The sequence below is a fragment of the Anastrepha ludens genome, chromosome 5 (assembly GCF_028408465.1).
Source record: "Anastrepha ludens isolate Willacy chromosome 5, idAnaLude1.1, whole genome shotgun sequence".
NCBI lineage: Eukaryota > Metazoa > Arthropoda > Insecta > Diptera > Tephritidae > Anastrepha > Anastrepha ludens.
In genome coordinates this window covers 100,420,807-100,564,985 of record NC_071501.1, presented here as the reverse complement: position 1 = coordinate 100,564,985, position 144,179 = coordinate 100,420,807, and positions in this window count along the sequence as shown.

Here is a 144,179-nt window from a genome sequence, read left to right as displayed (position 1 = left end):
TGGAAAATGCGCTTTTGTTCGGCCTTCTAACTGTATAGAACCCCGTAAGTTGATCTTTCATCATAATCTTTGCCAACCGATTCTCTCCTATTTTTTTACATGCTGGTTCCATTCTTTTCTTATCATGCGGCCATTTTACTACGTCTGCGTTTTCGCACATCCTTCGTATCTCCTCGTTTCGTTTAAGATCGCGCCTTCTGTAGTGTGCTATGGCTCGCAGCGTTTGCATTTCGATGGTGCATATCATTCGCTCTGTTGTATAGGGTGGGCCATGTAAAATTTGCTTTTTGAATTGGTTGAATCGTTGAAGATAGTCCAACGGACTTAAAGCACATCTCCGAGGCGGCCAGTTGATATCGGAATTTCGGCTGATTATTCGGTTTTCAAAAACGATAGCCAAAAGTTCGAGTGTAACTTTGGCAATGTGATAAGTTGCACCGTTCTGTTGAAACCAAAAGTCGTCCATGTCATCCTCTTCAATTTTTGGAAACAACTCGTTGAACATGTAACGCTCGCCATTTACTGTAACCGTGGCTCCTCGCTCATTTTTGAAAAAAAAAAAAAAAATGGCCCGATGATGCCGCCAGACCAAAAACCGCACCAAACAGTGACTCGTGTGGATGCATTTGCTTCTCTACTGTAACGTGTGAATTTTCTGAGCCCCAAACCCGACAATTTTGCTTATTGACGTAGTCACCGATGTGAAAATCAGAAAAGAAGAAGAAGACTCACCACTTTGGAAATAGGTTTTCAATATTTCCCAATTTTGTTCAAGCGTATACCGTCCCATTTCGTAAATGTCAAACCTTTAAGTAAATTATGAAAACATTTGACATGTCATTTGTGTTACCATCCTCAAAAAAATAGGTGGTTCAAAAGGCAAACGCTATATGGCCCACGCTGTACAATAAATGTCGAGGAGATCACGGGCAAATTAGCAAGAATGCGCCGTGAATGTCGGCCATTTGATTTCTATTCTTGCACGATTTGCATTTTAGAGGCACGTAAGCCAAGCTCCTTATTTCAAATTTTCCATGTAATCGAAGGATGAAGGCCAACAAGTAGGGAACGACAACGAATCGACGTTTCGGCGTGTTTTTTCGTTCTATGAACTTCGCGAATAGATTTAATTCTCTCAAAGTAAATTTCCACAATGTGGAAGAACTGTTCTGGCGTTAAACGACTCATGATTACTTGCCAAACCTTGCTGAACAGAAATGTGCGCACAGTGTGCCATTCTCAGCTGTCAAACCATAGTTATTAATATCTATAGTTCTCATGCAGCTAAAAAAACACCCCATATTTATTTTAAGAATATATTTACGTACCTGGTAAAGAAAATCTATTAAGTCATGATATCAAGAAAGAAATATAACTAAAATTTTCATTACATAACTAAAGCCAACTCATAAGTCTGCTGGGCTGACTTGCAGTTAATGGACATCGGACAGCGTTTCCGAAAAGAAACACATTCGCTACACTTGCGGATAACTAAAGGGATTGAGTGGGCTCTGCTGACAGACAACATTGTTATTGCCACAAATTTATTATTTCTTTCTTTATGTATTTATACATATATTTAAACGAATTATTGTAAAAATTATTGAAATGTAAGATGAAATACTTATAAATAAATAAAGAATTACTACTAAAAATAAGAAGAAAGATGAGTGGGCTCTGCTCATGCGGCATTATAATGGTTCGTTTGATCTAAATATGGATCTTTGCCCCCCGTGGGCAACGGCAGCCACCGAAATTTAACCGCAAAATCCGACTTGGGATATCTCTTGCAGCTGTTCTACCAAAGTTGTCTTGCTATGCGACACGCTAACCATTTTCCCCTTTTATTATTAACTTATTATGAGCGAATTTAGCACTGAGACTTGAAAGATCTCTTGTGCCCTCTTAATGGACTCAAATTATTTCTCTGAGTCCAACTTCCTCAAAAAGATTTGTATTTATCCTATTTTAGTGAGTTTTACTTCCTCCTTTGGTAAAATATGTTTATCCAGGTGTTTGTGCCGCTTTGGTATCAATGCTGGACACGATCTCAACACATGTTGGGAACCACGCTCCCTAGAAAAGCGGCAAGTTCCATTGGAATATTTTCTTAGTTTAATGAGATGATAATCCAATCCACAAAGATCTGTTAGAACTCTTGTGACGATCCTCAAAATGTTCCTACTTAATTCGATACAATCGTTAAATCGGTTTAAGTCCAAGCCATCCATTATTGATTTTTATTGCGATATACCCAGTAGATTGTCTCAGTATGATCTTTGTCTTTTCTCTACTTTCTGAATAAGAGAAGAGCTATGGGATTAGGTATCTGGGCTATAGGTAAAAGGACTTTGATAATCCAATCCACAAAGATCTGTTAGAACTCTTGTGACGATCCTCAAAATGTTCCTACTTAATTCGATACAATCGTTAAATCGGCTTAAGTCCAAGCCATCCATTATTGATTTTTATTGCGATATACCCAGTAGATTGTCTCAGTATGATCTTTGTCTTTTCTCTACTTTCTGAATAAGAGAAGAGCTATGGGATTAGGTATCTGGGCTATAGGTAAAAGGACTTTGGCCTCATAAATGGGGAGACAGCTCCTGGCTAATTTATCTGCATTTCGTTGCCAGTAATTCCTATGTGCCCTGAAAGTCATAGGTACGTACCTGGTTGTTTTAGCCAAATATATTCAGCTTTTCAAGAGTAATCTGTAAGTTGAGAGTCTTGCTTGCTGTCTGGCTATCAGTAAGGTTTGCTTTGCTTCCGTTATTATAGTTGCGTTCAAGGTTAAAGTGAGCGCATATTTCTATTGCGTAGATCTCCATTTGAAATCTACTTGTATTCTTGTTGAGTATAATTCAAAGCTAATTTTTTCGTGAATTCGTGAGAGATCAGGACTACCGCACTCATATCGGCAGTTAATTAGGTCTATGCCCCAACTGAATTGCATAACCTGGCATTTTCGGTGTTAAGCGGTAATGAAAAATCGCATAAGCGGTTATCGCGTCAATTAAGAAGAAGGAATTAATTTCACACCAAGACAGTAGCTTTGATAAATCCTTCTGGAGTTTCACGCATAATGATAATGCGTTTATGCCTCAAAAGGCTTACAAATAATCCGCGTACATTAGACAAGACGTTTCTAGGAGTGGAAAATAGAAGTGGGCCTAGGTGCCTGCCTTGAATTACTCCTGACATACATAACATGAGGTGAACGATTCAAGAAAGCTCGGATGAAGTGCCTGCCATCTGATCTAGCTTCTCGAGTAAGATACATTTGGTATTCCTCATTGTAGTAAAAACTACTCTTTAAACGAACCGACAAATCGTTGACTTAGGCACTCGGTTGCACTTTTTATGTGAAAGTAGGGATGGTTTTAAGAATAAATTAACTACACTTCTTCATATCCATTACTGCTTTCAATTAAAACTAATTAATGATTACTTACGAATGGGTTGTTGTGTGCAAAGGTTTGAAACCATTCGGAAGTGCAAAGGTTTGAAACCCCGGGTACGAAGCATCAATTGATAGACAAGTTTTTATCCAATATCGGGCGCACCTCGACAGATAACAGCAAACTACTAAGCGTATTTCCGGGTCTAAGGCTCTAAACGTCAGTTATGGAGTTCGACTAATCTCTGTGTCTACAATTAAATGATAAAAAAAATAAATATTAGTTTGAGGAAAAAGAAATACATTAATTTCTCGGTAGATGGCTGTAGTGATCAAAATCTCATAAAGTATCGATCAAACACTCGTTTTACTCACATTACATTACATTACACTCACATTATACTCGTTTGCAAGGGGACATTTCATACCAAAAAACTCCTTTTGCTGTTTTCTGTTTGTTCTATTCAGTTGTCAGTTACAGGGTAAAACAATGGAAGCCAATACAGAGAAAATTCGGTATATTTCACAGTTTTTCTTTGATAAAGGCGAAAATGCAAACCAGACCGCTGAAATTGTGAATGCTGTTTATGGTGCCGATACTGCAACAGCTAATTACGAGCCATTTTGGGTTTGTCGATTCCGTTCAGGCATTTTTGATGTTAAAGAAAATTTCGATAATGTTGAAAATGTCGATAAAATCGCAGAAATAATCGAAGTTGACCGGCATGTTAGTAGTTGTAGCATCGCCCGGAATCGATCTTTAGGACCATAAAATAGTTTTAAATTCTTTGCGCACAGCTGGATTCAAAAAGAAGCTCGCTGTTTAGGTGCCACTCCAATTAACACTAAAACCATGATGGATCGGATTTTCATCAGCGAAGCCTTGGCCAAACATAATAAAATGGACTTATTTTTTAACCGGATGGTGACTGAGGATAAGAGATGGGTCACATACGACAATATTGTGTGAAAACGATTGTGGTCAAAGCGTGATGAAGCAGCTCAAACAGTGGTCAAACCATGACCAACGGCTAGTTGCTTTAGTATGATCAAAGACTAAATTCAAATCTCTACGGTCAACAACTGGACCGTTTGAAACCAGCGATTGACTAGAAACGTCCAGAATTGAGGTGTTGTCTTCCATTAGGACAACGCTAAGCCACATACATCTGTAGTGACTTGCCAAAAACTCTGGGTGCTTGGTTGGGAAGTTTTAATGCATCCACCATATAGTCTGAACCTGGCACCAACCGATTGTCACCTTTTTCTCCCATTGCAACACTTCCTGGGTGATACGAAATTGGTATCAGGAGAAGGTTGTGAAAATCGATTACTAACTAGAGTTTTGCGCCAAAGAGAGTCATTGTGGAGCTACCTTTAAGACGGCAACAAGTTATACAACAAACCGGTGCATCTTTGAAACAAATCGAAAAACCCGAAGCACTTTAAGTATGGTTTTGAATTTTACGCAAAAGTAATGGATTTCTTTTTCCATATATCATACATGGGAAAATTCAGTACCTCCATATGGTGCTGAGTTTTGTCCACGACGCTGACGGCAGAAGAAAGACTTCGGATCTTCGAACCCATTATTTTGAGAAAAATCTTTGGTCCCATACGAGATGACAACGGCGGGTACCGAAAACGGTATAACAACGAACTAATGGACGTATGCAACGGCGAAGTCTCCGAAGACTACGCTGGGCTGATCATGTAGTGCATATATATAGTTTCCAATCATAGTGAGAGGCAAAGGCATAACCAAACTGGCATAACTACCAAACATCACCGGAAACATGACGAAATTAAAAGTAAAAAACTGGAAAATGAAAGCTATTGACCGTGTTAAATGGCAGAATATCGTTGAGGAAGTTAAAGCTGGTATGCTGATGGATGATCATGAATAAAATTAACTCCATTTTTGACATTTAATTGATACGAAAACTTAATGGCTGATCTTCTATGTAGTAGGCTTTGATTTTTTAAATCTCCGCTAGAGGTGATCTCCTGATGTTGCTCGAAGTTGACAGTCCATCGCCAGCTCACCAGCAAATTTCAATGCTTTTGAGACGTACCTATACATACAAATGTATGTATTTTTATGTAAAAAATTCAGCTTGTGAACCATTATTTTGATGCGTCTAGATGAACCTATAACGAAAATGAATTTATTGGCACCATATGATAATGGTTCAAGCAGCAAATCGTTGATAACCTTTAAGAGAGAAGATATTTAAACATCTGTGGGAAAATAAGTTACCTTCCGAAACATTAGTGGATCAGAATTGTAATTGCGGTTGAGTTACTCCAAATATTGTTTTTGTGTGACAATTGCCGCCACTGATAATGCTGTATTGTTTTTATTGGTTACTCGTTGCCGTAGAAAGCTAAATAAAGAAATGGATTCACTAATTGATTGTAATTCCGTATTTTCGATACTTTCGTTATTTGCTGGGTTCAAAAAACCAGATATTAACATTTCGAATTCCAACTCTTCGATGCCTGTCGAGCATTTTCTGCACTTCTAAAGCCTCTTTTTTGAAGCGCGGATCCAATATTACACATATCCGAGGCAGAATTCATTCTTCATAGGAATATAGTCGTTTTACCTGTTTTCTTAAAATACTTGCATAAAATATGCTTCCTTCATTTTTATTGATTTCCTTAGAAAGCTGACAATGTAGTCCACATAGAGTGGGATTATAAGAGATGAAGTCACTTTTTTGAACACGACAATTGTTGCGTTATATCATCAAAAAGTTTCAAAATAATTTTGACTTCTTTCAAAACATCAACCTCGTCACTTTTAAGAGACTTTGGGGCATTTTTGCCTGAATTTAACAGAGTTATGTTAATTGCAACTTTTATTTCAATATTTCGAACAATCATTGCATAGCAACTATTTCACCTGTTTGAAAGTTCTTGAATAACTTTTAAATGTTTGCCAGTGGATTGTTCTGTGAGAAGTTTTGCCGTGGAAGTGGTGCTAGATTTAAAAAATCTTGGAATATTATATATTTTTGTTTAAGTAAGAAAAATTATTCTATTTATAAGTAATATTGTACAGCTAAGTTGGCTGAATGTGCAACGCAAATGACTTTTTCCCTAAATATTTCAGAGAGCGATGCTTCAATATTTTCAGCTAAATCATTTGTTTGGTCGGACAGCTACATAAAGACTTTACGAGTGTTGCTTACATCAATCTCATTGTTATTCGAGCAGAGTTCAAACTAGCAGAACCAGCGACGTCAGCATATGAAGTAGCCGAAGAATCACCTACAACAGAAGGTCCAATATTCATTGTATATCCAACAATTTCAAGTGCATTAGCTGTATTAGTGGACGCAGCAGCAGCTGATTCCGACGCCGACGTTGACATTGACGTCGTCTTCGCTCGCATTACATTATTGGTGTCATCAGCATTAGAGCTCAACAGTGAGTACAGTGGGATTCTCCTTGGGTGATACGATGATAGGCGAAGATGGTGACAAATTAACCAAGAGAGGCTGTTCAGTTATTACATTGCTGCCTTTGTTGCTGTCTTTGTTTTTAGAGATTTGATGGTTATTTTTTGCAGTCAAATACTTGCTATTGTCTTTCTTAGCTGCACTGGGATTGGTTGTATTTGCATAGTTAGCAACAACATTGCGTACATTTGTAATTTCCGAAGTTAACGAAGAGATGACCGCATTGTTGTCATTGTTTATTGCGTATAGATAATTTAGTTATTTCCTATTGACTTGCAATTAAAGTATTTTCAAGGGTTGGTTCAGATGGAAGGCGATATCGAGGATCCGAAATATTAATTCAACGAGTGAAACTTTCATCATTCACTATACTGAATGGCTGGAGATCTTTAACTACCATCAGCGCAAGTGCTGTATCTACATATTTCTGTATACGCGTACTTTTGGTGTATGTAGTAATATATACTATATATAATATATAATATATAATTGGTGCGTACATCCTTTTTGGGTGTTTGGCCGAGCTCCTCCTCCTATTTATGGTGTACGTCTGGGTGTTGTTCCTCAAATGGAGGGACCTACAGTTTCAAGCCGACTCCGAATGGCAGATATTTTTTATTAGGAGCTTTTTCATGGCAGAAATACACTCGGAGGTTTGCCATTGACTGCCGAGGGGCGACCGCTATTAGAAAAATGTTTTTATTAATTTTGGTTTCACCGAGATTCAAACCAACGTTCTCTGTGTGAATTTCGAGTGGTAATCACGCACCAATCCATTCGGCCACCGCGGCCGTACGTATTACGATTGTTAAAAAAACATTGCAATAATCTAAAAAAATTAAATAAAAACATTAAACTTTTTGTTGATGTTTGATACAGATTTACATAGTTAAAGTAAAGGGTTTTCCAATAACAGGTGTTATTTTGGATAGCCCGCTATTTCGGTAGATGTCACTTTTGAAGCTGCCATTTTTTGTTATTTAACAAGTAGAAACTACGCCATTAATAAAAATGGAAACAAAGCATTAAAATGATTAAAACTCACTATAAAAATTGTGAAAATTTGGCAGAGACGTTTCGTAAAACTCGAACAATTTTGAGTTATCGTGAAGCACCTTGTCGGACCGTAATGCAGAAATTGATGACAAAATTCGAGCTGTTGGGAAAAGTTAGTATGTGAAGAATAAAACCCGTGCACGTCGCTCAAGAACAGCCGAAAATATTGCTGCTGTAGCCGAAGGGCTTAAGAAAACCCGGGTTGTCCATTCCTCGTGCCACAAACGTCATTACACCGTATTTTGCATAAAAATTTGGGTATTAAGGCTTATAAAGTCCAGTTAACACAAGAACTCAAGCCGACCGATCATCAACCATGTCGTGTCTTTGCTGATTGGGTCGTTGAAATGCATGAAAATGATCCGGAATTCTATCGAAAAATCATCTTGAGTGATGAGGCCCATTTCCATCTCGGTGGCTTCGTTAACAAGAAAAATTGTCGGATCTGGAGCTCAGAAAATGCAAGAGTTATTGCTGAAAAACCTCCCTGTCCTCAACGTGTGACTGTTTGGTGCGGTTTATGGTGCGGCAGACCTGGTCATTGGACCTTACTTTTTCAAAAATGAAGCTGAAGCAACAGTTACGGTGAATGGATTAAGCTATCGAGAGATAATTAACGATTTTTTATGGCCAGAATTGGATGGTATTGATCTGGACAACGTTTATTTTCAACAAGACGGCGCTACGTGCCACACAAGCAACGAAACCATTGATCTTTTACGGGAATAACACTTCTTATTGGAAAACCCTTTAGTTCCGGTAGTATCGATAGTCCTAAATCATGGATAGTATTTTGTGGAAAAGCAAATCATCAGTATATATATATATATATATGATTTCCTGACTCTTCGAGATGCACACCTCTTCAATTTGCATTTGCTGCTATAGGTTTTATAGTATTGTTGTTGTTATTGTAAGTTTATGTAGGTATTTTTCTTGTTGTGTTAATAGAAAACCAGACCAAAAGACACAAAAAAAAAAAAAATTAAAAGTAAAAGTAAATAGAAAAGTAGAGAACGTTCCGAACCCAAAAATATCAGCCAATTTATAATCAATCAAATAAACATTTTTTTTGCTCTTAATATTATATATGAAAATATATTTAAGTGTAGTCAAAAAGTTGTTAATCATTTTTCAAATATGTATACCCCCACTTCAGCACAAGTTGAGGAATAAGGTTTGAGAAGATGGCAAATATGAAATGATAAGAAATGCTGAAAGTCAACTAAGAACTAAGAGAAATAAGGGGATTCAGACGTGGGAGAATACTTTTTTTTTGAGTGTGCTGGCACCACAAGCACTTACGTTGTATGCAAGACTGTATGAAAAAAGTAGTGTACGAGTTTAAAAAGCTCTGGTGTGATTACCACATTCGAGCCACTTTGTGTTACGGCCAACCAAGCGAGTAACTCTCTTCAACTCCGTGCTTGCCATAGCTAATTACATTTGATGCACAAAGTACAGCGTAGGTGTGTACACATTTGACTATTAAATAAATACATACCTACAGATCTGTAAGTACAGATGTATGTATATGCATATGTGTATGTATGTGTATATCAACCAGTGTGGACTTGTGTAGTGGTTTGTTGCTCTTGGTTACCCTTCTATTCTTTATTATTAAATATTACGCCAAGCGAACAAAGTAAGATGAGCTACTTTCGACATAAACACACACACACACCCATACATGCAAGCACACATGTACAACCACTTTCGTAGTTAAACAGTATCCTGGGATTAAAGGCGATTCATGCGGGGACGATGACCATGTGGCAACAGTAATTTTGGGTGCTGGAACGCCGAAGTTAGCATAGCGAAAAATTTGCTGAAGTGCGAGGGGTGGATGGTTGCATATCTTATATGTCTGCATGTGTAGTTTAAAGTGATATGCGATGTGTGTGAGTGTGTTTGCGTATATTGAATTTTGACTAAGCTTACACTGCTCTGCGGCCGGATATATTCATGGGTCGCTTGCTTTTTGACTGCTCCAGGCAATTGCTTTATTAAGAGTTTCTGCTCTACTTGATTCAGAGGGTTCGATGCTGGGGTTGTTGAGAGCAGAGCAAGAAGTGCGAGGGTGTGATGGTGTGATGGTATGATGGCTATATGCAGCCATATTCATATGTGTACGTAACATATAAACTCTTATTTCTATACATGCATATATATATATATCTATATGGAAACATTAGGGTGGCTCTTATAAATACAAAATTTTTTTAGATTAAAGAAATGAAATCAAATTAATAATTTTCCGTCAGCTACTGTTCACTTTGGTTCCAATCTATGAACAAAAGGGGTTTTGTGGAGTTTTGTGCCAATCGAGTAAGAGCAAAGTGTGCCACTACGTCCTTAAAAATGCAAAATAAACTAAAAATCTCAAGAAAATCCAATTTATTTTTTTTTTTTAATTTTTATGGCTTAAGTAAATAGCAAAAAATGTTACTGTGAAATCATATTAAGGGGTTAGGTGTAGTCAGAATTTTCAAAAAATTGGGTTTTGTTTGCATTTTCTTAAAGTTTCGAGTGATTCAACAATGAACAAAGGGCGCTACGGAGTTCGATAGCAAAACTTTAAAGCCGTTTTTCTCAAAACTATGTTTTTTGAACTGGTGATCACTGTAGGTAACTTAAAAGCCGCTGGGTAGATTTCAAAAAAATTTATGCTACTTTTGAAAAAATAAACAACTCATGCCTGATCGAAGGATTTTTTTTTAATTTGTATTTTTTTTAAACAATTAATTGTCGGGCTTTTTCTCAAAAATCTGATAAATATTTCCTGAGGCCGCCATATTGGTAATTTAAAAAAAAAGTTTGGATCAGGCACAAGATTTTCTATTAATAAACCTAATTTCTCTTGTCCGATTGATTTTAGATGAATCTCCAAGGACTTGTGATGATCATTGCAAGGGACTTCTGAGGAAACGAGCTCCATACAAACATCGATAACTTTAACAGTTATTAATTTTTTTTTTGAAATTTTGCTAAAGGCAAGTGGAAACATGGTGTATTAATGCTAGGTTTTTATTTTTGTAAAATAAAGCAATTGATTGTCATCATATTTTCGGGCCTCTGACTACCCCTAACCCCTTAAGCTATACTGGGTGGCACAAAATTAGTCCCTTTATCGGAAGATTTAACAGTTTTGCAAATGGCGTCGTATGTGAATCATATTTGACTCTTGTGATTCTTGTGAACTAGGCAGCTGCAGCATACAAACAGACAAGCAATGAAGCGTGTAAAGGTTGAAATAAAGATTTCCAATACTCAAAATAATTTTTTTATTTATTGAAAAGTTGTTAAAAAAAAAAGTTAAGTTGATGATTCATTTTGTACCACCTTTTACATAAAGAAAATCAGAAATAATATCAAAATAAAATTTAAAGAAGTCCATTATTTTATTTTTAATGGTTCGGCATAATTATGGTCGATCTTAAGCTCCTGGGCGATGCTACGACTGCTAACATGCCGGTCAAAAGCATTTTTTTAGTGTGAAATGTCACCTTAACAACGAGCATAAACTTTAAATTGTTTGTTCGATATTTTACGAGTAATCGATCACTACAGCCATCTACCGAGAAAATAATGGCCGCCGTAGACGATTGTGTTTGCGGGTGACTATCATTTGGCAAGGTCTATGTTCGAAACCCCAGACGTGAAACGCCAAATGATAAAAAAAAAATGTCTAGCAGCGTTTGCCCCTCGGGAGACAAAGAGACCTCTCCGAGTATATTTTTGTCATGAAAAAGCTCCGCTATAAAACTGTTGGACCCTCCTGTTTTTCAAAACTAACAAGACGCACACCCCAAATAAGAAAAGGAGCTCGGCCAAATACCCAATAAAGGCCAAATACCCAATAAAGCCCAATACCAAAAAAAAAAAAATAAAATAAAATAATAAAAATAAAGTTACAGATCACGAAAGAAAATGTTTCATTAAAAATTCTTATTCTTCGATTAAGATTTTGTTCTGCAATATGAGAACCTTTGGCGGTACTCATTTAATATTTACCTGAAGCTCATACTTCTTCTGCTGCTCGTGGTTTTATAATAAGTTTTTGAGGTCCTCCATTAGTTTCACGCCTCTCTTCGCCGGATCATTAACTACCGTCAGTTTCTTACCCAGGATTAGGGCATTATGAAATTTTCATTTTATGCCCTGCGAAGAATCTGTATTAAGAAACTCATTATTTAAATCGATTCTAATGAAAAATTGCTTTTATTGAAAACAAATTGTTCAACTTCATTGCCTATTACATCTGCGATTGGTTTTAACCTTTCAACATTTTCTGCCAACAGAAATCCAAGGTGTCGATATATGTTACTTTTCACGTCTTAACTTGCTCAAGAAAAAAACTGCTCTCATTGACGTGTAAGCTGACAATTTATAAGATCCTAATAAGACCAATCTAATGGGTTCTAATCCCATGTAAAACCCGGTTTTCGCACTTTTTTAAACTTACCTACTTTCCTAGTTTCTAAACAAAAAAAAATTCCATTTCTCAACCCCAAAAACCTTATTTTTCCAATCTTTACTCCCACAAAAAGTCAGCGCATTACTTTCATTGTCGCTGCTAAAACAACTAAAAAAAAACCTTCCATCAGTGGCACCAGCAAGAGGAAGCGGGCAATCGCACAAGACTGAGTCTTGTCGAGGCCCTATGCTCCGGAGTGAAATGAACAAACAAATGATATGAAAAAAAAACACAATAAGCAAATAAGAAGCAACTTTAAGAACTACGCTTTGAGCGAAAGATACTGAAGAGAATATTTAGCTCAGTAAAGGAAACCGGGCCAAAGTATTGTGCACTTTGTTAAGACGCAGAGGTTACGATTGTTTGGGCATCTACTCAGAATGGACGACAACAGGATAATGAAAAAGACATTCAACTCTCATATTGATAGAAAACGCGGAAGACCCTCAAGAAGATGGATTGATGATATCCAAAAATAACTACGGTGCATAAATGCTAGAAAAAGTGATGCAATAAACTGAGACGTATGAAGAAATATTGTAAAGTAAGCTCTGGCTCACCCAAGCTGTAATTGCCAAGCTGATGACAAAGAACATTTGCTTTTGATACGTCTGGTTCTCGAATAATTGCCTTACGCATTTTCAGTTTTGATACAAAAGACTAATCGCCAAGGCACTGGATTTATTGGTAGACAGCAAAAATAATTTTTAATTTTTTGTAAGCCACGCGAGAAATGTGAACGAGGAGTGAGAACAAAAAATTTCAGTTGAAAAATTAAAGCCACCCTAATTCTCATATGTTCACATCTATGCAAATGGATGCGAATGTGTGTGTGCAGTAGTCTTGGTCATGGCAACGGTCGCTAGGATAATCGCGACCATGGCCACGATCAAAAGGATGTGTATGTGAAAACCCTGCGAGAAAAACGTGAAGTAGTAAACTACTTTGCTGATTTAAAAAAAGTACGATTTCACTGATTATGAAATACTTAGCTGCTCATGTAGCTAGCAGCGACAGCTGACTTTAGAGAGTGACCGTGTCGCGCTTGAAAAGTAAACACAAGATTGGGCTAGGTTCCTTTAGGTTAGGCTACACCAGTTGCAGTTCAATCATTATATGTCTTGGTAATGGTAATGGTAATGGTTGTACGGGATAGGCTAAGACCTTAGGCACTGCGACCAGATTGATCTATTACTTAATTATAATTATTTGGTATACCGAGCAATCGAACAGGCTCCTTAGCAGGGAGCAATTGTAGGTCTTCCTCTTCTAGTAGGTACGAGCCCAGGACTCTATGTCTCCTGTGGCCTAATGCCTCACAGTTGGTGATTAAGTGTTCCATAGACTCCTCTTCATCACAGTAGAACCTGTACAATCTTGTACTAGATAGCCCTATTGTGTTAAAGTTCTTATTACAGGAAAAGTGACCGGTAAGTGCTCCACAGAGTAATCTGAGGCCCTTTTTATTTAGGGTTATAGCAGATTTTGCTCTGTTGGCATTGAAGTTAAAAAACTTTAAGGCAGCTTGTGCCGTTCCAGTGTTCCTTGATCTTAGTTTGGACCCATTTTTGGTTTCCTGTTTTATATTAAATTTTGGTGTTGCTATTAAATAGCCCTTCTGCCCCTTTTTTCGCATAAAAGTCTGCCTTCTCGTTTCCTTCGTGTCCCTCATGTTCTGGTACCCAAACCAGAGATACCTGTTTATGAGTGGCCAGTTTGTTAAGTGCATTGTTACACTATATTAGGACTTTTGACTTGAAAGAGAAGCTATTCAAGACTTTGAGAACCGATTGGCTGTCCGAAAGTGTTTTAATTTTTACTTTCTCGAACCCTCTTTTGGATATGATTTCCACTGTTTCCATTATTGCGAAGAGCTCCGCTTGAAAAATCGTGGTATCTGTACTTAGTGTTAGGGATTTGTGTGCTCTAGGCCCCACTATTCCTGCCCCTACTCCTTGGAGCGTTTTGGATTACATGACTTTAAACTATCCCGATATTTTGGCGAATCCAAACAGCCCTTTCAGCGAGTCTGTGCTTAAAGTTTCTCGAAGCAGTGATTGCTTGGAAATCGCAGTGCTATGCATTTGCAGGGGAAGTGTGGAATGCAGTGCACCTCCTTCTCATCTTGACAATTTCGTCAGAAATTTTTATGCAAGACTACAAACTCGGTGGTCATATAGCGAATTGGAGAAGGCGTAAAAGTACTCTCGGGTGAAAACACATATTAGCTTTTGAAAGCCTCAGGGAGTTTTTTTTATGGAGTGCTAAAGTAAATTTGATAGCCGAGTTGTAGCTGAGTTGTAAGCCCTGCCAGCTAGTACTCGTTCTAGTATTAGTTTTAGTATTATTTATTAATTCTAATAAAAAAATAAATAAAAATAAAATTTCCTACTCAAAAAGTGTTCAGTGCGGTCCATCTGCTGTCAGTAGCTACTTAAGGCTTCTACTCAAATTTTGAAAATAGGAAACTCAGCGTCTGAAATCGGATCGGTTTCAATTTTTAAAATTTTGCCCAATACTATCTTTCAGAGGTATCTGCGCAGTAGAAAAAAAAGCTGGGCAGCTCTTTACAACAAAAACAAATAAAATGCAGCTCGCGCTAGAGCTCGCGAAGAAGCTGCTTATGAAATTGCTGATCTTGCAGTGGGCTTCGATTGGTTTAAATTTTCGCTAGGCAGCCTATCGCTAGCGCAGCAGCAAATTTTAAATTATTTTCATTTCATTCCATCCAACTCTGCGTTGATTTTCTGGAATTTCGCCGCACTTCGAGGTGCACATCACTTCAATTTGCATTTCCTGCTATTGGTTTTTTTGGTATTGTTGTTGTTATTGTAAATTTATGTTAGTATTTCAGTTGTTGAGACAGACGAGGAAATATTCCGCGAATTTAACACAAAACATCTTTGATTTTTGAGTCCTTATTCTTGTTTTTACCATTTGATAACTCCAGCTTCCGAGCGAGTTTTTCGTGGGTATCCCTGCTCTAGACTGCTTCCTCATTCAACGGAGCGCTTCTTTGTCCTGAAATCCAGCACACATTTCCGCTAGGCTTGCAAGAGATTGCAGAGATCTTCGACATTTGAGTTAGTCGTTATTGGGTCAAAGGGTTATTACCGCAACCTGGTGGTCCATAAAGGAATTATCATTTAAAGGATTTCGATTCATTACCAGCCTTGCCAACATGACAGTTGTATTGGGTGTTGTTTTTAAGAGCTTGAGAACTCAAAATGGTAACACAATGAAGAAATAATTTCAGTCTATTGGTTGCCTACTTTATCCAATACCTCTGAAAAATAAATCTAAATGAGCCCAACCAGCAAAAATGTATCGCAAACTTTTGGTTTAAATTTTTGCACGAGCTGTATTTTACAGGCACGTGAGCCAAGACCCTTAGATTGCCAGGGAATTGTAAGACAAGTGTCAAGCGGGAGAGAGCACCACCACTCGCCTCCATCTTGATATGGAGATTGTAGTTGTACCCTTCTCAACCTACAACCTGCTTGGTTCAAGTAGCATTGCCACTTCAGCCAACACGAGCTGGGTTGATAGTCTGACATCCAATGCTACAAAAAGAATTTTACCAAAGTGGGACGCTGTCGCTCAAAGGCGCTACTTAATCGGTCAAGGAAAAACGTTTCTATGTTAGTTGCTTTAATCACAGGCCACTGTCTCTTCAAGGTCAAGGAAAAACGTTTCTATGTTAGTTGCTTTAATCACAGGCCACTGTCGCTTAGGCCGAGTTGCTCAAAGATGTACGTACCTCATTTCAATTATTACAGAAGCTACAAGAATGAGTAGGAAGAAGAGTCCGTTAGACACCTTCTCTGTTACTCCCCCACGTGGCAGGCCAGTACGTTTAGATACTTTCATCGTTTCTAACGATACTGATGACCTAAGGGATATAAGTGTCAGTCAGAACAATGGGCTTGCACTGAAAACAAAATGGTTTAGCGAGGAATAGCAGATACTCTGCTACTGTCGTATCACAATGGATTGGCAACGGTCTAAGGAAGTTGATCTAGAGACCAACTGTTACTTCGACCTACATACCTGAACCAAGAACCTTGCCAAAGGCCAACAAGTTGAGAACGACGACGAATCGACATCACGGCGTCTTCTTTAACACTTCGCGAACAGATTTATTTTTTTCAAAGTAAATTTGCACATTTTGGAAGCGTTGTTCTTGCGTTAAACGATTCATGATAATTTACCAATCCTTACTGAACAGAAATGTGAACACATTGTGTCATTTTTAGCTGTCAAACACCCGACCACAGCTAAAAACACGTGATATGTGGCATATCTCGACCAGTGAAATGCTGCAGTGGCTAGTTTGGATGACTGTAATTTTTTTTCACAGACAGAAAATGAGAGAAGGAAACATTTTAAGCTATGAAGTTTGACCTTTCAAAAGTGCTTAGAATGATATCAGATTCCTCGGCATTTCTTTTGAGGTAATCCACGTTGAAGTTGTGGTCGATCCATTGTGTCCGTGTTTTGATAGTCACAGCTTCCGTATTTCATCTTTCTATGCTTACGACGGTGTTTGGCGTTTATGTATCTCCCCCCTCCCAGTCTGCTAGATACCTTAGAACTTAAGGCAAAGTAAACGCAAGCAATCCTTCTACTTCAAAGACCTCTGATTTAACAATTTTCTGGTTCCAGTTGATCTAGAAGATGATGTGGGTTTCTCTAACTGAGAGTTACTGAGTTTCATGGAATTTAACTTAAGATCTCTCAAATAGCACGCCACGATCACTGTGACAGTGGCACCAGCGTCAGCCAGGGACAATTTACTTTTCCTACACCTTACCGCGTAAAGTTAACTATTTATGATATTTATTAATACCCTGCACTCGAAGTGTAACCAATTAAAAAGGTCATAAAATTTGTTAGGAAAACTACTTTTATTCAATTCAAAGTAAAAAATGTGTGAAAATAATACAAAGGTAAGAATCAATTTACTTTTGGTCGATATGAGCACCTTTTGTCTTGACTATAACCTTGAGATGGTCCGGAAATGAGTTGCAGGTGAGCTTTGTGAGACGGTGTCGAGTGCTGTTACAATGCCTATGGTCTGCCACCGAAGTTTTGTGTGGCCACGGCTTTAAAGCAAACTCCAGAATACTTTTCCGATAATATTTCGCATTTATCTTGACGCCAAGTTTGATGGAAACGATTGAAGAGCGCCCATTTGCGGTTATAGCGGAACAACCATTACCTGTGGTGGGTGCTGCCTCCTGGGGGCCAATCGATGATTCAAATTCGCGTATGAGCGGCCGGTCAAATAAACCCTATCGTTTTAAGAGATCAGGAATTGCTCAATTTGACCGCTTTCGGCCGAGCAAAGCAACTCGCTCTCTCAAGTCTGACTTGTTGCTGCTTTGGTGTGAGATCATACGCCTTTTGAATCTTGCAAGGCTTCACTTTGAGATCATTTTTCAGGATGCGGCGGTTGTTACGATCAGATATTTAAAGTTCTTTTCCCATATTGTAAATTACAGACCAATTTCCAAATTATCTGCTGTATCTAAACTCTTTGAATGCGTTGTTAAAGACAATTTTTTATTCTAGTGTTAAACGTCGAATTAGTCCACGCCAGCATGGTTTTGTAGCTGCAAGATGTACCTTATCTAACTTATCCGTTTTTTCTGATGATTGCCACGCAGACTTCCAGAATGGTTTCCAAGCCGACGCAATGTACACGGATTTCGCTAGAGCCTTTGATAAAATCTCCCATACGATTTTAGTAACTCAATTGGCTTGTCTCGGTTTTCATTCTACTTTCCTTGATTGGATTCGGTCCTATTTAATAAAGAGATACTGCACTGTAGTTATCGATGGTGTTTCTTCGAAACACTACACTGCCACCTCTGGTGTACCTCAGGGTAGTATTTGAGGTCCTTTGTTATTTGTTTTGTTTATTAATGATATTTATTCGTGCTTTCCTTTGCTAAGTTTCTTCTCTATGCTGATGATCTAAAAGTGTACGCTGAAATAAGAAATTCTAGTGATTCAGCCGCCCTGCAGCCCGAGTTGAATAATTTTCCTGGTGCCTTATAAACCGTCTATTTCTTAATATTGAAAAATGTCATAAAATCACATTTTCTAAGCTTCAAACCCCCTCAACACCTCTTATCATATCAATTATACATATCTTGCTTCGTCTGATGTGATAAAAGATTTAGGGGTTTTCTTTGATTCAAAGCTTAATTTTATCACGCACCTAAATTATGCCGTTTCCAATTCTCTTGCTATGCTCGCTTTTGTTAGACGTCACTCATCGCACTTCACTGATCCATATACTCTTAAGATTTTATACTCTGCGTTTGTGCGGTCCAAATTAGATTATGCCTCTTTTATTTGGAGACCTTATCATGCAGTTCATATAAATCGAGTGGAGAGGGTTCAAAAAATTGTTGTGCGTTTCGCGCTACATTCACTCAATTTCTCAGACCCCAAACCATCATACGACTCACGCTGTCGTTTGATTAGTCTCTCTCCATTAAGTGACAGAGGTACGTTTCAGGCAATTTCTTTTATTTTCGATCTCGTTAATGGACTAATTGACTGCCCGTTTCTTCTAGAAAGAATACATTTTAATGTTCCTTGCGGGAACTTTCGACGTGTCAAAATTTTTCATGTCGGCGCTGTCTGACATTAACTATCTCGCCTCCCTGTTGGATCTAGACTTTTCCAGGGCGAAACATGTATTTAATACCCAATTAAAAAATTTCTTCCTTCGTAAGAATTCTAAATAATTACCTGGAATATTTTGTTAATTTAGTTTCCTAAGCTTTAATTTATTTATTATTATTTTATCTTTTTCTTTTACTCATTACAATTGAATCTAGTTTAGTTAGTTTAATTTAGCATTAATCTGTTTTCAGAGTCTGTAAGAAATACTGTATTTTTTAGACTATTAATTGAATTAAATAAATAAATAAATACATTTGATTGATACTTCGTTGGGGATTTCGTTCAAGTCGCTTCTTCTTTTACTTTTTGAACCATTTCACGTTACGTTGCAGTCTTTTGATGACCACCTCCATGACGTTTCCCAATGCTACCAGTATCATTATAACGAATAATGGTGCGATAAACGATGTCCGTGATCCGCTGCGCGAGCGGTCTGAAGTTGGTTACACTTCGAGTGCCGGACCGTGTATATAATTGGCGCATACATCTTTTACTGGTTCTTTGACCAAGTGGGATCTACATTTTTAAGGCGACTGCGAACGGCAAATGGTTTTTTATTTCCAGGAAAAAGAGAAGGAGCGGTTATCAGTCGAGCTTCTAAACACTCTAAACGTGCACCAATTCGATACTACTCCATTAGTCCTGCAGGGTAGCTATACATATGTGGAAGCACGTAAGCTCATGTAAGTAAAATATAAGAGCATAAAATGGCGAGGGTTGCTGTAGTGGCATTGTTAACGTATCTCTCACTTAGTTAACTTTAAATTAAATCTTGATGTTACTCATTTTGAGGATTTTTTACTTGCATTACCGCCAGCCCTCCTGTACGTTTCCTATATCCGAAATTTATGTACTTTATCCTTTCATCCACTGTAATAATGGCACGAGTGTGTGCCATCCCACGCTCACATGCACCACCCCGATGGCAATGGCTCACCACTCTGTTGTACACATCAAATGCTTTCATAATGCATTTGGGATTCATTTAAACACAATGCTGTCATGGAAATTTTATTTTGATGTGTTTTTAATAATAAACAAAAAAATAAAAAAAAGTAAAAAAACGAAAAAACGTGAATTTGCAGGGTCTTTTTATATGGCATCCGGGCCACGTTGCTGCCAATTTTGCTGTGCTTTGCTGTGCTGACTCCTCTGCCTGCTACTTTCGCCACATTGCACGTTCACTTGCTAATGCACCACTTTACGAAGGTCTTATCATTGTATGCCACCGTGTATGTGTGTAAGTGTGTGCCGCTCCATGAGACAAGGGAAATATTAAATTAAATACTCGACGACGCAGTTTTTTTGAATTTTTTTTTAGCGGCTTTATGGTATTTTTTGACCAGTGATGGGTCTTTTAAATCTACTGTTTGTTGTTTATTGCCGTTTTTACAGTTATGTTCACCATAAAATGGAAGTACACGACACATAGTTTCAACTTAATTGACACTTCTTTACTAATATCGCAGCCTCAGACATTTATAAGAGGAAGCCAAGAGGTTATTTAGCTTCCGCTCGGGAAGTAAACGGGCTTGAGGCACTCGCATGGCCAAAGCCAAAATAATGTAAAAGTGTACTGATCAGCATGGAGAATATTTCGAAAATCAATAAAATGTGTTTTCCATCATCAAAAATTACTCTGCGAAGAGAATCCGTTCCTTCAATCTGCTCCAACTATCACGAAATTGGTCTTCTGAACCTCACAAATAAGGTCCGGCTTATCGAACGTATTGTGCGTTAGACTGAAGCTCTTAACCCGTATGGTTTCACACCAGGAAAAGCCACCATCAACCAGATACTCAGAACGCCCAAAGACTTCATAAATATTTTGGAAAGAAAAATTGGCTCTCTCCCATGCGAACCGGCGCCTGTTGGAAGCTCCAAGTGAAGCCAAGTCCACCTGATCTTTCCAACGCAGAGGAGATCTTCCTCTTCTTCATCTAACACCAGCTGGTACCGCATCGAATACTTTCTTTTCTATCCATTCGGACGACTTGAGCCAGCCAACGATGCCGTTGGATTTTTATTTCCTGTGCAATGCCGATGTCGCCGTAAAGCTCATACAGCTCATCGTTCCATCGCCTACAAAAGTCTAAAAATCTTAAACACTCTTAGCAACGCCTCATCGGATGTTGTCATTGCACCAAGCTTCTGCGCCATATGTTAGAACGGGCATGATGGGAGCCTTATAGAGTGTTAGTTTTGTTCGTCGTGAGAGGATTTATTACTCAACTGCCTACTTAGTCCAAAGTAGCACTTGTTGGCAAGAGAGTTTTTCCGTTGGATGTCAAGACTGACTTTGTTATCGGTGTTAATGCTGGTTCCTAAATAAACGAAGTCTCGTACAACTTCGAAACCATAACTGTCAATAATGATGTGGCTATCGAGACTTCATTTTGTATCCGTTTATTATCGGACCCATTCACCTTGCTTTTTTATCCAGTTTGAAAAAAGGCACGTTCTTATAAAAAATTGTTCCTGAGGGATTAAGATCTGCGGTTCGTACGATCCTTTCCAGCATCAGGTTAAAGAAGTCACACGACAGCGAGTCACCCTGTCTGAAACCTCGTTTGGTATCAAATGGCTCGGAGAGGTCCTTCTCAATTCTGACGGCGCTGTTGGTGTTGAGCAACGTCATCTTGCATAGCCGTATTAGATTTGTGGGGATACCCAATTCAGATATCGCGGCATACAGGCAACTCCTTTTCGTGCTGTCGAATGCAGCTTTAAAATCGACAAAAAGATGGTGTGTGTCGATTCTCCTTTCATGGGCCTTTTCCAAGACCTGGCGTACTGTGAATATTTGGTCGATGGTAAACATTCTAGGTCTAAAACCACACTGATAAGGTCCAATCAGTTGGTTGACGGTGTGCTTCAGCCCTTCGCTCGCCAGAAACTTATAGGTGATATTTAGAAGACTAATCCTGCGGTAATCGGCACAGATTGCAGGCTTACCCTTTTTATGGATTGGGCAGAGCACACTTAAATTCCAATCGGCAGGCATGCTTTCATCCGACCATATTTTGCAGAGGAGCTGATTCATGCATATTACCAGCACCTCGCCGCCCTCTTACTAGCTCAGCCGGGAGTTCGTCGGCACGAGCGGTTTTGTTGTTCTTTAGCTGCGTTATCGGGTTTCTCACCTTATCATTGCCGGGTAGTGGAACGACAGTCTCGTCTTCAACGCCTGGCGTATCGAAATCTTCACATACTCTGTGATATACGTAGCTGTGGACTAGATTAGATTAAATGGACTGCTCTTGAAAAGAGTTGACTCAGTGGTCACAAAAGTGCATTGCGTAAGTTTATTAAAAACGCATGTTCTTAAACTATAAGGATTTTTGAAGAATTCCAAAAGTGCCTCGAGTGAGGTTGTGCCTAAACTTTAAGACTTCGGAAAAGGCTGCCACTCAGAAACTTTAAATGTATTTCTTGAAGTTTGGATTTCCGTAGCTTATCGGCCCCCATAAAGCTGCTACAGAAACCATTATGAAGGGTCTCAAACGTGTCGAGTATATGGCTAGAAGGGCAGTGCTCGTTAGTATACCCGTGAGATGCCTTATATTCATTTAGTAGAGTCTCAGTAAGTTCTCTGTTCTTCTGGTGTAAGAACTACTTTGTAACGTTTTATATAAGAATATTTTAGAGCTTAATGAGGCATCATTTCCTAATCGCATATTTATTTCCTTTTAACTCTGCATTCAAATAATTAGGAATGAATTGCTTTCAGTTTTCCTATAATAAATTTCCTACTGTAAAATATTTTGTTGTATTGATTTATTAGCCAAATTATCACATCTTACTTCTCCGTGTTCCAATTCAATAAATCACTAGTACAATTGTACCTGCCTACATACATACATACATACATACATATATGTGTATGTGCCTATGTGTTCTCTTCTGTTTATAACGTCTTCCATGAGAAACAATAAATGACGGCAGATTGACTGGAATTTACTTGAAAACAGAGGCAAGTGGAAAACCAGCCAGCCAAACGGATGGTTGATTATGCCTTGGCAATTTCATCTGTTGGCCAGAATCGGCGCCAAAGAATTGTCAAAATTGCAATCGTATCGTCATTTATTGAGCTAACAAAAATGAAACAAAAAAAAGGAAGAAAAAAAACAGTAGAAAAAGAACGAAGTTGAATTGAAATGAAAGCAAATATTAACGCCAGCAATTGACAGTGTATGGACCCCGGCGGATGGATGGTAATGGCGGGGGCGGGCTTTGTGTGCTCAATGAACTGTAACAAATTGGAAACGGAAACTTCAGGCAACACGAAGCAAAATGAAATGAAAATAAAATATGCACACAGAAAAAAAAAAGAAATAATATAGGAAACGACAACGAAGACAGGAAATATTTCAGAAAAGCGACGGACTGAAATTCACTTACACGCGCATAACTTGTAAAGGCTGTAAGTTGGTGGGGGCGAGGAAGGCGGTGCGGGTGTTGCGGGTAAGTTGGATGAGGGAAACAAAGTCTCATTTTAAGGTTAATGAAATGCAGTTGCAGAAATGGTGTTTGCCACGCAAAATATGTGCGAGATTTTATATACATAAATGCATACGTAAATACATACATACATATATATATACATACATATATATATGCATACATTCACACACACATACGTATACATATATATAACAAACAGTATTTGCCTGTTAATACTGGCGAGAATTCCTTTTCATTTGACGCCTTAACAAAGAAAAAATTTAATTAAACCCTAAAAGCAAAAAAGGAAACAAAAAAAAAAAAACAACAAGTATGTGCTGTTACGCCATCTTATGCGCAGATATGCCACCCATTATGGTTAGAGGGCCAGTGTGCCTCCTTTTGCGATTCGTATGCTTTCCTTTCCTAATTAAAATACTTTCAGGCATTTCTTCAAATGAAATTATTTCTAATTAAACCACTTTCTTTGCAATTTTTCGTTTTATTTTCGTTTATTTTCTCGTTAGCTACATTTTATATATACACACACACACACATAGTATATTGTGTCTTAGGAAAACGAATGTGTGAGATGAGAAAAAATTAAAGGCATGAACTTAATTAAAAATTTATATAGAAAGAGAATTCCAAAAGCTGGCTTTAAACGGATTTTACATTGGCTTTGGAAATGTTAAGGTTTGACTTTTCGAAATGTTAAGATTTACTTTTTGATTCATGTGGTAACCGCTGATGTGATTTTTGCTGAGTTCAACAAAGAGCTGGTATCTTTTGCTAATTGGCAATTAACACACCAAGTGAAGCCAGTTTTTGCTCCATTTGGTTCACTCAACATAGCGAAAGACTTACTTTGACTGAAATGTTTCCACTCATGCGTACGAGATAACACAGTCACACGGGCCCTTCCAACGCAGAGAAGGTCTTTCACTTACTCTGCCACCATCAATAGGTACCACATGGAATATTTTCACGGCTGTAACATCTGAATCCATTCATATGCCATAACTCGACTATAAGGGCCCTTTCATCGCAGAGAAAGTCTTCTTTTTCCGATAGCACCAGCAGCAGGCCCTTCACAGAATAAAAGAATTAATATAGCTGCCGGATTATTACTCGCTGCATTAGCCGTTTTCACGCTCTTTCAGCTCATCGTTCCATCGTCTGCGATAACAAACGTCACTAACTTGCAAAGTTTGATCAATTTTTCTTAGAATCCTTCTCTCGCACACCGCAAGGCCTGCCACATAAGATGTAGTCATGACCCAAGCTTCTGCAAAATAGCACTTGCTGTAAGTGCCTAGGTGTTTCAAAATGCCCTTTGAGTTGAAAGCCTAAGAAACATTTTCGAATACTTTGAAAAAACAAAAAAACAGATCGCCGGGGAAAAACTTCGAGAATCATTATTTTTACATTCTCTTACGAATTTGTTTTTTTTCTGAAATGTAATTGATTTCTATTTTCTACTCTATTTCACGGCGCATTCACTAAAAGTGGTGGCACTAGACCAACAAAAATGTTTTGTACATTGGAATATCAGGCAAAAAAATGTATAAAACTAAAAGAAAACGACGAAATATGTTTGTTGTATAGTCGACATGAAGTTTGAAGTGCAAATGGAACGGGTTTTCGTCATCTCATATTAACTGTATGCTGACATCCCGATAGACACGGCAAAAGCAAAATCAAACCAGCTGGTTTACCGATACCACCTTTAAAAGATTCGCCTTGGTATATTTGAATTATCAAAAGAGTCTCTGAATAAAAAAACCCCCCAAACTTATTTCTTTTTAACTTTTTTATTGAAATTTGAAAATTAAGTACCTCGAAAATTCAAATCTTCATATTGCCACATTACACATTGCTACGCTTTGCATGCGTCCTAAACTATGCTTCCAAGATTTGTGTTTTTTTTTTTGGATTTGCACACTATTCATTTCTGAGTGGGTTTTTTGCAGAGAATGCCCCATGTATGTATATATGTATATATAATTGGCGCGTACACCCTTTCCGGGTGTTTGGCCGAGCTCCTTCTCCCAATTGTGGCGTTCGTCTTGAAGTTGTTCCACAAATGGAGAGGGACCTCCAGCCGACTCCGAACGACAGATAGTTTTTATGAGGAGCTTTTTAGTGGCAGAAATACACTCGGAAGTTTGCCATTGCCTGCCGAATGGCGACCACCATTAGAGAACATTTGTATTCATTTTGGTGTTTCACCGCGATTGGAAGTTTTCTCTGAACTCCGAATGGTAGTCACGCACCAACCCATTCGGTACGGCTGCCGCAGAGAATGCCCCATGTATGTATATATACAGAGGGTTGGGTACGTAATGCTGTATGATACACTATTCTGTTTACAAAATGCTGTATAAAAAATTCTGTATTTCAAAATTCTGTAAAAAATATTCTGTATTGCCGAAATGCTGTATTGACGAAATTCTGTATTGACGAAATGCTGTAAGTAAATGATTAGAAATTCAACAAATTTTAGAAAAAAAGTGCGTACTTTTTTTCTTCAGTTCCGATAGAATTCACCGTATTTTTGCGTATAACTCCTTTTCGCGTGGGCGGCTTTCGGCCGCGCTTCAAAAAAACTACCCTCATCAGTCCGACTCCGGCTACGCAATCCACCGTATTTTTGCGTAGAACTTCTTTTCGCGTGGGCGGCCTTCGGCCGCGCTTCAAAAAAACTACCCTCATCAGTCCGACTCCGGCTACGCAATCCACCGTATTTTTGCGTAGAACTCCTTTTTGCGTTGACTTTTGTCAACACAAAATTTCTTCAATACAGAATTTCGTCAGTACAGAATTTATTTTTCAGAATTCTATATTTACAAAATTACAGAATTCTGTATTTAAAAAATATTTACAAAATCTGTAAATACAGAATTTTGTCACTGCAGAATTTTGTTACGTTAATTTACAGTATTTCGTACGAAAAGAATTTTGATATACAGCATGTTGTAGGGATCCCTTCCAGATTATACTGGTTTAGATTTGCTTCCAAGGAGTCGATGGATAAAATGTGTTTAATAAACATAGCGCAAGAAAATTTTTGAAAGTTTTGACTATTTCTTTGTTTTTTATTTAATTTTAATAAATTTTTAGGAAAATAAAGCTACAAAAAATTATATAATAGGACTATGAATAAGTTCGTGCGGTTTTTTTTCGAAATTTGAAACTTTATTGACGTAAAATGGTTACAAATTTAATATTCAAAATATTGTCCATCGCTTACTACTACTTTTTCCCATCTTTCTGGCAATTCACGGATTCCCTTTGTGAAAAATTCGGTCGGTTTTGCCGCAATCCACGAATCGATCCATTTTTTGACTTCATCGTAATTACGGAAGTGCTGGTCAGCCAGGCCATGTTGCATCGATCGGAAGAGATAGTAATCGGATGGCGCAAGGTCTGGACTATACGGCGGGTGGGGTAGGACATCCCATTTGAGCGTTTCTAAGTATGTTTTGACCACTTGTGCAACATGTGGCCGAGCATTGTCATGTTGCAAAATAACTTTGTCGTGTCTATCGGCGTATTGCGGCCGTTTTTCTCGCAGTGCTCGGCTCAAACGCATCAATTGTCGTCGGTAGACATCCCCCGTAATCGTTTCATTCGGTTTCAGTAGCTCATAATACACAACACCCAGCTGGTCCCACCAGATACACAGCATAACCTTCAGGCCATGAATATTCTGCGCCGACGTCGATGTTGAAGCATGGCCAGGGTATCCATACGTTGCCCGACGTTTTGGATTGTCGTAATGGACCCACTTTTCATCGCCAGTCACAATTCGATGCAAAAAACCCTTTCTTTTGTGCCGTTGAAGCAGTTGTTCGCATGCCATAAAACGGCGTTCAACGTCTCTTGGCTTCAATTCATACGGCACCCAATGGCCTACCTTTCGGATCATTCCCATGGCTTTTAAACGTTTGGAAATGGTTGATTGATCAACTCCCAAAGTTTTTGCAACCTCTTCTTGCGTTTGAGCCGGATCTTGATCGAGCAATTCCTCCAATTCGGTATCCATGAACTTTGGCGGCGCACCCTCGCGTTCTTCGTCTTCCAAGCCAAAATCACCACTTTTAAAGCGTGCAAACCACTTCTGGCACGTTCGCTCAGATAGAGCATGCTCACCATAAACTTCCACCAAGATACGATGACTTTCGGCTGCTTTTTTCTTCATATTAAAATAATGAAGAAGAATTCCCCGCAAAAACACATTATTTGGCACGAAATTCGACATTTTCAAGTGTGGTAAAAATATTGTTGTTTACGCTTCAAATAAAAAACTTATACTGACGTTTGTGCCTTACGACAGTAGCTCTCCAATGAATGTTTGGAAATGTGGATCGATGGAATAATAATCAAGTTACGCCATCTGTTGTAAAACCGCACGAACTTATTCATAGCCCTATTAAATCACAGCTTAAAGTTTTAGGAAATTAAAACAAAAATTACCAACAGAAAAAATCAAAAGGATTACATCACAATTTGAAGTTTTTTTTAGAATTTTCAGAAATATTTCTAGTACGCAAAGTTATAGCGCATTGAATTTTCGTGCGTAAACTGCAAGTTTAAAGTAGCTGAAAAATTGTGTTGATTTGTTACAATTTTTTTTTGCTGGTGGTAACTTGATTTTCTCTATATAACGAATGCTTGACAGCAAAGAAATTGTCAAAAATCAACCCGATATTTCTGCTAGTTTAAAATTGCACTTTATTTTACTAAAATTTAATGGACTATAATTCCACGTTCTTGAAATTTTTCTAAGAATTCTCAAAAATAGTTTGCAGAAATTTTTTATTCATATTTTTTAATTACTAAAAGTTTGAAACTTGGAAACTAGTCACGGGTGATTTTTTAGCCTAATCTTTTTAGACAGTTGGTTTAAACAGCTGACGCAGGTTTCGTGTTTTGTTTCACTGTCAAACATCTTTAGTTTGGTCTACAATTCAATCATGAATCGTCTCACAAACGAACAACGCTTGCAAATCATTGAATATTATTATAAAAATGCGTTTCCTGTTAAGAAAGTTTATCGCGTGCTTCTTCCATTTTATGGTCAGTTTAATCGACCCACTGAAGCGGCTATTCGAGCTATTGTGACTAAATTTAAAACCAAATTTACATTATTGGACATCAAACCACCAACACGCTTACGTAGAGTGCGAAGTGAAGAAAATATCGCAGCTGTATGGGCCAGTGTTAATGATGACCATCAATTATCGACTCGTCGCCGTTCGCAGCAAAGTTACTCGACAACGTGGAAAATGTTCCGAAAGGATTTAGCTGGTCCAAGAATTGAAGCCGAACGACCTACCGCAACGCAGAATTTTTGGTGAATGGGCTCTTGGAAAGTTGGCTGAAGATCCACTTTTCTATCGAAAACTTGTGTTTAGCGACGAAGCTCATTTTTGGATCAATGGGTACGTAAATAAGCAGAATTGACGATTTTGGAGTGAAGATCAGCCAGAAGAATTGCAATGTATCCAGAAAAGGTCACAGTTTGGTGCGGTTTATGGGCTGGAGGTATCGTTGGACCGTACTTCTTCAAAGATGCTGCGAATCGTAACGTAACTGTGAATGGCTACCGTGAAATGATATCCAACTTTTTTTTGCCCAAAATGCAAGAGCTTGACTTGCATGACATGTGGTTTCAGCAAGACGGTGCCACATGCCACACAGCACGCGTAACAATGGACTTGTTGAGAGGCGAGTTCGGTGAACATTTTATTTGACGTTCGGGACCTGTCAATCTGTCAATTGGCCACCCAGATCGTGCGATATAACGCTTTTAGATTATTTTTTGTGGAGCTATGTTAAAGCTCATGTCTATTCAGACAAGCCTGCTTCAATTATCGCATTGGAAGACAACTTTAAAACATTTATATGTGAGATACCGGCCGAAACATTGGAAAGAGTATGCCAAAATTGGACTAAGCGGATGGGCCATTTGAAGCGCAGTCGCGGTCAACATTTGCATGAAATAATCTTCAAACATTAAATTATATGGACTTTACTATAGATTTAAATAAAAATTTCATGGATTTTCCTGAATTTTACATGTGGTTTTTTGAAAAACTTTCCTAGAGCTCTTAAAAAAAATCACCCTTTATATAATATATGTTTATGAGAGTTTATTTTATCTCTGTCAATTCTGATTACCTGATCGAGAATGGGATGCTGCCGTTGAGGTATAAGAAAGTTGGGGGTGCGAGTTACTACCCTTTTGTGTCGAGTCTGCGAGTGGCTCCTGCCAAAACGATGTTTATGTAACAGTAAAAGATGTTGCCCAAATCTAATATAATATTATATAATATTGCTTGCTCATTTGGCCACAAACATTGTATTAAATATGGAATATAAACCTGAAAGCAATTAAAATGATGAATGATGATGGAGGTTGTCGAACGCGTGCCATTAAAATGAGTTTGATTTACCTAAAGGCTATTTGAAGCACAAGATACATATGGACATACATCTATACATACATATATGATTGAGTAACTGGGTAATGAATGAAATGTTTATAAAGGGTGGTTAAGTTTCAAGGGCCGGTGCTGATTTTGAATAAAATGCAATTTTTTTTAGGAAATTATTGTCATTTCTCTTTATTATAATAATACTGGCATGGCTCAATTGCGTATGGAATAAAATATCGGCCAAACGGTCACCGCGGCCTTGGCGGCACACCACCATCCGATGGTCCAAATTTTCGATGACGCTGAGGCATAATTGAGGTTCTATGCCGTTAATGTGCCGAATTATCTCATCCTTTAGCTCTTGAATTGTTGCTGGCTTATCGAAGTACACCTTTTTTACACCCCAAAGAAAGAAGTCCAACGGTGTCAAATCACATGATCTTGGCGGCCAATTGACATCGCCGCGACGTGAGATTGTTTCGTTAGCTGTGTGACAAGTGGCACCGTCCTGTTGAAACGACATATCGTCCGCATCCATATCTTCCAATTCGGGCCATAAAAGGTTCGTTATCATCTCACGATAGCGAACACTTTTCACAGTAACTGCCTGACCGGCCTCATTTTGGAAAAAATACGGCCCAATGATGCCGCCGGCCCATAAATCGCACAGTCACTCTTTGCGGGTGCATTGGTTTTTCGGCAATCACTCTTGGATTATCATTCGCCCAAATGCGACAATTCTGCTTATTGACGAATCCACTGAGGTGAAAATGTGCCTCATCACTGAAGATGATTTTCTTCGAAAATTGGTCATTCACTGGTCTTTCCATGGTTCAAATTGAGTTAGTCTGAGATTGAAAAATGTCAAATGAAATGCAGAAAAAAGCTTGACGTTTAGGTGTGGTTCACATTCAACATCGGCCCTTGAAATTTAACTACCCTTTGTAAAGAAACGAACCACCTTTGCATTACGTACACACATGTCAGCATACGTATTTATGTAATTATGTTCAAGTTGAAGTGACCGCAGTCAATTAGGATATACCTCAAATGCAGTCGCCGTGCTCTGTATGTTCTAATTATTGAAATATACAGTATCTCATAATATTGATTGCTTATTATTGGTGCGAAAACATAGTTTTAATTTTTTTGTTTAATTTAAACTTTTCTTTGTTTTGTATTTAGACGAATGAACTAAATTCTTGCTGAAAAAAAAGATTTTGAATGTTTTGGCTTTTTATATACATTTTTTTTATTATAAGTTCTTTATTTAATTTAAACATTTTTTATTTTTTTATTTAGCCTAATGAAAAAAATTATTAATTATTATTAAATTACATTTTGTTTGTTTATACAATGTTATTGTATTATTTTTATTATAATATTTTTATTTAATTTAATTTTCTTTTGTTTTTTTTGTAACCAAATGAACAAAATTCTTATTGACTATAGAATAAAACAAGTAAAAATGCCATCATTATTGAAGCTCATCCAGATCTCTGTTACCTCGGTAGCCAAACAGCAAAACATGAAGGCGCAGTGTCTGATAAGGCAGCGCGTATTTAAAAAAAAACCTACTGCCCACCACAAGCTAAACAGATTGTGACGCTTTCGCATCCTGTCACTAAGAACAAAATTTATAATTTTCAATACTAGCGTAAAAACAGTCCTCATATATGGATCTAAGATCTGGCTCATCTCTGAGCACAAAAGCAGACGCCTTCAAATGTTTATCAACAAATGTCTTAGATGCAGCATTTTTTGGACACGAACAGTCTGCAATGCTGTCCTTCTTTCGCTCACTGATAGCTGTCCAAACAATCTTGAAGTAAAAAGACGGAAATGGAACTGGATGGGATATACTCTCTGTTGAGGAGAGGAAAATGTTGCCATATTTACAATGGAACCCACTAGGAAGCCAGGACAGAGGACGCACATGACAACTTGGGTGCGCACAATCCTAAATGAGAGCTCTTCAACCGCCACCTGGAATGAAATTAGACCTATAGCATTCGACGGCCGCCGTAGCCGAACGGGTTGGTGCGTGATTACCATTCGGAATTCACAGAGAGAACGTTGGTTCGAATCTCGGTGAAACACCAAAATTAAGAAAAACATTTTTCTAATAGCGGTCGCCCCTCGGCAGGCAATGGCAAACTTCCGAGTGTATTTCTGCCATGAAAAAGCTCCTCATAAAAATATTTGCCTTTCGGAGACGGCTTGAAACTGTAGGTCCCTCCATTTGTGGAACAACATCAAGACGCACAACACAAATAGGAGGGCAAGCTCGGCCAAACACACAAAAAGGGTGTACGCGCCAATTATATATATATATATGTAGTCGACAGAAATCGGTGGAGAGCCTTTGTGTCCGCTCTATGTCGTGCACAGAGATCTTTTAGTTATTCAAAAAAATGTCGTCTAAATGTCGTCAAGGAAAAAAAATTGAATAAAACTTCTTTATGCTACATATTTAATATCATGTCAAAGGCTACGGATAACTCGACAAGGCAGGGAGGACTCCAAATCAGGTACATAATTAAACTCAAAAAATACTCTAGATGAAGATGCCAATTTGATATAATTGTAAATACTTTGAAATTCGAACAAAATACATTGAGGCCCGATGCAGATTGCATAAGGAATATTGAAAGTTAATATTTCCAAAAGGTTAGGAATTATTCAGGAGATGACTTATAAAATTGCCATTCAGGAAAAAGTAGCTAATGATTTAGGTTTGGGACGTGCTGCCGCAAAGTTGGTCTCAAAGCACCTGGATTTAATACAAAAAAGGGACCGAGTTGATTTCGTCAGAGACATGGTTTCCAAGGCTGAATTCGACCCAAGATTCCTCAAACGCAGTATTACTGGAGACGAGACGTGGGTTTACGAGTACAAGACGCGGTCCTGATCTTAGACGAGTGAGTGGAGAGCTGTGAATGAACCAATACCAAGAAAACTGCGCCGATTTCAGTCAAAAACGTGAGCGGGTACTCTCGTTTTTTATGGATTACAATGGTATTGTACACCAAGAATTTTTTCCAGAAGGTCAGAGAGTTAATATGGACTATTATTTAGGCGTTTTGAGACGTTTACGTAAGCCGTTCTCTAAAAATAAAGGATTTGCAAGAAAACAGTTCGTGGATTTTTCACCATGATAACGCACCGTCACATAGTCAAATCATTACGCGTGAAAATTCAACCAAGAGCGAAACGAATGGCATCCAGTAAAGATCGCATTTAGCTTCCTGTGATTTGCTTCTGTTTGATTGAGTGAAAGAACCACTACGGAGAACGCGATTTAACAGCCGAAAGGAAGTAATGGAATGCATGCGATTCAAATTTTAAAGATATTCCCTTTGCTATCATTCCCTAACCACAATTATAAAGATTTCTCTATTCGGTAACCCATTTCATAAGGAAAATCGATAAGACCAAATCAGCTGTTCAAGATATCGGTTATCGTAAACTAAACTACAAAAATTTTGTTGCGGTTAAATTAAACGAGAAAACAAAAATTAGCAGTTTAAATTAAAACTTTGAAATTCCATTAACAAAAACGGCAAGACGGGAATATGCCCTTTTAGTATTTGGCTTGTGACTTATCGCGCGAAGAAGAGGTAGTGAGCGCTCAAATAGTGGATCGACGTTTGCTTCGGGATGTCAACAATCCTTTTCATTTGGCTGCAGGGAGTTCCAAAAACTATTTCGTTTAACTCCAGACTTCACTGGGGGTCTCATTTCTCAGGTTGGCAGTCATCTTAGAGGCTTCAAAATATAAGCGATTTCGACTGAAGAACAGGTAAATCTTGTATTCTCCAATTTAATTTAATTCACAACTCAGTCTTTATATTACAAGCTTCTAGCTGCACTGCGCTTTTTTGCAAGGGAATATACATGAGTCAGTCGCCCGTTAACCGAAGCATATACGAGTATAGTGTAACAGATGCAATCAACCGTCTAATCTTTTGCGCAAGGGTTAGGTTTCCTATGACCCAAGTGGAGCGCGAACGACGAAAGAAATTTTTGATTGAGTTGCTTGGCTGTCGGGCTGTAGGTGCTGTCTGATACCCAAAAGCAATATAAAGGGTGGTTAAATTTCAAGGGCCGATGTTGAATGTAAACCACACCTAAACGTCAAGTTTTTTTCTGCATTTCATTTGACATTTTTCAATTTCAGACTAACTTAATTTGAACCATGGAAAGATACACAATCGAGCAATGCGTTAAAGTTATTCAGGTTTATTATGAAAACGGGCGTTAAAATCAAACTGCATATCGCGCACTGCGTGAAGAAAATCATCTTCAGTGATGAGGCGCATTTTCACTTCAGTGGATTCGTCATTTGAATTGCCGCATTTGGACGAATCATAATCCAAGAGTGATTGCCAAAAAAGTAATGCACCCACAAAGTGTGACTGTTTGGTGGGGTTTATGGGCCGGCGGTATCATTGGGCCGTATTTTTTCCAAAATGCTGTTACTGTGAATAGTGTTCGCTATCGTGAGATGATAACGAACTTTTTATGGCCCAAATTGGAAGATATGGATGTGGACGATATGTGGTTTCAACAGGATGGTGCCACTTGTCACATAGCTAACGAAACAATGGCTCTTTTGAGCGAAAAATTTGATTGCCGAATAATCTCACGTCGCGGCGATGTCAATTGGCCGCCACGATCATGTGATTTGACACCGTTGGACTTCTTCCTTTAGGGTTATTTGAAAGAGAAGGTGTACGTCGATAAGTCAGCAACAATTCAAGAGCTAAAGGATGAGATAATTCGGCACATTAACGGCATATAACCTCAATTATGCCTCAGCGTCATCGAAAATTTGAGCCAACGGATGGAGGTGTGCCGCCGAGGCCGTGGCGGCTATTTGGCCGATATTTTGTTTCATGCGTGATTGAGCTATATCAGTATTATCAAAATAAAGAGAAGTGGAAATAATTTCCTAAAAAAATTGTATTTTATTCAAAATCAGCACCGGCCCTTGAAACTTAACCACCTCTTATGTACAAAAAGTATTAGGTTATGTTAGGTTAGGTTAGCCTGGTTGGCATTAAGCCACGCATAGACCTTTAGGTCTCTAGTGATATCAGATGGAGACCGACCTCTATGAATTCTGAAAGTATACACCATTTGGTACCTGGTATCCAATAGATATGCAGCCTATTGGCCTTTCTATGGCCTCTCTGCTCCGTTGAACATTTTTGGACTTAATACAATATGAATTTATTGCTTTTATTGCTGCTTGACTGTCCACGTATATATTAATTATTGAGTACAAAAAAGATATTAAGTAAATATTAATTTCAAATAAAGAATTATTTTATTTTCCTTACTTTGTAGAAATATAATTGAAGAAACACTCAAACACTCAATTCGCCGATTTTGATATTTAATTGGTCAAAGATGGCACTCTCTATGAGTTTGGATAGATAGAAGAAGACAGCTGTTGAGTGTCAGTTAATGTAAGTTAGTGTAAACGTCAAATACTGAGACAAAAATAACAATTAACGAATCGTTAAAAGTTTGTGAATCGTACTACTGATGGCTATACCGAAAATATGTTTTGAGCTGGGGATCAAGTACTTTGTAAGTAGGTTAGATGGCAAGAGCCGTTTTGATACCATAATGTGTACCACTACCTGCGAAAAATTTTAGGGATGAGAAAACCATCTACAGCCATCCAGTGCTGTTGAGGTAGTGGAGGAGAGAAAAGGGATCTAGCTTGGAGAATTTCTTTAAGCCATCCCTATAGGGCACGCTAAGGAATCTCAAGCGCCTAGTCGTCAGAGCCGGACATTTGCAGAGAAGTTGCTCAACAGTCGCTTTCTCTGAAGGATTCCCACAGCTTCTGCAATAGGGGTTGTATGGAATTCCAAGCTTCTACGCATGAGTATCGATCACCCAGTGACCAGTGAACACCGCAATGAGTTTGGAAATTGAATGGCCGTGAATTCCCGTCACCTTAAGCGTTCTGTTTCTATCGTATTGGGGCCATAGTGTTTTTGAAACGGTACACGATGAGACAGATCGCCATTTGTCTTGCGTTTTTTTTTTGTAGAAAGAAATTGTGCAGTTAGTTTCTTTAGAAAGAATTGTGCAAGGGGGCACCGATGTCTGAGAAGAGGACAACTAAAACCGGTTCTGTCAACGCCTTCCTGGAAAGCTCATCGGCAATTTCATTTCCCTCTATATTCATGTGCCCAGGAACCAGATAAGGGAAATGTTTCCTGCACGTTCGAGGCGTTTGAGTGCCTTCTTACAGGAATTTACCAGAAGAAAGCTGCAGTACTGCGAAGACCGGGCCTTGATCGCAGCTTGACTATCGGAACAAATATTGATGCCACCCTCCCCACAGCGATCCCTAAGCATTTTGCCTGCTTACAGGATCGCGAAGACCTTTGCGTAAAAAACGCGGCACGTTTCCGGCAATTTGAAGAAGACTGAAATATTTTTATTAGAGAAATATTATTAGAGAAAACCTTTGCTTCCACTCCAGATTCTATCTTGGATCCGAGAGTGAAAACAGAGGTACCTATATCCGTGCCGTACTTTGTAGTTGATGGGGTGTTCTTTGCAAGCGATAGCATAATTTTTGAGGAATAAGCTGAAGCAATTTGAATTTTCTGGGAACTTTTTGATCAAGGTAACAGTTATGTACTGCTGGGCACAAGAGCGCGGGTTTAAAAAGAGGCATAGCAGAAGCAGTTTTGCTATGCTAATATCTACATGCGACATGTTCGAAAATATCGTCTACCTACGCTTGATTAATATTTTGAGTAACTGTATATGTTGTCATTGCCATGCCGCCTATTTATGTGCACCTAAGCGCCTACATATAGAGCTAAATATAGACGAGTATGCCATGTGTATTGACGGTTGTGTGATGCCTCTACAAGTACATGCAAGTTGAGTGGCATGTAATTTTCTGCACAAATACATTATTCAATTTGATCTGTCGTATAGGAAGTGCAGGTAAACAGTGAACAACACAACCATCCACCAGGGGAAGAATGAACGGTGTCGTAATAGGAATGTTAGTACCTTATAAAAAATACAATATAACCAGCATGCAGACATTTGTAAATGAATGTAGAGTCCATAAAATATTACAGATGCCCTAACGAACTGGAAAAGCGAGCATTGGACGCATATCAGCTACAATTACTCAGGTATCTAATGCACAATTTTATATGGGCATACACACACACACACACACACACGTACCTCCATATGTATGCATAGGTGAGCGTATTTGTATTTTGTATTGGCATGACCCCTCTTGTAACGTCCATCCGCAGGCACTTATATGCTTGTTGAATATCTCTGGTGTACTAACTGAAATCGAGTAAACGAGCGATTCGTTGATGCGCAATGGCGCCGATGCAAGCCAAACAGTCCTTGACCGGCTGAAGTGCTTTGTTGCATAGCATCAGCTAGAAATTGATTGGCAGTTCGTTGTAAATTCCTGGAATTTTTGTACATTAAAATATTGAAAGCATTTTTTCCGTGAGTGGACGCTTGTGCACCCTCTATTCCAAAAAAAAAAGCACACACGCGAGTGAATATTAAATTGCATTCAAATTTTATACTTATTTCCCAGTATAGCAACGCTGTACTAGTGAAATGAATTCAATTCAAAATTTTCCAAAGAATGGCGCCATAAGCTCTTTTATTTAGAAAAAGTTGGGTTTTTTTTTTGTACTATGCAGCACAAATGTAAATGCGCTTTACTTTGCATACATAGACAAATAATAGATTGCAACTGAAATGCAAGAGCAGAAATATGATGCAAAATATATGAAAAATTTCTTGGTATTTATTCGTCGACCTTGTTATAGTTTTATTGCGCTCTTTATATTTAGAAAAATCTGTTAAGAAAATTCTCATCAAAAGGAATCATACACATACAAACATATTTCATGTAACGGCAATTCTTATATGCCCGGAAAATGTAATATTATATTGAATAACAAGTTAGGAAAACATGCAAAAAAATAATAACGAAAATACTTTTCAACGAATCTGTATGAAGACGGAGGTAGCCCGCCCACTTTTAAGCATCTGCCGGATTTCATTCAATAACTACCAACGCAAACTTTTCTATTATTATTGAACTCAACACTTAGCCTTTTTCGTCTACTAGACACGAGGTCTTCAATTTATGCTGGACAAGAAAGGTAGGAGTTTGTTAAGACTCGAGATGTAAAAAAGTGCAGTCACAGAAGAAAAAAAATCGTAAATTAAATAAAAGGCTGCATACGCATACAGTAGGTGGCAAAATGAAGTTGAATGAAGCCAAGAATATAATTAAACTCTGATAAAAACTGGCTTTCTTTAAAAATATTTCGCCCAGAACGACTCAGATTTATATATTGGAAATTTTTGAATTGAAGTTTTAGTTAAGGGGGGAAACCAGTTTAGACGGATCAATTTTTTATTTGCATAAATTATTAAAATAACTTTTCTAGAACATGCGGTAATTTAAATTAAAAACAAAAATTCCCATTATTCCCGATTTTATGAGCACTTAAGTGACCGCCCGTCGCACAGTGATTCAGGTATATGGGCTAATCGGACAAAAATCACTACTCCTGTATTACTTTACCGATTTTAATTTAATAAAAGCAGTTGTGTAGCTCCTGTATAGAGTTACAGTTGTAGCATGAAAAAAGAGTTCTGGGCTAAGTTCGGAGGTAGGAAGTATAAACGAAAAATTTTAGAATATTAAACATTGAACTTTTAATAATATTAAATAATATTATGTTTCCTCTTTAATTAGCTAGGAATATTTTTAACGCATTCACCAACTTTAGGTATATAATAAACGTTAAATAATAATAAAAAAAATATTTTTCAGCAGTACAAAAAAAATATACTTAACATAGGAAAGGAAGAAAAAGAAAATTATTTAGTTAGTCACTATCTGAAATATTTTCTAAATCAAATTGATTTATATTTTCCTCTAAAATATAGGTTTTTATATCCGAAAAATTAAAAGAATGCGAAGTGGTAGTCTTTCTCAGAGAAGATATAAAGGGGTCTGATGTTACTAGTAAATATGTCATAATATCTTTATTAGTGTTTATTTTAGAATTTTTTCGTTTATGATAAAGACGACTATTTCGTACCTCCTTATGCCTAGCTTCAAGTGCGTCTTTTGCCAGTTGCCCTATTGGTAAATCAAAATGTTTAATGATCTCTTCGCCATGAACTAATAATTTATGGACACTGGAAGGCATATAAAACCAGTCATATAATTCAATGTAAAGCTCTCTGGTATTATTTAAAAGTTCTCGAAAATTGTCGATGGTAATTTGCTTTCCAGAAGACACAACACGTAATATTTGAGAAAATTTTAAAATCAAATTCTCATCAATGCCCGTTATTTCAGAGCTTATTTATTTATATATTTATTTGAATTCCTTAAACTCAACCTGGCTATTACTTATTTTAGATAATTCTTTTACCGCAAAAGAAAGCTCCTCCAAGGTGTATTTTGAGACCAGTTCTTCAATTCGCCTCTTTTTAGTCTTCTCACTTGACTCCCCAAAAGCTACATAAGGTCTTCCACGAGAAGTGCTTGTTCAGCAAAAGTGTCACCTGGAACAGCTGGTTTTCTTAAAATAGCTTTTAGTGATGAGGTCATATATATTTCAGAGTTCAGCGATTTGCTTTCTTTGGCTAAAAACTGTTCTTTTCTGCGAAAATTTTTTTGCCATTTAATATTTATTTTTCCACAAAAAATGCCAACAGATTTTTCAAATTCCCGCTTAGTTGCTTTCGTGACAGTCTGAAGTCTCATTAGGTTTAGAACCTTTTCAACTAACTTATTTTTCCTTCTTTTTGGGGCAATGAAATTCATGTTTCCACCCAATCTTTACTTTTTATATTTGACAAAGTACCTAAAAAATAAAAATTCGGAATAAAGTACAACTTTGCGCAAAAAAAGACCTATACCTTTAAAAACAGAACAGTTTAAAATATCAAATAACAACAAATTTGGAAAGGCACCTTTTGGGACCTTTTACCAAAAATAGAGTTTTCTAAAAATAATGACTACTTTACAAAAAAAATTAAGAAAAATACCAAACATATATTAAATTATTTACAAACCTTGCTGAATATTTGCCATAATAAACGAGTCAAACTATAAAATATCGAAATATTCAGAACGAACTACCATACAATAATAAATGTTGATGAAACCTAAAAAAAAACAAAATAGGATTTTATTTAGGTAGACTTTATCATAATTTTACTGATAAGGAAACAAAAAATAAAAATAAACTTAAGGTGATTTTATTTGAGCAATATAATGAAGATTTTATTTCCATTTTAGTTTTTCTAAATTTAAATCACTGTGCCTCGGTTCGGCACCGTCGCGCGCGGAAGTTTCTTTTTCAACTGGTGGGCACTCTAGCTCAAAAAGTTATCGACCAATCGTTATGAAATTTTTGAGAAGTGCTTTTTATTCAATTCTTATTTATATGAACTTAATTCTTGGATTATATTACCATTAAAAAATAATTTTGTTAAGCAAAATAGATAAAAATATGGTATAAAAAAATTACATTGTATTCAAGCGCCTCAAATACTTGCAATTTTAAATATTATTTTATCAAAATTAGGTTCATATTCTTAGGAAACATGTTGTGAATGAAAAAAAAAATTGTTGTTGATTACAGAGAAAAATTACAACTTCAGGAATACCCACCAGTCAGATTCTCGGATGGCGATCATCCTTGAACAGCACGCTCTAACGCCACTATTTCAGGTGGAAATAGTTTGAAAAAATTTAAAAGTGTACTTAGAAATATTAATAAAATACTCTCTAAGTTTAGACAATTTCTGACTATTCCTTCCTTATTAAAAAAACTCACGAAAAACACAATATTTCGGCCTCCTAAACCGGTTCCCCCCTTAATAGAGTGAGTTTTATAATGAAAAAAAAAAATAAAAAAAAAATAAAAATCAGTATTGCTCAGATTTTAATATTGGAAAATTTTGATTTGATTTCCGTTAATAGGGTGAGTTTGGGAATAAAAAAACAAGAAAAAAAAAATTAAAAAAAAAAATTGAAATTAGCTGTTCTCAGATTTATATATTGGTAAATTTTGACTGAAGTTTTTGTTAATAGGATGAGAAAAGAAAATAAAAGAATAAAAAAAAAAAACAAAAGAAATAAAATAGAAATTAGCATTGTCATTCTTTCAAATATTTTTTTTGTTAAATTCCGGCAAAAATCGCGAAATTCAGTTAGCTAACGGCCTAGAAACATTCTGAATACATCAAGTTAGCCATGCCCAAAGATACACTGAAAATATTTTCAGTTAGACCCAAACCGCGATCGAAAAAATAGTCCCATCTTTCACAAAAGCAAGCGAATGCTTCGAAGAACCAGTTCCGGCCATCCCAAAAGTACTACGGCAAGGGATGACCAACGAATACTAGAAATTTTTGTCTATGACCCATTTAACTATATCTGAACTGAAAATTCGTCATCAGTTCATTAATGAGGCAAAAATCAACCTCGAATGAGATCGTATGAGAGCCACGGTGGAGTGGCTCCCAAAATTATCTACATCAGTACAAAAAATCTAAAAAAACGACTTGAATTTCATCAAGAGCACATAAACAAACCCGAAAGTTTTTGCCGCACTACATATTTTGGATCAATGAATCAATTATCAGAGTAAATTAATCGCATGGTTTGATGTAAGTACTTGTATGGCGTCGACCTACTGAAAAACTCTCTTGTAAGTGTATTCTACCCACCGTTAAATCAGACCGATAATATTTGATTGATTTTGAGAGTCCAGAACAATACTACACTTTTCCGAAATCTCTTGACGTTCTTAATCCGAATCCTTCCTCAACATAGCCCCGAGGGTTTAGCCGAGCTCCTTCTCCCATAAGTGGCGTGCGTCTTGATGTGATTCCACAAATGGGAGGACCTACTGCTTCAAGCCGACTCCAAACTGCATATATTTCTTATATTTCTGCCTTCTATTTCTTATTCTTATACTCCTATTCCTTCCTTCCATGAAAAAGCTCCTTATAATAATAATCTGCTTTTTGAAGGCGGCATAAAAATGTAGTGGGCAAACAGCTAGACGCACGACCACTCAACAAAGGGTGTAAGCGCCATGAGATATTTTTTTAAAATCGTTATAGTATTTCAAAGAACAATTCTTCCATTATTAAACTCATTCTGATGCGTAATCTTTTTTCTGATCTAAAATATCCTCTGTTCAATTTATAGTGTTTACTTACTTACTGACACTCGAGTTTTATCTTGGGTCATCTTGTACGAATTATTCAAAACGGGAGAGTTGTACTTTGTGATACTATTATAACATTAAAAAGAAACACGTAGTTATCTCGTTACGCCATATAACCTTAAATATAATGCTGGGGATATTCTGAGTTCAGACTCGGTATGTTCAGATTCAGTATGTCATATATAACGACACAATACATATGTATGATATGTCTGGACGATACCATGTCACAACAAATTTTACGTGAACGCCTTACTCTGGCAGAGTCTGGATTCATATTGAAGAATAATGAATAATGAGGCTATCATGGACATCTGACTTTCAGACGTTTTTACTTAAGGCACGTGATATAAAGATGGAAAAAATCTTTTAAGTATATTCCGATGCATCTATGCATTGGGTTGGGGAATAACTTCGTAGCGTTTTTACCGAAGACATTTATTTAAACAAAAACCAATAATTATATCATTAAGTTAATCAATTATTTACACGCCGTTTTGACCACCTCTCGACCAATTTGATGATGCCGTTCTGCAAAAAATCGCCTGGTCTGTTTCCAAAGAGAAGTTGTTGAGCCAGTTTTTAAGGGCTTCGTTGTTATCAAGGGTAACGCCCTTCATATGGCTTGACAGGGAGCGGTAAAGATGGTAATCGGTCGGTGCAAGGTCCGGATAATGTGGTGGGTGCTGAAGGATCTCTAATTCGAGCTCTTGGAGTGCGGCTTTGACGACTTGTTGACCGTGGAATTCTTTTCGAGCGTTTCCCCGTGCACCAAGCCCTCCCTGTCTTACCAAACACATATCATGATCTTCTTTGGATGAAGATCCGGCTTGACTCTCGGCTGTGGCGTATCTCCTGGAGATACCCACTTCTTTTTTCCCTTCATATTGATGTATAGGCATCATTTTTCATCTCCTGTGACAATTCAGTACAAAAAGCTTTGTTTATGAACGCGTGTTGCTTAATTGGGGCCGATATGTTGAGAAGTAATTTGAAGGCGACTTTCTTTGTTTTTTTTTTTGCTGAGTTCTTGAGGCACCCAGGTTTCCAATTTTTCGGTAAATCCCATTTAATGAAGGTGATTGAGAAACGTTTTATGATCGCAGCTCATTTTTTCTGCCAATTCAAATGGGGGAAGTGATTTGAGCTGTTCTTCATCGAATTCAAAAGGGCTTCCGCTACGGGACGTGTCATCGACGTCAAAGTCGTCATTTTTGAACTTTACAAACCATTTCTGTGCTGTATACTCGCTAATGACACCATCTCTAAATGTCACGGACTGCTTTGGAAGCTTTTTGATTGAAAATAAAAGAAGAGCAGGTATCAAAAATGTTGATTTGTGCCTCCCGGATATTCCATTTCAAAATTACAATTAACATAGGTGTGTAGAGCAGAAAGATAATGAATACTTGCCCTTTGCCAAACAGCAAACAGATCGTTGTAAAAAAGTTCAAATATAAAAACGCTCGGTTCGGGTCTTTATTTCCCTGCGTGAATTTTATAAAACTTTAATTTGGGCTGACTGCTAATTTTTGGAATCAAACAAACTCACAGGTAATGAGAGATATCATCATCATCATCATCATCAAGTAGCGATTACAGCTCAGGGTGAGCTTTAGCTTCATCCACAATCCTCTTCCAATCTGCACGGTTCATAGCAGCAGATCTCCAGCTCCTAACTCATAGCTTTTTCAGGTCGGCTATGGCTTGGTCAAGCCAGGCTAGCCTTGGACGTCCTCAGGCTCGGGTCTTTAGACAATTCGTTGATAAAAAAGATTTTTGGGGGCGGCTGTCTTCCATGCGCACAGTGTGACCTAACCATCGACGCCTTTGGGACTTAATGTATTTCACGACGTCTTCTCCCTGGCATAAGTTTAGCAACTCATCGTTGTAGCGTATTCGGTACGTTCAATTGTTGCAGCGTATGGGGCCAAACACCCTTCGGAGTACTTTTCGTTCGAAAACTCTTAAGCTACTTTCGTCAATGTTCAGCCCTCGCAGTCGTAGGACAGCACCGGTGGTATTATTGACTGGTAGAGGCGGAGTTTACATTCACGTGTGAGCAGTTTGGACGTCAGCAATTTTGTGTGGGCGGTTATGCTTTGTTTGCTGCCATTACTCTGTCTTGTATTGTGTCGTAACAACTGTTGTCATGTTTTATTAACACTTCCAAATATTTGAAGTGTTGAACACCTTCAAAGGTTAATATCCCATTTTGGATGTTTTTAGAACTTCGTCTTTCTGCGCTGCGGGAGACCTTCAGATATTTAATTTTGCCTTCATTTATTCTAAGGCCTACTGATTTTGCTCGAAATTCAATATTACAGAAGGTTTCAATGAGATATCTTTTGTTCCTTGCCACTATTGCGATATCATCCGTGTACGCGATTGTTATTCCTGAGCGACTAAAAAGGTTTCCAAACTTCACTTCGTTTTTTGTCGCATAGTGAAGAAGGAGATTAAATACAGATGTGGAAAGCGCGTCGCCTTGTTTTACGCCGCAGGAGATTTCGAAGGGCTTTGGCACTGCTTGTTGTACAACTACTTTTCCAGTGGTGTTAGTTAGTGTTGCCATGACCAACTGAATAAGTTTGAGAGATATAGCTTGTAATATCAGAGGGACGGACGGAAATCTTAACATATAAAAAGTGAGCGTGGTTTTTACTCGATGACAATAATATTTATCGATATAAATAAAGATATGAGGTGTGGAGCAATCGATTATCGAGATACTTGAATTTACGCAAATTTTAACGTGGCACCTCCCAGTTGCACCAAAATTTGAGTAATTTCGATAATTTTTTCGTTTTTGCATATTACCGTTATATGGAAGAAGGGTGTGGTGATTGACCGATGACGCCTATTTGCAATATTGAATTATCATGAATAAAGGGTAATAAATGTACCAAGTTTCATTGAAATATATTAACTATTGTTCAAGTTCGCATGGACGGACGGTGAGACAGACAGACATGACCAATCGGTTCCTCCACGTACAGGGTTGCCCATATTCGACAGATCCATATACTTTTTTTTAATCTTTGGGCCCATTCCAATCGACGAGGCTTGTCCGCTGGCAACAATCTTTGCGTCAATTGAATCTTATACGGGAATAAATGCAAATCAATGCGGATAATTCGTTGTAAAGTGGTCCGAGCAATGCCCAACAGCTGAGAACAGCGATTTTGGGATGGCGACATCTCAACACTGGCCCGTACAAAAGCAATATTCTCATCCTATCGCCTTGGTCGGTTTTGAATTGACCTCTTTGGATTAGAAAGAGCATCACCAGTCGAAAACTTTTCGTACAAACTTTTCACTTTTCACATTATTTAATTTTTTATACGCACGTTGAGTTTTCACAATTGACTTCTTTTGTTGAATGTAAATTTCAACAATTTGGGAGCACTCGCGTGGCGTGTACTGTTCCATGGTAAAAATCTGCTTGGACTGACGCTTCCAACGCGGTATGTCATTAGGCGATCTGACGTCTTTGTCAAAAGATACAGGGTTGCCAGATGGGTCCGTCGAATATCAGCAACCCTGTATATGTTTCTGAATTTACCTCAGGTGACATCAAAAATTCCATGACATCAAAGGTCTTCCGATTGATAACTTTGGCCAGAATTTTTTTTTTCGAAATCCGAGAGAAATATTATTGCTCGGTCGTATTCGTTGCGTATACGCAATGGTGGCGCTTAATTTCAAGAGTTGGGTCGCGAAGTTGACAATAGGGGAACTTTAAAAACGACCACCATACTTGCACTGACCTCTTTTAACTCATATCGTTGTGATTTTTTCCCGTATACACCACTGTGCAAAATTATAAATACACCACTATGTTTTTATATAAATATAGTTTATACTATAGCATAAACCGGACAACGATAAGTTTCAAATTTTGAAGACAATTTTTCGAAAATTTCATCAATACTTTTTAACCACAATTTTCAATAGTTTTCTGAGTGTGCATTTTAGTTATAAAAAAGTTAAGTAGTGATTGCAAAATACCACTAATTTTTGGCATTTCTTTTGTTGACGTTGCCAGGCTTTTTATTCCATATAAAAGAACTCTTGCATGGATTTTGTACCAGCTAAGCGGCGATGCATATCAGACATTTTAAGCCATGGATTCCAGCTAACTCTAAGTCATCCATTAATTATTTTCTACTTTCAAACTCGACTGTATGGAAGCAACTCGAACACTTTGTTGCATTCTTCAACTTCTAAAGATCTGAAGTTTTTTTAAGCCCTTTTTATTGTTCAAAAAAGTATTCAACTCTTAAGATTTCTAAGATAAATAATGGCTAAGAAACCTTATCAATTCGAGTCGACAAAAGTACAGTACATTCGGCAAAAGTTTGTCAAATTCAACAACTCTTCAAGTAGGAAATTCCAAATCACTTCAGTTGCTTTCGAATATTTTATCTGCTTTCGTTTGCCGCCGGCTGTTGTGAACATCTCCAAATTGTGCTAATTAGTATTGCATGAACTTTGTTGCAACTATTCGTACGTGTGCGCATGCTAACGCCTCAAGCTAAGGAAAGAACAAAGAACAAACAACAAAACATTTATTTCGCATCGTGCTCGTAGTCATGTTTCAAAATACGTGATGAAAAACTTGTTGCAAGTTGCTGCACTTGAAATGTGACAGGATAAAACCTTTTTGCCAGTGCCAAGCTCTATGTGTTGCTCGCACACATGCAGAATATATGACTCGAAATTTCATTCATCACTCAGCGCCGAATGTGTTTTATGAAAACAAGGCAGGGAACGGAGGGCCAAACTACAAATACATAACTACATATTTGTAACAAACCGCATGACAGTCGTGATGAAAATGTTGCAAGTTGGCGCAGCTGGTGCATAAAATGCAAATGCATTTCTATTTCTACATGCACATACCCATACACACAAATGTGGCTATTGTACGTACAAGTATGTGCACAGTACTTTGCCCAGTAGACGACTGCCGTACAGAAGAGGCAGGCCAGTTGCATATTACTTCTTATTTATAGCGACAGCCGGCTTTTCATTCTCAAGCATATTTGGATCTATGATGTCGTTGGCGGCAGGAGAGACAAAACTCGAAACCACTTAGTACTTATTTGATGTCAGGAAGCTATACCATGTTGTCTACTCTGACCAACTACATATCTCGTCCGATTCGGATTCTTTATTGAACTTTGAGTGTTGAAGGTATTGAAGTTGATGAGATTAACATCAGCAGTGCTTGCTAGCAATTGTAGACTCATTTAGAGCTGGGGATGGATATATTTTGATTTGAAGATTACCTTTCAAATATATAAAATAACGTTACTTATTAAGAGTTAAACTTTTTTCATAAGCCTCGCGAAGAACAAACTGGGAATGCTCACAGGTATTTCCATAGATCACTGCGGATGGCGAAGTCATCTGTGCAGGCTCCGGGTGTGGTCTAATAACTCCAGCCGATTCTGCGACTTGTCGCAGAGACACCATCGCCCTATCTACTCGAATTCTATGCCTTACTGATGGCTCAGCTCAGTACAATCATGGGTTTCCCAAAAGATCTGGGTCTGGATAAGGTGTTGTAAGTAGTAGAGAACACAAATGGCTTTAAGAGGAAGGGTATACTTATATTTTCTTATCAGTCTATTAACTAATCAACTGAATTTATAATTACATTCTGTGAAAAAAGTACCGAAAATTGTTCAATGAAACGCAAAATGATTGTTTAATCATCAAAATTTATTTTGTCACCTTCAAAATAGGCTCCATTCGAAACAATACACCAATATGCCAATCATTACTCCAGCAATCAAATCACCTTTTAAACGCGTTTGAAGAGATCTTCTTCAGCTCCTTCAGCGAAGTCTCCTTAATGGCGTCTATCGACTTTAAGTCGCATCCGCAGAGTGGCAATTTAAGTTGCGGACAAAGTAATAAGTTATATATATATTATATATTAATGGCGCGTAAACCCTTTTTTGGGTGTTTGGCCGAGCTCCTCCTCGTATTTGTGGTGTGCGCCTTGATCTTGTTCCACAAATGGAGGGACCTACAGTTTCAAGCCGACTCCGAACGGCAAATATTTTTATGAGGAGCTTTTTCATGGCAGAAATACACTCGGAGGTTTGCCATTGCCTGCCGAGGGGCGACCGCTATTAGAAAAATGTTTTTCTTAATTTTGGTGTTTTCACCGAGATTCGAACCGACGTTCTCTCTGTGAATTCCGAATGGTAGTCGCGCACCAACCCTTTCGGCTACGGCGGCCGCCAGTAATAAGTTACAGGGGGTTAAATCCGGTGCGTACGGTGGTTGTTCGTCGATATTTGTCGAGTTTTTGGTCAAAAAAGTGTTCACAATATGAGCTTTATGAGACGGCGCCTTATCATGGTGCAAACTCCTTGCGCTTCTTTCCACAAATTGGAACGTTTCCTACGCACATTCTCTCTCAAAAGACGCATAACATCCAAATAATATTCTTTGTTTATCGTAGAACCAATTGGCATGATTTCCGAGTGCACATCATCATGATAATCAAAGAAAATGAGTAGCATGACTTTCACTTTTGACCGACTTTGACGTGGTTTTTTGGGTTTGGACCCATGTGGATAGCGCCATTTAGCCGCCTGTTGACTGGTGCGAGTTCACTTGCTCAAGCATGTCTTCAGCCAACTTCTTCCGATGAATTTTTTTTAAGAAATTCTATTCTCTTGGAACGAGTCCAGCAGCCACGCGTCTCATGCCCAATTGATGGTATAAAATGTTGCGAATTGATTCGTGAGGCACGCTAGAGCCACGAGTTGCCTTCTTCAAACTTAAATAATAGTTTTTCAGCACCACTTCCTTGACTTTGTCGACGTTTTCATTCGTTGAAGACGTTAATGGGCCACCAGATCGGGGCAAATCTTCCACGTCTTCTCGGCCTTCTGCAAAGCCTTTACACCAATCGTAGAACCGTGTTTTTGATAAAACACACTCGCCATAGGCTTTATGCAACAATTTGAACGATTTGGCGCACCAAGTCGCGTTCAAAACAAAAAATTTAAGAGAAATTCTTTGTTCGATATTTTTATCCATAGTGAAAATCGCAGAGCACACCTGTGGTTGACTATTATAATTAAATGCCAAAAACAAGCTAATTTACAGATCTCGCTCGAACTTTGCGACACTATAGAGGACAGTTGTACTAACATTCCAGCAAAAGATATTTAGACTTATGTGTAACGCGCGCTTTTTAAATGAACAATTCCCGATAGTTTTTGACAGAATGTATATATACCTCTTCTTCAATAAGTTTTACGGTTCGATAAGAGAGGGCGTTGCTACTAACATACATTTGTTTTGTTATGTTGGTACACTCTTCATATTAGTCCGTCATATCTTCACTTCAATCTGTCAATTCATTCTTTGTTTACAAGCCAATTAGTACCGACGGGTTGCAATATTTTCAACAATGGAAAAATCAAATATTGTGCAGTGATTGATTTTTTTTTGAAGATTGAAAAGTAGAGGAAATTTATGAACGAATGTTGAAATTGTATAAGGACTTTTCGCCATGAATTAGTAGAAATATGGGTTTCTGAATTTAAACGTGGTCATACAAGCCTTGAAGACAATCCACCTCTAGGACGTCCAAATCAGCAACAACACCAGAAATCGTAGAAAAAATACTGGAAAATACGTATTGGAAAATCGTCGAGTGACTGAGAGAGATTTAGTAGAAGCCCTAGAAATCTCATCGGACAATCTAAGGTATATTTTAACTGAAGTAATGGGTTGCAACGGCGGCCGCAGTAGCCGAATGGGTTGGTGCGTGATTACCATTCGGAATTCACAGAGAGGTCGTTGGTTCGAATCTCGGTGAAAGAAAAATTAATAAAAAAAAACATTTTTCTAATAGCGGTCGCCCCTCGGCAGGCAATGGCAAACCTCCGAGTGTATTTCTGCCATGAAAAAGCTCCTCATAAAAATATCTGCCGTTCGGAGTCGGCTTGAAACTGTAGGTCCCTCCATGTGTGGAACAACACCAAGACGCACACCACAAATAGGAGGAGGAGCTCGGCCAAACACCTAACATAAGTGTACGCGCCAATTATTTATTTTTTTTTTTAATGGGTTGCAAAAAGTTGTGTGCACAATGGGTGCTGCATTCGCTAAGAACGAAACAAAAACATATTCGAATGCGACTCTCTCAACAACATTTGGAGCGTTTTCGAAAGTATGATTGGAAAGTGGATTTTGCGCGTCGGTTCATCACTATGGATGAGACTTGAGTTTATCACCTTGATCCTAAATGAAAACAAGAGGCTAAAGAGTGGTTGAACCTGGATCTTCGCCTCCGAAACGAGTTCCTGTCCAGAAATTGGGCATGAAGGTGTTAGCATCAGTTTTTTGGGATACGAAAGGAATTTCTTTTTTTGATTACTTGAAAACTGTTAATATTGGGTAGTCGAAAAAGTCTTTTCGTATTTCTAATCAAACTTTTGGTCGACCACCTTTTGCCATTTTTCTTCTAGAGACATTATTCCATAAGTGTAAAACTTTTGTTAATTTTCACAGGCTTCTCTTGAAGCCAACTTTACTCCATTAAAGGAGTTCTGCATTGACCGAAACAAATGGTAGTCCGATGGTGCAAGGTCAGGGCTATATGGTGGATGGATCAAAACTTCCCAGCCAAGCTCTCCCAGTTTTTGCCGAGTCATCAAAGATGTGTGTGGCCTAGCGTTGTCCTGATGGAAGACGACGCCCTTTCTGCTGATCAGTTCTGACCGTTGTTTTTCGATTGCGTGCTTCAATCTGATCAGTTGTTGACAGTAAAGTGTAGAATCAATCGTTCGAGCAGACTGGAGCAGCTCATAGTGGATGATTCCTTTCCAATCCCACCAAACACCCAGCATAACATTTCGAGGCGTCAATCCTGGCTTTGCGACCATTTGTTGAGCTTCACCACCCTTGCACCATGATCTTTTTCGCACATTATTGTCGTATTTGATCCACTTTTCGTCTCCTGTTACCACTCGCTTCAGAAATGGTTCGATTTCATTTCGTTTCAGCAAAGAATCGCAGATGTTAATTCGGTCCATTAAATTTTTCACAGACAATTCATGTGGTACCCAAACATCGAGCTTCTTTTTGTAGCCAGCCTTTTTTAAATGGTTCAAAATCGTTTGATAATGAATTTTTAGTGCCTTGGCGATGTCATGGCAGCTTATGTGACGGTCCTGGTCAATCTTTTCCATAATTTCATCGACTTTTTCAACGATAGGTCGACCGGAGCGAGGTGCATCTTTCACATCGAAATTTCCAGAACGGAAGCGAGCGAACCATTGTTGTGCTAATGTGCTGATACAGCATCGTCTCCGTAAATTTCACAAATTTCATTGATGGCTTGCGTGGCATTCTTCCCTTTTTTATACAAAAATTTCAAAATATAGCGAATTTCTTCATTATTTTCACTCATTTTTGAGCAGCTATAACTTTTTTTCAACTTCTCCGAATTTAATTTTTTTTTGGTTAAATGAAGCTTAAAATGTCGCCTTTCTAACACCATATGCTATGATACAATGTGATTGGTAGCACTGGAGATAGATGACTCCAACGACATCTATTGACAAAATACGAAAAGACTTTTTCGGCTACCCAATACAATAAATTCTGAATATTATTGTAACCTCTTGGACCAGCTGAAGGAAAATATTCGTGAAAAACACCTAGTTTGTGAAGATAAAAAACACCTTTTAATCAGTACAATGCACCGAGTCATAAGAGCATTTTGACAATGTCTAAAATCCATGAATTAAGCTGCGAATTGTTGGAGGACCCACCGTAGCCACCAGATTTGTCCCCTGGCGACTTCCATCTGCTACCAGACCTAAAAACGTGCATGCGTCGAAAGCTTTTTTCATCAAATGATGAGGTTATACCAGCTACGGAAGAGTATTTTGCAGATCAGGCAGATTTTCACTTCAGGGATGGAACTCATCAAGTGGAATCTCGTTACAACTGTATTGAGGCTATACTGAATAATAGTGCATCTCAAACTATAAATTTGTGCTTTTTCTTATCGAACCGTAAAACTTATTGAACAACCTAGCATATAAATAATTGGCGCGTGCACTTTTTGTGGGTATTTGGCGAGTTCCTCCTCCTATTTGTGGCGTGTGTGTTAATATTATATTTTACCACAAATGCATGGACAAACAATTTTATACCGGTTACGAATGTTAGAAGGTTTTTATGAGGAACTTTTTCATCGCAAAATTACACTCGGGGACTTGCTACTGGCTGTCGAGGAGCGGGTGCTATTAGCAAAAATGTGTTTTATCATTTGATTCCCTGGGTTTCGAACCCATGCACTTCCAAATGGTAGTCACTGAACAACTCATTCGGCTACGGCAGCTGCCGACGGCATTACTTTGGCTATAATTTTCCAAGCATTTATTAAACTGTATTGAAGGGCACCTGAAAAAGAGCAGCTCGAATATGTTAAAGGAATCCCCAATCATTCTCTACCCGCCTGAGAAACCGTCTCGGGTGTACTCGTTTTTGCTTGTACCATACATCTTCTAAATACATACCTTCTGCTCAAATATGAACGAGACGTTATCAATAAAACTGTCCGCGGATGACATATGGCAAATATAATTTTTTTCTTTTTTGGTAGGACTGTTATTAGCTTACATGGCAAATTTCAGCGTGATATGTTACATAGTTTGTTTTCTGTGCTACTGTACACAAGTCAAGCTCGAGTGTGTTCTTCGAACTCTCTTTTATGACTTCAATTGTCTCAAAATGTTTTCCACGGAGCAGCAAGTTGAGCTTGGGAAACAGGAAAAAGGCCCATGGAGCCATATCAGGCGAATACGGTGCTTGCGGAACGATATTAACATTATTTTTGTTCAAATAATCGCGAACAAGACGTGATGTGTGAGCTGGTGCATTATCGTGATGCAAGAACCATGACTTGTTGTCACACAATTCCTTCCTTTTAAGACGAATGTTCTCGCGCAAACGCTTTAAAACGTCTAAATAATATTCAGCGTTAACCGATTGGCCTTGCGGAAGGAACTCCGAGTGCACCACACCTTCGTAATCGAAAAAAACAGTCAGCATAACCTTAATTTTTGAGCGACTTTGGCGTGGTTTTTTGGGTTGATGTACGGCCCTCTTTGAACGATTTGTACCACTGGAAAACACGTGCACGCGATAGAGCAGAGTCCCCATAGGTTGCCTGCAATATTTTTAAGGCGTCTGAAGCCGAAATTTTGTTGGAATAACAAAATTTCAAACAAATTCTTTGAATTTCCAGCGTTAAATTCGAAAAACACTCTCGAGCTTGACTTGTTTACAGAAAACAAACTATGTGACATATCACGCTGAAATTTGCCATGTAAGCTTATAACAGTCCTACCAAAAAACAAAAAATTTATTTTTGCCATATGTCATCCGCGAACCGTTTTATTTGTAACGTATCGTTCATATTTGAGTAGAAGGTACCTATACCTGTATGATTTTCAATAACATGCCTTTGTACTTGTATCCACACACCCCATGATCAGAATGTACCGGGAATGTTTAAATAAAACAAAACAGAGTTAAAATTCAAGCAAATTTATTTTATCTCCTTCAAAATATGTCCCGTCTGAATCAACACACATGTGGCAACGTTTAACCCAGTCCCCCATACACCCCTGGTAGGCCGACAAAGGGATGGCCTTCAGCTTCTTGGTCGCATTCTCTTTGATCTCTTCTATCGACTGAAATCTCCTCCCACGAAGTAGTATCTGCAACTTGGGAAACAAAAAGCAGTCGCATGGGGCCATATCAGATGAATACGGTGCTTGCACGATGGTATTTACTTGGTGTTTGGTCAAATAATCCAGCATAATTTGGGCCCGGTGCGATGGCGCGTTATCATCATGCGAAATCCAAGAATTGTTTGCCACATTTTCGGCCGTCTGCGACGTTCAGCATCTCTCAAACGCTTCAAAACGGATAAATAATGTTCTTCATTGACTGTCTGGCCCGATGGAAGGTACTCATCGTGCACTACGTCTTGGCTATCGATGAAAACAATCAACATCACCTTCTTTTTACGCTTTGATAATAGGTATACCTGTTTGATTAGAAAACAATCGAAAACGGCAGTCAATTCCCCCACAAATTTCGGAGTTGGTGATGTCAAAAAATATCTGTGCGATGAATTTCTATTATGAAGTAATATGCAGGATATGCCTTCTCCGATTTACCACCAAACTCATTCTCTATGCTTTCGCGTACAATGAGTTGCTGTTCTTTTTAAGGCACGTGAGTATGGTGAATATCTGATACAAAAAAAACTCTTACTTAAGGAAAAGTCCAAGCCAAACATGCGTTCATTCAAATCTATAATTTGTTTGCATAAAAGAGTAAATAATTGCGAAAATTTTCGAATTAGTGCTTTTGATAGCATTTTCCTGCAAGGCATAAGCGCCCATACCTATAAGCGCATACTACGCTGAACAGATGTAAATAAGAGCTGCTCTTCTTGTCTGCCATTGTTTGGAGCGCTTCAAATCCTGAATGGATAAAAAAATATAATACGAGTAAATATATCTGCATGTATTTTGCGTGCGCATTTTGAATGCATACAAACATGGCGCTTTGATAGAAGTACCACTACAGATATGTATACGAGTATGTATGTATAGTAGGGTGCCTGACCAGAAAAGTTGCGATTTTTCTGCCGAATTTATAAAAAAATGTATACATGAAAACTCATGCCAAAGTAGTTGGAAAAATATAAGATTTACCATTTAAACTGGACCCATTTTCGAGTGCCTCTGAAAATCAAGTTTTTATTAATAAAATTTTTTTTTTCTCAAAAAATTACTTTAGTTGATACCGGAGTTTAAGCTGCAAAGGACCGCATACAAATGTAAAATGTAAAGAAATTTTATCAACGAAATAAAAGTAATCAAATAAATATATTATAAATAAATAAAAATGATAAAAAATTTGATGAAATGGAATTAAAGTAATGCAATTTTTGGATTGACTGTCAAATTGGACCACCGGTCTACCAGTCCGAATATTTAGGCTTAGACTTTATACAGTAAAATAAATTTAATAATCTCGATTGTTATTTTTATTTTTGTATGGAGAGTAACGCACCCTAATGTAAATATATATATATATAAATATTTACAATATAAGCGGCCAACAGCTACAAGAGCATCTCCATTTGCCAGCATTGCTCCACGTTACCACACCACCACAACTGCTCCGCCTATCAGTCTGGCTGGGTTTTGGCGGCTGACGAACTGCTGTGCGGTCGGCACTGCCTCTATACAAGTAGATGTACTAAGGAGTCCTTAGCTCTCTTTGTTTGCTGTTGTTGTTATTTTGTTTGTTGTTGTGCTTGCAACAGCAACAGCAGCAGCAGTTACTGCTAATGTCTGCTGATGTGGAAACTTCCCAGGCAATTTCCGCTTTAAGTGCCATTAAATTCGTATTCGTTTAATGAGCTTTCAACATGATGCTCGAGTTTTTTTAATGACTTTCGATTCCTACATCACGCATCCATATAATACACATATGTGCACTACATACACATACATACATACATACATATATGCGCATAGTGTATTGGATTATTTCATTAGCGACGAAACAACAATAGCAACGTCATTCTCTCACCATCATCATCATCACTGTCATCAGCAACGCGTTAGCTTTTGCAGCGTCTACTGCATTGGGTCTGGCAGCTCAGAGTATTTATTTGTTACTCGTGAGTTTGCTTTCTTCGCACTCTTTACTTTCTTTAATTCTGCATACGCCAATTTAGAAGCTTCTTTGTATGCTGCTGTTAATCCGTTGAACGCTTTGGCAGTTTTTTCATTCAACTCACTCACTTACTTACCGACTACTTGGTTTGCTTGGCGTGACTTGGCATGTCTGATTTTTGCCAATGCAGAACGTTCGTTCATTTCAAGCGCCTTAAAGTATGCAATGTTTGCTCTTCAACGCAATGTTGCGTTAGATTTGAGCAGCAATGAGCTAGTAAATCGGCGGAGCGTCTGTTTAGGAAGTGTCTAAATTGCATTCACAAAATGTGCAAATATTTTTAGCAGATTTCCTTGGTTTTATATTAGGCATGGGAATAAGTTTCTGCCCTCGTAAAAGAGGTGTCGCTGCTAATACTATTTTTGTGTTCGCTCTAGTAATATACTCGTGATTTGAAGGTGTATATGCGAGGTCTCTATTGCAGAAGTTGACATTCGTTTGAAGCGTAAATATCCTTTTTTATCTGACATCAAAAATGTCTACGTTCGTCCCGAAACAGCATTTGCGGGAAGTCTTGCTTCATTATTACATTTTAAAGACAAGTCCAGCTGGAACGTGTCGTATATTGATGAATATTTACGGTTATCACGCTCCATCAAATACAACTTGTAAAGAGTGGTTTCGATGCTTCCGAAGTGGCAATTTCGACGTGAGTGATAAGGCGAATAATCGCGAAGGGGCACCGAAAAAATGCGAAGATACTCAACTGCAACAATTGTTGGATGAAGACGCATGTCGAACTCTTGATGATATGTCTAAAGAGTTGGATGTTGACAGATCAACCGTCTTTAAATGTTTGCACGCGATGGGAATGGTCCAGAAAGCTGGTAACTGGGTGCCACATCAATTGAAGGAGAGGAATATCGAGAGACGTTTGGTGACGTATGAGATGATTCTTGAACGGCAGAAAAAAAAGGTTTTCTGCATAGCATCGTCACTGGCGTTGAAAAATGGATATATTATGTTAACTCTAAGCGACAAAAATGTTGTAGCCAGCCGGGTGAATCATGTCTATCGACAGCGAAAAAAAATATTTATGCTTCACAAGTAATGTTGTGCATCTGGTGGGATCAGAAGGATGCCATCTATTATGAACTCCTTAAACCATCTAAAACCATCACTGGCGATCGTTACAGACTGCAGCTAATGCGTTTGAATCGAGTTCTCAACGAAAAACGGCCGGAATGGGACGGTAGATGGTAGACATGACAAACTGATTTTACTGCATAACAACGCCAGGCCACACGTTGCTAAATCGATCCAGAAATATTTAAAGGGACTGAATTGGGATCTCTTCCCCACTCGCCGTATTCCACAGACATTGCACCTTCGGATTACACTCAGTTCCGATCAATGCAGTCAGCCCTTATTGGAGAGAAGTTCATTTCTTACGAGAGCATTGCAAACTGGCTCAATGAACGGATCAAGTCAAAAGAACTCGAATTTTTCCTCAGAGGTATTCGTATGCCGCCTGAAAGATGGAATAAAGTTTTAGCTTCTAATGGCACATAGTTCAGGCACTTTATTATTATTGATATTATTCGTAATTTTGGCTAAGAAAGTACGGAAACTTATTCCCATACCCAACTACTAGCATCCTCACGGGTGTTATAATGGCTCAATGCGCTATTGGCACCCTAACCAGTAGAATGGGTGGACCTCATAACGACTTCTACCAGAGTTGTGAAGAAGAAGAAGAAATTGAGTCGGTGCAACACCACCTCTCTGAATGTTCTAGGCTTCAGAAGACATGCCATTGGCGATTTTTTCTTTGAAGATCTGGGAAATTTGCAAAATGTCTAACTGGAAGGAGGAGTGACCTTTTTAAAAGGATCTAAGAGGTTTAAACAACTTAGTTGGGGGATGAAAATCAAATGCAGGTATCACAATGGACATAAGGGCTACCGAGGGCTATTAATGGGACATTATTTGTTTATTTTGCTGTTTTATCAGCCAACTCATTTCCAACCGTCGCGACATGGCCTCCGATCTAAAGAAGTTTGATGGTTGAGTAACTAACCCGACTTGGAACCATCCGTATATATGAAAATGGAATTTGTGCATTATTAGAGACGAGTAATAATGAAGAATTTTCTGTTTCATTGACGAGTTTCTGGTACTTTTTTGACAGAATATGCTCATAAATATGTTATTTGCTAGCCTTGTTAGTTTCACAGTTTATGTACACAAGAAAGCAGCTGCTTCTAAAGAACATACGGGCAAAGAAAGCATATAAGCCAGCAGAGTTTAGATAAAGAATAATTTTAGTGAATAAGATTTGCTGTTTTAAGTGTATGTGTGTGTGTGTTTGTGTGCAGTAAGCTTAAAAGCTCATATTGCTTTGAGTATAAATACGCAATCAAACAGAACACTTTGCATTTGCATAAGTAAAATTTAAATATTAAACACGCAGACTTCGATAAAGAAGTACAGTGATGTGCAAGAAAATAGAGCCATAGTCGCATTAATGCGGCTGTCCTAGCCGAATTGGTTGGTGTGCGAATACCATTCGATTGTGTCCGGGCATGAAACTCTAAATGATTGAAATGGTATTTTCTAATAGCGGTCGCCATGCGGCCGAATATATTTGTGCCAAGAAAAATCTTCTCATAAAAACCATCTGCCATTCGTGGACGGCGTAAAACTGTGGAAATACATCATTCGCATCATCGCATACTAAAAATTAGAGAAGAAACTCAGGGAAACATCTAATAAAGAGTATAAGTGAAAATTATATACAGAAGGTGGTGTAAAATTAATCCTTTGGCGACGAACGCCGGCATATAGCCGTCCAAGCCGTTTTACCGTTCCGGACGCGTGTCGGCATATAGCAGCCCAAATTAATTCCTAGCTGCAAGGCTCGTGATCTCTGCTCTGCCATCAATTCTTGCATTTGACTATCACCTTCATCCAACAATGCTTGCAATTCGGCGTCTCCAAACTTTTTCGGTGGCCGGCCACGGTCCTCGTTCGCCACGCTAAAACCACCACTTCGGAATTTTTCAAACCACCAGAAGCACTGTGCTCTACTTAGAGTATATAATTTTTCATCTGCAAAAAGTTACAGAAAGCTCTTATTTTTTCACTGCTGCTTTTTGCTAACCCTGTGGCATCTATCAAAAGTGACGTCATCGAATTGTAACAGCTGTCGAAATAAGACATGATGGAAACTTTTGGACCTTAGAATTGTGTTCAGCGCACAAAAATACATCGGAAACTAGTCCCAACATAAGCTTCTATAAGCATTTGATGAGCTTGAGAAGCGTTTTTCTTTAATTGATAACAGAAAATCAACGATGCCCGCAAATAGGAGTTTGAAGGCACGAAACACATCGACATTTTTAAGAGCGCGACAAAAATGCATTGTTGTATGAAACGTAACAAACAATAAACTGAGTATTGTTGACAGATGACAGGCGAAAAAAACAAGGCATTTGGGAAGGTTTAAAAATGCTCCTAGCGACATCTATGGACTAATAGCTGAAAACCTCATTTCATAGGTACCTACCTGCCAATGTAAACTTACGATGTGAAACGACAGTAGGGTCAGATCGAATTTCAGTTCTTCGATTCAGTCTCTTCGTGTCACTGCCAGAGGAACCAGCAGGCTTTTTATATATTTTATATTTTATCCTACGTGCGGTGGGTAAGCGATCTAGAGATGATACGCTAGATAGTGACAGTTCTGAGGAATATTACTTTGAATCTGATCAGATGGAAGATGTCGGCATTACTTGGTCAAGTGGAAGTGAAATCCGTGCAATAAGGAATCCACTCAGGCATTTTATCATAAGCAGTGAAAACAGTGTGTTTATAATTATTTTTTGATTTTATGAACAATTTTTCGTGTGTTACATAAAACCTTAGTTTTCATAACGTTCAACGTATTTATTTTCTTTACTGCGCACCCCAATACCTCTCGTCCTCAGCGATGCTCGCTCGTCGAGCGTCTCCGTTTGTTTATTATTTGTTGTTATTTTATTGTTTCATACAACACACTCTGTGGCGTTTGTGTGTTTGTTACAGTTCCGGAAGTTCCGATCATCTGACAGTTGCGCTACTAGGAGACGTATACTTTGACAATTATTTTAAGTTCTGTTTCGCGAAAAAGTCTTTCTGTATATTTCATCTTACGAAAAATGCAGTGCCTGACTCGTTATTTCGAGTTATTTGTTACGTTTGTGGCTTATTCGCACCAAGTAAAAGGCATGGAATTAATATTACAGCTGATAAACTACCAAGAGCATAATTGGAAAATATGCTGCGATCTAAAAGTGGTCGGATTACTCATAGGTGTTAAGCGGGAATTTCCAACCCACCATAGCTTTTTGTATACATGGGAAGGTCGCAAAAGAGATCAGCATTACACTGAATTTAAGTGGAAGCCGCGCACATGCTACAAAGTAGGCGTAGAAAGTATAGAAAATCTACCATTAGTGCAGCCATCTCAAATCATTTTGCCATCACTACACAGTAAGCTCGGTGTCGTATCAAATTTTGTTAAAAAACTGGATCGTGAGGGCGAGGCGATTGCAAGTTTGTGCAATATTTTTCCGAAACTGAGCGGCGCAAAGATTCATGCAGGTATTTTTTTTACGAAAGCTTTTAGTAACTTTATTTTTTTAATGATGTGTATAATTGAAGGTGTTTTCAGGGGTCCGCAGATAAAAAAATAGCTGGAAGTTATGAATTTTCATCAAAATTGAATGCTAACGAACAACGTGCATGGAAAGGCACAGTTGCCGTTATTGAGCAGTTTCTTGGCAACAAACGAGCTGACAATTATAAAAATATTGTTGCAGAAATGATTTCGGCATATGTCGAAATGGGCATATTAATGTCGCTAAAGATCCATTTCCTTCACAATCATTTAGATTGTTTCCCTGGTGATTTAGGAGCTTGTAGCGATGAACATGGCGAAAGGTTCCATCAGGACATTGCGGATATTGAAAACCGCTTTAAAGGACAAGACATTACGCATATGCTTGGCGAATACTGTTGGCCTATTTGTCGCGATACTGACACAAATGCTTACAATACACGTGTATTTTTATTTTTTATCCCCTTTCCGAAAAAGTATATTTGGTTCATAGGACAAAATGTGTGTAATGCGGTGTTATGAAACACAATATTCCTTCCGATTCGCTAATTCTTTCCAGCTGGGTTAAATCTTGCCAGTTGTTGACAGGATAAGTCCAAATTAAGTGTTTGGTTCGAGCGAAGTGGTTCATAGTGGACGTTTTCTTCCCAACTCCATCAAATACACAAATAAACCTTCATCATCATAACCTATTAACATTAAAAGCCAGGATAGACTTTAGCTGCCTCAGCAATCTTCCTCCAGTCAACACGATCCGGCGCTAGAGATTTGCAGTTCTTGATGGCTAATTTTTTCCGGTGCTCGGTGATGTTATGCAACCAAGTTGTTTTTGGTCTGCCATGGAATCTTGATAATTGTAGACCAGCAGAAGTTTTTGTGACCTACCGCCATCCATGCAGATGATGTGTCCTTCCTTCCTTCCTTCATTACAGAGACTTACCAGCTCTTTATTGGGCCCGATTCTGTACTCGTCATCTTCTTTGTAGATAAACCTTCTTGGCTGTTAATCAGTGCATGAAATTTGTTTGGGCCGACTTGCTGCTGTTTGAAAAACATCTATTTCGAGAGATGTTCCTACGTACATATGAATTATTTTCCATCACTACTTACTATGCGCTTCAAATATATGACTACTTCGTCACAATTTAGCAAAAAATTGCTAGTAGAGCCCAAAGGGTTCTTTTTCGTCAATTCGTGTGTCTGAAATATGGTACTTCAGATCTCTGTTTGAGACCAGTTTTATACAAATAGTCCCATTTGTTCCTGAGTAATGGAATTAGTGCTCACATAATGGTCTGACTTGACGATTTCCATGATTTCATCGACATTTTCGACAACCAGAGCTACCAGAGCATGCTCCATCTTCGACGTCCATTTTACCATAAGGTACTCAATGGGTCCATCGCTTGGATGACGATTCCAATACTGTATTGGGACCATAACCGGCAGACATTTTTCTAAACTTATAACTCCAACTTTTCATCCAAGTTTTGCTAAAGCTGACAGCGAAAAACGTGTTTCAGCTTGGACATTCTATCCTAATGGTAAACTCAAAGTTTACGGATTTATTATACCCCTACCCACACGTATGCATGTGTATGTGTGTTTATGCATAATGTAATATGAATAAATAAATAACATTTCCCAAATCAATAAATCATGTTTTACTATATTTATTCGAAAGATACGAAAGTTGAATACATGTTTAGATACACATACGTTCATACATACATATATGTATACGCAATTACACGCTAAATCGTAATAAAACTGAAGTTTATATCTTTATAATGCTTGCTTGCTGTATTTCAATTTGAATTAATTAAAAACAAACAGCTTAACCAATTTCCACATGCTTGCTTTTAGCGGAAATAGGAATACATAAATGATTGAAGAAAAACGGATATAAAAACAAATACATATTTCCCTTATGCAACGAAAAAGATGGTAATTGTTTAGCTACGATTATCAACCTCAGTAGTATACAAGGTGAAGTCCAAAATTAACAAGGCTGGTGTCATAAAAATGTTTTTGATGGTGTCACGTTTTTAATGAGTTAGTGCGTTGGAAGTTACATCCCTAGCTGACTTTCAGTGAAAGCTTGGTGACATTCGGTTTAGTGGAAGCGAAGTTATCTCGTCCAAAGTGTCAGTGTGTTTGTGTCATCGGTACAAAAATGAGTTTCGAACAAAGAGCTAATATCAAATTGTATTTTAAAATCGGTATAACCGAAACATTTGAATTGATGAAAAAAGTTTATGCCGATGATTGTAGATCTCGTGCCAGAGTTCATGAGGTCATTTCCATTGTGACGGGTGTGACCATGTTACTGACATTTCTCGTTATAATTTTAGAATTTAAAACTGTTACTTAAATTAAAGGACACTAATCCCTGCCATGTGAATATTAAAGTGGTTTGATACCAAGTACTGAAAATGCATCATTCCTGACCATAGCTGCCATTTGAAGACTGTGACGGGTGTGACCTTACATATTTAAGCTTTCAACAAATCTTTACTTTCATTGAAGTTTTTGTAAAATTTCCCAAAGAATGCGTATAGAAAGGTTGGATGAGCACATTGTTTGAAGTCTTTTTGGTTGTATGTCATACTTACTTTTTTAAAAAAATCATATTTTTCTTTAAAAAAAAAGCTTAAAAAAGGGACGGGTGTGACCACTCTATGTGACAGGTGTGACCTAGTATGAAAATTCAAAAATTTTGCTGAACTAAAACTTTTTATTGAATCCAATTATGAATAAAAACACATAAAATAACATTTCATTTTTTTATTCGCTATCATTGACATCACAATACTCTAGACCTGTATTTTTCAAAGAAATTTGTTTAAATTCAGATAAATATGAATAGGAAGCATATACAGAGACCGCATCTGCTCTTTTGAAGGCATGCATTTTTTGAAGGTTCTTTACCATTTTAACGCTTTCCCATCTTTCGTTTAAGAAAGAACTATTCTGATCGATGTCGTCTTTTGATGCGTACAAAACATTGATCTTATTCAATTTGTGTTTTGCAACAAGATTGTTGAAACAGTCCAGCGCTGTTTTCATAATACATTCTCTAGCTTTAATGGCTGTCCATAATGCTCTTTTTACTGTTGCCCCTATACCATCTACTGCGCCTTTACCATGGCCTGTAGCAAAAAAATTCCATGTCACTTCTAACCCAAAATCCTTAGGAGCATGACATATGTTGAAAATGTTGTACCTAGTTTTATATTGAGATGCACAACCATCTGAAAAAATGTGTACAACTTTCAAATCAACCTTTTCCTTAAGGTCACTTGTAATCATTTTTAAGAATGCCCAAACACTGTGTTTGTTATGAGTTAAATCATCACTGATAATAGCGTAGGATTGTGTGGAAATACCGTCTTGATATCTAACCCAGGCGCATGCTGTAAAAATAGTCAATTGTGGATGCTTCCAATGTGCACTTTGTATTTCGTCTTGGAAAATTATTGAAAAGTTTTCAGCAAAATCTACATGCAGAACCACTTCGCTTTGGTTGGGTATCGCTTTCCTGTCTTGGAAACATTGCGCTTGCATATTGTTGACATACCAATGTGTTTTAAATTGATCTAGATTTAATTGAAAAAGCTTCAAGAATTCTCCTACAGCTGCTTCATTAGCAATTATATGGAAACGCCCTTCCTGACTTGTCCAATACTTCCACGACACTATCATATTTTTATTGTAGTTTAATGGTACCAGATCATATATATTATCACAATAGAGGCATTCGTTTCTCATACATTTCTCACTATGAATATTGCAGCATGTTGACTACAAAACTTTTGAAGGACTCTCCGGTTTTATGAGCAACATCTGTCATAAACTTAATGTTTTCATGATAGATGCAAAGGCACATATTGAGGGGAGTTTCCGCCACTAGGCACACATTTAGCGGCCGATAATTATAAAATTGAGATTTACCAATTTTAATTGTTGGATTTTCTTCCTTAAATAAACTATAGCACTCGCACACAGTCATGTTGAGGTATCGTTTTTGAACTTTTTGCTTAGCGCCCGTTGATGGATTTTTCACGATTTTTACATCCCTTATTCCAGGTGTATGTCGACTGATATCATCCTGTAAATAAAAGCTTTTGATTTTGTCAATATCGTCAATCGGAGTTTTCACTCTTGTACTTACTGAGGGCATTATAGATTTTAAAGGAACGTCTTTAGCGAGTTGCTTAATAACAGCAATTCTTATCGATGGACTACGAGGCAGGATTTTCTCAATTTTGGTGACTGTTTTTTTTAATGAACGACGTGATTTGAAGCTACCAATTTCAGATGTATTCAAAACACTTGATACTTTGTGCTCACCCTTTTTGCGTTGTCTACTCTTTCGCTTTCTTTCTTTATCTTTTCTCCTTTTTTCTTCCACCGTCGCTTCATCCATTGTAATTTTTTTGGCATTTCTTCTTTTTTTATCTCTTGTTCCCTCTAAAGGGGGTATTCTAGTCTAGAGGCCCGAATTTCGAGCATGTTTTGACGATGAATAAAAAAAAAGCTATTGATATTTTACGATACATTTTTTTATCATTTATTTATTCATATATTAAGAGCACACGAAATAAATTTGAAGAAAAAAACGAATTTTCATGGAGTTATGCGTCCTTGAAGTGGAAGGGGGGGAAAAAAGGCAGTGTCCCCGTCGTCACGATTTCTACCCTTGTGGTCATCTGAAAAAAAAAAATACAAATTCTTAATTAATATGAATGTCATTATCGTATGAACCAGAAAAAACGGGAAAAAATTTTTTTCCATAAAATGGCGGCTACTCAAAAAATTGAGGTCGATTTTTCTCTTATTTTTAAGCTTTCTCAAATTGTTTACACATATTAAAAAATTGAAATTTCCAGTTTTTCGAGCTTCATACGATAGAGATATATTTAAGGAATATTCATTGCAAATTTCAAGCAAATCGGTTGATTAGAACTTGAGATATCGTGCCGACCGTATCGAACGAAGTAGTTTCGAGAAAAACATTTTTGAAGTTCGGCGTCCGCTCAAACCAGTCAAGCTGTCGCGTCACTAAAATAGTTGTAGCTTCGAAAATAATTCGAATTTTGAAAAATCCTTTTAGGGAGATATTTTTGAATAGTTAAACTATCAAATTTTGAAAAAAAAAATTTTTCGATTTTTTCAAATTTCTAGACTAGAATACCCCCTAAAGCCAAATGCAGTTCATATTTTTCTTTATTGTTTTTAAGTTTTTTCCTTTGTTCTCACTTTCTGGTTTTCGAATCCATTAAAAAAACAAGCACTTCGCGTTTATGTGACGGGTGTGACCAAGTATTTTATATTACTGAATTGCCAAAACGCTAATAAAAAAATAATTAATAAAATGTAACCAAACTATTTACTACGCATACTTTGTTACATTGCAAAGTATCAAGTGATTATAATGTACAGTACCAATTTAATTGAACTTTTTCAATTTTTAGTGGGACGGGTGTGACCGAAAATTTTATAGTTTTAAAAAATCGATAAAAATTGTATTTTACAATGTACCATGTCGAAACTTTGAAAGAATGGAAGCAATAGCATATTATATTCAAATATAACGGGGTTTTGTCAATAGTCATAAAGGAAGAACAAGAAAATGTAAAATAAAGACACATCGTAAAAAGAATGTAAACTCACTTTTCAGTATAGGCGAAGTTCACAGTGTTGCCAAACTTATTAAACTTAAGGCAAAAATATAGTTTTTGATTTTCCCATATATATTATTCTCTGGCAGACATTATTTGACTGAATTTAACTAAAAACAACTAAATTAATTTTTTTCTGCATAGGGCCGTTTTAGACAATGAACATAATCACCGAAATTGTTCGTAAATTTATCAAAAACGAACCGAAATCATAGTTGAAATTCATGGAATCGTATTTATAGTATTTTAACTGATCATTTGGGCTTATGAAAGGTCTGTGCACGTTTCATTCCGTTCAAGTTAACAGAGGACCAAAAATTGCTCAGAATTCAACAATCGAAAGACCTCATCAAAGAGGCGATAAAAGACGAGAACCTCCTTTACAACATTGAAGATGAACCTGAAACTAAGGGTCAAAGTGGCGAATGGCCCCAGACGAGTCACCACCCAAGAAATTGCGTTTGGAAAAGTCATAAGACAAGTCGATGATCATTTGTTTTTACGATTCCAAGGGAATTGTCCACAAGGAGTTCGAGCCAATGGGCCAAACTGTCAACGCCATTTTCTACCTACGTTTTGAAGCGTTTGCTGCATCGCATTCGTCGAAATCGCCTTGAATACCGCGAAGGAGGAAGCTGGCGCTTATTTCATGATAATGCACCGTCAATTGATCCACTCGTGTGACTGATTTTTTTACTATAAATCGGATTTTAGACATCAATCACTCAGCGTATTCGCCTGATATGGCTCCCTGTGACTTCTACCTTTTCGAAAAATTGCATTTGGCCATGAAAGGAAAACGTTTTGTGTCCGTAGAAACCATCCAAAAGGTTTGTACCGACATCCTGAAGAATATTAGGTTGAGTGATCTGAAACACTCTTTCGAAAAGCTTTTAGATCGCGCAAAACGGTGTACCGAATCCAGAAATGACTATTTTGAAGAAATAAATTCGAAGTTATCAGAACAAAGCTCCCATCGTTTCTATTTGAGCTCAGTTTTGTTCATTTTGGACTTCAACTTGTATGTTTAGTATAAAGCAGTGCTGTAGGGTGGCCAGGCGTTTAACCGCATTGCTTCTTGCTGAGGAAGGTTTTGTGTGAAATCTTCTCGGTGTTCTAAAAAAAAAAAAATATAACAAAGCAATAACCAAGTTCTATAAATTAAAACAAATTGAACTCAGTTCATAATAGAACAAATAAAGACATTTAGTCGCATGAAATTGAAAAAAAAAACTATAATTTGATGTCAAATCGTCGCTTGTTTTCAGCGGAACTTTACTAAAATTCTTTTCACCGTTCGAGTTTGAGTTTCTATAAATATAGAGATGTGCTGCTTGGTTTAACAGCTCTTGTGACTGCGTACTTCCTTCACTTCCTCCCACTTGATTACAGCCGAATATTTTCCATTTTTCCATGAGATTTGCCATAGCGCAAAGTGATTCAAAGTAGTTTAAAAATCTGATCTGGTTGCTTTAATCGCTTGATTTGATTCTCATAAGATTTTTCTTTCATTTTCCAAATTTGTTTTGAGATGAGTTGGCAGAATAGTTTACTAATTATATATACCTTGATCAAAAAGTTACCGGAGCAACCGGCAGGTGACGCTCTACATCAACTGCTTTGAGTTCTGTTGTATCGCCATTGCTAGAGATTTGCAAAAGTTACGCCGTCTTGAGTAAATCTACCTCTACACGTGTTTCCGATATCTTACAGTTTTAAAAATTGATTTGATTTGCCACAATGAGTTTGTGTTAGGTTAGGTTTGGCAGCTGCATCGCACATGGAGACAGCGATGCCACGAAATGGGTCCATTGTGAGTCGCATGGGCTCGGCTACATTTCCCTTTCCACATTGAACCGTACTGAGCTTTTGACAAAGCCTAAAAGGTTGTTGATACCTAAAGTGTGTAGATTATGTATATTCATTAAGAAGTATCATCTTAAATATTGGTTCTTGCTTCTGGTTAGAGCCGGGCATGTGCAAAAAAGGTGTTGAATTGTTTCCAACTCCTCCCCATTCCTGCAGTTACGACAGAAAGCATGCATGTAAACGCCTAATATCCTTGCATGATTTCCTATGAGACAATGTCCTGTGATGGCCCCTATTAAGGCCCTTATTTGAAGTCTACGCAATTTTATAATTTTCTTGTACAGACGTAGATTTAGCCTTGGCCTTGGTGATCCGGTAGTGTACAGGATTCACTGATAGAAAGCTCTTCATACACCAGTGTCCATTTTAGATCCGTCCGTGTTGGTCTTAACGGGTGTGTTGGGTGATGGGTCTTCTTCAAGCCATTCCAGTTTGGAAGGGACTTTCATTGAGAGCAAAGAATGGGAGGGTGATACTCACAATCACTGGGTATATCCGTATAGGAGTCTAAGATGGTTAAATGTCCATGTGTGAGAGTCTTCCATTGTGCGCTCGCTCTGAGCCTTAAAGCGGAACAGGCAGAAGAGATCCAGAAGTGGCAGATGCAACATGATGTCCAAAGCCATGGATGGCGTGGTTTTCATGACGACATGTGGCTAATTCCGCACCTGATCTCTGCACCTCATTCAATAAACTAGAATAGCTTTTTTTGTGCATAGCACACCACCAGATGACATTTCCATATAGAAGAATGGTTCTGATATATAGCTAGTATAAAGCCAATGAGCAACTTTAGGTTTAATTTCCCAGGTCTTACCTACATCATTGGCGTAAGCTATCACCTTACAACCTACCGATTGCAGTATTAACAGAAGTTTATTTACAACTGTGTTCCATAAAAACGGTGGAACGACTCCACCTTGCCGTGTAACTCTACTCACTAATCTCCTGAGTACCGAGTCTCCTAGATTCGCTTTAGCATTTTGTCAATGAAGCCATCAAGCCCGGTTCTACCACAAGAGCAGCGACATTCTTAATTGGTATCGAAATTTCGGGGAGGTTGTGTGCATGTAGCAGTTCTTGAAGGATTTGACTTCATGCATTCATATTTATCTCAAAAATAGATTCTAAGACAAAGTTTCTCAGCCATAGGCACAATATAATTCCAATGCTCCTCTTTGTAGTATGCCAGTCCAGAAGAGTTCTCCCCTCCCTTCCCGCTATCTTTTTTCGTTTGTTTTGAATGTTAATTTTTTTGTGAAAGTATAATGTTCGTCGCCACATTTTTATATGGAGGAAATGTGGAGCACCCTCAGGAAAAAATAATTATAAAGCATGAATGGGATTTTCAGCAACTTAAAACTTGAACGAAAAGCTTGTGGAATTTTTCTAATATTTATTAACAATTTTACAATTGGATTCATGTACATATTATTTCCATGTTTTGGGCATCCGGAATAAAATAGTAAAAATTATAAATAAAATAATCCCAATGAAATTAAAAAAAATCGCTCTGTTTTTATGATTTTTGTACGACAAGAGCTTTTTCAATGAACTATGACTTTAATGCTCAATTTCATGAATAATTTATAAGTGGATAATTAAAATACTAAATTGAAAAGAAATAAATTGCGTATTAAAATGTGTTTAAATATCGCTTTAATGTTATTGGGTTGCTCGGAAAGTAATTTCGTTGTTTTGTGGTGAAAATGAAAGACGTTCTTTGTATAATGAATAAACTTTTAATTAAATCGTCGGGCCATCTTTTTTCGAAAATGAGCGAGGAGCCGCGTTTACAGTAAATGGCGAGCGTTACCGTGACATTCTCAACGAGTTGTTTCCAAAAATTGAAGAGGATGACATGGACGACATTTGGTTTCAACAGGCCGATGCAACTTGTCACACTGCCAAAGTTACACTCGAACTTTTGGCTACCGTTTTTGAAAACCGAATAATCAGCCGAAATTCCGATATCAATTGGCCGCCTCGGAGCTGTTATTTAAGCCCGTTGGACTATATTTTGTGGGGAGGCGTTTGAGAACAAATGCTATGCGATCCATCCAGGGACGATTGATGCTTTAAAACACGAAATCGAAGTTGCCATTCATGAAATTGGAGCCCAAACAATCGAAAATGTGCTTAAAAATTGGGTTTTGAATTGAACAATATTATTTTTTATTCATAATGTTCAATGCTCAAAATAAAAAAAAAAGTTTGAAAAAAAATTGATTCGTTTTTTTTGTTTTTTTTGCCGATTCAAAAAGCAAATTTTACATGGCCCACACTGTATTAGCCATTCCCTTTTGCCATCTTTCTGGTAGTAGTAGTCTAATCCAGGAGATTTTTGAGGTGTTCATTTGAGGTAAATGTTTTACCGTTCAGAAAATTTTGCAGTGACCGGAACAAATAATAATGCGAAGGGGCCAGGTCTGGAGAATATGGTGGGTGTGGAGCTACATCCCATCCAAGCTGTAAAAGCTTTTGGCGAGTGACCAAACTCGGATGAGGTCTCGCATTATCTTGGTGGAACACTACACCTTTTCTGTTGATTAATTCTGTCCTTTTCTGTTGAAGTGCATCATTCAGTTTGTCCAGCTGATGACAGTAGACTTCCGAATTAATTGTTGTATTATCCGGTAAAAGCTCAAAAAAAGTGACTCTTTTAAAATCACAGCATCACTTTTTTTTATGGATATCGGCTTTTGAAATGCTTTGAGCCGGTTCATCGTTTCTGCTCCATGATTTCTTGTGTTTGACATTGTTATATATTTACAACCTATTTTTCATCCCCAGTAATGATGCGCTTTAAAAATGGATAATTTTCTTGACGTTGGAGAAGTGAAGCACAGCCGTCAACGCGACACAAATTTCTCTCAGTGAGGACATGGGGAACCCGTATATCGAGCTTCGAGATTAAACCGAGGCCTTCCAGGAGTTCAGAAACAGTTGAATTCGATAAATTTAACCTCTCACCTATCTCACGTCTTGTTATTCGCCAGTTTGCATCAACTAATGCTTTCATCGCGTCTTTATCAGCTTCAACCGGCCTTCCAGAACGTGGAGCATATTCGACATCAAAATTGCTGGATCGAAATTTTGCAAACCAGTTCTGGCCCTGGTGTATTGTCAATACATCTTCTCCATATACATCGGCTAATTTCTTTCTGGCTTGAATAGCAGTTTTACCTTTTCTATAGTAAAAAAGTAAAATATGACGAAAATGCTGCTATTGCTCTACATATTTAAAAGGGCACCGACCAAAAACTACTGCGTAAAATCAAATGAACTTATTCACACACAAGCCTTGCTATATCATCTGTCATCATCATATAATGACTCGCCTTGACTTAAGTGTGAAAAAATACAATTAAATCCTTTGTCAGGCAAAAAACGAAATTACTTTCCGAACAACCCATTTGTAGGGTGTAGAGCAACCTCAAATAGACTTAGAGCCTATAAAATTTATCTGCTATTCGCAGTCGGTGTAAAAATGAAGGTCTCTCCACTTGTAGACGCACACCACAACTAGGAGCAGAAGCTGTGTGCAGTACCACGAAAGGAGGTACGTGTCAATTTCCTATGTATACGTGCATGTCTATGAGAATCTTTCCATATAATTACCCACAAATTTAGCTTAGCACACGGCCATTGTGGAATTAACTTTGTACGAGTTAATGCGGCAACAAAAAGAAGACTAAAGAGAGATTTTAATTTTTTTACCGTATTTTCATCGACACACACATACATACAAGAGTAGATATTGAAACGAAGATATTTTGCTAATATACTTTGGTGCAGTACCCGAATATGCTGATTAAGTGCGTATAATGCTTACAACACCACCAACCTCCTACTTTGTATTCTTTTACGACCGACGATTGTTTGCGCCTGAATGCCAACGCTTCCACGTCAGTTTTATTGTCTTCACACTTCGCTGAGAATGGTAGTAAAGAAGTTTGTTGCTTATTTGGCATAAAATGAAATAAACGGAGAAATTAATAAGAATCTGTAAAATTTTCATGGAAATGGTGAATTCTGGTCGCAGGGTCCAGGTGTGGTGTGCTGTTGAGGAATGCGCATGCAAGTACACACTGGTATAGGGATGTAATTGTGAACAACAAGTCAGGCATGAAGAGGTTTCTGAAAAAAAATTTTACAGGCTTTTCTTTTGCAGTCGCTCCAACATCGCTGCTGCTTCTTCTTAGCCCTCTCATTCGTTTTAGTAATGTTTTTATTATCATTTGTAGGAAAACGCACCTGCTGTGCAAAACTATGCACACAATTTTCCTTTTTTCCGCAATCAGTTAAAGTTAGGAATACGGCGCCGGAAAAGGGTATTTCACCGAAAAAAAGTGAAGAGTAGTGAAGTGAAGAAAGAAAGCAGTAAAGGCAAATGTAGCAGAATAAAGGAACTCGTGCAATAATTTCATATACAAACTCGTCTGTACCTACATGGAATTGCATATGGCGGCCTACTTCGACGAGTTATAATTAAGTGGCAACACCAGCTTGCTCAACAACCGGCTAATATGGCACAAACAAAGTACAATCGGCAAAAGGGGCATTCAGTAGTGAAAGAGTGTGAAAGGAGTGGAACGTGTGGCGTGGCGTGGAGTGACTCCAAAAAGATAATTTGACAGGCGTGTAATGGGAATCTATTGAGCTTCTCTGCTATGCTCTTTGTTTTGCTTTTTATTAGTTTATTTGTCATTTGCAGCTGTGTGCTTGGTCAAAGGCTGTACACAATTTGCCGTTATAGTAAAAGTGGTGTCAAAATCAAGCAAATAAGCGATGTTGCTGACAAGTTGAATGTCAGTGAATGATTAAGTGTATGAATTTTAAATTCTGCAGACCTTCCCGAAAGCGGAAAAGGAAAATCAAAGTGACATTCGGTGAAAAAACTGTGGAGCCTTAATATTTTACCACCTTTGACAATTCTTCTCTTGTGTTCTTGAATGTTCATTTTTTTTTATTAAAATATTACTCACTGTTTCACAAGAACCATATAAGTCCCAATTTGAAACTTTATAAAAAAATTAAATAAAAGGAAATCCTTTTACAAAACTTATTATCTTGCCCCCCATTTTTTGCAGTTCCTGCTCCAGATAATTTCATATGCTGACGATATTGTAATAGCAATCTCTGGCAAACACCTTCCAACTATGTGTGAACTTCAATAAAGAGCTCGCAACAGACTATCACTATGGTGCAAAAGTCGAGGACTAGAAGTAAATCCGGAAAAAACGGAAGTGATACTGTTCAGCAGAAAACATAAAATACCTGCTCTTCAACAAATACTTTTAGGAGGAAACCCCCTCAGGGTAACATAAAACGCTAAATATCTAGGACTTGTACTAGATAGGAAGCTAAATTGGGGGCTTACAGTCGCAGATAGAGTACGCAAAGCTACGACGGCGCTATACTCCTGCGGAAGGCTCATTGGGAAAAAATGGGGGTTTGAAACCCAGAATGATACACTGGTTGTACACAGCAGTAATTAGACCAATTCTCTACTACGGTATTGCAATATGGTGGAATGCCCTGGAGAAGGGCGTGAACATTAAAAAAGTTGACAGGGTCCAAAGACTTGCATCCGTTCTTATAACCGGTGCAATGTCAACCACACCATCGAAAGCACTATATGTGATATTAAACTTACTTCCGGTAGACCTGCAGACAAAGTACATTGCGCGCAGCGCAGCAATAAGGCTAAGCACTTTAACTAAGTGGTCAAACACAGACTATGACCACGGAAAAATCCTGGATGGCACGTTGGGGCTTCCCAGACAGGCTATACAGTTCCGCCTATATTTGCCACTACAACGTTCGTGACCCTCCTACCCTCGAGGGAAGAGTGAGAACGGGACGTGGTAAGAAAGGGCGAGTCCATCCATGTATACACAGATGGCTCAAAGCTCGATGGCAGGGTGGGCGGAGGTGTATATTCCGAACATCTGGGGATCTCCTTCAGTTTTCGGCTCCCCGACTACTGTATTGTCTTTCAGGCTGAACAGATGGCAATAATAAAAGTCGTGACACTGGTACAGTGTGATGCGATACCCGGAGATGATATCTACATTTTCACTGATAGCCAGGCGGCGATAAAATCCCTCACAAAACAGTCGATAACCTCCAAGGTAGCCATGAAATGCCGCGCATCTCTTAACGAGATGGCTGAGTCATTTCATCTAATGATAGCATGGGTTCCTGGCCATTGCGACTTTGAGGGGAACTGCAGAGCCGATGAACTAGCGAAAATCGGCATCAAATTGACTGATGAGTACATAGACAACGATATAGGTATACCCTTGCAAACATGTAGACTACGTATCCGCGAGGAAATTATTAAGTAGCGACCGAAAGATGGCGTAACGAAGCCATGCCGACAGATGTGGCCGAGTCTCAATGCTAAACGCACAGAACTTCTACTACGAAGAGATAAGCATAGTCTTAACACACTGATTTCAGTCATTACGGGGCATTGCCTAATCGGTAGGCACGCCCAGAGAATGGGTGTGCAAACACATGACTTCTGCAGAAGTTGTCTTGACAAGGAAGAGACGATCCCGCACCTTTTGTATCACTGTCCTGCTCTATCCAGACGTAGACTCGCCATTTGGGCGGACATTTCTTCAACGAGTTAGAAGACCTCGGGTTTGTCGAAATTAAGGACCTTGCGAAATTTTTAAATAGCACACATTGGTTTCAGGAGGGATAGGGGCTAGTTTCCCACGCGGCATCACAATGGACCATGAGCCTGAGTGTGTCCTACAATGGACAACCGCTTCAACCTAACCTAACCTACAAAATTTATAAAAATTTAAAAAAATCACACAAAATTTTTAATTTGTTTATTCCAAAAAAAGCAAATAATAAAAATATATACCTACATTAAATTGTTTTTTATATAGAGAAGTTGCACAATGCCGCAGGGAAAAAATTATGGAAAATCTACAAAAATTTTGAAGCTCTTGGTACTTGCACTTTTTTCTTAAAATTCTGAATAAAAATTTTGTTGAACATGTTTTTATAATTTTTTTGTAAAGTTGGAAATTGGGATTTAGATGGTTTCTGTTATACGAAGTTATAACTTTTTTTTCCTTGCTCACTGCTCTCGGAATCATAGGGCGTCGGTTTCGTTAATATGTTTTTGATTTCTGACAGGGTAGGTGATTAGACTGCCGCTACCAGTCCTAAGTAGTGGGAATGCCTACCTGTCGTTGCTTAGGAACAACGCCTTTTTGCCGCTTGGAGCGCCATCTGTGACTCACATTTTTCTGGCAGAAGGATCGCACAGATGGTTGAGGACTTCGCTAAATTTCGTGTGTCTGCGCTATTATCGCTGTTGCCCGCTTCCTTTTCCTAGCGCATGCATATGCATTTCTTAGCAGACAATGCAAAAATAATGCGCAGACTATTGTGTGGGAGTAAGGATGGAGAGGAAAGTGTTTGGGATTGAGGAATGGAATTGGAGGAATTTTTTTTTGTTTATTTAGAAACAGGGAAAGTAGGTAAATTTGGAAAAGTACGAGGACCGTGCTTTACGTGTGATTCGAACCCAGAACCTATGAGATGGCAGGCTAGTGCATTTACGCTAGACTACCGAGACCGCTATGTTATGACATACTTTCATAAAAAAAAAATAAAAATTAAAAAAATTAAATAAATAAAAATAACGAAAATTGTTAAAGATTTTTGGGTAATACAAAAATATTCCCGAGCTATTCTAATTCGGATTTTAAATTGAAATAAAACAACGAAAATTCAAACTGATTAGGCAATGTATTTATTTTTCTTTGGAACCATTCATGAAATTTATTTTTTAAAGATAATCTCTTTGAAATGGTGGCCGCAACTGCGCCGTAACTTGGCCATCCGTAAACACCAATTTTTAATGACTTGCTTCGGTGTCTCGTGAGTAACTTTAGTAATGCTGGCTTCCAATGCCTTAATCCACAATCCTGGTTTATCCACAAAGAATTTAGACTTTAGATATCCACACAAATAAAAGTCCAAAGGTGTGATATCACGCTCACACGATCTTGTTGGGCAATCTACCGGTTCGAGACGAGTGATATATTGCTCACCGAAACGACAACGCAGTAAATCCATTGTTTCACGGGCTGTCTGGCTGTATGGCAAGTAGCGCCGTCTTGGTGCAAGTAAAGGTTGTGGATATCGCGGACTTCAATTTTTGCCATCAAAAAGTCCTGTATCATAGCGCGACAGCGTTCGCCATTCATTGTTACATTAGCGCCAGCCTCGTCGTTGAAGAAATATGGGTCTATGATTTCTCTAGCTCATAGGCTGACCCAGATGGTTATTTCAATAGCTGTAATGGCTGTTATTGAATGATTTCGGGTTGCTCTTTAGCTCAAATACGGTAATTTTGCTTATTGTCGTAGCCATTAAGCCAAAAATGGGTTTCATCGCTGCACACCATACGTTGGCCTCAGCGCTCGATGAACCCCTTTCACTGTGCGTCGGTTTTCGTAAGTTGCTCGATTTGAAACCATTGTTGGGGCGTAAATCTTTCCATGGTAAAATGTCAATGAATGATTAAAGAAATTATGCATTTAGTTTTGACAGTAGTCACGCGAGTTCTGTCAAAAAGTGCTTTCAATCTGATCACCCTTTATTTAGTAAAATCAGAGTAGTAATCATCGGATCGAAAAATATTACTATAATACTATACACTATAAATACATAAATATCATTGAGACCACTTTCATAGGGTGCGATTTTGTTGGAGCAGTGATAAGGGTGAAGATCTCAGTACTACTTTAGTTTGAAGGCAAAGAAAATCGAGAAAAATTGCTTACGATCCCCTTCCGAGAAGAAAACGTCAGCATCTTAGTTTGGTACATCACCTTAGATATACATAGGTTCAGAGTCTTTCTGCGGCTTAGGAAAGGAGTCACTGTTCACGCCGAAAAAATAAGAGGAAAATGGTCCTAGGGAAATATAATGAGACAATGCAACAGGTTTGAATCACTCCAGAGTATTTTTGTGCTCTTAGAAATCGAAATCGCTTTATGGATTGTATCAGCTTGCATCAAACATCTTGAGAGTTGTCACGGGAGTTTTTATTAAATCTGAAAAAGACTGGAACACCTTCCCACTTTTCCAGAACAGAGAGCAAAGCTGCAAAACGCATTTTATGTAGAGCATTGGATTGCATGAACATCTAATAATGGGCCATATGCTGAATTTTCCATACTAAAGTTCCATTCGGAAGTAGGATAAAAAATATTACCTAATTCCTGGAAGGAGACACAACAGATCTTAATAGGATGATTCGCAGTTCCATTCGGAAGTAGGATACAAAATATTACCTAATTCCTGGAAGAAGACACAACAGATCTTAACAGATAGATTCGCATTTGGCGGCTGGTTTTCTTTAATTCTCCGAAACTGTTTAAAGAAGAGACGCACGGTGGAAAAGTTCCTTAAGGCAGGTGTGAGGAGAGTCGTTTGATCAAAGAAGTACTTAGTTTTATTTTCATAAAAAGAAAACATACTTTCGGTGCACTTAAATTCGGTCATTCACAACATAGAAAGATTTCAGTAAATAGTTACATTTCATTACTGGAGCTGCTTTTTATATTTTGCCTCCAATAATGAAAACACAGTACAAAATAAAGAAAATGGCTTTATTTCTTTTTTTCAAAATATTCTTCTTGGAAGTCAATACACTTCTGCATCAAAGCATCTTTGCCACTCAGAAGTGGATGCCTCCAAAATGAGTTGCTTAAAGGTTTTAACAGTTTCTTCAGCCGTTCAAGCTCGCTTTTTATTTTTGATGTTCGGGAACAAAAAGAAATCATTAGGTGCTAAATCAGCGCCTATCTATCCGACCATTTAGTTCATATTTTAAGTGCTCAAAAACATTCTTGTGTGAGTCGATGCGTGAGAGCTCGCATTCTGTTGGTGAAGAATGATTCGTCTTCTGCGGTTGGTTTCCCTTAATTTTTTGAAGACTTCTGACAAACAAATGGTTGTGTACTACTCAGAATTAATTGTTTTAAGTTTCTCTAGTGGCACAGTTGCAGGATGATCAGATTTTCCGCCAACAATTTTTGTTGGATTAAGCTCCAATTGGAATACCCATACTGCCGATTGTTATTTTACTTTCGGCTCATATGCACAGATCCAAGATTCGTCACTTGTTACGATGTCATAGACGTGTTTTAAACTACCGTGACTGAATTTACTCAAAGTTTTTTGCATCAAGAACTCGTGTCGACTTTTTTGATTAACTGTCAAATTATGCGCCAACCAAGCATAACAATTTTTCTTGAAGATCAAATGTTCATTCAATAGTAAATGTATGCTGGTCCTACTAATAGTCTCTAGGATGCTTATAAAGGGTGATTTTTGAAGAGCTATAGGAAAGTTTTTCAAAAAAAAAAAAAATGCTTGAAGATTATTTCATGCAAATGTTGACCGCGACTGCGCTTCAAATGGTCCATCCACTTAGTCCAATTTTGGCATACTCTTTCCAATGTTTCGGCCGGTATCTCACATATAAATGCTTTAATGTTGTCTTCCAATACGTTAATTGAAGTAGGCTGAATAAACATGAGCTTTAACATAGCCCCACAAAAAATAATCTAAAGGCCTTATATCGCCCGATCTGGGTGGCCAATTGACAGGTCCCGAACGTGAAATAAAATGTTCACCGAACTCGCCTCTCAACAAGTCCATTGTTACGCGTGCTGTGTGGCATGTGGCACCGTCTTGCTGAAACCACATGACATGCAAGTAAAGCTCTTGCAAAAAAAAGTTGGGTATCATTTCACGGTAGCGCTCACCATTCACAGTTACGTTACGATTCGCAGCATCTTTGAGGAAGTACGGTCCAATGATACCTCCAGCCCATAAACCGCACCAAACTGTGACCTTTTCTGGATACATTGGTAGCTCTTGCAATTCTTCTCGCTGATCTTCACTCCAATATCGACAATTCTGCTTATTTACATACCCATTGATCCAAAAATGAGCTTCGTCGCTGAACACAATTTTTCGATAAAAAAGTGGATCCTAAACTTTCTTAACGGAACACGCATTTTTATAATAAAAAAATGATTTGTAAGCGTTGTTCGTTTGTAAGACGATATATGGTTAAATTATCGAGCAAACTAAGGATGTTTGACTGTGACACAAAACACAAAACGTGCGGCAGCTGTTTAAACCAACTGTTTAAAAAGATAATAGCTAAAAAATCACCCTTTATCTTGTGATATCTCAAATGGCGTTAGCAGCTGTCTCTGGCAGAAAACCCATTTTTAGAGAGCCTTCACGAAATTCATACTGCAAAGATTGACGGCCACGTTCCAACTCGTGGTACCACCGTTTCACTGTGGCTAAGTGTATTGCACCAACGCCAAGAGTCAAAGTAAGTTGATCATTGCAGGCCTGTCTCGAAAATCCATGTCGAAAATCGTAATACCATAAATAATCGCACGAAAAATTTCACGGGTTAGTTCCATTATTTGGACGAGTTGAATTTTTGAACTCATTAAAAAAAGAGTAAATAGAGCTCGTAAGTGGAAAAGTTGTAAATAAGTGTATTCTAAAAAATATTATACTACAATTTTCGATAAATACAATATATCAGATTATAGCTCTTCGCACGTAGTGTTGGAAAAGCGCAAAATATAAAAGATAATCCTCGTACTAAAGTTCTTCTTGGAAGTTGGAAACTTATTTAAATTCTGGAAGGAGGCACAACTGATTTTAAGGATGCAGTGCTCGATCCCCAATAAATTAATAATAAACAAGACTAAGCCACATTAAAGCGTGACGGGGTATGTAGAATATAATGGACAAATAAATGTTTCAAACTTCCCAAAGTTTTTTGTTATCATAAAAAGCTCAGAAGTTCCTCTAAGAATCTCTTTTATGATACGCGCATAATCTCCCTTGAAGATTTGCCATTGCTGGTGGGAAGGTGACTGCTATTATAAAACCCATTTCTAACATTTGATCTTTCATATCCGGCGTGGGGTCAAACACGGCTTCCCTCAAGCCCACTCGGCTACTTATATTGTTTCTTTGCTTTATATTTATATTTTTCTCTTAAAATGAACGACTGCATAAATGTAAACCAAGCTAAGCATCGTGATGTACCTTACCACAGCTATCACTTTTGGTATTTTATATATTTTATTTTTCAATTTAACTTTTTAAAGTGCATTTTGAAGTTCACTCCTCCAACATTTGCAACTTTTTTCTTAGAAAAGCTTTGAGCATTGTTTGCTTGTACTAAGTAGAAGTGGAATACAATTTTAATTTTTTCAATTTTAACTTGTCCAAAAGTTTGTACGGAATTTGTAAATTTGAAGAGTGTTGGGTGGACGTCTCCAGACAGAGCGGCAATTGTTTAGAGAACGCGTGAATGTCCATTAGACATTGCAAAGGAAGAGAGGAAGAATATTTGGGAATAAAACGAGTAAATTTGCAGGGTGCTAAAAAATAAATGAAAGGAAATGAGGAAAATGGAGAAAAATGGAGAAAAATGAAAATAATGCCAATAAACAAAACCACTAATAACAAATATTGTCAAAATTCGCGAAAAAAAAAACAAATTATAAAGAAAGAAAAAAATAAAATAAAAGTAAAAAAATGAAAACAATAAATTTGCCACGTTTTCTGAAAATGAAGAGCATCAATTTGGTGTATGCAGCAGAGCTCAGGAACTCTGAAAGTTATTAAAATCTCTGCCACGCTAATAACAAAAATAAAAAATAAAAAATTCTAAAACACAAAGAGTTTCGAAAACTACAAATATGAATGTGTTTATGTATGCGTGAATATTTATATATTTCCAAACTGTGTGTGGCACGAAGGAAGAAGCCTTGAAAGAAAAGAAGCTCAGGTGCATCAAGCGTTGGGAACTTTCAAAATGCAATTTTCTGAAGTGGAAAAGCAAAGCGGATTGAATGGGTGGATGCTGCCTGCATTGGCAGGGAATTAGGGGCATACAAAGCAACAATTGCGAATCCCATTGAAGCGCTGCTGGTGTTGGGCATGTACATAAAACAAATTGAGATGGAGGTAGATAGCGAAATAGTGCGATATAAATGCCCATACAATACACATACATACATACATAGTATATTTATGTATGTATATGTATGCGCATGTAAGTAGGGCTTAGTGGGCATACCGAAGCTATGCAAAATAATGAGATTTCCTGCAATGAAGTGTAGTAATGGTGAAGCACAGCAATAACAAAAGCAAAAACAAAATAAAAAAACATCAACAAAAATTAGCACGCAATAATGGAAAATGACAATGGAATTACTGCGAGTAAAATATCCAAACGCGATTGTAAACGAAAACAATAGCGCACCTTAAGTGCGTCTGAATATTCACATTAGGGTTATCGATTATTTGAGTGAGTTTTTGCAAACCGAATGGCTTGCATTAGGTACATGGTAGCTCAAAATTAATCATCCAATTATGATTTTGATTAATTTTTTTTACTAAGAAAAAAACAAAAATGATTTTGAGTGATGGACATTTGTGGGACCCTTGAGCGCCCCATAGCCTGCCTGTTTGTTTAATTCAGAAGTGTCAAATATTATTAAAAATTTGCAAAAATTATAAATCTTCCGATAGGGTGATTAATTTTGCGCCACAATATATTTGTAAATTCTAGTGCAGAGTTATAATTCGTAACAGCAACACTTGAAATTGTTAATTTTTTAATGAATGCTCGAATTAATTTTTGAACGAATATCTCAAAAATTGTTTGTAAGAATTTCAAGTCGATCGGAGCTACATAATTCAACGAAGTTGTGAGTATTTGAGCGCCCGTTGCTCCAGGCTAGATTTTTATAAATGATCATAATTCGAAATTTCGATTACATAACTCAACAGGTATTCGGGAATTTTGTTTTGTTTTTTTGTTTTTGTGTTTTTTTTTTGTATTTTTGCTTTTATAATTATTAATTTTACGATAAGAAACGAGCCAAGTTTTTTTAGCGAAGATCACCGTTAGATTTCTAAGTGCTACGAAAAGTTCAAAAATCGAAAAGAAATCCATTTGGAGATGCCTCGAGAAAAATTTTCTTTAAAGATTTTTTTTATTTTTACTAAATTTGTATTGCGCTATTGGCTATTAACAATAAATAGACTAACGAACAATTTTTTTTTGGTTTTTGTATAAAACAATTAAATGTTAAGGCTTTGCACAAGACTAGCAAGGGAGTTGATTACTGTGTGAGATGGTGCGCCTTATTGCGTTTCAACCTTTCAAGGGCTGAGGTTTCGCTGTTGGTATGATGAAATAGCTTATAATAGTAAACTTCTTGCTATGCGGTTTTATAACCCATTCAATTTTTGTACTTATATAATAGAGCAAGTTTAAAGTCGCTCTAAAAACGCGGTGATTTTAGACAATTCTCTTTGTGCATACGGTGTAGATGATTTTCTTCCATACGAAAGGCTTCCGAAAAATATTTGTAAAGCCAATATTGTATTTTAATAAAAAGTCTCAAAAAATATATTAATATAATATAAAAAGTTGAAAAAATGATATAAAAAATGATGTGGTAACCCTATTAGAAATATTTCGGGACTAAAACAGTCTTAAATTCTTCTTATTGTATGGCTATGTATATTGAAATATGTAATTTAATTTTTAATAACTGGAAATAGGTGGCAGCCCTTTATGAGAAATCTCATGAATAACGCTTATTTAGAAAATAAAACATTATCTAATGCATATAATTTATAATGAAAAAGATTGTTATATTAAAAATTAGTTGGTAACTCTATGCAAAAAAATTGCTAATAGTGGTATTGTATTATTAATAATATTGAAAATATGAAATATTTGGCAATCTTTTACGAAAAAATATTTAAAATATTTGTATATTTGTATTATATTGTATATTAAGATATTTTGCTTAATTTTTAACAATTGGAAATAGAATGCAAGCCTTTATTAATTAGAATATAATCTAATGCATATAATTTTATGAACAAAATGTTTATATTTAAAAATTTTTGGCAACCATATTCACAAATTTTGCTATATCCAAGCAGTCCAAAACACATGTCATATATAAATACTGATATTTATCTGTATTGTGGTATTGAGTTTTTAATAATTTGACACATGTGACAACCCTATTACTACTAAAATATTAAAAATATTTTGAGATTAAAGCTGCTAAAATTGCTCTTATTGCATAGATATGTATGTTAAGATGCTTTATGTAATTTTTGTCAAATGATAATAGCTGGTAACCCTTTACGAATAATCTCAAGAATAACACTTAACCCTTTCGCGATATTGTTGCCATATGGCAACAGTAAACTTTAAAAGGCGACAACACTCTCTTGTAAAAAATATCAACTTTTTTGTTACATATTTTCAAAAATTGAAGTTTAGTGGTTAAACAGAAATAAAATAAATAATAACCGCCCATTATATATCGGTAATACAACATTTTTAAAGAAAGCCTTCTGGCATATAGCACTTCGCTCTGAAATTTGTATTTTGCATTTTTAGATTTTTGAGGCATTTTGGGCAAATGTTTTCAACAATTTTTGAATAAAGTATATAGAAAAATGTTCAATCTGTCATTTGGCATATAAATATTTTTTCGCTCGCAGCTTTAAAAGCTGTGCTAATTTTTAAAACTAAGCTTGTTGCCATATGGCAACAAATTTCTCGTAAGGTGTTAACTTGCATTAGATTGCAGAAGGAGTTTATTTGCGATTGAAACCAATACAAAACATTTGTTGCCATATGGCAACTTTCAAAAAAAAAGCACTTAACAAAAAAAAAAAAAAAAAAAATTTATTTCTATTGTTATTGGTCCTAAAATAAATACTCAGACAAAAATTTGGATTTTTTGGATGGCGCAATAAAAAGATGTAGCGAAAGGGTTAACTAGAAAGTATTATAATATATGTTATCAAATACGACTTACTTTTTTATTCAAATCTGTTTATTATAAATAAGTTGGCAACTCTATTTAAACAAATCTCCTTAAGCTGTCTAAAAAATATCTAATATATTTATAAATACGTATGTATATCTGTTAGGTTAGGGTGAACTGGCCATCAAGTGAACCTATTGGTCTTTAGTGGTACCAGATGGAGCTTGATCTTTACGTTTCTTTGTAGTCGACTTCTTGTTCAAAGCCTGCCTCCTTTGCGAATCTAAGTAAGTTTTGAAATTCGAACTTAGAGAGGCATTCTAACTTCTCATATTGTAGAGATCCTAGGCATTCCATTCACCTTCTAGCTAATGCAGAGCATGAACATGGAAGGCGTTCCAGAGTTTCCCTCTCTTCCAGTTCATTGCTAAATTTACAGTTATCTTAGTCCTATCTTGTATGCATGTGCCGCTATCAAATTGTGACCTGTCAGTATACATACGATAGCCATTTACTTATCTGTATATCTGTACTGTATCTTACTTTAAATAATTTTAAAACTTCGAAATATGTATATCTTAACCTTATAAAAATATATAATAGTTATTTTAAATAATTTCTAGAGGGTGCAAATCCGTTGCGATTTTTGGCAATCTTTTGGGTAACAAAAAAGTCTCACACTTCATTGTCTAGATATTCATTTTGATCCGGCCCTTATTTCAGCTAAATCCTGTTCGTTGATGTGACAACGAGTACATGGATAATTAAAGCCAGTCTCACTCAAATTCAAAGGTAACAAAAGTTTGCCTTGAAAGCAAGGTACGCGGCGGAGTTAGGCAGATATGTTTAGTGATTGTTTCATTGCTTGAATACTGACTATTGCTTTACAGTTTCAACGCGACTGCTTAGGTCTTTGGTGTCATTGTCATTTTGCCGATCAAGTGATGGCCACTGTTGATTCGGTATGCTCAGAGCAAAGTCTCTGTTACATTCTTAATGTCAATGTGAAAAAAATTGTTTGCTAGATCCGTTTTTATATGTGTGATGAATAGATTTTGTGATGAACAAATTAATCGTATAGCTGTACTGCTCACTCTAATGCGTTTTTGTGGTCAACGGTGAAGTAAATATTCTTCGCATGTGACAAAGAAAAATTGATTTCATTTTTAGTCACATTTGGATAATCATCCTTGATTTAAATATCCATTATATATAAATGGCAACGGAGCAATTTTATTTTTTCCCTTTAACATTTCATTTAAAAATAATCGCATACTAGGGAGCATATTGGCTACTTCATCTTTTGTGCTATCTCGAATTTCGCCTGTCATCCAAAAAACTGAGTGCTTCCCGCTCTCGGATGGCATTTACGCATTAAATTATTCTGATCCGTTATTTCCGACTTTTCAGCGATTTGTAAAATGTAGTTTTTAATCATTTTACTTGTAAAGGAACATTTACACATACAGGGTTGGCCATATTAAACTGACCCATGTGATTATTAAAAAAATATGGAAAAAGAAACATTTTTTTGTGTTTCATTGTGAAAAACATTTAACTTAATTCAAGGAGATTCGTTTACATCACTTTTTGAATATGATATCGCGCAAGTGGTCGCCCTTAGCTCGTATAGCGTAATGTGCCCGTTTTTCGGCGTTTTCCATAGTTTTGGCCAGCGTCTCGGCCGATATGGCGGCTATTTCCCGTCGGATATTGGCCTTAAGTGCGCCTAGTGTCTTTGGCTTGTTGACGTAAACCTTAGATTTCAAATAGCCCCAAAGAAAAAAGTCCGGTGGCGTCAAATCCGGTGATCGTGGCGGCCAGTCAAAATCGCCGCTTTTTGATATCAAACGGCCAGGGAACAAAGTCTTCAATAAGTTGACGGTGGCTCGTGCTGTGTGTGGTGGTGCGCCATCTTGCTGAAACCAGAAGTGCTCCATACCATTTTCACGAACAATCGGCATCACAAAATCGGTTATCATGGCCCGATAACGCTGTTGATTGACGGTCAATGGTTGGTGTTGACCATTTTCAAAGAAGAATGGCCCAATGACCATATCAGCGCAAATGCCACACCAGACTGTAACTTTTTGGTCGTGGAGAGGTACCTCTTCAATAATTTGAGGGTTTTCAGTGGCGTAGAAACGGCAATTTTGCTTATTTACGGTTCCGTTCAAGGAGAAATGGGCCTCATCACTCATAATGATTTGATGACGTTGCGTTTTGAATTTTGAATGTACAGCTGAACAATTTCAGCGCGTTCTATTGGGGTGTACTGTTTCATGGTATAAATCTCCTTCGACTGACGCTTCCAACGCGGTATGCCATTAGCTGATCTGAAATTACAGTAAAAAGTTATAGGGTTACTCAATGGGTCAGTTTAATATGGCCAACCCTGTATATATGATACAAGTATAATTGGCGCTTGCACCCTTTTTGGGCGTTAGGCCGAGCTGCTCCTCATATTTGAGGCGTGCGACTTGATGTTCCACAAATGGAGGGACCCACAGTTTTAAGCCGACTCCGATCGGCAGATACATTGAACATTCATAGGGTTAAAAAATACTTGACGGCGCACATTATGCAGTATATATGTATAAATGCTCCAGCTCTGCAAGTAGTCAATGTGTTCAAAATTTTCTATAGCGTAGTAGTCGTCCTCACTTTATGTTTCTAAATCCCGCCGGTTAACACGAGGCAGAAAAGACTGGCACGCTTGGTAGAAATTGACCAACATCTTTTAGGCAGTTGCTGCGCCAACGCAGATGAAGTTTTCTATTCCATTTTACTTACAGATTTAATTCCATTAGATTTGCTATGCTGATTTTACTTCGTTGGCGACATAAATGGAGACTAAGCCCATGACCACCCTCAAAGGCGCCAGCCTCTGACCACATATGTATGTTTTAATCTTCTTTTTGCAGAATTCAAGCACATATTTTCACTTTTAACAATAATACTCTAACAAAAGAAATTTATAAATTACGACAATACTGGGTTGGTCTGTTCTATTGTTCAGTTCGTTTTACTGCCGCGTGTTGTTACGCTACCATATCGCGCTCTCATCAACGCCAACATTTGTTGCAACAAAACTGCGACACAGAAATTCGTATCTACATATATATCTATAAATATACATAGAGTACAATGCATTTGGAAAATATATTATTTATTTTTCTTATTTTTTCATACAAGTATTTTCTATTTCAACTCGAACTCGAGTGCTCCTCGTTGCCTTCGTTGCTTTCTCTCAGCTAAAATTCCCGTGTATTTGTACTTAATATCCTTTGGCAATTCATTGTTGTGCTAATAGTATTTTTCTGCATCATTCTTTTGGTTGCTATTTTTTTATTCGTGTTATAATTGTTTTAGCTTTGGTTACGCTTGTCAAATGTTGTTGTTGTTTTTACTTAGCTGTCGCTTTTATGGTTATTTTATATACGAAACTTAATTCCATTTCACTATTTATATACTTGAGTGAAAAGGCTTATGTACTGCATATTGGAGAATAAGCTCCGCTACAGGGTGCAATGCAAGCATCCGAAATTGTATTTTTTCTTTAGATATAAAAGAAAGGTTATACAAAAATTATATATATCTAATTGGCGCGTCACCCTTTCTGGGTGTTTGGCCGAACTCATCCTCCTATTTGTGGCATGCGTCTTGATGCTGTTCCACAAATGGAGGGGTCTACAGTTTTAGGCCGACTCCGAATAGCAGATATGTTTTATGAGGAGCTTTTTCATGGCAGAAATACACTCGGATGCTTGCCATTGCCCGCCGAGGGGCGACCGCTATTAGAAAAATCTTTTCTTCATTTTCTCCTTCTTTTTCTGCATTTTGGTAGTCTCGCACCAAGCCATTCGGCTATGGCAGCCGTCTAAAAAAATTGGGAAAAGATAAATGAAGATCACAAAGGACCTCTTCTCAACTAATCTCTCACTTTACAGATCATTTTATTGTGGCGGTTAACGCATTTTCGTTCTCTGGAGCGCCGATTAAACTCTCGAGCCGTCAAATTTGATGGCCAGTTTATATCTCCTTTAAAATTTTATATGATAGTTAGGTTAGCAATGTCGGAAAAACATCAAAAAATGTTTACTAGATGCAGATATAAATAGTCGATGCAACGATGTACCTTTTGAATACTGACATCTCTAGTATATTGCAATGGCATTTTTTTTTATTCTTAGTACTGGAAAAAGAAGTTAGTTTGATCAAATATTTGAAATGGCTCCCAAAAGTGTGGCTTGGACGTAATTATAGATTTGTTAGCCATCCATCGGTCGTAACACTAATCGATAAAAAACGTTTTTTCTAATAGCGGTCACCCCTTGCCAGGAAATGGCAAACCTCCGAGTGCATTTCTGCTCATCATAAAAACCAGCTGCCGTTCGTAGGCGGCGGAAAACAGATTCTGTTTTACAAATGAAGAAAGTTGCTTAAGTTGTGTATCCTTTTTAAAGCTTTTTTATAATCATATAATATATAAAAATTTCTCCATATGAAATATTGCATGAAATGGACAACAGACCTGCAATCAATTTCTAATCATTCATCTTCTCAAATCAAAAATTATGGGAAAATTTTGATGACATACAAATTTGAGTTCTTTGGCTGTACGTAAAATTCCGTTCAACAGTCCGGCTTATGCACTTCCTTATTAGGCTTATATACTTCGTCAAACGCTATTCTAGTTTGTTCATCCCTTCCGAACAATAGGATTTATCCCAGTCTAGAAAATAGCCATTCGTTTCTGCAATCACCTCCTCATTTGAGTAAAATCTTTTTTCCGCCAGCCATTTCTTCCAATTGGGGAACAAATAGTAGTCCGAGGGATTGAGGGCGCCGTATTTCTATTAATTTTCTTACCTCAGCTGCTAAGGTATGAGCTGGTGCGCTGTCGGGATGAAAAAGGAAAATCATTCGGCTACCTCGATTTAAACGAATACCAAACACAAAGAAATATACCGATCTGTCTAAAACTACTAACTACTAACTAAACATAACCTCAATATGCGCCAGTAGTGCCATCTTCCTGATTTTGCACGGACCCTTCAAACGACCTTCGTAATTGTAAATTCGCTATTTTGTTGTGAAATTCCAGATTTTTCTGCAGCAGTGCGCGCTCGCCAGCCGTTTCTACATTTTGGGGCCAGCTGATCATATTTGGCTCTTTTAACTTAGAGGGCATCTCTTTCTACTGCAATCATCATCAAAATTTTCAAAAATGTACTACATGAAGTAGATACATTCTTGGCTTGAAATTTTATATAATTTGACTATTGCCCAAAGAGTGACTGGGGTGTCTTGACTTTCAGGAATATCTCGATGGCTTCGTACTCTTCCGGCGGTTCATAAGGCTTCAGCTTCCATTCCATTCCAGTCAAAGTTCTCTCTCTTTCGGAGAGCCGCAATATATGTATGAATAATATTAATGCCCGGGTTGTTGGGTTATGCAATAGGGCGAGCATGTGGAGTTAGGATTTTTCTCAGTTGTCTACTAAATCAAACTACTACTCCTAAAACGGAAAAGTAAAAGGACGAGTCAGTAAAATTCAGAGAAAATAAAAAATATTATGTATCTGCTACACTTTCCTTTGCTTAAATCGGCTTTTATTAAGATTATTATTATTATTAATTTAATTTTAAAAGAAATTGTTAATTTCCATATATTATTTTATTTTCTAGTCTTTAAAGTACACTGTGCTGTAGATTTAATACAAATAAATAAATAAAATGCTGCAGTCTAAAAAATATATTCGTATACGTAGCGACGTTTTGGTCGATATACAAGCCGTGGTAATGAACGAGCACTGATTTTTCACTGGTTTGCTGTACGTATTTGAATATAACTCGAAAGGCTAATGGAATTCTACTATGTAGCTTTACAGGGTTACTGATTATAGTCTCAGTTACTAGTGAAAACTTAAGAAAAAAATCTGAATTAGATGTTTTTCACAAACGTCAAAAAGAAGTTTTGCTTTGAAAAAATAAGTAAAAATATAATAAGTAAAATATAATACATATTTTTTTTTGTCGGTTCTTAACACATCAGTGCCAAAGACCTCAAACCTGATTCAAGCGAAGGCGGGGCAGACGCACAGGAAGTGGTCCGCCGTCTCATCCTCCTCTTCACAAGCTGGGCAGAGTACACTGACTGAGATGCCCAACCTTTCCGCCCACAGAAATTGGCCGGTCAACAGTCCAACCAGCCGTCTGCACAGTCGATCGGACATGACAGATAACATCAGTTTAGTTCATCTACAGCCTCTCTCAGCTTGCCAAGCTCGCTTGTGGGTTGTAGTTACTAGTTACCAATTTGCTAACCGTGGCTTTGATGGCCGCAGAAGAGAGTGATAAAACGGGTTCTGGGCCAAAGAAGTTGGCCTCATATTTATTATTATCATAATACATATTATAAAAAAAAAATTAGAAAAATATTAAAAATCGCTGAAGATATTTGTCTTTAAACAACCCCTTATAAAATATTCAACAATGAATAAATCTCAAAATAATGAAATGTTATTAAACATTTTCTCGTTTTACTTCGTTTTATACTCAAGCCTACAAATAAACAAATTTTCTGAAATATTTAAGACCATGCCCAAAATACTTCAATTACTTGACATAGAATCGCTCATCTACATATACTTGGACAGTAGGTCGGCGCTCTTTGCCTCGAACATCACATTATTATCATCACAAAACACATTTACCTTCAAGCCGATTAGGCTTAAACTATGAAAAGACATCCCATTCAAGCAGAGGCTATAATAGCCTTTCAAATTTGGGTACCTGTTCATCGTGGATACATCAAAAATTAAATGAATGGAAATGCTTATATGAGGCATGAAAATTCACTCTTGTAACTGATTTTTTGACTAGAAATCGCATTGTAACCATCAATTACTCACCGTATACGCCTCATATGGCTCCCTGTGACTTCTACCTATTCGGAAAAATGCATTTGGCCATGAAAAGAAAATGGTTTGCGTCCATAGAGGCCATCCAAAAGGACATTCCGGTCAATGACCTGAAACACACTTTCGAAAAGCTTCGCGAAAATCAGTGTATCGAGGCCAGAGGGAACTATTTTGAATAAATAAACTCGAAGTTATCAGAACAAAGCTCCGGTCGTTTCTATTTTAGCTCAGTCTTGTTTATTTTGTACTTTATCTCGTATGGGACCAGGACTATTCCTCAAACTGTCAGGTAGAACCAATAGATGAAACTTTTACTTCAGGACGCATAAAGAGGTCTGACGCTACTGCGCGAATACGGAAGATAAGAGTCATGCACAAATCATTAGCGAGGATATCAAAAACATCAGAAATGTTTTCAGAGTTGTTATATGCTTTCTTACTGGCCACTGCAGAATAATCAAGCATTTGTAAGATTTTGTTCAGTGTAAGTAGCATCACGAAAAGCAGCAGAGCTTGTTACTGTGAAGCTCATACCGGGCTCACACTTCGCTTGGCTAATATACATGACTGCTCGCCAACGGAGCATGCGAGGTTGATTGTTTATTGATACGAAGTTCCATGAAGAACTGATCCACTGAAAAAATATTTGGTACAGCAGATTAATTCTGGTCGCAGCGACTTGGTGACATGTTGTCGTATTTTCAGCAAATAGCAATAAAAATTTAACTAAAAAAAATAAATTTAACTCCTCCTTGGGCGTGTGACCAGACTTTTCTGACCTTGGATATGAATTTAGCATATTCCTATCATAGGTAATGACTTGAGCTTCCAAGTAGCTTCCTAAAATTTAATTTTGTATCGATTTATAGATATAACCTTTGAAAAACAACACTCAAACAGGACGAAAAAAGGCCACCCCGGGTGCCCAACTGAAGGTTTTAAAAAAGGTGTCCAACGGAGGGTCGTTTAACTAATTTTTTTTATATAATATTTATTCTGATATTCTCCATCCTTTTATGTGCACACCAAAAGGCAATAAATACAAGGTGGCACTAATTTAATCATGCAGTTTAGTTCTCGTATAATTTTACTAATAAAAATGATTTTGGGCGATGGAAGTTGTTTGTCTGTTTTTACCCTTACCTGCTCCATTCTTGTCTGTTTCAATATTGCAGCTGTCTAGTTCACAAGTGGCAATGATAGGCATACAATGCCATTTGCAAAAATTATAAATATTCCGATAGGATGATTAATTTTATGCAACTTTGCAAATTCTTATTATCAAGGCGGCCGTGGCCGAATGAGTTGGTGCGTGATTACCATTCGGAATTCAGAGAGAACTTAGGGACGAATCTCGGTGAAACACCAAAATTAAGAAAACGTTTTTTCTAATAGCGGTTGCCCCCCGGCAGCCAATGGCAAACCTCCGAGTGTATTTCTGCCATGAAAAAGCTCCTCATAAAAAATATCTGCCGTTCGGAGTCGGCTTGAAACTGTAGGTCCCTCCATTTGTGGAACAACATCAAAACGCACACCACAAATAGGAGGAGAAGCTCGGCCAAACACCCAAAGAGGCTGTACGCGCCAAGAACGCGCGATTTCTGGATCGTTTGAAACTTCCATTAATTTACAAAAGGATTAATAGACCATAAAACTGCATGGTTGAAATTTTACTAAAATTTCTAATTAAAAAGTTTGAAATCTTGATGAGAATTTTTCGAATTTTTCTAAATTTGCACAAAGTTTGAAACTTGGATTTATATGGTTTTTAAAGGAAAATAGCTATATTAAAAAAAAAGTTATTAAAAGTTATTATTATTATATGAAGAATAAATCAGTTGTCAAAACTCGGGGAATAACTTAACGTAAAGTATTATTCGATTTTTCGCGCGACTTTTTAAATTTCTGTGATCTTATATTTCCCTAATTTCCTTAGTTTCTCAATTTCCAATATCTGTTTGCGTAATTTCTCGGAAACAAATTTTCGAACAAAGGAAAAATCATCCCTGAAATGAGATAAATGAAAAAAATGCACATTTATAAAATTTTGGAGTACAATCTAGGTATTTCTGGCAGCGGAAAGTAGAAACTGAAGCGCAATATGCAATTTTTTTATTCAGTCATTTCCCATAAAAATGCTCATGTACCAGAACGCTTCGAAGCCTCTTTCTAACACAATTTTAAAAAGTATTCGCTATTAAAGAAAAAGTAAAATGATTTTCTATTGACATTTAACTTCATAACTCTGTGCGCCATAGTCCTTTCAGTATAATCGGTTCCTTTCACAAGCTTTTTAAAACATCCTTTTAAACGATAATTAAACAATCAAATTTTCCAGTGGTTTCTGGGTGGAACATAGGGCCTCAACGGTTTCAGTAATCTATAAGTTTAAGATAAGTAGGAGATTGGCTTACTGCATCCGATCATGGGTCCGGTGCTGACGGCTTTGCCACCAAACTGGCAAGGCGTAGGAATTTCTTCCACGCTAATGGAAAGGTTACACTGCTCAACAGAGCCTCGTTAGCAGAAACAGAGGGCAACAAGTCCAGGACAATAAGTCTAGGACTCATCCACTGCCATTTGGAGTAGAGTGGCTGTGTTATTCGCATCACTTTCCTATTAACCTCCCACAAAAAATCATAGCTATATAATTCGAAACTATACAACTTATTTGCAAATGTAGTCCAACCCATGCATATTATTTTCTTTCATCGTATGCCGCTGTTTTTTTTTTTTTTAATTTTCCCTATTTATTTTGTAACTTTATTTTATCATCCTAATTGCAGTTATTTGTATCGGATGCTGTGCACCCTGTTCGCAATGGCTATAGGTATACAGAGGATAGGTATATGAAAGTGAACTCGATGTCTCACCCACCCCCAGCGGACAGCTGCCACCATTACCAACTTTGCAGCAACATCAGCAACGACTGCTCTTGTCATCATCGGTGTGTTGTGCTGTTCGCCTGCAGCTTCTCCATCGACAACCAGTCTCCCAACTCAACAGCAATACTCGCAGCAGCAGCAACAACTTTAATAATTCGGGTAAAAAGTTTCGCTTATATCTACAGCCAACAACAAAGTGTTGCTGTGGCTGCGTACTCGGGCCGATCAGGTCAGAGCACATATGGTGGCATATGGCAGCATTCTCCATGCTCATTCAACATTCAGCAGCCGTACAGCGAAAGCGAAAAGGCAAAAGCCGAACGAGCGGGCGAAAACCTTAATGAATGTGTAGTGTAGTCTGCCAAAGAGGCGAACTCGGAGGCAGGGTGGAAATAAAACAACATAAACAGTTTGTCGTATGTATGTGTAGATGTATGTGTGTGTGCAACACCGCAACTGTATGGCTGGTTGAAGGCTAGTCATTTTACCTCCTGACTATTTTTGCCTTCCAGCCGGCCTGCTCACTGCCTCCTGCGCGCTGCCTGCCCTGGCCAGTTCGGCAGACTAACAAAGGCACAGAGTAACGAACGCGTTTACTATGAGGCAGGCCGGCTGGTAGGTAAAAATAGTCAGGAGGTAAAACGACTAGCAACAGCACTACGGACAACCTCTCATCAACTCTATGCTCGCTGCAATTTGAAAACAACAACTATTCAAGTAGTTGTATCACCTTGGGTCGAGCATTTCGGCAACGCCACCTCTCCACCCCAACACATACTACAACAACAAATACTACGACAGGCGACTACTGTAGAGGATACGAGCAGGATGATGAGGCGTTGCGGGCGAGTCTACATTTTTGGGCTTTCATTGTGTTGTTGTAGTAAAATGTTCATATATTTTCCTTTGGTTTTTTATTTCCACTTCCATCCCCGTTCTGCCCAGGGATGCTGCTAGTGCGAGTGTATGCGTGAGCTTGTTTGTTTATCCCTTACCATTTGTGCTGTACACTCGTACTTTTCCTTTTTTCTCTTTTTGTATGCACTCGTGTAGTAAATACTTCGTGCAATACTTCGACTGTGTGTGTGATGCTTGTGTGTATACTTGTATTTGTAGTGCCCTGATTCATGCTCACAAATACGGTTGTGGTAGAAGGCAGCATCAGCTCCGAACTGTACTGAGAGCGCAGCACGCTCAGCGTTTAGCAGAAAATCACAAAAGTTAAGGTAGAGTTTACCTTTGGAAGAATTGTAAAAGCATTGCCAACATAAAACTTTTTATAAGGCATTTTGTTTTTTAAAATTATTTGAAAAATTAGTGAAGAAATTATATTAAGTAATCGAGTGTTTTGGAATCTTATTTTACGAGAGGTTCATTGGCAAGTTCCTCTCAACTCGATGAGTAGAAAGTCGGACATGAATCACCAAATAAAAAACAGGGTTTTACTATAGAGGGTTTTAGGGTTCTAAAAGAGGCGGCCCGTCGGTATAGAATAGCAAACCTTGGGGTGTGTTTCTGCCTAGAAAAAGCTCCTCAAAAATCCACCTGCCTTTTGTATGTGTCATAAAACTGTAGGTTCTTTCATTGTGGAAAATATAAAGTCGCACACCACAAATAGGAGGAAGAGTTCGGCCAACAACCAAAAAATGTGTGAGCGTCAATTATATTTATATATTTACTGGCACTTTCCTGTCCTGTGAATGACCAAAATTAAATACACCGAAAGCCTTTTTTGCTTTTACAAAAACGAAACTGGGTCCCTCTTTGAACGAACGACTCTCTTTACATCAGATACAAAGGAATTTCCCGTCGTCTCTTCTCTTCTCTAAACAGTCACTTCAATTGAAGGTCATCCACAAATAAATATTATCAAAAAATTTGCTTATGATTAGTGAAAGCCGATATGAGATCTTTATTTGCCATTAACTTAGAAATTCGTTCAATGTATCATAAAATACACGAGCAACACATGCATTCTACTTCGCCCCTAAATCTCCAGAAGAGAGTAAGGTACCATATTCTCTAAGAGGGAAGTAAGGCAATATATTCTTTATACTAACCAAGTGTTAATTACTAGCAAAGATTGATCTATCTCTAAGATCAGATTAGCTATGTATTATCATAAAATATGCACCGAAGCGTGCACCTCTGCCTTCTCTGACAGTTCCAAGATGGAATCGGGAGACGGAGCAGGGTGTTTCTCTAAATCAGCCAATTTATCTATCTCCTTTAAACCACCAAATACTGCTAGTGTTTTTCAAGCAGAAGTCTTTGCGATCCTGCAAGCATGCAAAATGCTTGGGGAACGCGGGAGCGAGGGAGATATTAACTTTTTTTCCGATAGTCAAGCCGCGATCAAGGCTGTTGTTAAAGGGGAACTGTGCAAATTATTTCTCAGGAAAGCGCAAAAAAGAAGGAGCTCCATTTGTTCATGTGCTATTTCGAAAACCCTTTGGCCCCAGTACAATATACGAAAGACTCAGAAAATCCTTTGGACTCCTTGCCATTCAATTTCCAAACTCGTAGCTGTGTTTACCGGACGTTACTGGACGATCGGCACACTCGCGAAAAAGCTAGGGTTACCATCTAAGCTCCATTGCAGAATCTGTGGGGATCCTCGGAGAAGGAGACTGTTGAGAACTTTCTCTGTATGCTCCTTTTTCTCTGGGTGCTCTTTTCTTCGACAGCCTGGGGCAATGCGCCAACCTAAGTCCCATCAATCTTCTCCATTATATCAACAGCTCTGGCTGATTGTAGATATCTGCCTGTTGGATGTCACATAATAGTATCAAAACGGCGCTTCAGTTCTACTTGGTTCAGGATTCAAGTGACAGACTGGCCCTTCAACCATTTCACCTACCTACCTATCATAAAGCCGATTCCGCACGGTAACAAACAATTGCGAGACTTTCGTTTTCGAATGCAGTCCCTCTCTCTTTTGCAAAAAACTCAAAGTTTGTTTCAGTGTTGGTTTTTGTCTAATTTGTCTAATTTCTATAAGATTTCAAACGAACGTTTAAAAATTCCTTACTAAAACTTTCAACTTAGTGTCATAAATATATTCTAAGCCGATATCCTCAGTCGCTAGTGCTTTGTTCAAGAAATGTAAAGTAATTATTTTATTATTATTTTTCTCCTAATAATAATAATAATAAATATATTTTGCTTTCTATCTTTATAATGTTAAGGAGGTTTTTGGTGATTCGAAGTGTTTTATGGTCTACAGAAAAGGCGTTGGAGAGGATGCTTAAATCGCCAGTCCACATCAAAACTGGATGAGACTAGTATGTTACTGTAAGTCAAACTATTAGCCCACAATACTACTTTCATAATCTTACTGAACTCCATGAAATAAAAGGAAACTACTCTACTGATATTACATTTAGGAGAAGAACTTTAAGGTTCTCCATCAAGACAATACGCCGGTTCAATCTGAAAAGTCTTCTAGCCAAGCTTTGTATATCAGAGTTAGTATATCTGCTTTATTCGCCGAACATGCGTTCTGAAAGAGTTTACAGTAAAACACTTCGTCAGGACTCAAGAGAGGTGTTCATTTAAGGTTGTATTATAGTAGTTGATTATTTTTGAAATCAAAGTAAAATGTTTTCAGCGCCAGGCTGGTTTTTTAAGGCTGGATTGAAAAGGAGCTGAAGCTCGGCCAAAAACCCGAAAAGAGTAAACATGCCAATTATATACACATATATATTGAAAAGAAGCATGTGCCCATTACACCCCTACATCTCTGCTGTCATAGAATCCGGTCTGTGTTGAACCGTGTTTCTCTTTTAACTGACACATGTTTTTTTTAACCCGAGGGCGGACTCCGAGTGACATACATATTGAACGCTTTCTCTTAAAGTCTGACAGGAAAATTTTCCACGATTTTGGTTCTTCTTTTTTTCGTTTATTTAGGAAAATTGCTGTTCACAAAAAAATATATTTGACTAACTTTTACTGTAGTTCAGTGGATTCGGATGTCTAGCATTCGTACCATATCTTCGGTGGCCGCCTGGTTCGTCTAGTGTGGATTATTCTGCCTTTCATCGCCATACTCACTAAGAGTTTGCTAGATTTTTTGATTTTGATTCAATTAAGTATTACTCCAAAAGTGCATAATTTTTAAGTGCTGGACGGCAAACTTCTAACTCTAACCTTCGGGTGAAAAGAACAGCAATAGGTTTGAGCTATGCAAATCAATCGTAGAAAGTGGCTATCCATCGCCACATACCTAGAAAACCTCTACATAGAATTACGAGAACGGCACTGAACTGGAATCCGCACGGGAGCAGGTGTCGCGGTCGGCCAAAGATGTCTTGGCGAAGGTCCATGTTGCGCGGACTAGCAGAAGCCGAGACCACATGGGACGGCACAAAAACAACAGAGGAGCATGGGAGTGGCGAGTCGAAAACACCTAATATCTTATTACCATTACAGCAGTGTTAAAGCGTTCCTGGCTACTCAAAAGCATGCGTCGTCTCCGCCTAGCTGAAGTGGAGGGGTAGTTTGGCTTAGATTAAGTTGCTGTCCAAGCTTGCCTTTGTGTTTTTTCATAGCTGATTTTGCAGCAATCTCTTTAAACTGCGCGAACGACAGGCTCAACTACTGTACTGGCCTAGGCATAGATCAGTGACCTAACCTAAAATAATCCAGCATTTATTAAAATTTGGTTAACAAATTTCCACACTTCCTTTCGGTTTTTCCGATTCTTCTCATATATCACAATCGCCGCGGTTGCAATGAACCAGCGCTCTACTTTAGACGATACCTTTTTTTATTTCCTCACTAAATGCTAAAACCTTTTGCTGCAACTTGTTGAGGTTTCGGTCAACTTTTCGACTTATGAACGTTCAAATTGGACTCTTCAATTAAAACTGCTATTGCCGGTCAGTCCTTTTGTCCCATGTGCGGAGAGTTGAAAGTCAAAGCAACCAAAGAAGATGGCCTCATGCTGAGATAAACCTAATCCTGTACGTCCAAATTCCAAACTCACCCCACCCCACAACTGAGCCGCTCACGAATTCATATAAATACACTACCTAGCTGAAATCTGGGTATCTGTACGTGCATAGAGAGCGAGACCGAGACCGAGAGCGCCACACATGCTTATGTATATTGTACAATCAATTCATACAGGTACTACATTCGTAGTGCCCGAATTGCGGAAACCGGCTAATGGCGAACGCAACAGTCGTAAAACAGTCGGTTTATACTATAGACACATAGATACATGGCTATGTAGTGAGTTGGTGAGAGATGCTGCGTGAGTGTATTGTGCATGTGTAATGTACGTGTACGGTATATAGAAGTCTATACACTATATAAACACGTTTACGCAAGTATTGGTAAATTCGTACGTGTGCCAGCCACCCCACAGTGGGCTGCTTTTATTGAAGAGCCCGGCTGTGCTCAACTGATATGTCCTGCCACGTCACAGCTACAGGATGCTGTGTATGCCATTACTACGTACAAACTTTCGCACACAACTCGCGCTTCTTGGTATTAGTGCGACGTATATAGCAAATAAATCGAATGTCTGCAGCTTTATGAGCATTTCGTATGTGTTTGTGTGTTAATATGCGTTCTTGCGGGTGTAGATGTGTGCGTGAATGAGAGTGTGTGCGGTGCCGCCATTTGGAAAATACCGAAATCGGGGTTCGTTGCGACGAACATTATTCGTAGTAGACGTTTAGGCGTCAACTAGTGCGCTTGGTGCGCTTTAACATAACGGCTGTGCGCCGCTGAAGGACGCTGAGCAGGAAAAACACCGGCCAAGAACAGCAGGATCCAGCAGTTAGTTGGTTGAACCGGTGGTAATGGTACTGGCACTGGCACTGCCACTGGTACTGGTACTGGTATTGGAGACAAAGAGCAAACAAAAAAGCAAAAGCAAAATCAAAGTGCCGCATTTGAGTAGGAGTAGGTGACAACTGTCGGGCGGTTCGTTGGTCGGTCGGTCGGTCGGTCGGTTGCTTGGTTGGTTGGACAGTACAGAGGGAATTGCGGAGCCTAACAGGGTGCACTTATAGAGCGGCGAACCGTTAAAGTGTTGCATAAATGAGTGGAGTCGACTATGACACGGTTAGATGGTTGCCTGAAAGCAACTACACTACCCCGATGAACAGCACAAATAGACAGTGAGCCAGAAAGACTATACGTTCGAACGGACAGACGGTTAGGGACCGTTCCGTCGAGACATCGGGCTACGGAAAACATCAAATGACAAACGTCGCGTAATAAACTTTTTGCTCATTTCAATTTGTAGGCTTACCCGACGAGGCCATTGCTGTTGCCGACGAAGTTCAGCCAGATGGAGCTGCTATTTTTAGGGAGTTGCTGCCCACGCGATCGATGAAGCCACATTCTACGCGCGGTCGTTGGCAGAAATGTTCGTCACTTTTAACGTCGTTGTCGCAACTGTAAATGCGTAAGCTTTCTCGTGCGCTGGCTGCTGATGCTGGTAGTCGACCCGATCAACGCGTACAACGCTCGGTGCCAATGGTGTCATTAATCATCAGAATATAATGGAATTTTATAGAACAACGCTTGACAATTTATTGCAAAAAAACATGAAAATAAATTGTGTGGCAAATGCAGTGAATGACTGACGTTGGTTAATGGCCATGGACTTGAATACGGGTATTGCATTGGCAGACTTTCAACGCGTCGTACGGTACGTGACATGACGAATAAAAGCACGTGGGGTGTGGACTGTTGAAAGTGCTTTTTCAGATTTTATAGTTTAGGGTACCAGTACTGCCTTTTTTTCTATTTTTTTTTTCAATGCGCGTTGAAAACTGCGGAGTGTTGTGAACTTAAGTGAAAATTGAAACAGTTATGGATGCACTGCTACTACTGATAATATGGGTATGTACTTGGTGTTGTAATTCAGTTCAACTACAATTCAGCGGCGTTAAATGACTAGTTTTATAAGTTGAAAAAATAAGTGAGTAAAAGAAATAAGTTTTTGTAAAAAAAAAATAAACAAACTCTAATAGTAAACTTTATAAGTATGGCGAGCTTTAAGATTTTTCACTAAATTTATTGGTTTTCCTTTTAAAATTCGTTTAACGACAAGCCATCAAATAAAACTAAAGAAATGAATAATATTTTTAATAGCAGACTTCAGCAAATAATGGTGAGTGTGCATATGTTATAGTTTTTAATAAATATTATAGAAAATTTGGAAATAAAAAGTGAAAGAAATTTTATTAGGGCTGCTCATTGAACTGCGTGCTGGAAAATAATTTGCGCACAATTGAAAGGTTGCAGCGATATTGAGTTTGATTTCATTAAGGGCTTACCAAGGGTTAAGGATCAGTAGACCACTTAGTACTCGATTCTTTAAGGAACCCTCAAGACTTTTTGGAAGATAAAAAAATAAGCAACGTTTAAACCATGAAAAGGTAGCGAGGATATTGGGTTTGATAGCATTTAGGGACTTTAAAACTTCAAGGGGACCCGGTGGTTTAGCACCCATAGGCTTACGGAATGTTCTAGATTTCTGTCAAGGTGGAAAAAATGATCAAATTGTGAACTTTGTATGCACATAAAACACCAAAACGGTATAAAAAAATTTTTTCTACAAAAAGAAAAAAAAATTTTTTTCTAGGAAAGGAAAAAAAAAATTTTTTTTTGAAAAAGCAAATCAAACACAAAAAATTATAAAAATAAAGGTAAAGCCCCTGCTGAAGGTAAACTCACAAAAAAAAAAAAAAAGAAACGAAAAATATGGTTCTCAGCAGCAAATGAGGTCTGGCCCTTTTGCTGACGTATCTAGAAAACATCCTTATTAATCTATGCCTATGATTGCAGCTAATATCGGAAGCTAAAAAAGTATAGTAAAAAAAAAATTTTAATTATTGAAATCGTTTTAATAGTCTCTACATGTTTAATTTTCCTATTTACACTTTGCGAGCTCAATTTCACATTGAAACCACAAATAAAATTATTTCTTTAAATTATTTTTCGATATTCCGGCTTTAGTCCAGAAAAATTTAAAGTTATATAATATAAATACAACTTGCAAACTCATACAATTACTCAGTCAAAATATAATATTAATTTTAAAAAATCCAAGCCGTAAAAAAATACTACGTGTCATAAGATAGGTGTAGTTATTAAAGCAGACAAAAAAAAAAAAAAAATTATCGACATTTCCACCTCCATTCGAAGTCATCTTCGGAAACTTTTGGCTGTGCCTGGTCGACCAAATCAAATATATCCGCCCACTCTCAGCCGTTAGTGGCTGAAAAGTATACTAAAAGGACTGCAGATTTTATATTACTTTCAACATCATTAATAAAAATTTAGCATATTCTTCACTTTGCAAATAAAAAACAGGACATTTTTTTAAAATTCTTAATCACCGCGTCTCCCTGGGCTTAGATTTGACTAAGAGTAGTTCCCTATCAAACCCATTCTGCTTGTTTTCCTATAAATAATTTAACGGAGGGTAGATTTTTTTTTTACCATGATGACTACTACGTCCGAAATCACACAAGTTTCAAAATTGTTTGTTTCAGTTTGCACAATGCACTTCCTAGATTCTTGAAAGCTTCTTTACAGAACTTGATTTGGTGTTAATTCTGCGGGCGATCCTTCATTTAATTATTCCCTCTTCGTCATTTCCAAAATGTAACAAGTTATAACAAAAACAAAAAAAAAAAAAAATTAAATCAAAAACAAAAACAAACAAAAAATTCTAGAACTCGCCTCCTAGATTTGCTTTTGAAAAAAAAAAAAATATTTAAATAAATTAGTAATTCTTTCAACTGAGCTGACATCTTTTCTGAGTTTTATACGCAAATAAAATATTTGGCGATATTCAAAGAATATTGGAGTCTAGTATGAATCAAAAATGTTGCAGATACTCATATAAATAGATCAAATAACACTTGCAAACTTGTCCTGGTCAGCGGTGTTATTTTTCTTAAAAATTATGCTTGAACTGCATAAAAGCTTCAAACTATGCTTCAAACGCAAATAAAAAAATAATAATAGAATAAAAAATAAAATAAAATAAATAATGCTGTAAAATACTTTCACTTTTTCTCTGCCCAGTTGTAACTACTGCTAGAAATCCCTTAGCTGTTTTTTCATTAGACCTTCTGCGTCTAAAGTAAGTTGCAAATTCGAGATCTTGCTGCTACATTCTGAGTACTCTGTAGTTTAGCTAGATATGGCACTAGCATAGCTAACGCTGCAGATATGAGTATCAATTCTTTATACCTGCTGATATCTGCTAACAAGCAACAAAATCTCAAATTAGTAACTACAAATGTAAAAAATTAAAGCAAAATCCATAAGTAATAAAACAAAATAAAACATTTAAATAAATATGTGGGAAAGTAGGACAGCTCCTGAAACACTAGAAGAACTAGCTTAAAATCCAAAATGAATGCGATCATTTAAAAAAAACCTACTAAAGCTCAATGCTGAGCAACATCTCCGAGAAAGTATACCAGTATAGTTGTCATACTTACCTACCTACCATATATTTGACTGACGAACCTTCTTTGTATGAAGAAAATTCACTAGACTACCAGCAAAAAAAAAAAATAATAATAATAATAAATTGTCAAAAATCAACACAATTTTCAAACCACTTAAAACTTGCACTTTATGATACCAAAACTCAATGAGCTATTAAACTGCTCTCTAGAAATTAATTTAAAAAGTTGTATTAAAGGGTTCGAAATTTTGATGAAAATTTGTTGAATTTTTTTTCACATTGCACGAGGTTTTGGTTATTGGGTTTTTGATGTAGAACAAACTATGTTTTCATAAAAAAGTTATAAAAATTATAAGTGAAATATATCAATTCTCAGGTTCGAGTTAATAAGTCACTGTGCTTTAGTTAGTTAAAGCAGGGTGAGTTGTGGGAAAAGTATTGTAGTTACTTTCGAATATTTCTTTCTAAACATTAAAAAGGTATATTTTTTTTCATAGACAATTAAAATACAAACCAATTGGGAAATAAAGAAAAAAAGTTACTTAAATACAGAGTATTTAGTTTGCTAAATCTTCTTAGTAAATTTAAATTAGTAACCCTTCTTCCATAATTGACGCTTACATCTTTTTCGAGTGTTTAGCCGAGCTCCTCTTACTATTTGCGACATACGTCTTGATGCTGTTCCCAAAATGGAAGGACCTATAGTTTTAGGTCGACTCCGAACGGCGGATGGTTTGTATTGCCTGCCGAGGCAATTTCGCAATTTTCGTCTAATATCATTGTGCTTGATCGGTATGTTACAGACCCAGCATTAGCTAATAAATGACATCTTGTATTCATAAATAATTTCGGGCATAGAGATACCTCGACTATGTCTTTTAAAGACTACCCTGTTGATTTCATTCTGAGCAGCTTTTCTCAGCATAAGCAGCCCCCCACTAGTAACGTGAGCTTGCGAGTCACCTAACGCAACAGATTCATCGGCATAGATCACTAGGCTGGCTATAAATTAGTTCAAAAAGGCAAATCGCATAGACTAAGCAGCGTATCGGCGACACGCTGTGTGAATCGGCCTCGAAAAGTGAATGCCATTAAAGTGAAAACATGCTGTGCCGTGTCGCTGCAAGTATTCAGCACTTAGATAGTTGCTTTTAATATGGGCGATAGGTAGGTAGGTAGGTAGGTGAAAGTGGCAGTCGGTCTCTGAACCAACTCACTTAGATCGTTGCCGATCCATTGTGATACGGCAGTAACAGTTTATCTGCTATTCCTCGTTAAACTATTTTGTTTTAAGTGCGCATACCCATTGACCTGGCTGGCACTTATATTCTCAGTATCATTCAAAAACGATACGCCTAAGTATCTAAACATACTTACATGCCACGCGGGATAGTAACAGAGAAGATGCCTGACAGCCTCTTCCTCCTCATTCTTGCAGCTTCTGCAATAGTCGAAATACGGACGCAAAGTTCAATCAATTTTTAGTTTGAAGAATTAACGTACCTGTTGTACCTCGGGTAGGCAGATAGCGACTTTCACGGTAAATATTGACATTTCCAGAGTTCATAGGCCCTGTTTCCACTACCGTTGCCGCAATTGTGCTTATTCACCAAGAAATTGGGTCATATAGTCAAAAACGATCTCACGATCTGTTAATTTGGAGGCAAATTCTTAGGATTTGCAAAAATTTTGTCCCGGCTTAAGGGATTGCATGGTAATTTGACAGAGTATATTGAACAGAAGTAGCAAAAAATGTATTCACTTAGAGGGCTGGATTGTCAGACAATCCTATCAAAATTCTGGTAGTCTTAAGTATGACCGTGGAAGGCTACAACCTAGGATGCGGTGGAGAATTATACGAAAATGATTCCCTTCGGCGTTCAAATAAATATTCAATAAATTAATATATACAAGGTGGCGCAAAATTAGTCACTCTATCGGAAGACTTATGATTTTGTAAATAGCGTCCTACGTTAATAATATTTAGCACTTGTGAACTAGACAGCTGTTGTATACAAATAGCCAATCAATGGAGCGCGTAAAGGTCAAAATAAATATTTCCATCAGTTAAAGTCTTTTTTTGGTTGTTTTCATTTAGTAAAAAGTTATTCAATAACAAAATGGGACGATTAATTTTGTTTGAATCTTTCACAATGTTGCTATCGTTCAAACTTTAGCACTTTAAATTAGGGCAGGTATGCAGTCAGAATTATAATGCGGGAGTTTTGGTACTTAGATCAAGAAATTTAAATTTTTTTGATCTAAAATTTATCAATCAAAATTTTTTGCTGGAAATTGTTTTCTTATGGAGCTTTGTTCTTCTTCCTCAGATCATCTTTATCACCAGATAAGTTGAAAATTCTTTTTAATGCATGAAAACATAATGAAACTATTTTCTTTTTTTTAACAAAATGAACTATGAGCAGAAAATTAGTTGTTGCTGTTCTCCAGTGTTTGAACTTTTATGCTCGTATAATAATTGTTGCGTGAATATTTTGAAGATTTACCAAATTTGTTAAGAAATTAATCTTCGTTAAGCCTAGTCTTCGAAGTTACTGAAATAAATGTTGACCTACCCAGCTTCTGCTACATGCAGGTAGGCCTTTTAAGGGATACTATAGCTGGCGCAGCAGTTTAATCGCTTTAACGCTGCAAATTTTTGGCTTCACAGCCAAATTTTTTATGAAAAGTTGAGGAATACTTAGTCGGCATCAGGAACTCTCAAAAATATTGCGAACTTCTATCAACAATCAAATGTTGATATGCAAAAATTTGGCCACAGTTTAAGGTATTTGGGTGAGCGGCTAAAAGTTTGATTGGCTTGAATGAATATTTCTATGAGTAAGCGAACTTTAAATACATTTTTATATAAATATAGCAGCCATTGGGTAGACAAGTAGTAAAAGAAAATTGTGTGTAATGAAAACAAGAATGCGCTGTGGCCTAAAAGATCTTTTATATTCTCATAGTACGCCTTTATTTTTGGCAGTCGAAGTTACTTTGAGATCCTCAAACGAAAACTAAATAGATTTTTGATAGATGAACTTCTAACGCTAAGGGATTCAACTAAATTGAAGTAGAAGTTGAATTTTTTCAATCTCTGTCTTGCCTAGGATAGATAGGATAGAAATTTAAATAAAATATACTTTGCCGTCTATTCACTTATTAACTAGGCAAAGTTGACAATCGACAGAGAGTTGAGAGATCAAACCGGTATTTGTGAAACCTTAGACGATTGCTTCAGGATAAGTAATCACTGAGCAGCTAAATAACAGCTCTATCTAATGACTTAATATCATTTCTATCGAACCTTGTAGTACCTGCTATAAAAATATCAAAAATTAGAAAGTATCCGAACGCGTTTTTGTTTTGAAAAAGCCTCCAAAAGCACCATTAACTGCTTCAAATAGAATTTGAAGACTGTCTATTTATTTATTTATTTATTTATTTATCTAGGAAAAATGCCAGAAGCGCACCACTGATGTGCAGATGTTAATGCACAGTCATATTTTTAATAGTAATAAAAAATACTAATTAGTATATTATTTAAATTGTTATTAATATTATTTTTATTATTACTAAATATATGTTTGAATTTATTTTTGCCCACCGAGGCTTGTCTCATGAAACATCGGTGATGCTTTATTAAATATTAAAATAATAACAAAGAAAATCAGTCGTCAAAAATCTAAAGGATATAAGTGAAAGTGTCCAAAGGGCCTAAGCTACTGCATCTGTTACTAGCAGCCTTTACAAAAACAACATATTTCAAACTAAATGCATTTGAATTTTTTGTAAACTTTTGGTAGATTTTTTACAGAAATAAATCAAATCTTGCTTTCAGAAAAGTGATAAAAATTTAGTCTTGTCCAACATTTGCAAAAATCTAAGCTCTCAATCCAATAAGTACTAATCAATTACTCTAAACTGTTTTAGGGGCTTCAAAATATTCAGGGCTTCAATTTCAATTTTCAATTAAAGTAAATTTTGTGGCCTCAAGGCCGGGTTAATAATAAAACAACAAAGAAAATTATTTCTTTTATTTATTTGACGATATTTCGAACTCAATTTGAAGACATTTTCAGGAACTATTGGCTGAGTCAGGAACTATTGGCTGATACATCAAAGGTAGTATCAGCTGATTCGTTTTTTTTCCTTTCGCCGCGTCCAGGTGGCTGTCGGCCCAGAATAAAAGAAGGCGAATTCAGTTTTTGTTTTCTATTTTGCCAATACTTTGCTTTGACAATCAAATGTATATGTAAAAAAATGTTTGTTGGTCTACTGCCACCAACTTTAATAAATGCACCTTGGCTGTGTCTGGTCGACTGGACATCAAAAATTGCGAAACCAATAATTTAGTGTTTTTTCGTTTTATTTAGTTGGCTTCAGATTCGCAATATAAAAATATAACAACTAAGTTAATCACTTCAGTATTTTGTAAATTTTGATAACTATGGATATTTTTTATGTAAATTTTTGGGTTAGAGTTTGTAATCAAATTGCTTCTTATTTTCTATTTTTTTTTTTGCTTTTGGAAGTCGAATTATTTTCTACTGGTACTCTTCCAGTTTTCAAATTTTCAAGCTCACCATTTTATAATTGAATATCTGTTGCTTCAATCCTGCTGTAGAATCCGAGGCACATGAAGAGCGATGTATTTTGCTTTTGCTTTTGGCTTCTACCTAAAAAACCTGTAAGCAAAGATTGATAGTTTAGAGTAATTTAAACAAAATTTTACAATTTACAGACGAAATGATAGAAAAAAGATCAAAACAGCTGCTCTACTTATACCACCTGCTCAATGCGTCTTAGTAAATCAGTTTATAATGGAAGGTGGCGCAAAATTAATCACCTTATCAGAAGATTTATACTTTTTACAAAAATTATTTGAGGAAGTCAAATTTATATAAAACTTAATTTCATTAAAAATTATTATTTATCAATACATTTTTTATAAAAAAAGCTTGCAACTACATTTCAAGAAAAATATTTGAAAAATTTAATATAACTAAATATTTTAGGCTTAGATGATATTTTGCAAGAAAGAGTGTGGAAAAAATTAAGAAATCAATTTTTTTTCTTAGAGTCCATAGAGAATTCATAGAAATGGCGCAAAATTAATGAGCCTATCGGAAGATTTATAATTTTTGCAAATGTTATTTGAAAAACTCAAAACCGCATTTCCATATTATATTTTTTATATTAAAGCTTGAAACAAAACTTCAAGAAAAATACTTTGAAAATTTAATAAGAGTTTTTGCGCCTTAGACAATATTTTGCAGAAAGAGTATGAAAAAAATGAAAACAAATTAATTTTTCAAAGAAGTCCATTGCGAATTTCGAAAACCATCAAGCGAATCACCTACGCTACCAGAAAGCAAAATAGATTAACGAAACCAACGCAAGACTGAGTCTTGTCGAAGCCCTATGCTCCCGAGAGAAGTGAACAAGGAAACAAAAAAAAAAAAAAAAACCACCCAGTATATTGTAATTGGCTAAACAGCGCATAGAAATAACTTCTAGCTTCTATGTATTTATTTTACAGTTTTGCTAAAAATTTATTAAATCTTATAGAGAGTTTCTATCACAAACTAACTTTGACTGCCAGTTTTTGAATGTATAAAATGGGTTGAAAAATGTGAATAAAAATTTGCGCTACCTTTTCTTGTTCGGAACCGGCAAATATTAAAAATTACTCATTCCTCTGCTAAAGCAAACGTAAGCATGTGTGAGTAACAGTGAATTTCTGTGTGTGTGTGTGTGTGTGTAGAAATAATATAAATCAACGGCCATCTCAATGATTTGGCCAAGTGTAAAAAGTGAGAAGTGAAAGATAAAAGAAATTAAAAGATTTCGTGCAGTATGAGAAGGCATAGCTTTGTTCATAACTGTGTATGATATAAATTTCGGTAGTCGGTAGTCGTCGCCAGCCGCCTTGAGTACACACTACACGTTATTGTGCATGTTGTTGTTGTTCTTTTTCGGTGTTGTTATTGCTTTTGTTATCGTTACGTTACTCGTCGTGACTAAAGTCGTTTGCCCGTCATCGTCATCGGGATTCATGCGTCGTGCGCGATGTCAAGGACCGCACCCAAAAAATTGCACACACACGCACACATGTATACAAATACACCTATACAGCGACAACACCAAACCGGCCGGAGCACAAGTAACAAAAATCACGTATTACTACTACTACTACTACACTTACAAAATCAAAAAACAACAAAAAAGAAGAAGCAAAAAAAAAAAAAGAATACAGCATCAAATACCAGCATGAAAACCAACACCAATACACTGAATACAGTCACGCATACATTCAATAAAACTAAATCGATGCAAATTTGCGCTTTGTGCCGAGAGAGTGCTTCCTCCTAAAAGTATGTTGCCACTTGTTTTTATATACATATATGCAGCTGGATCTGTGTGTGTGGGTGTATGTGAGTGCGCGTGTGCTTGTGGGTGTACTTATAATGAAAAAACGGCAAGAAAAACCAACAGCCATGCTTGTATGTGTATTTCTCTCATCTGATGTGTGCATGTATGCGTGCGTTGTTTGCAGCGGTGCCTTTATAGCTACACTTTGCTGCCGGAATCCAGGCAAATATTTGACATTTCAGTTGCTGTTGCTTGGAATGGTGTTTGTGCAAAACTCTGCCTACTGCAAATGTGTATATATTTACTTATACACATACACATATACACATAGTTGCATGAGTGTGCGTATTTGTGTTTGGGTTTGTGTTTGTACTTTTATTTGAGTACACTTTTAGTTTTACTACGTCGTTTATTTTATGTTTCATCTTGAATGTTGCTGGCTTTTGCTTTTAGATAAATATTTTCGTCATTTAAACGAACACATATACACACACACACATATACGTAAGGATATGTGGTTTTGAACGTGCGCGCTTGTGTGTTAAGCCATACACTCAGCTTCTCGCATTCCCTTCTTCCTTCATAACTACGTGATTCTTCTTGTGCACCTGCGTTGTTCTTGTCGTGCTGTGGAAAAGTTCATTTGCATATTTGGAAAATGCACTTGATCATCGTATGTTAAACGAACTTTTATTCTTCCTTCCGTCATTTCCATTTCCATTTCATTTTTCATTTCTTTTGTTCCTTTTTAACTTTCAAATACTCGCACTACCCATCTGGCTGCTGCCCTTCCATCGCCTAGCGAGTTGCTCTGTTCTTGTGCTAACCGTTGAAAAGCTTATTTATTTATCCCTTTTCTGGCCCTTCATTTGTTGTTGCATCCGCTCAGACAGTACGAGTATATCGACCGGTTTCGCCGATTTTATTTGTTGCCTGCATCCTTTGTTTCAATACAAAAGACTCAGTCGGACGGCATTTGACATGGGCAACGGGCGCAGACAAAACGAGAGAGTAAAAAAAACTACAAATTTAATTTATTTAAATTTGTCTAATTTAAGTTAATTCTCTTAATGTGAGAAACAGTTTTGGGCGGCCAGGATCTTACATTATTACCCTGACTTTTTTACTAACACTAAAATTATTTCTATGACAATAAAATAAATATAATAAGTGTATTTAACTTAAAACTTTCCTTATGTGACTGACTGTCTTGTTGGCCCAAAAATTCGACTATAGCTATAATGCTAAAGTTTTTTTATTTTTTATTTTTTATTATTATTTTCTTCACACTTTACTTAGGTTAGTTAAATCCTTTTACTTACTTGGCGATGCTACGACTACTAACACTACTTCTATCAATATTTTAATGCTTTTGACTTTATCGACATTTTCTGTAACACCAAAAAACCGCTGTTAGAGCGTTAAAGCATCGGTGCCATAAACGCCATTCTCAATTTCAGCCACCTGACTTGTATTTTCAACTTTTTGAAGAAAAAAACTGTAAAACGTCTCGAATATTTTCTTTGCTGACTCAAATTGATAACACCCTGTAATTCACAACTGAATGGAACAAACAAACAACAGCAAAAGGATTTTTTTGGTGTGACAACGAGCATAAACTTTAAATTGTTTGATCTATACTTTATGCCACTGAGGGCGACCGCCTTTAAAAAAAATATTCGAACCTACGCACTTTCGAAAGGTTCTCAATGGTAGATTAGCCAGAAATAAAGTCTGATCTAAAACGAACATATATATAATATATAATTGGCGCGTACACCCTTTTTGGGTGTTTGGCCGAGCTCCTCCTCCTATTTGTGGTGGCGGTCTTGATGTTGTTCCACAAATGGAGGGACCTACAGTTTCAAGCCGACTCCGAACGGCAGATATTTTAATGGGGAGCTTTTTCATGGCAGAAATACACTCGGAGGTTTGCCATTGCCTGCCGAGGGGCGACCGCTATTAGAAAACACTTTTTCTTAATTTTGGTGTTTCATCGAGATTCGAACCGACGTTCTCTCTGTGAATTCCGAATGGTAGTCACGCACCAACCCATTCGGCAACGGCGGCCGCCATAAGGAAATCGTCCCTTGAATATATGCACACGCCTCCAAAGAAGCCATACCTGAAACATTCAACGAATAGAGGCTACACTTCAAAATATCGGGTGTTTTTTTAGCAGCATGAGAACTATCTATATCGATCCATCAAATCATTGTCATCAAACCATTGTTGACAGCTAAGAATGGCAACCTGTGTTGACATTTCTGTTCAGTAAGTTAAGTCAGTAAGTTAAGTCATCATGAATTGTTTAACGTCGGAACAAAGCTTTCAAATTATGGAAAATTACTTTAAAAAAAAGAAGATTACTGACGGCTTCACGGGTCAAAAATTACTCATCTAAATATTGACGACATTTGGTTCCAATAGAACTTGCTATACGGCGTGTATTCACACAGTTGATTTATTGGACTCTTGGTCCATGGAACTCCTAGTCGCAGCGAACATATGCCGTATATCATATCCAAAAAATAAATGCCGTGAATAGACAGGTCAATTTAGACATTCGAAGCTACTAAAGTTCATAACAAGCTGAAAATTGATGAAATTGTTCAAAACATATGTAAAAAGAAAATTTTGAAGCTCCCAATCGATCCGGCCGAGGGGAAAAAACTCACTCGAGGTCAAAGGTTAAAAAAATGGGGTTTTATTGAATTTCTCGAAAACGGTCAGTTTTATCGCAAAATTAACTGAGACAAAAATTGTAGTTCATAAAATTATCTATAAAAAAGGTACCAAAGATTCTTTCCCTAAATACCACCGATATAACCACCTAAGATATAACGAAGTAAAGAGTTGCAAGTGTCATAATATGCACACATTTCCACGCCACCGCGGAGATAGTGCGTTTTTTTAACGTGGTTTCCCCAGTAGGCCTATTCCATGGGTCTGCTGTGATTAAAATAAAAAAACAGAAGTAAAAATTGGATTTTCTGCATTTAAATTTTCATGCTCTTAAAGATATACCCTGTTTAAGGAACTGAATGTCAGAAAATGTTCAGGAAAATCTACCTGCTACTCCTCCTTCATTATTCTGTCATTGCTAAAAAACTAATTTAAAACTAAACCAAATTTTTTTTTAATTTTGTTTTAATTATGTTTTCTGTTAACAATAAATAAAGTTTTTTTAACCCGGTTTAAAGAAAACAAGTGAATATTAAAATTATTAAGTCTTATCTTTATTCTGTAAGTAATTTTCCAATAAGTTAAAAAATGCTTAGTTTTGCTTCTGAACGTGCCTTTCCGTTCATGAATTTGAACCCATTAGCAGATCTTCGGTTGACGAAATTCTTATATTTACATATTGTTTATTCTACGACTTTTTCAATGTCCAATCAGCAAACGACTCAAGTTGAGTTTTATTTGTTGCAGTGCAAAGCTCGCGGTGATGATGCTGATAGACTGTTTGTATCACATTATTTTTTTATACATACTTCGTTCTTGATTTAACAAAAAGTTGTAATAAATACATTTTTTGATTGAGAAATCAGGCATTTTCTCAGTAGTCGTGTTTTTTGGTTGTTTTTAAAATTTTGGCTTTCACTAACGAGAAAAATAAATTATTTCGATATGACTTTCTTAAATAATTTTTATCAAAAATTTATTAATAAATATTTTGCTGACTATTTCTTTTATTATTTTTATTTACAAGATAAATAGTTATTATTAAGTGTATAAGGTCTTTCAAAATACGTGCCTAGATGTTTAAAATAAAAAAATATAAGAATTTAAATTCCTTCAAGTTTCATTACTTTTATTCAAAAGACGGCTCTTCGTAATTATATTTGAAAAATGGCATCACTTAAGGGGACAGATACCTGTAAATGGCCATATTTTCCCTGATTTTTATTAAAATTATTTAAAGTTTGGCATACAGTTTATTTAAACATTGGCATACAGTTTATTTAAACATTAAAATAATATAATATTTTTTTAAAATTATTTTTTTAATCATTTAAAATGGTGGATGTACACTAGGCCGGGTCGATTTGCGGGGAGGCAAAAAAATCGCCCATTGCTCTGTGAAAATCATACTCTAGGGATCAAAATAAGAAACTGCTGAACGAACCATACCTCTAAAACGAATTCTGATGTCCCCCAATTTGGGTCGAACTTTTTAGTTTCTTTTCTCATGTAAAGGCCAAAAATTGTGATATTTTGAAATGATTGTATGGGGAACCCCCCAGGGGAGTTCCAGCGGGTGTGCCACTGGCATGGGTGAATCGGCCGTCCAAAGTTAGTGGGGGTCGGTCATACATTTGCACTCGATTGGAGCACTCTAAATGGGTCAAAGTGGTATTTTTCGTTCGACCCAAATTGGGGGACATCAGAATTCGTTTTAGGGGTATGGTTCCTTCGGCAAAGTTTCTTATTTTGATCCCTAGAATACGATTTTCACAGAGTAATGAGCGATTTTTAAATCTCTATACATGTTGTGGGAACATTTATGCTGCTACAACAACAACAAATCCCCTTTATTACAAAACTGCCTCTAAATAATCAATAATCTTATCCACCTTAATTTTACTTTTCCTTTCTTTTATTTTATAAAATGTAAATCGAATATTTCATATCAATAATTTCATTAAAAATTTTAATAAAAATTAATGTCCTAGTTTCTCTACTATCAACAGTTACAACACATACATCACCATCACCTTAGCAACGATTTCAAAAACAAAAAAATAAAATAAAATTTTAATATGAAATTTTTTTTATTAAAATAAAAATTTCCATGCATTGCAGTAAGTTTCCACAACTTAATTGATTTACCTTATAATTTGATTGGCTCTATAAAGTGAACACGTGTGCCCTATTACACACACATTCAGCGGCTTGCACAGAAATTACTGCTGCACACACACGCACACAGTCATACATTATAAATATTTACATACATGTATGTAGTAAACATTTGCTTATGTGTGAAAAAAGCAGCAATTTCAAGTTTTTCCTAATGAATGTAATGAACACAAAGTGCAGCAGCAATAAAGACTTCAGCATAAAATAGCGCATTGCAGCTGTGATCTGCTACTGCTGTTGCGGCTGCAGTCTTGTTGAACTTAAAAATATCCCAAGATTTGCTTGTCGCCCTCCGCACTTCCATACCGACGAGTATGGTTGTATGTGCATCGCAGGTACAATGCCTTCCTGCAATACCTTCTTGTGAATGTGGTTGCCGTTGGCAACAGCGTCATTGACATTAAATTCATGCTTAAGGACTCATTCTATATTCCGAGTCAGCAGCACCACATAGGACAGCTGCTGGTGTAACGAAGCAGCAACAACAAGCGGGAGGGAAGATGGCTAAGGATGCTGTAACACTGTGAGCTCATTTAATCGTCAGTCATTCAAGAAGTCAACGGTAATAAAAAGAAAAAGCAAAAAAAAAAAACACAATAAAAAAGGAAAACTAGGCAATAGCAGGGCAGCAGACAAGCCAGTAGAACAACTGACGCTGACACATAATAACACTTTATGTGCGCGTGTATGTGTGTGGGTGCATACGATTTTTTGCATTTTCATTTACATTACGAAGAAACTAAGACCTTTTTAAATGGATGCTCAAGACTTTTCCCACTTTTTCACTTTTTCTGCCATTGCATGTATGTATGTATTTGTAAGCATAAATTTGTTAGGAAAGCAGCAGCACTTTTTATTTTCTGTTTTTTTTTGTATATTGTAGTTAGTTAATCGTATGTTGGCTCTGACTGATGGCGCTCAAATTGTCTGCCCGCCTTTGGAAACGAGTGCAATCTATTTTTACTTACTGCTTATACTCACTCGTGCATAATAATTAAGCGTACACACCTACATGCACACATGCAAATACTTTGCTAGACATAGCTTTTTGCTTATGCAACACAAATACTAACATACATACCTAGCACATTAGCCAAGTTAAGCATGTATGTATGTGTGTGCGCGCTATCTATGTATAGATTGCATTAGGCTGTGCTGCCGCCTCATTTGTGTGGATTTATTTTTACATACAGCTTTCAGTACTCTCATATTTATTTTTACTCACTAGATACGGTATAATCTATGGCATAAACATACATATAGTACATAGGCCCATAACGATCCGGCGAAATGTTGCTCAGTGATGCGATGGTGTCTGTAGCGAAAAATCAATAAATGGTTTGCTGTATGCCATTCACTGAGTTGCGGCTCTGAGCCCACAATTATTTAAGCCACTGGAGCTGACTGTTTTATCGTCGTCGAAATTGTGCTTGCGAATGAGCGAGAAATTGCTTTTGACAGTAATTTCCGCCAATGGCAATTTAATTACGAAAATAAAATTTTGAACTGTGCCAAGTTTGGAATTGCGATTTAAATACAATACAAATAATTTTATCTTCTTTATTTCGTTTATTTAAAGAGATGCACTCGGAGAAAAAAAAACCTCACATTACTTAAAAAATCCCAAGATTTGCAATTATATAATTCTAACACTTCAATTTTCTTAATTTACTTTTAGCTAATTTTTAATAAAAACATAGCTAACTTTTTCATACAACTCAAATGAATCAAAATTCGAAACCTTGTACGAAATTCAGAAAAATTCATCAAAAATGGCGTTGATTTCGGATAATTCTTTTTGCTTGCGTGGTAGATTTTTACCTCCAAATAAAAAATGTGTTTTATAAATAAAAAAAATATTCTAAAAATCAAATCGCACTGATTGAGACACTTTACACCTGCATTTTTTTACTAAAATCCTCCACATAAAAAATGAGTTTTAGATGACAGAAAATGCATGATTCCACCAACAAAAAATTTCTAAGAATCAGTGCGATTTTTGAGACACTTTGAACCTGCATTCTTTTACTAAAACACTCCACACAAAAAATGTGTTTTATATAGCAGAAAATGCACGATTCCATCAACAAAAATTTTCTAAAAATCAATGCGATTTTTGAGACACTTTCAACCTGCATTTTTTTACTAAAATACTACACTTAAAAAATGTGTTTTATATGGCAGAAAATGCACGTTTCCATCAACAAAAATTTTCTAAAAATCAATGCGATTTTTGAGACACTTTGGGACACTTTCAACCTGCTTGTTTTTATTAAAATATTCCATATCAAAAATGTGTTTTATATGGCAGAAAATGCACGATTCCATCAACAAAACATTTCTAGAAATCAGTGCGATTTTTGGGGCACTTTGAACCGGAATTTTTTACTAAAACACTCCACATAAAAAATGTGTTTTATATGGCAGGAAATGAACGACTCCATCAACAAAAAATTTCTAAAAATCAGTGCGAGTTTTGAAGCACTTTCTACCAGCAATTAAAAAAACAAAAACAATATAGATACAATAAAACCGACTACTCAAAAGTTTTATAACAATCTGACTAACACTTTGAAAACTTTCATGGAAATTTTATGTTTTTTGTTTAATTTCGTACAAAATGTGGCACTTTGATTCAGATGGTGTTTGGTGAAGAATGAAATATATTTTTATTGAAAATGAGTTAAAATTAAATTAAAAAAATAAATGTCAAAATTTTATGCCGAAGGGTGGTGTTATTTTTAAAAGTGTATGACTTTATTTTTATTTATTTATTTGGTTCAAATAATGGGTCTTTCAAAAAACTCGGCTAATGTTGTTTTAGAATAAATAATGTAAAAATTTAGATTCTTTCAGATTTCACTATTTCTATTCGAAATACGGGTCTTTGGCTCATTGTTATTGAGTGGTACTGATGGCCTTAAGGGACATGGGAACCAGCCAGATCAATGGATTTGCGCTTATTATAAAAAAAAAATGGCTTAACGAGGAGTAGTAGCAGATAAACTGCTACTGTGGTATCACAATGGATCGGCAACGGCCGACAAGCGAGTTGGCTTAGAGACCGGCTGCCGCTTTTACCTACCTACCTACCTACGGCTCTTAACAATTACATGTGAAAAATTAAAACGTACAGGTTGTCATATGGGAATTAATATTTCCAAGGTCAAGTAGGTTATCGCATTGAGCTCAGCAATCTCGATCGGAACGTTGTGTTTTAGCTGTGGAATCGTTGTTGTCTTATTCACATAGGCCGTACTTTTCTGGTCTTTCAGTGTTTCTTCTCTTCTTCGACATAACCAGTTTCTTGGAATTTCTTCACCAACGTTTGAATTGTCGACTTATTCAGACCATCATTTCTACAATTATTTCTTTCGAATTTTGCGCTGTTCCTGAAGACCTACTATATTCATAATAAGTTTCTATTTAAAGCATTGTTCTATCATCTGCATTCTATTGTACATCTGTCTACTTGACACGTATCAAAGATGACATTAAAAAGATATCGTCCAGACATTTTTCAACTCTGGCATCGAAGCGTCACTTTTGAAATAGTATTTATAATAATAAATAATCATATTACAAAATTAAAGTAACTAAAATCAATACCTGCGTTGATTTTTTTCATACATAACCAACACTCCGGTGACGTCAACCGAATTAGCTGATTCGCTCAAAATTGGTAAGAGCCGGTTGACAGTCTGATGGTACCCACACCACTGAATTCTTTTTTCTCTGCTTCGTATTATAAGTTCTATATAAACAAGCAATATGCTAGCCGACATCTCACTAAGGCTATATAAAGCGACTTCAATGTTTGAGAAACCGATTATAGGAGGATTCTGCTGCTAGAAGAAAGGCATGTACATACATATGTATGTACGCTCAGCCCAACGCAGATCTATCTTAAGTTTAATAAGGGAACTGGGCTTGGATGAGGTACTGTGATGAGTAGAGTTCACAAGAGACTATGAGGTTGAAGTGTAAGCCTCAAATAAAGTCTACCTTTTTCGTGTTTTTTTCTATCTTCCCTCCTCTTGGGAGCATAGGGTTTCAACAAGACATTTGTCTTGCGTTGGTTACGTTAATCTATTTGATTTCTGACAGGGTAGATGATTAGCCTACCGCAAATAAAGTCTATCTATCTTTTGCAAATAACGCTGTCCTACTCTAAACTGGCTGGAAAACCATTTGTTTTCCTTTTATAGTTAATAAAATGCCAAAAACATGTGAAGCATGCAAGGCATTTCCTGTTTAAACAAAAAGTTGTGGATCCTATTAAATTCTTTCCGGAACTTAAGAAAATACAGATGATTGATTTCAGATTTAATTGATTTAAAGTTCTTCTTATTTTTCGATTTATTAAATTGTGCAGTTTCCAGAACAGATCTCAAGTTGATACAATTTTTACAGATTTCTCTAAAGCATTTGACAAAGTATCGCACCGAATACTCTTGTCGAAGTTTGCATCAATGGGTATACACTCCACGTTTTTGTCGTGGATCAAATCATATTAGTCCAATAAGCACTGCGTTGTAGCCGTTGATTATATGACATCCCGTTCATTTATTGTGTTCTCTGGTGTCCCGTAGGGACGTATTCTAGGACCCCTCCTCTTTGTTAGCGATATCGGTTCATGCTTTTCTTTTGCTGAACACTTGTGATATGCTGACGGTCTTAAAATATTTGCTGTGATTAACAGTGCTAGTGACTTTGAAAAGTTGCAATCCGACTTACACAATGCCCGGAACTTTAAATTGTTTGTAAATTGTATAAGTAAATGCTTTCTCGTAAAATATGCTAAATCGAACAATACTTTGCATACTTTGTATAGTATTGCTGGCTTACCTTTGCAATCCGTTGAAGAAATTAAAGACTTAGGCGTTATTTTCGACTCTAAGCTGAATTCCACTAGCCATGTTAACCACGTCATAAGACGGTCATATTCGATGCTAGCATTCGTACGCCGAAATTGTTCTGCATTTATCAACCCATACATTCTCAAAACATTGTTTGTGCTTTAGTTAAATCAAGATTAGAGTATGCCGCTGTTATTTTGAGACCGTACCAAATATGTCTCTCAAATCGGGTTGAGAGAGTTCAAAAGGTTTTTCTTCGTTTTGCGCTCCGATCTTTAAACTTTTCTGAACCTTTCCATCGTACCGCTCTCGATGTTTATTGATTGACTTAAAACTCCTTGACAGCAGATGATCTATTCTATCGTGCTCATTTATTTTTCGTATCATTTCTGGATCTAATGATTGCCCTTCCCTTTTAAGTAAAATTCAATTTAATATTCCTAATAAGATACTCCGACAGTACGAAACCTTTAAAATTGGTTTCTCGAGAACCAACTACGGGGTGAATGCTCCGATTCCTAGGGCATGTGCAGATTTAAATTTGTTTTTTAATTCTTCTGGTACTGATTTTACGTGGCCGTATGTCATCTTAGTCAACCATCTCAAATCGTTTTTTTCTTAGTAATTACTAAGCTATTGTAATTTAGCTTAACATAGTCTGTAAGAATGTATCCATTCAAAGACCAAATAAAATAAATAAAAAAAAAAAATAGTCTAACATATTAAATCATGGAGGTTTGTTTCGCATCTCGCCTCGTTTTAATGGGACGCAGATGAGAGCTTCCGGAGAAATTCTCATTGACATTTGAAAATTATGAATGCAAATATATTTATATTGTTGCAGTGTTGCCTTGGTAATTTGTCCGTGCCATGAAGCCAGGAAGTCTCCACATAATTGTAAATTGCTCTAATTTTTATATATTTCTACTCATTTTTATTAGCAATAGATTTTTTTGAATTGGCTAATTCAGGCCCTGGCCCTTGTTATTAACGTGAAAATTACGAAACAGGAAGATCTCTTTATCAGGCATATCACCTCCATGTAATAAGAATTATTCTTTCATCCAAATTGACTCTAAAGTAAGAAGGACTGGGACTATAACTTTTAAGTTCATTCAACTATTGAAAATATCTATTAATCTTACCTGCTGAATTTCAATCAAAAAAGTGATGCCTAAATTTCTTTGAAAGAGTATGTCTAGAGTAATTATAGAAAAAAAATTTTGAATTATTGTTTATACAACGCAAATCCGTTCTTGGTAAACTCATTTATATTTTTTTCCTTGTTCACTCCTCTCGGGTGCGTAGGGCCTCGATAAGACTTTTCCAGCGTACACGGTTCTGTGCTGTTGCTTTGGCACAGTCCCATGGGACCTTCTATAAATGTTTTTTGGTCGACCGCGACCTCTGCTCCCTTGCGGGTTCCAGTCCAGAGCAATCCTCGTGATGCTATCTGGTGGTTTTCTCAGTGTGTGACCTATCCATCGCACCTTTCTGCGTTTGATTTGCTTAAAAATGGGTTCCTTGTTCGTTAATCTCCACAGTGCGTCGGTACTGATGGTGTTTGGCCAGAATATTCTGCTGATGATGCGGAGGCATTTCTATAGGCATTTTCATTTATTTATTTAAAAAAGTTAATAAACTACAAAGGTTCTTACTGACTAAAACGATAATTTAGGACTAAGTAAAGGAAGCATTCGAATAAAATCGAATTTAATAATTTAGAAAACACATTATTTGGCAAAGAAAAAATCGAGTAAAATAAAATTCGGAGAAAAATGGCATAATATCGCCTCCAGACTCCATTGCGCATGAGAAAGTAACACAAAAGGTTTTTCCCAATGTCTAAATACTGCGACAAGCCTTTTTTTATGTCGCACTTTATCCAAAAAAACATCTATCGACCAAAAATTTCTAGTATTGTGTGGTGTACACAGACCCACCATTTTCGTTGTGGACTTTAAATATACATAAACGATTCTCATACGAAATAAAACTAATTTGAATAAATTACAGATTTTCTATTTAACATCTCTTAGGAGCTATCGAACGGTGTTAAAACAAAAAAATTAAAAAAATAACAAAAAAACGAAAAAAGTAAGGCGAATATATCCAAGCTGTTACCAGAAGAACAGCTGATTTGATTTATTTAGGTATTTGTCTTGGCTTGGGTATTTTCAAACTGAGATGTTTATTTAAATTTTAATTTGAAAATTCTTTACGATTTTGTTTGTATTCTTCTTCATGAACAATGCTCTGATAGTTAATTATTTCTGTGAAAGAGAACTAATCCGTCATAGATATAAATAGATGACGGCTTTGACAATCTGAAACCCAAAAGCAAAAACAAAATAATGCCACCTTGCGTAAATTCGCTTGGAGGAATGATTTTTCATTGCTCTGTTATTATATGATTACAAGTCCTTAAGACTATTTTCTCCATTAAGATTTTCGAAAATGAAATTACAAAAATTATCATAAGAAAATTTTCAAAATTGAGATACAACTCAGCTGCGATATCAGCGAAGGATGTAGCTGATAGCTGAAGGATTCTGTTAAAATATTTCTCAAGTAAAATATATTAAAAAATCAATGTTTGATTTGTCAAAATCTGAATTCTTAAGCTTTTTACATAACTATGTATTAATAATTATATTTATAATAGTAATAATAACAATAATAATAAAGGGTGTTTTTTTTTAGAGGTTAGGTTTTCAAGTTGGCACTACTTTTTTCGTAGATGGTCTTTTTGACAGTTGTCACTTGATTTATGCTCAGTTTGGTTTGCCATTTCATAATGAATAGACTTACACCTAGACAACGTTTGCAAATCGTGCAAATTTATTACGAAAATAATGGTTCGGTTCGCGCGACGCATCGAAGAAAATTTTGTTCAGCGATGAAGCTCACTTTTGGTTGAATGGGTATGTCAATAAGCAAAATTGTCGCATTTGGAGTGAAAATAATCCACAAGCCATTGCTGAGACGCCGTTACATCCTCAAAAAGTCACTGTTTGGTGTGCTCTATGGGCAGAGGGAATCATTGGTCCATATTTCTTTAAAAATGAAGCCGGCCATAATGTTATAGTCAATGGAGAGCGCTATAGAGCCATGATTAATGACTTTTTCGTGCCTGAATTGGACGATGTTGATGTGGACGACCTTTGGTTCCAACAAGACGGCGCTACATGCCATACAGCCAACGCAACAATCGATTTATTGAAGGAAACTTTTGGTGAGCGCATTATCTTGCGCCGTGGACCTGTGGCGTGGCCTCCAAGATCGTGCGATATAACACCGCTGGACTATTTCTTGTGGGGCTATGTGAAGTCGCTCGAGACGATTGACGTCTTGGAAGAGAATATTCGGCGCGTTATTGCTGACATACGGCCCCAATTGCTGCAAAAAGTGGTCGAAAATTGGGCCTCTCGGCTGGAATTTATTCGAGCCAGCCGCGGCGGCCACTTGCCCGAAATCATTTTTAAAACATAATGGCAAACCCTTATCTTGATAATAAAGCTAAATTATTGGCCATAACATTAAATTATATACGTTTTATTTCATCTTGAAAACCTAACCTCTAAAAAAAACACCCTTTATTAAAAATGCAACTGATCAAGTTTGTACATGACTACCTTTGTATATTCTACCTTTGTCCGGCTAGAGGCGCATCAAATAATATAAATACAATTTTTTAAAGGCAGTAATCTTCGGCAGGACCATCGAGTGTACGAATATTTGAGTCATGAATCATCCGTCTAGTATTTGCCTAATATTTCAAAGTATTCAGTTCACTTAAGAGTCCAGACTAAGGCCCGTCTTGGCAATCACTAATTCATATTGTAAATAGTAAAGGCCGATCGACAACGTTTGATAACGTTTCTTTATCGAGCTGGTAAAATATTATCAAGTAAGAAGTAATGTGTGCATTTATACCAGCCCGAAGAGTATAGATTCCGTCCGATCAGTCAGTCACGATCACTCTCAAACAAATTTTAGTGTGAGCGAAATCGAAGTTATAGCAGCATGTTCCCTCGTTTGAATGCTATTCCCCTAACACAAGACTGAATCATGAACTGAGTCAAGTCGTACTCGTATAATGTGAATATGATAACATTTTATTTCATTGTAAACGAAGCGCGGTTGGCACTATGATGTGGAAGGGTAGCCCACCTTCCGATTGAGTTAATCCAAAGCTATCTCACAGAAGTGCTTTAACCCGGCATTGAGAAAAAGTTGTTTAGTTAGCTAATGATTAAGCGTGGATTACATTTATTTGTGAAAATGGTCTTAAGCGGTCTAAGTTTTATGTCCAATTAGTTAACAAATACATAAAATTATAATAAATGAAGGAATAAATTTCACCACCTGAATACTATGTGAGTTGAAAATATCGGATGGAAATTTTCCCGCGCATGCTACGTAGGGACATTTTTTGATTTACAAAATCATATTTCCTGAGTTGCATTGTTAAAATATACTCCAGTAATGCATACAATGGTTATAAAAATAGTTGTCACGCGCTTGTGATCATAAATTAATTCCTTTTTTATTCCATCTCGCAGCTGTTCTCGATCACACAGCGGACTCTACTTACAATTGTTCTGCATCAAAAGCAGTTTGCGAGTATCCCTAGCCTAGGAAAAATCGGAAAAATCATGTAACAAAAGATTCAAACTGTTTTGTAAAGATGTTGTAAGAAACAGCTGATACAAATAATGCACACAAAGAACACACACAAACCTGTATGGATGAATATTAGGGTGTGTCACCAGAAAAGGTTGCAGTTTTTCCAGCGAAATTATAAAATTTGCTATGCGCTTACTGAATATAAAACAATAATTTTGAGTAATGGAAATCTTTATTTTGACCTTTACTTGCCTGTTTCTATACTGCAGCTGTCCAGTTCACAAGTGCCAAATTAGATTGACAGACGATGCCATTTGTAAAAGTTATATATCTTGTGATAGGGTGATTAATCTTGCGCCACATTGGTATTTAAAGTTTTCGCCAAAACACTTTGGAAAGATATTATATTATATTAAGATTTACTCGAGCTGGAACAAATTGAAATTACCCTAGAAATCGATTTTTTCATGTAGACTCATAAATTTTTTTATAAATTTTTAAAAATATTTTTTCCAAATAACAGCCCCACAGAAGACAGAAAAGTTTGAACTTAAGAGGTGTGTAAACTTTAGAAATTGTATTGACGTCATTAAAGTAATGAGATTTTTGATGACATTTTTGACTTTTGTTGGAAGATGGGTTTGAGGGAAACTCGAATAACTCAGCCCAATATTGGCCGATTCAAATTTTTAAGTTGTTATTGGAAAGGCATTTCCTCACACTTTTAATCTCTTTGGAAATTAAATCATTTACGTTCTAAATTGATATTTAAAAAATCCACTATTTTGATTCCATCAGAAGAGAATTTTTGGGAGAAAATATTCTCGACCCATACAGGCACTTTTAAATCGGTCCACCTGACGTAAATCTTAATATTTTTCCGATATATTTTGACGAAAGTCTTAAAATATAAAACATTTAAGAAATACTTTCCATCGTATTGAGTTTTCGTGTATGGAGACTGTTGCACCCTAATGCGTATATTAAATAGGCCGACAGCAGTTAGCGCCAAATTCCACAGAGCAATTGGCCTAATTGAACTGACGCAGGCGTAAAGTTGCACATATAATGAAGACTGGCAAGCAAACAGATTTTTGTGCGCGCGGTTTTATATGTATAAAAGATCAGCTGCTGATACGGCAGGAAAATGAGAGTTTCTGTGAGAATGACGCACGAGTATATGAGCTGGTTGCTGTTTTAGTAAGGCAAAATATGATGAAAGGAATTGAAGATCACAAAAAAAAAAAAACTAAAAAAAATGGACAGTACTAACAAAGTATTCAGCTCTTTTACTCCTTTTTGGTCTGACGTACGCTCACTTTACTTCCATCAATCAAATTGTGCAATAAACAATAAATTTAATATTTGTACTAAAGTGCACAAAAACTAATTTTACGCGCAGCAACAATAACAAAAATGTAAAAAAAAAAATAATTATAACAAATTGTAATTACGGCAGCTGCAGCTACTCCCGTTCATGCCACTGGCAGGATAATAGTTGAAACCGGATTCGCGAACAAAAACGTCGGAGACATCCAGCCGCCACTGACGGGAGAGCAGCAGCAATACAAACAACACCAACAACAAGCAAGAGCGTTTTCAACTCATGGGCAGCTGCTGAGAAGGCTCGAAGATACACAACAAAAGGCCACAGCAGAGAGTAAATGAGGGAGCGCAGTACCTTTCATTAAGCGAAGATCCTGTTGTGAGTTGAATAACCGCCAACCCTTATGGAAATAAGGTACTCCACACTCATTGTTAGAGGCATTGACGTCAGAGTTAGTGTTTACAAACGACTGGACTACATAAATGCCGATCAAGCGGGTTGTTGAAGTGATCCTTTTCGGGTTTTGTGCGACGGCGCGACAGTGAAATAGCTCAGTACGAACGCGTTAATCGTGAGGATAACAACGGCGTGTTGAAGTGTGAAATGTAGCCATAAAATGTTAAGAAACTACTGAAATTGGAATATTAAAAATATTGTGAAAAAATATTTAAAAAAATTTGGCAAAGATTCTTTTATCAAAAAATATGCAAAACTTACAATACATTTATTTGTGCATTCAAAGTGCTTTGGCAAGTGTGGAAGTAGGTCGCACAAGGATAGTGTAAAAAACTAGTAAGCAGAGCGGCAATGACCTCATCGACCAGGAATTTATTTCACCAATACGCAAATATTAGGTACTGAGTGCCTCTTTTTGATGTTGTGCTGAAAGTACAAACTAAAAAAACCAACGATACAAATACTCGTGAAACTCAGCGGCGTTTAGGCGTCAAGTTCAACGATCTTCTCTTCAAAAAAATAGTGTTAATACGTTTTTCTCCTGGTATCCACTGTAGGCCTCTATGTTTTTTGGTCATAAGGCACGCGGTGAATGCCAAGAGCGAACGAAATTCAACAAAAAAGCTACGAAAAATGAAATTAAAATAAATACTAATAATAAGAAATAAGTTAAATAAAAAAGAGACAAACTATAACACTCGTTCGAGTAACCACAACGTGGATAATGAGTTAGCTTTTACGCTTTTTAAAAGCTCTCGGAACATTTAGTGAATCTTGCGCTTTATCAAAAAACAACAAACAAACAAAAAAAAAAAAACAACGAAATTATAAACTCAAAGACTCGCGATTCTAACTACTGAAGTCTTTCGCACAAGCTCCGAAGCCTATTGACAGGAAATTACATTTTTACATGATCAATTAACCTCAAATGAAGCAGAGCTGCGTATTTCATTATAAAAGGAGTGGCATAATGAAATAGTCAGCACCTATTGATAAGTTTTGATTACACTTTTTTTCTAATTATTTTGAATTATTTCTTTTAGTATAAATCCTATAAAATTAACCAAATAAATACGAGTTTACTGATTTTGATATGACAAAATTTTTAAACATCCGTCCAATTTTCATGAACATTTTACACCTTTCATTTAGAATTTTTGGAAAATTTTTGGATAAGCAGTTTTATAGCCCATTGAATTTTTCCATTATAAAGTGCCAATTTCACGGATTTTACATTCTCTTCTTTCATGATGTTTCACGGTTTCTCCATATAATGCTGAACGCATGAATGATTTTTTTTAATGCGATATAAACATTTTGAAACTTTAACGAAAATTTTTTTTCGATTTTTTATAAATCTGGTAGAGGGTGTAAAACTTGGACTAGTATGATTGTTGTTGTAAAATGAACAACTTTTTTCATAAAAATATAATTGAAATTAAAAAAGAGTGAAATAAATAGTCAAAGCTTAATGGTTAATGGTAGTAAAGGGTTAAGGTAGGGGCCTTTAGCACTGCGACCATATTGATCAATTGTGCACCCTATGCTGTCTATTGACTGTTAAGTATGCTTATGAATTGTACCAGCTCCTTCTGAGGGAGTGATTGAAGGTCTTCATCTGTACGCATGAACTTGCAAAATCTGCAGGTGCTGGTGTTAGTTATGCCTAATTTATGTAGGTGTTTGTTGCAGGTGAAGTGACCCGTGAGGGCGTCTGTGAGAGTGCGAATGCTCTTTTTGTTTAACGTAAGGGCCATGTTAGCTCGTTTAGCGTTGAAACTTAGGAACTTTTTGGAGTGTCTTAGACCCTCTACGTTGTTCCAATGCTGGTTTAATAGAGTTTTGGCACAGGATTTTACTTTTTTTTAGGCTGTTTTTGTTAAATCCAAACATGGGACTAGGTCCGTTGAAATTTACAAAGCTTAATAATAGAAAAAAAAAACAAAAACTAAAAATAAAATTAAAACCAATAAAAACAATGTAGCTTGAATATTTAAGCTCAGCGAAAGAGAGCTACGTAAGATTCCTTGCGTCAAAAGTGCAGCAGCGCTTCTAAAGGAGACAGGATGACACCTTACATACGTACATACAATCATTTCTGCGAGTAGCTGAGCTAAATGAGAGAAATATTAGTATTAAGTAAAAACTTCGGAATGCTTCCATATCTCACGTTATTTACGTTAAACCAGGTCATACGGCGCTTGAACGGTGTCACTACACCTTCAAACAAGTCTTTGAAAGTTTTGGGTTTGAGAAAACCGGTTGTCCGTTTCAGTGGATATAAATAAAAATTCAAGCAGGCGGTCAAAAACGTGTTTACTGCTTATGGATCTAATACGGGGTCTATTGATTCCCTTTTAATACAATAATCGAAGATGAGGTACGATTTGGTTAGCTAATTGCCGAAAGTGTTGCTAAAATCAAGGATATCGCCGAGTTTGAATGGCATATGAGCACTTATTCCGTTGCACAAGAATTGAAGGTTAGTCAGATAACTGATTGGAACTACTTACACATTGATGAGACAGGTAGGTAGGTTTGGTGTAGGACTGGTTACCGATACAGATACTTTTCTGTATAGAATACGATTCTGGAGTCTAAAGTATCTACCGCTTAATGTCTTTGATTAGAGGTAAAACCCATAAAAATGATTCTTATCCACTTCTCCTTTCAAAAAAAAAAATAAAAATAAAAATCTATTTATATTCAAATTAAAGTTTGAATCTTACCAAGAACTACTTAATTGTTTGGGGTAAACTTTTTTTATGTTTCGACATAGTCTCCTTTTAGATGTATACACTTCGTCTAACGCTATTATAGTTTGTTGATCCCTTCCGAATAATAGGGTTAGTCTGAAAAATAGCCATTCGTTTGAATAAAATTTTCTTCACGCAAGCCGTTTCTATTATTTTATTATTATTTTATTATTTAGGAAATAAATAGTAGACCGAGTGATACCAGGAGGACAAGTCTGGAGGATTAGAGAATAAACTTAGTCCCGCTACGCACCAGTAGTGCCATCTCCCTGGATAATAGTTCATGTAGTGCCATTGGAAATAGTTCAAATTATTATTGCACAGTTTCGAAAAGCTTCAAACAAATAACTTCGTATGAAATGACATTAATGCTTTAAGATTTTCTGATAACAATCGAATTGTAAATTATTATGAGCTAAGGTCATAAAAGTGTCTATTCGTGGTGCCTCGGAATCACTGATTATAAATTCGGTACCAATTTTTTAAAATTCAAAAACTTTTGAAGTGAATTCTGTAAACCTGTGTAAATACATGTTACAGTTAAGATTTGCTTACTTCACTTAATAGTTTCCACTAAAAAGAAAAATTCTGCCACAGGTTCACTGGAACTCTTTAAAAACCTATCATTTTGAATGGAAATATGACACATGGACTGTCATCTCTAAAAACAGCGACTTAAAATTATAGAAGAGCGGTTTAATTTCGAAGAAAAATACGAACGAAATATTTTCGAAGTCAGATTTGAAAAAAGTCCACCTCGTTTACAAAAAAATGAACCTTTTAGAAATGTAAACAATTAGTGTATATTTGCTGACTAACACTTTTTTATTGATCCGAATACATACTTACATACATATATATAAATTTACATTCTAGTTCGATACAAAATTTTGCAGATTTATCTAAGTTATCAAAGAGGCATCTATGTACATTTTCGGAATGATGTTTAGGACAGCGATTCTAGGACAGGGCCTAGAAAAGGATAGCTCCAATTGATTCATAACGCTTTCCTTGCAACACTTGGACACTTAATTTCGGTCTCACATTTAAAACGCGGTAAGCACAACGATTATTTTTAGAAAGTTATTTAGGTTGCCCAATTCCATGGTGTATTTTATTCTTTGTTAGCGTGTGTGGTACAAAGCATAAATATAAAGGGGTTTCCAATAAGATGTGTTATTTTGATATTCAAAGAAAAATACTCTTTTTTAATATATATGATCGGATGTTTATTTCATTATAAAGGGGAAGGTATACCGTTAATAATGGAAAATAACATCAGGCAAATTACCACCACGACCACGCTTACAGGACAATATCCTTTTCATGAAATTGTCCCTAACCGAATTGCAAAGTGGCTGCCCTATGTCCTCGATAGCCTCACGAATTCCATCTTCGAGGTCTTGAATCGACCCTGGGTTGTTGGCGTAGACCTTCTCTTTCATGTGGCCCCAAAGAAAAAAGTCACAAGTTGTTAAATCACAAGATATCGGTGGCCGATTGTGATCACCTCTTTGAGAGATCACGGTCCGGAAACTTTTCCCGTGAAAGATCAATGGTTTCGTTGCTTGTGTTGCACGTAGCGCCGTCTTGTTGAAAATAAACGTTGTCCAGATTAATACCATCCAATTCCGGCCATAAAAAATTGTTAATCATCTCTCGATAGCCTTTTATATATTGAAATAACACCTGTTATTGGAAAACCCTTTAGCTGTCGTAGACCTAAAGACTCCATCAAGCTGCGAAATAAGTTCAATTTTTAGAGGAACCACGAATTTCATTTCTACGATTTCAATAGCTATAAGATTAAACTGCGCACCCCAAATATACCAAGTGTGTTCAAGAAGTCAGGTGACTCTTTTATTTTATTTTATTTTTTAATATTTATTTATTCATCATTTTCTTTTGCGCCCGCTTCAAAATAAACCTCTTATACTCTTGGGTGAGTACTTTTCCTATTCTTTGAAACACTTGTGATTTAATACAATCAAAAAATTAAGGACTAGATTTGTTCAAGAGATAAGGGAACATTTAATTTTTCACAAAAAAAAAAAAATTGTTATTTGAATTATTTTTGGCTAAAAAATTAAGTTTACTTAATTCATTTTTCCTATAACAAAAAATCTCTGAGCACATTAAAAACTACTTCTAACGTAGTCGATAGGGAGGGTGTATGACTACCATTCTGTAGCGCATGAGTTCAAAACCTAGGGCATGAAGCACCGAATAATAGCGATCGCGCCGCGGCAGGCAAAGTCAAACCTCTAATCCTATTTCTGCCTTAAAAAAGTACTCATAAGAGAACATCTGCCGAACGAAATACTCGTACTCTGTACTTGTGGAAAGTAATTTTGAGATGCTCGCCACTAATAAAATGTTGGTCGCTCAACAAAGGGTGTAAACGCCAGTTGATTTAAAACTTTTCCTTCCTTTCTTTTCTTTGGAAATATTATCTTTATGTTGTTGTTACGCCAGTTTACAAACCCCTGCTAGAACGCAGTATCCATCAGTTGTCTTCATTAATCTTACCTAACGGTAGACCCAGGAAAGAGAGTTTATCGACAGGGTGGGACCAAAGGGAGAGAGAGTTGTTAAATTAATAGGCGCGAGAAGAGTGTGTCTGGTTTTATTTTGGACAAGTAAATGCTTAATCTGCTAGAGCAACTCGGAGACAATTAAGTCAAAGTAAAAATATATTATCGAAATCAGATTTTGTGAGGTTTTGTGCACTGTGTGCATTTTATAGTCTTTGTGGTCTAACAAAGTTCATAGTCCGCCGTGTAAAACACAAATTTGAGGTTTGATGGCAGATGAGCAGATTTACCGATGATCGTCAGTAAAATTGAATATTACTTGTATACTGGAGTCAAGGGCATCTAAAATTTTGTGTATATTTTATTATTTTTATTCTGCTATTATTGACCCTATGAGTTAAGTTGTGTAGCAGGTACTAAACTATATCTACCTCATATGGTCTTCCTTGAGAAAGTATTCCTTTACTCTGAACTAGCAGGAAGTAAGCGGTGTGTCTAACTTTTCTAGGCCAGTGCACTTACTTGCATGCTCATCAGCCTTTTCACCGTTACCTGGGGTGTTTAAGTGCCTCAGAACTCATACTAAATAAAAGGTGAACTGCTCTGCCATTACATTAACGGATCTACCGCAGTTCATTGTTTTTTTAATTTCACCGCCAACACAAAACGAAACTTCCATAATTGAGATCGTGATACTCCCAAGGCGTGAACTGAAAAATGGGAATTTCTAGTGATGCACTGAAAGCGGTGGAAAGATATGTAGATTCTTCAAGAATGAGAAAAATTGCATGAGATTTTAATGTATAGAATGTGAGTTATTGTGTCCGAAGTTGCATTCCTACTAAACCGCGAATCAAACAAAGAGCTTTTACTAAGTTTTGTTAAAAACTTGGTAAAAAATTTACTGGAAACATTTAATGAACTAATGTCAAATTTTAATCGATTGAATAGATGAATAAAAAGCAGTGGTGAGTATTTAAGTAACACTTTACAAAAACTAAAAATAATAAAATGGTTCCGCCATTGGATTCTGAGAGAACGACAAAGAAAATATGCATCGGCGATAAGAAATTTACGTCTGAATACTATTTTAGAGGTTTGGCCAAAATTGTCACACTTTTGTGGTAAATCGGAATAGGAAACCACGGGATCCTTACATCTTATATATATGATATGTTCAGCATTTTTCTATAAAAATACGAAGAACATTTTTCTAGCGCATTTTAACCCTCAATAAACGGGCCTTTCTGATTCTATTGCGGGAGAGGGCAAAACCAACTCACAAAAAAATGGGTATAACTGATTAAAATATATCACAAAAACCTTTGTCATGAAATTCTACTATAAGTTTCTAAGTACACTTAAGTTCGAAAATCTACTTAAATGCCAGATATAAGTCAAAATGGGCTAATTTCGTTGGTGTGTATATTGAAAAATTTCTTCGGTTAAAATCGCAATACATCTGTAAACTGCCATCACATTTACTTTTTTGACTTATTTAAGTTAAATTATGAACTTTGATGATTAAAAGACTTATAGTGAAATTCCAAACAGAAAACAATTGCAGGGAGCCAAATCAGGTGAATTCGATGGCTGTTGGATGGTATTTGATTCGTTCGTGGCTCATAGAAAGGTGATGATCGAACCCAAAATAGGCTTTAAGTCCATGAAATTACAACTGTGCCTCAAAAAACTTTGAATCTATAACCTTTGGACCAAAAAGTGTTCAGCCTATTGATGCTGTTAAGCGCAATATGATCAATTTATTGAGTCAACTTCACAATTACTTGGCTGACCTCCACTCCATTTATTCACCGTATTTATGCTCTAAAAGGCATAAAGTAAATTGTAGTTAAATCAAACACATCCATTTATTATATTACGCAATTTATGTAATTGACTCATTTAAGTAATAAACATTCCGTATAGGAGCCAAATCGGACTAGAAATACGGAATTTCCAAATATCTCGACACCCTGCATTACCTAGTGAATCATTTCATTTTTCATATCTCACTACCATCGGGTCCTGAATTAAGCTTGGAGTTTCAAGTCTTCAGATTATCTTGAAGTTGATTAAAAATTGATTGCAAGACTCCACCCAAATAAAACTCTACGACAAAACAATAGCTCATCAAAATTGTAATGATTATTATTTTTATTATTTGTTGTTTTGTTTTCAATGTAGCAAACATCTTGTTTCTAAAACTATAGCTCAATGGCTAACAAAAACCATGTAAACTTAGGTGTCAAATTCTACATAAAAATTGGAAAAAATCCACAAGCTTTCCATTTGAACTCTATGGTTTAGATTTAGAATTTCCAAAAAGAATTTTGGTACGTACTTTTAAAGTCAATTAAATTTTAATATAATAAAACGCAACTTTGAAGTTTTAAAAAAGTCGTGTTTATTTTTTACAATTTTTTTGTTTTCATAAAAAAGATCGTTGTTGTTTATGTGCAACGATCTGAAAACTCACTTTTTTAGGTCTTTTTTAAGTCTTGGAAAATACCCATGAAAAGAGATTCGACACATACCATCTCTTTGTCGACTTGCCGCGTTGTCTGCATTTAGTATCCCACAAAACTACGTTGTTCAACACCAGCAGCGCAGTCAGAATTGGGAAGGACCTCTCCGAGCCGTTTGATACCAAACGTGTCGCTGTCGTGTGACGTCTTTAAATTGATGTTGGAGAGGTTCGTGCGAGCCGTAGAACTTAATCGTTCAGGCAAAATTTTGTATAAGATAAAGAAGTTAAGAGAATGGGTCTGGTGGTGAACGAGGACAAAACGAAGTACCTCCTGTCATCAAAACAAACAGTCGGCGCACTCGCGTATCGGCTTTCACGTCACTGTTCACAGTTATGATTTTGAGGTTGTAAAAGACTTCGTATACTTAGGAACCAGCAGTAACACCGATAACAATGTCAGCCTTGAAAGCCAACGAAGAATCTCTCTTGCCAACAGAAGCTACTTTGGGCAATTGAGTAGTAAAGTCCTCTCTCGACCAATAAGACTAACACTTTATAGGCTCTCATCATGCCTGTCGCATCGTATGGGGTAGAATATTGGACGAAGGTAATATCCGATGAAGCGTCCCTTGCAGTGTTTGACAGAAATATTTTGGGGAAGATTTTTGGACCTTTGAACATTGGCGCCGGCGAGTATCGCATGCGATAGAATGATGAGCATAGACATAGCGCAGCGAATAAATAATCCAGCAAAATTTATCACGCTGTGGGAAGTTTTTATAATTTTTGCAAATAAAGTCAGACGTCAATTTTATATGACACTTTTGAACTAGACTACTGCAGTATACAAACAAAATACGCATAAGCATTCTCTACTAAATTTACAGAAAAGTTCCTTTTTCATATGAATTCAATGGCAATTTTTAAAGAGTCTGTCGCAAATTTTCGTGGCCAAATTTGGGGGGGTTGTCTAATATTTATAATATGCTTTACATATATAAATAATTGACACTTACCCCCTTTGTCGAGCTCCTCCTCCTATTTGTAGTATCTGTATTGATGTTTTTTTTACAAATAGAGTAGCAGGTGGTTTCTTATGAATAGCCTTTTCATGACCGAAATACGCCCGGAGGTTTGCCATTGCCTGCCAAGGGGCGACCGGCATTAAAAAAATCGTTTCTATTATTTGGGGTTTCATGACCGAGCTGTCACGCCTAGGCCCTACCGATTGGTAGTCACGCACCAAACCATTCAACTATGGCAACGGCCTAATGTTTCAACTTAAATTTACCTGCAAGAAAAGCTAAAAAATTCCCATAAAATCTCGAATTTTGCCAACTTTAACAAAGCGCTAAAATTTCTACGGCATAAAGATATGTCTAATTTATTTTCCGCTGAGAGCTATAGAGATTAAGAAAATTTTACATAAATATGTAATTCACTTTTTCATATACGTATACTTCAAAGAGTTCCACTTTCTGTGCAAAAATGTTTGAGCCAACAATCGCTGGTGCCACACCCCGCTGATGTTCTGACTTTCTGCCACTCAACTTTAGCAAATTCAGCATTTTCCAGTGAAAGCAACAATGTAGCGAACAGCGAAAAGCTTAAATGCAACTGTCATTTCCCAGCGGGCAGCAGAACCGTCAGTTTAACATAGTAAAACAACAAAAGCAAAATGACAGGAGATAGCCGAAATGACAGCAGGGGTTAGGTGGTGGGTAGAAAATTTTAATGAAAGTGGAAAAATGTGGTGGAAAAAATTCAATAATAAAATATTTTTACAGCTTACGGCGAGAGACATTATTGTGAATGGAAGCTGACTGAAAGGTGCACCGTGCATCGGGCATTGTGGCGTGGCTACACAAGACACAATGAGTGGAAACTTTTCAAGGCGATGGTAAAGGTGGCGCAAGTGAGGTGGAGGTTGCAGAGTTGGCAGTGATGGGAACCATTTTCAATGCAACGCTAGATTATGCGCGAATATATGCAAATAGATAAGGGTGTCAAGCGTCGAGGTGTTTGGAGGAGCGCAGAAGTGTGGCCGGTTGAATATTTTGGGCAAAAAGTCCGCAGTGCAAAATGTGAATTTTTGATTTCGTAAAGTTGGTGAATCACCAAAACTAAAACGAAAATGCCAAGCACTCGCTCGGGTACGCTTTGTGGAAGTGAAGGCGTGTGCGTGCGTGTGTGCGAACAAGCGAAAAAGAATTCTTCAACAAAAATGCAATTTGCTCGCTATTTTCTGCTTATGAAATATCATTTATTTTATGTAAATATTAGAAAAATACATATGCTGCATAAAAATTATAAGTTGAACAGAAACAGCACTCGTAAAGCTTGCACACACCACTACATGCACCATGTGTGTTTATATCCCAGCAGAGTGTAGGATCATCGTGCGACTACACCTTGAGTACTCCTTTGCGAGTATGCGACTGCTACCTATTACTATGTATACAGGTTGCGTACGGTATTTGAGGGCAATATTAAAGTTAAACTAATTACCTTCTGTGTTTAACAAAATTGAACGAAACGTCACGAATTTTTTACACAACATTAACTGTTGGTATATCGATAAAAAATTCATCAATAAAATTTCCACTGGCTGCAATAACTTCCTCGATCGGGGTCCGGAAATGATTGCATGCCCGAATCAAATATCCATTATTCATATTGACCATAACTGCATTAATTACAGCCTTGATCGGGGAAATGGTGATATGAGGATGTTTATTTTTTTGCGCTCAACTATATATTAATCCAGTGGATTAAAGCTGCGATTAGTGGTGCCATACTTTAACCATAACCGTAACCATACAAATCAGCTGTTTTGATAAAACATAAGGGCATCACTGTAAAGGATTCTGGTGCCGCACCATAACGCAGTAACCATAACCGTAGCCGTATGTATCTATTGAAAATTCTACTTCAATATCAGCTGTTTATGGTTGCGCCACGACTAATAAACAAATTCTGTAATGTCGCGGCTATGGTTATGGCTACGACACCACTAATTACAGCTTAAGGTCTGCGAAGTTAGACGACCTTAAGTTCGGTGGGGATGGAAATTTCCGGCCAGCTAATCTCGCATCGCCACTGCTTTGTGTGAAAGATGTGTGGACTGTCACCGCGTACGCTATCATACCAGGGTTTCACTATTGGCTCTAGAACCTCGATATATGCGGCAGAATTCACTCGAAGTCCCTGAGTAAAGAAGTGTGGGGCATGACATGTCCTTTGTTGCTCATCACACCTAAAACCGACACCATAACAGTGCCTGGAAACTCCGGGTGCATAACAACAGGAACCTCTGTAGGATTGGAATATAGCCATCTGTCATTTTGCTAATTTGTACGGGTTTGGTCTTTGTCAAAATGTTTTCGTTAGAAAAAAACCATAACATCTCAGACGCTTTAGGGTATTCAATTTAGTTTAGACGGTGTTTTGATCGGATAACTCGGTGTTCTCGTGTTTGCTCCGACATAAACTGCCTCTTGCGTTTGACGTACGATATATAACGGAGATCTGCATGGACAACTCGTCGAATAAATTCACTCAGAAATTAGGCCCTCTATCGGAGAATAAATAATATTTGCAAATAGCGTGGTATGTCATTCATATCTGACACTTGTGAACTAGACAGCTGCAATAAACAAGCAGGAGAGATTTCCATCACTCAAACACCCCTATTGCGAATGACGACTGGCAGAAGAATAGACTCTTGCCGATTGAGTCGATTCTATACTATTTTTGTATTGTGTAACGTGATCGACAAAAACTTACTCTATTGAGAATGACCATCTAAAGTGTAAACAGCTGTGCCAATTTGTTAATATTTTTACGGTATTTGATTGATTTTTATTATTTTGAAATAAATATTTTTCCAATAAAAACCAAATAAGTGGGTAGTATTGTGCTGTGCTTTAGTGATAAGAGTGAAGATGAAAATGGTAATTAGATGGAGTTGCCGAAATTTAAGAGGAAGCTTAGAGATGAATCCGATAATGATGATCGGATGGAGATGAAGGAACAAATGTGTGAGATCTTCAAGTGTTGCTTAAGAAATTTAGTTAATAAATGTATTTGCACAGGTTTTTGAAACATTTTCGTTTGCCGAAAGCTGCGTTTAATGTGCTTGTGACTTTGCATAGATCCCTATTCACAATAGGGGTGAAAATAATTTTTTTTTATTTAGCAAAAAAGTTATTCCAAAACTAAGTTATATGATTTTGTGCCATCTTGTACATAGATGACTAGCACACTGTTTATGAGGGACAGAACAATGAATAAAAAATAATAATTATTTTCTAAAGAGCGGATGTACAGGTTGCCCATATTCGACAGACCCATCTGGCAATTCTGTATCTTTTGACAGATACGTCAGATTGCTTAATGACATACCGCGTTGGAAGCGTCAGTCCAAGCAGATTTTTACCATAGAACAGTACACGCCATGCGAGCGCTCCCAAATTGTTGAAATTTACATTCAGCAAAAGAAGTCAAAAGAAGAAGAAGAACAAAATCATCATGTCCGATGAGGCTCATTTCTTATTGAATGGGACGGCTAACAAGCAAAATTGCCGTATTTACGCCACTGAAAATCCTCACGAAATTCAAGAGGTACGTCTTTACGACGAAAAAGTCACTGTTTGGTGCGGCGTTAGTGCGAAAACGATTATTGGACCGTTTTTCTTCGAAAATGAAGATGATCAAGCTGTTACCGTAAATCAGGAGCGTTATCGGTTCTTGATTTTTTGAAGAAATTGTTTCCTCGTCGTTTGATGTCGAAAAATGGCGATTTTGACTGGCCACCGCGTTCGCCCGATTTAACGCCACCTAACTTCTTCTTGTGGGGATATTTAAAATCAAAGGTTTATATTAATAAGCCAAAGACCATAGAAGAGCTCAAGAACAACATCCGTGAGGAAATAGCCGCTATTCCGCCCAAAATGTTAGCTAAAACTATGGAAAATGCTGCAAAACGGGCACAATACGCCGTACAGGCTCAAGGCGAGCATTTCAGAGATATCATGTTCAAAAAGTAATGCCAACAAATCTACTTGAACCAAATAAAATGATTATTATCATCAACATCAAAAAAATTGTGTTTTTCTTTGATTTATAAAAAAAAAACACATGGGTCCGTCGAATATGGGCAACCCAGTACCACAGGAACCCCTTGATAGGTTTTGACAATTTATTTGTTCGACAATAAATTTTAATAATCTTTTTATTTAGTTCAGACTACCAAATCACCATATAAATACAAGTTTCAAACTATGTGTCACTTAAAAAAATTCTAAAAATTTTCACTAAAGCTCCAATAATTGTTTTCGGAATTTTTATTGTAGAATAATTTGGGGTATACAGAATTATAATGCATTAAACTTTAATAACAAAGTGCAGGTTTAAAGAGTATAAAAATCGCGCTAATTTTTGACAATTTTTTTTAGCTGGTAGTCTTGTGCCTTTTCTCCACATAATGAAAGTTAGCTTCCGTTAGGTTAGGTTGAAGTGGTTGTTCACTATGAGACACACTCAGGCCGACAGCCTATTGTGGTACTGTGAGGGGAACTTGTTCTTATCTCTCCTAAAACCAATGTTCAAAAACTTATGATCCCGGATTTGTGTAGTACAGAGATCTTCCAACTCATTAAAAAATTGTTTATCTAAAATGGTAAATCTGGTAAATCTCTCCTATGGTAAATCACACTGTCAATTGGGGAAGAAGAAAGCTACCTAGGACTTGTATTAGATAGGAAGCTTTCGTAGAAACATGCGATTGAGTAAAAAAAGCAGCGACAGCAATCTATACATACAAAACAATTGTGGGAGTAAAATGGGGCCAGGCTGTATACATCAGTGGTAAGGGCTATAATGACATACATATAGTGTCTTAGTTTGGTAGCCAACACTTGAGAAAAGAACAACAGTAAAGCGCTTAGGAAGTATTCTAGTCCATGCATAACGTCCACGGCAGCGTTGAATGTCATGCTGCACTTATTCCCGATTGAGGGCTACAACAAACAGCTGGTGGCGAAATCGGCACTTAGGTCAAGCGTATCTTCTAACTTAGCCATTAACAGGAGGGGTCACGCGCGAATACTATACAAATATTCCTTCCTACATCAAACGACAGACTTTTTAACTACATGTAAACACATCCTTTACCACAACTTTCCCAACGGGAGAAGGCTGGGACAATGGAGTAATAGACAATAGAAGTGGAATCAGTATCTATAGTGATGATTCCAAGCTCAATGAACGAGTGAGCAGAGGTCTTCACTCTAAGGAAATGAGTGCCAACATTTTATTCCGGTTACCGGATCACTGTAGTGTATTTCAAGATGAAATTCTGACTATAAGGGAAGGCCTGTTAGCCCTAAAGAGTAGTGTTCTCACCACAAGAGAGATAAATGTATATTCAGATAGCCAGTGAGCCTCTGAAAGCATAACAATCACCTAATATTAACTCGAAGACAGTAAAATAATGTATCGAAGTTTTGACAGAACTATCACAATACTTTACAATAAATCTGTTCTGAGTGCCTGGTCCCAGCGACATAGCAGGCAACTGCAAAGCAGATTAACTAGCGAGATTGGGTACCATATTACCAATCTAGCCAGACAAAGCGAACATACCCCTATCCTTAGCCACTTGTAAGTTGCTTATAGGCAAACACACTGTCAGAGCTGCCAACGGGCTATGGACTCAGACCCACACCTGTGCAAAAAGTAGAATAACGTGGCCGGAATGGAATATGGGCCGCACAAATCGAATATTGAAACTAAACAGGAAGGAGATGAGAAATCTTCTTGGAGTCCTTACAGGGCATTGTGTGATTGGCAGGCATGCCAGTAGGTTGGGAGCACCCTATAACGACATTGCAGAAGCTGTAACGACATTGAAGAAGAAGAGACTATAGAACACTTGCTATGCGGGTGCTTGACTCTGAACAGAAGAAGGTTAATATTTTAGGAAAAAGTTCCCTGAATAACTTGGCAGAATTAGCCAATATAAAAAATAACAAGTCTTGTTAGATATATTAAAGCCATAGGTTGGTTCAAATGGGGACAATGTAAAGCGTTTTTCAGTAAGAGCGCTTCAACTTTTGAACTTTTTTGAATAAAACACAAACGGTTTGACTTTTTTAACTATTTTTTTTTTATTATCGAGTTTGAACATATACATTTAAGTATGAAATTCGATTTCTTTTGCATGACCACCGCGTGCACGTTTTACGAAGTCCAATCGTTGAACCCAATTTTCGACCACTCTTTTGCATAAATCGGCCGAAATTCCAGCAATTTCGCGTTCAATATTGGCACAAATCGTCGCCAGCTTGTTACTGTAGACCTATGACTTCACATAACCCCAAAGAAAATAGTCTAGAGGCGTCAAATCACACGAGCGCGGCGGCCATTCGACCGGTCCATTTCTGGAAATAATGCGCTTATCGAACTTACTCTTCAACAAATCAATTGTAGCGTGTGCTGTGTGGCTTGTGGCCCCGTCCTGTTGAAACCACATGTCGTCTAAGTCCATACCATTCAATTGCGGCCAAAAATAATCGTTTATCATGTCGTGGTATCGATTTCCATTCACAGTAACGTGGCGATCGTTCTCGTCAACGAAAAAATATGGGCCAATTACGCCGCCGGCATGTAAAACGACAAAGCCATTGAGCCAAAAGTGAGCTTCATCACTGAATATGATTTTTTGGAAAAAATCTGGATTAAAGTAGCAGCAACAGAACGATTATTTTCATAAAAAATTTGCACGATTTGCAATCGTTGCTCAAGTGTGTAGCGTTCCATGATGGAATGTATACTAATGAAGTTTACAAATGACAAGCGAAAAATAAAAAATATTGCGTCGTTCGCCCTCCCTATCGGAAAAAAGTTGAGGCGCACCTATTGAAAAACGCTATAGAGCGAGGAGGCGGGACAGCCGTGGTGGTATCACAATAGGCCTACAGCAGGCCTAGGCATGTCAATTGACTACCACTATACCTACCTACCTACCAGAATATGAAATTTGTTCCAGGGCGCACAAAACCAACAAATCTCGGTCATTACCCCGAAATCATGTCCAAAATTGCACTCTTGTATTTCACGCCTTGAGAGAATTTCTTATTCTACCGGGTTGTTCGAGCACTTCAATACAAATACACACAAGTGAGTGTGGATGAAAATGGAATTTTTCCATATTCAAGTCAGCAAAAAATTTCGCGCAACACAAACACACTTCTGTACTTTTATTACTACACATATAAGTATGTACGAGTATGTATGTGTTTGTGCATTTCATTTGACGATTACACAACTGCAATTTTTATATGACTATATAGAATATAAATACTATAATATTTGCATATGTATTCATATTAATGTTCATATGGCTGCACTTGGTGCAATCATCAGCCATGGCTCACAGTCAGTCCTACGAATGTTGATTTTCCATTTGCAAGAGGCGAACAGCATCCAACTGGGAATTTGCACAGATGTGTCAAAGTTGTTTCTTGTCAAAATGAATTGCAATATTTATGACTGCAGACAGATATTGAAAAGTACTCGTATGCATGTAATAATGCATATTCGCGTACGTATACACTTTATGTAGCACATGCACATATGCATTTGTATGTATGTATTCACGAAAACAGATGTGCATATGAAAAATATAAAATATTTATGTTGAGAAAATGGGCCTTCACTTCATTTGCACAGCACGAAATGCTTGAAAAGCTAATACTAAATAGGGGTATGATTGGATGGAATAATTGAGGGCAATGCTGATACATGAAATTTTATATACTGATTTGTATGTACATAGGTTCAACCTCAACAAATTGATGAAAACTAATTGCTTTGGTTTTATTGATGCAAGCAGCAAATAACACAAATAAAAGGAGTATGAAGAGGGAATCGAACTTTAGAAAGCTTAAAATGCTGGTGGACAGGTGGACACATCAAGTGAAGTCAAGTCTCTCTCTCCATCTGGTCTTTCCCATCGCGTCCACAACCACCGGGTGTTGTTAAAAAAAAATTAAAAAAAATGCGGTACAGGTTTTTTTAACAACTGCACGTTGATCAGTTGCTAAGCGCCGTAGAAGAGTGTGCTGAAGATCAAAATTGAACGGTGCTTTTTTTTCTCCACAAAAAGAAGAAAGAAAATCTCCCAGCTTTCATTTGATCATAATTTCAAAAGTTTCTAAATTTTAAAAATATTTTTTTGCCAAGCAAAGAAATGAGAAAATCCTTTAAAAAACATAATTTTATTTTCTCTTAGACCAACAAAATTCAATCGTGAAATTTTTTTCGCGAAAAAAGAAAGAAAATCTCTCAGCTTTCATTTGAGCATAATTCAAACGTTTCTAAATTTGAAAAATATTTTTTGCCAAAAAAAAAAAAAATATGAAAAAATCCTTAAATCCTTAAACATAATTTTATTTTCTCTTAGACCAACAAAATTCAATCGTCAAATTTTCTTTTCGCGAAATAAAGTAAGAAAATCTCTCAGCTTTTATTTGATCATAATTTCAAACGTTTCTAAATTTGAAAAAAAAAGTTTATGCAAAAAAAAAATATTAAAAAATCCTTAAAAAAATAATTTTATTTTCTCTTAGACCAACAATTATTTGTCTTATGTGCAATTTAAAAAAAAAATTTTAATTTTTAAAAATATAATATTTTTTTACCAAAATTCATTTAATTTTTTTCTCCTACATAATTTATCAGAAATTACCAAAAAATCCTATAGAAATAATTTAGTTCTTTTCTTAGACTGAAAATTGTTTTACTTAGAATTGAAAGGAAATTTTATAACATATGAAAAAATTTAGAAATTAATTTTTTTTTTACCCAATAACATCTTTCAAATTTTTTTGTTCACATTAGTTTTTATCAGAAATTACTGAAAAATCCTATAAAAAATCATTTTATTTTCTTTTATACCGACAATTATTTGGCTTATGTGCATTTCAAAGCAAAATTTCTAGTTTTTGAAAATATATAAATTTTTTTATCAAAAAAATTATTTTATTGTTTTCTTCACATATTTTTTCAGAAAATACCAAAAAATGATACGCAAAAAAATTAGTTTTTCCCTTAGACTGCAAATTATTGTATTTACAGTTAGAGGGATAATTTCTAAAGTTTGAAAAAATTTGAATAAATTTATTTTCCAAATTTTGACAAAAATTGTTAAAAAAAATATTTTTCTTACTTAGACCGAAAATTAGTTTATTTACAATTCAAAGGAAAATGTATAGCATTTAAAAAACTTGAAAAAAACTATTTTTATTAAAAACATCCTTCAATTTTTTTTGTTCCCATTAGTTTTTATCAGGAATTACTAAAAATCCTGTAAAAAAAAATTTTATTTTCTCTTATACTGAAAATTATTTGACTTATGTGGAATTTAGTGGAACATTTCCAATTTTAAAAAATAAGTTAAAAAAAAACATTCGCAGAACAAACAAATTTACAATAAAATAA